Here is a 124836-nt window from a genome sequence, read left to right on the forward strand (position 1 = left end):
CATGGCCGCCTATCTATATCTAGCTTACTGAATGATGACTAAGCGAGCTCGACCCCAGGGGCAGGCGGTACCAGAGGGCAGTATGCCCCGACAAGGATTGGAGTGTCTGCGATTAGCGAGGACAGCGCTATCGCGCGGTTGGTTGCTTCGGCCTCGAGGATCGGCGGCCTTGAGTTCGAGTGGTACTTGGGAGCGAACAGTTTGGCCGCTTCGAGCTGGTGCGTCAGCCAGTCGAGGACCTCGCCGTTCTCGGCGTGGACCATGGTCAGGATCTTGTTTTTGCGCGCGGCTAAGAGGACCGATAAGATGTCGCCGTCCCTCAGCTGCAGTGCTTGATAAGTCATGTAGATCTTGACGGAGCTGATCCCTTCTTCGCGCAGCCTGGGGAAGTCTTGCAAGGCTCGGGGAGCTGCCGTGCCCATCAGGAGGTGGAAACTGAAGTCGGAGTAACATCGGCCGTCGGCAAGTGCGCGCGTATCTTGGACCACACTCACGGGCGTTGCGGTCATCTCCTTTTGCAACGGGGCAAAGGTGATGATCGTGGTATTGCCGCCTGCGATGGCTGATCGAGAGCCAGACTCGTAGTCATCGGACGATGTACCCTTGCCAAAAAGGCTCGGTTCCTGAAGGTGAACATGACAGTCAATGCCACCGGGCTGGCTGCTGGTCAGTCGTTGTGGCCCTGTAGCGGTTGGAGGCTCCAGCTTACCATGATAAAGCCACCCTCGGCATCTATCACTCTGGTGCCCTGCTTTGCCAGGGAGCCAGATGGGGCCAGGAGCACGATCTTCTCGCCCTGAATGGCGATGTCGAGAGGCGCTACATCTGAAGCTGTAACGCAGATTCCGTTAGTAATGACAAGGTCATACATGTTGAGTTCCAGACGACAGTCAAGGTATAGAATGATGAAAGAGGAGAGCGTCCCTGGAAGCCCTGCAGAAACCGAGGATTGAGCCCCTCACAAGAATCCCCCTGGGAACGGGGTGAGACGATAAGGGCGGCCTCCAACGAGGGGGCTGTGATAAGTCGCTTGAGATAAGTGAACAACCTGAAGGAGATTACGAGATACGAAATAGAGAGTCAGCACGTGCCACGCTAGATAGGCCGTATCGTATTGGGGCTGGGGTAATAAGGCGTGGAGTTGGAGGAGTCCTGACTTTCTGTTCGAGTTGGGGCTAGAAGCCCTAACTGGACTCTTATCGTCCAACATGCAGGCTTCGACCCACGAATACTCTGCGCGGCCGAATAAACAATACTATATCGCACCGAGAGGGTAGCTGGGCATCGCAGTCACCGACTGCTCGAAGGCCTGGAGACCAGAGTGCCGGCCTCCACGTGGGAAGGAGAAGAATATCAGTGAATAAACCGGCCTCCTGCCCTAACATTACTGAGCCCATGATTAACAGGGAGTCAGCGAAGGTCTAGGTAGATCATGGATAAACCTTTAGCTGGGGCAGACGAAATGTTCCTAGTAAACCCTCTCGGCAGGGGTTAAGCAAAGAGCCTATTGACAGTATTAGGCGGAACGCATCGAAGCAGGCTCCCTGCAGGCTCCCGTAGGCTTCAGGAGATGCTCTGGATGTATTGATCATGTATCTGAAGCTCTAGTGAGAAGGAGTTGAGTAACTCAGTATAACACTGTTCTTGTTCAACTGTGCAGACCAACAACCATGGCGCTGCCGAGTTAGAGACAATCCTCAACTTGAGATATTTCCTCCTCAGACGAGATAGTGGAGACGGGACTCAAGTCTCACGCCCTCATGGCTGTGGGTATTGAGGGAAAGTTGGGTCAGCAGTGTCCTTGTCTCTGGGTTTACACCCAACGCTAACTTGAACCCTAGCGGCCGTATCTCCTCACCCGTCCTGCTGCTGGAGGACGGCTCGGCGATGTCCTTCTAGCGAGACGTCAAGCCCCTCTGACCCGGCAAGCAGGGGATCTGGCCGGACGGATAATAATGCAAGAGGAGGGATTGAACGAAGCTACGAATTGAATTGACCGTTTGACAGTGTCACAATGGGATGGTAGTGCCTTGACAGAGAATGAATGGGTACATAATGTTAGGACTTGGCACTATACCACCAGATCTGCTCAGCTCTATACCTACCTAGAAGTGTAGTTCTTAAAAAGCCTTTTTATTAGAGTCATCGCAACTTTTGCGCCACCGACCACGACTTCAGTAGATTCTTCCTTTTCTGCTAATCGGTAGTGTACAAGTCTTTCTAGACATCATGGCTGACCATGAGAATGCATACAGTCCGCAACCATACCTATGTATTAGTACCTCCATCCTGTGATGAGCGGAAACTGGACCTATATTGCTGCTCCCAAGGAATAACGGAAATCTCACATTCAATGAGCCTCCAGGGCCATACATGGGGCAATAAACGAGCTATTATCTTCTTTAAGGGAGGAGCGAACTGCAAGCCTTGACTCTTTCGCTATCCTACTCAACGCTGACCACCAAGCTGTAGCTCCTAACTAGATCCATCATGGACCGATAACTGGAGGAATCACCACAAGAAACCATCAAATCCAACCCCCATCCACCGAATAGCAAGCCCCGGTCACAAACGAGCTCTCCGGACTCAACAGGAAAACAACCACATTCGCCACCTCGTCAGCCGTCCCCTGCCGTCGGAACGCAATCGGATCATCAAAAGGAGCATCTGCGGGCCGGCCGATTCTATCCCAGTGCCCCTGCATTAACGGGGTATAGATCGGACCGGGAGCAACGGCGTTAACGCGGACCTCGCGATGACCGTTCTCCTTAGCTGCGACTCGGGTGAGGCCGAGCACTCCGTGCTTACTTGCTGCGTAGGCGCCGTGATTCGGGACGCCTGAAAAAGCTTGTTAGTATCTATGGGCTTTTCTTTTGGGACCGATTCTCATTCACCAGTAGTTGAGTGGATAGAGGCCATATTAACGATCGATCCGCCATGAGCGATATTCTTAAGCTCCGCGCGAAGGCAGTACATCAGCCCCGTAAGGTTAACGCCGAGTATCCGATCCCACTCGTCATCATCGAGCTCTGCCACGCTCTTGACGCCGTGGTCCTTCCCCACTATACCCGCGATATTGGCGGCGCCGTCAAGACGCTGGTATTTCGTTAGGATAGACGCTATCCATAAATCGACCTGTTGTCTGTTGGAGACGTCTACTTGGGTGATTGCATATTCGACGGCGGGTTTCTTGGAGCTGAAATAGGACTCTGCTTCGGCGAGAGTGGTCGGGTTGACGTCGGCTATGCAGACGGTCCCTCCGCGCGAGGAAAGGAGCTTGGCTGTTGCGAGACCGATGCCGCTCGCACCGCCAGTGATGGCGTAGACTTTGCCTTGGAGGGACATTGTATCTGAAGCTGGATATTTGTTGCGTGGTTGGAGATAGCTGTTTGAAGTGGTGCGAAGCTCTCTCGTATTAGTTGGCATGCGGGGAACTCCCACAGTGGAGGTGGTGGTAGTACTATTCTCCAACTTCTCCGTCTTTATCCAGCCAATGGCTAGTCTTTTTATTTAGTATTATCTCCTTAGTCAAAGGTGTCTGAAAGGCTTACCAGGTGCTCCTGTACCCTATAGTTTCCTGAAGCCTTCGTAATGGCACTCCACAAGCTGCGGCCATATCGGCCATATCGGTCAAGGAAGTCATGTCCCGTCCTCGGCCGAGGCCGCTACGACCGCACTCGCTCTATAAAATGGTCATTGGTAACTATTAAATGTGGCATTCGAAACTCCAGATTCTGTCTTACTTCCTCTTCTACGTGCAAATAGTACAAATATCTAGACATCCATGCCAGCGATGAAAATCCTTATCACTGGAGCGGGAATCGCCGGCACAGCGCTGGCCTTCTGGCTCTCAAAACTCGGTCACAACGTCACCGTGATTGAACGCGCTTCTGCACTGCGCGCAAGCGGGTTGCAAGTCGACCTCCGTGGCCCCGGCATCCAAGTGCTCCGCCGAATGAAGCTAGAAGAAACATTCCGCCAGCACGCTGTCGCGGAACAGGGGCTTCAACTCGTGGATCGAAAAGGCCGAAGATGGGGGTACTTTGGCGCAAATAGGTCGGGGAAAGGGCTGCAGAGCTTCACGACTGATTTCGAGATCATGCGGGGCGATCTGTGCCGGGTGCTGACTGGCGCTTGCGGGGAGAGAGCGAGGTTCGCGTTCGGAGTGCATGTTGTCAAGGTTACGGAGGTCGACGAGGGTGTTGATGTTGTGTTTTCGGATGGGGTTGCCGACCAGTTTGATCTAGTGGTTGGGGCTGACGGGGTAGGGTCTCGGATGAGGAGGATGATGCTTGGTGTTGGGGAGGGCAGCGAGGAGAACCCGGGGTATCATTCTATTGGAGTGTACGCGGGCTATTGCACTATTCCGCAGGAGGTTCAGGAGGGCGAGGAGTACAATGCCACTGCATTTATTGCACCAGGAAACCGCGGTATCATGATCCGGCGGCATGATCCACACAGGGTGCAGGCATACGTGTTCTGCAACCCGCGGTCGTCAGAGCGCTTGCTGAATTCGACTAGAGGAGACATTGAGGAGGAAAAGAGAGCTCTGGCAGAGGTATTCCGGAACGCAGGTTGGAAGTGTGAGGAAATTTTGCAAGCGCTTGTTGAATCCGACGACCTCTATTGCGAGCGAATGGGCGTCGTCAGATTGAGCGCTTGGTCTCGCAGCCGTATTGCACTGGTTGGAGATGCAGCGTACTGTCCGTCGGCAATGACTGGAATGGGGACACCGTGCGCTTTGGCCGGGGCGTACATCCTTGCCGGGGAAATTGGGGAGCATTGCGGGCCAATTGCCTCCAAGGAGAACATCACGGCTGCGTTAGAAGCGTACGACCGGAAATTCAGGCCCTTTGTGGACCAGGTCCAGAAGGGACTGACAGACACGGATAATTATATGGACAAATTCCCGGCCTCGCCCTTTGGTGTCAGTGTTATCTACGTTGTTTTCTGGCTTTCATCGCTGCTGAGATTGGATATCATTGCGCAATGGGTCTTGCGAGAAAAAACAAATGGCTGGGAACTGCCGGAGTACCCCAAGATGGATGCCCTGTGAGCAAGCAGGACCAGCCCATGTATAAAAAGTCTAGTCGTTCAGTGAGATTCACTCCGCTCATTTATATCGTAATCGGCAATTGAAGAGAGAAGTCTGAACCGGTAAAACCCAAGTCGAACAATCCGTCGAAATCTGAATCGAGATTAGCATCCAGGTCCTGCGGAGAAATGCCATTTGTCCATAGCCCAAGGTCACTGTGCGTGGTGGCAGCGGTGACCGCGTCCGCCCTGGTCTGGAGTATATTACGGCATGTAGCAAGGCTCTCGTGCATGGCTCTGGAAACAGCCTCTTTTGCTGGTGAGTCATCCAGACGAACCTCCGCCTGGGCGAGCATCATACTAAGACATACGTAGGTCTTCACATTCATGTCCCCGTGTACCATTCTATCCTTCGCGTACTGCACGAGGCGACGCGCATCTCGCAAAACTGGCTCTTGGCGAGCTCGATTACGTCTCTTTGTAAAGATGGAGGCATCTTCTTCGGCATCTGGAGCCAATTCCAGGAAAATAACCAACGCGCCCCGGGTGATGAGATCGCGAAACATGCCTCCGCCAGTGACGAGAAGCTGGCTGTAAACACTGTCTTCTAGCAGAGTAACCAGGTCCAGGGCTGCTTCTAAGCAGGCATGTCGCGAATGGCTGTACAGCGGGTTCAACTTGGCTCGGATCGCATAACGGTAATGAAGGCACAGCGTAAAGCGACGGAGAAGGTGACTGCAGAAACTGGACGTGAATGCGCTGGAACCACAGGCACTCTGGTTTAAGACACGAGCCGCTTCAGAGCAAGCTGATGCCAGCTGACCCCCGAGCTCTAGGACCCGATCGTATGAAGGCTCTTCCTGCATGCTGTTGATCACCCTTGTTGCCCGCAAACGGACAGAAAGAGACCTTGCGAGAACACCCTGAACGCTGAGCTGACCAATAGCAGTCGCAGCATCCGAACCGGCCATCTCATCAGGTGGCGGCCTGGTTGTGTAGTCTCCGTCGGTTAGCATGGGCGGCATGCCGGAGTCTATTGCTGCCTGTACATTCAACTCCATGATCGTATACCACAGCCGTCTTCTTATATGTTTCTGCCGAGGGTCTATCTGGCCGAGTAGATCGGGGTCCTGATGCAGTCCTATCTGCATGGCCATCCTCAACAAGGAGCCGGCCGAAATCCAGACTAGATCGGAGCCCACCTGATTAACCTGACGGGAGAGTGCCAAGAGGCAATGGACCTGGACGGCTTTCAGCGAGAGACGATCTTTTTCCAGCGGTGCAGAAAGCCACGTCTGGGCGATGTCAATCCATATCCGAGCGTTGGCTGCCACCTCGCTGCGCACACTGGCCTTGCTATGTAACGGCCCTGCAACGGTCATGATCAGAAGAACTAGTAAGATAAATGAGCGGTCCGCGGGTTCGCCGCTCGTCAAGCTTGTCCTGTACCCTTCCATGAAAGAGTAGTAGTCCAAGATACCATAGCAGGATTCAAACGTGGTAAAGTACAAATCAATTAATGCGTCCATGACTCCTCGGTCTGGAAGAGAGGCATACAGATCAGGAGGGAGGCATCTCCGGCTGGGACGCTGCTGCTTGATCATTTGAGCTAGTCGCTTGCACTCTAAAACAGTCTCTGCCGCCTCGTTACTTGGAGCGCCACTGGCGAGTGATGAAAATGCCTGAAAACAATCACCAATGGGCTCGAACCAGGCCAGCCCCTCCATCTTGAACCGTCAACGAAGACCGAACCCACCAGGCCAGAAAGACATACCAGCGAGAAAGTATTCATCCAATGCCCATGTCCAAACACGCGAGTCTTGGACATGGCGCCGTGGATACCACCTGAGCCAGCCGGCACATCTTCACCAGTCACGCGTGACTGGCATTGCTCCTCGCTACTGTGATTGTTTCTAGGCGAGTCACGATTCAGCGTCAAGCGTCGAGGATTATCTTCATAGAGGCACGCGAACGTCAAATCCAGGGCTCTGCATTGGCCACAGGACGGTCTGGACCGGTCGCATTTTACCTTACGGCGACGGCATTCAGTGCAGTTGTAAGATGGACGCAGGCGCTTGCCAGTCGTTCGCGGTGAGTCTGTCATCGTCGGTGGCGCGATGAAGTTGTCAGCTCGGGGGGTGAGGAAGAATGGCCCGGCTCGGCCGTAGAGAAGAACGGGGCCGATATGCCCGACCTGCCTGAGGCCACAACTAATCGCAACAACCATGATGAGAGTACTGGGTACTCTGCAGCGGAAAGAAGGGATAATAACCAGAGATAAGGGTGCTCCTCGCCACTCTCCAAGATTTGGCAGCCTCATAGCGGGCTGGCTACTACAAAACTGCCCCCCTTCCCAAACACCACTCCCTCATTCTCTCAACCCCTAGACTTGTAACCAGCAGCATCCGTCCAAGGACATCCACATCCCCGGGCAATGCCTCACTAAGCACTTTACTGAAATCGACATTACGTACAATAAAGTGTTTCTTCTCTGTCCAGGCCTCTGCAAAGTCTGCCGCCGAGGCCGCATTCCACAAATAAGCAGATGCGTACCATGAATGCAGCAGACCGAGTTTTCCGTCACATTTCATATCCTTGTCCCCTCGGACCAATCGCAGGATCTGAATAAAGTAGAATGTGAAGAGAATGGTGCGCCGAGCGGACTCCTCAAAGATCCAGAGGGTCCAGAAGGGTGCGGGCGAAGTCACCGTCGGCGGGAGTATGGACGGGCTAGGGTTGGAATCCGGGCCGTCTGTGTCCAAGCCTTGGTCAGGGGACGGGGGGAAATGCGTACTACTGAAGAGTAGAGACGCTGCTGCCTGTAGAGCCGACATGCTGAGGGTGTCGAGGGACGAGGCTGTATTAGCAGCGTGGAGGTCTGCGTCGAAGAGGTGCATTATCTGATACAGAAGCAGGGCCTGCGTATGTGCGAGGAGGTCTGGTGGCGTGGCAGGCAGCGGCGTGAGAGCGAGTTCCTGATGCCGCGAGTGAATGTGCGCGGTGATCATGGGGCCGTTTATGGGGTTCTTGGTGATATAGAGGGCGCAGCAGGCGTAGGCGTCTAATTGCCATTTAACAAAGGTACGTTATTTCAAGAGGGAGGGAGGGAGAGAGGAGGTACCTTGCATGACATTTGGCATTCCGTTGCCGTACAACTGCGCGTGCGACCAGGCCGTCTGGTTCTCGGTGACCATCGTCCGCGGCGTACCCTTGAGGATGTCAATGGCATACTGGAAGCGCGAGGACATCAGCTCCGATAGCGTGAAGGTCATCTCCGATCGGATGTGCACAATCTGACCGGTACCGGTACACACTGGGACAGGGACGGTGTAGGTTCGAGCCTGGTCTGCCGGCGGCAGTGACGGTGACGGTCGCGAGGACGGTCCTAGACCACGGTCCAGGTCAACCACCGACAGGGGACCGGGACCGGGCACAGCGTCAAAGGCGAACTGGTCCACGCAGATGGAAGCATCTGGCTCTGCCGCCCCTTGTCCGTTCAAAACTGCCAGCAGCTCCGGGATCTGGTCTGGGGCCGGTAAGCCTGGGTAGACACACGCGATGTTCCTTCGTAGGCAGCGAAAACAGGCCGGGAGGGCGAGGTCGCAGCGGCGTTTGGCTGCCCTGCATGCGTCGCAGGATTTGCGCCGGGGCGGAGGATTATCACGCTCCACCGAGCTCATGCTTCTTGACTGCCGCCCGCACCCCGACGCAGGATCGACAAGCGCGTTAGTTGGATTGAGTGCCGAATAGGAGTAGTAGAGGAGGCGGTGGGTGAGAAGATCTCACTAGTGGGGGCCATAGATGATGGGATCTGGCGCAGTTCCGCACGCTAAGAACTGCCACTGTGTTATATGGACAGGACCGGTTCCTAGACGAAGGGGATCAACTCTGCACGAATTTTAGGTCTGCATGTCCTAATCACCATATATTCCTATGTCATGTATTACCTGAACAACACTCGGAACTGTATAACACCAAGACAGTCGAGTCTTGAACACTAGGCGATAACAATAAGGTAACGACGAGGATTGTACAGGAAAAGATTAGCTGAAGTGTCAATAGAATGAGCATTGTTGCTGTACAGCGTCGAGCTAGATCATCGCATGAATGAACTTGAAGTGAGGATGAAGATGAAGATGGGATGGGGAGAGTGGAAGTGAAAGTGAAAGTGGGCTGGCTGGGGGTGAAGGCAGCGGAATTCCGCAGTCTAGTCACAAGGCTGTATTGAGTCGTACTCAACACAGCGCTGGGAAAGGGTATAAGAACCTCTCGAAACCGCACCAGAGTATCCTCAGAGTATCGTCATTACCTTCAGAGTATCTTCCATATCAACCATTCAACCAAATTTTAATCCTGAGCCGCCTCCGCTTCAGAACACAACCCTCCCCCAGAATGTCTTTTCCCACCATCTTTATCTGCGGCGCAACAGGCACTCAAGGCAGTGCCATAATCTCCAGCATCCACAAACACCACCCGACCACCAAGATCCACGGTATAACCCGTGATCCCTCCTCTGAGCGGAGCAAGGCCCTCCAAGCCGCCGGGATAATGCTCTTCAAGGGCGACTTCAACGACGAAGACTCCCTCCGCACCGCCATGACCGGCTGCACAGCACTCTTCCTCAATCTGATGCCGAATCTGACCGAGATAGCCCAAGAACTTGCCCAGGCGAACCGAATCCTACGAACCGCGAGAGAAGTCGGCGTCCACCAGGTCGTCTACAGCAGCGGGCTCGTCACGAACGCCGAACGCCGCAGATACTGGGATCCGACCAGCTTCGTGGCGAAGATCGTTCTTAGCAAGAATCAAGTTGAAGAAGCGGTGCGCAATGCAGGATTTAAATACTATACCATCATCCGGCCCGGGAATTTCATGACGAATTTCCTTGCCCCGTACGTCTACCGCCAGTACCCGGGGTTGGCGGAGAGGGGCGAGTTCACAACGGCGTTTACGCGCGACACGGTTATTCCTATGATCGATCCGAACGATATCGGGGAGTTTGGAGCGGCTGCATTCATGGATCCGGTGAGGTTTCATGGGAAGGAGATCGCCATCGCGTCTGAATTGCTGACGCTGGATGCGATGCTGGCATCCTTGTCCAAGGCTGCAGGAAGGCAGTTGAAAGCGAACTACATGAGTCAAGAAGAGATCGATGCGCAGGTGAAGACGAATCCGTTTGTGGGCGGGCAATTGATGGCGCGGGATATGGTTGACGAGGTGGATATTGAGTACATGAACACTTTTGGGATCCAAATGGGCACGTTTGAAGCGTTTTTGACGAGGGAGGAGCAGCGTCTGAGGGAAAGCATCGCAGCTAAGGTTTGATAGGGCTGGACAGGGCTTGACAGGGCTTGACAGGGCTTGACAAAGAAGGATCTGGGGAATCCTAGGTTCTTTACTTTCACACATGAATGCATCAACGACCGCAGCAATTACTGCATCAATGAATAAACAATGCCACCTGTCATGAGTACCTCAGTCTAGTGAGCTTCAAACAACCTCATCAATATCCGACGCTTGTCTAGTGAGCATCAAACAACCTCATCAATCTCCGACACTTATACCCCACACCACTTATCCGCACCTTGGCCAAGGACAGCTCCCGGGTGCTCATCAGAGACAAACAAGTCCAATCAACCAGCAGATGCATTTTCGGCAAAAGACATGAAGGAACAGTAAGAACACAGGCTAAAGAGGGGAAAAATTAAAAAGTGTGGGTTGAAGAAGGCTAGATCCGGAGAAGTGCTGGGTAGATCTCCGTGTCCTGTACATGCTGAAGAAATGAACCCCCGCCAGGGCCCTTGGCTGAAACAGCCAATCCCGGCGCCGGCTATATCGTCCCTGGTCAGCTATGGCAGGTCTCATGTCGATCGACCCTGAATTGCTTCAGTCCCGTTCTCAAGATGGAAATGCCAATTAGCCTAAAACCGCCGCTGTTCGGTCTCGCGTCCGAGCCCAAGGGTCTCTCGCGGGCCTCGTATGGTCCATGCCAATGCCAATTGATCATATAAAACCCAGCGGCCGTCTCTTGATTTGGCTCTTCTCATCATCAAAAGCTCTGGCAGCTTACATTCCTTGGTATTCACCTTCCATTCATTCATAATTTCCCTTCGGTATTGCTATTGTTCTTCCATCCTTCAACTCTTACCCAAAATGGTCCATCTTAAGACCCTCGCCGGCAGCGCCGTCTTTGCCTCGCTGGCCACCGCGGCCGTCCTCCCCCGCCAAAGCGCCAGCCTGAACGATCTCATTGTCGCGGCCGGCAAATCCTACTTTGGCACTTGCTCCGACCAGGCGCTGCTACAGAACTCGCAGAACGAGGCCATTGTGGCCTCGCAGTTCGGAGTGCTCACCCCGGAGAACAGCATGAAATGGGATTCGATTGAGCGTGGGTCTTTCTTTCAGAGACGGTAGATCTTGGCAGGGCTGACAGTGCTGTGAGAACAGCGTCTCAGGGGAACTTTGGCTGGTCCGGAGCCGACTACCTTGTATGTCCCTTGGCTGTCGGGGTCGGGTTTTTCGGTTCAGTCGGTGCTGACCAGGTTTAGGTCGACTATGCGACGCAGCATAACAAGAAGATTCGCGGACATACGCTCGGTAGGCCAACTCCCACCCGTCTCAACGTCGAGGTCACTGACCCGTCTAGTCTGGCACTCCCAGCTCCCCTCCTGGGTCTCGTCCATCAGCGACGCGAACACCCTCAAATCCGTCATGACGAACCACATCAATGAGGTCGTCGGCCGGTACAAGGGCAAGATTATGCACTGGGTATGCCTCACCAAAACCCAATACCGCCATCAACAAACAAAGATAGAAGAAAGAATGCAAGAGAGGAGAGAGATCGCCTTACTGAGATGAGTGCAGGACGTCGTCAACGAGATCTTCAACGAAGACGGCACCTTCCGCAGCAGCGTCTTCTACAACCTCCTGGGCGAAGACTTTGTGCGGATTGCGTTCGAGACCGCGCGCGCCGCGGACCCGGATGCGAAGCTGTACATCAACGACTACAAGTGAGTCCCCCTGCTGCTGCTTAGGACCAGCTCTGATAGCGGACTAGCCTGGACTCTGCGAGCTACGCCAAGACGCAGGCGATGGCAAGCTACGTGAAGAAGTGGTTGGCGGAGGGTGTGCCTATTGATGGAATCGGTGAGTGGACCTTGGTCTACAGTATAGCACAATTCGACTGACGATCATCCAGGCTCCCAGGCCCACTACAGGTACGCTCGGCGGTCGTCTGGATAGACTGGCAGACCAAAACACTGACGTATCGCAGCTCAAGCCACTGGTCCAGCACCGAAGCCGCAGGATAAGTTCCCTCCGCCCTTCTATGCACCGGCCACAACACTGACAACCCTAAACAGCGCTGTCTTCTCTCGCTAACTCGGGCGTCTCCGAGGTTGCCATCACCGAGCTCGATATCGCGGGCGCAGCCTCGTCCGACTACCTGAACGTAAGTAGTCCAAATCACTGGTCTTCCGGCTCAGGCTAACGAGGATACCGTAGTTGCTCAACGCCTGCCTCAACGAGCAGAAATGCGTGGGCATCACCGTCTGGGGAGTGTCCGACAAGGACTCGTGGCGCGCGTCCGACAGCCCCTTGCTGTTCGACAGCAACTACCAGCCCAAGGACGCCTATAACGCAATCGTCAACGCTCTGTCTTAGGCATTGTCCTGGGATTTGGCGGTTCAAGCGCACACCAACTCGGGCACAAACTGAAACAATTGAGACAGTTGAGACAATTGAGCCACTTGAGCCACTTGAGACAAATTCAGACAAATTGAACCCGCTCCATTGTATCCATTTCCGGAGTCAAGCGAGAAGTAGTTGTATATAGCTTTGCAAGTAATTTGCAGTTCAATCCAACTGCTTGGAGCTTTACCGATCTATATTTAGAACTGTGATGCCTAAACCTGAAACTCTTGAGTTATATTGGCCAGCCAATCATACTGCAGACGCGGCCGCTAGCTCGGCCGAACATCTTGAAGCGGCTCTCTGTCTTGGGCTCTGACACCGGACAGAGTCTGGAATTTCGAGCTTCAAATGTGGACCAGTACAGCCGCGGGTTGGCATGAACCTTCAGGGGATCAATTATTATCGTCAATAGTTCTCGGCTGGGTTTTGAACCTGCCCTAGGCTGAGGTGGGCTGCTGCACTGCAATTGACTGACACTTATGCAATGGCCGCTCCACTTATAGATCGGCGACGGCAACGCAATCGCTGCGGGCCGACATGAATTAGTAGAGAAAAAGGAAGTAAAAAATCGAGAAAAATCAAGTCAACCCTTGAGAGCTTGAGAATAAAAATCAAGAAATGATGACGCCCGCCGATCAGCCAAGCGCTCACTCGACAGATCGTAAGCACTGAACAGGGCCATCCCCACCGCAACCAATAGCATGTGACTCTCCCCTCTCGATCCCAGGTTGGCTGTCGCGGCCGCGTGGAATCGCCAATAATGAGCCAACAGACAACAAACTCGCCATGCATGAGCTCCCATCGGCCTTCTGGATCCGACTGGCCCGGTCTGAATGTCGACGGGCCTGCACTGCCTCGTTTCTTGTTTTTCGTCTTTCATCTTTATATTATCGGTCTCCCAGCTCCAGCTCCAGGTCCAGCTCTGTTTCTTCCATCATATAACCATCGACCTCGGTCTCTACACTGCCCCAAATTATGCATTGAGCCAGTCTGCTCCAGCCACCGGGCCATCTACACTCGTTTCCACCCATCCACCCATCTCCCCATTTCTCTCACGACCGACACTATCAGAAAAAAAAAAAAAAGAAAAAAAATCATACAATGGGCCTGAGCAACTCCGCCGTCATCGTCATTGTCATCGTCGCCTGCCTGGCCGCAGTCACCCTGGGCGCTGCCCTGTTCCGCCAGTATAACCCCGCTGAAGGGGGCGTCGTTGGCCAACGGTTCTCGCGCGAGCAGGAGATGTACATGCGATCTGTGCGACTGAAGAATCTGGGATTCAACTACCGCGAGAGTCACACGCCGATGCCGAGAGACGTCGAGTCAGCTAGTACGTGCTACCTGGTGCTACTTTACCTCGGTCGATAGAAACAATGAGTGAATGAGTGGGCTGACTGGAACAGTGACTGCGGATGACTCGTCACGGTATTAGCGAGAAACTGGCATTCTCACTTGATCGATTCCCTACGGTCCCTACGGTTCGGAGTCCAGGCTCTTCGGGCTCTTCAGGCTCTTCGGGCTCTTCGGGCCCTTTAGGCTCTACAGGCTCTTTCATTCTCTATCAGGCTCGGTTCGGCGTTGGCGGATTTATTCTTGATCATATGCCTTGACGGCTTTTATTCTTTTCTTTTCTCCCTTCCTCTCCTCTTTGATGTATTATGATTGTGATGGATGATTTTTAGCGACTGGGTATACCATATGGATATATGATTTTTTATTTGAATTTACCGCATTGCGAGACCAATAATCTATGATCTATCGGGTCAGGAACCAGGTCTGTAAGCCATGGCCATATCACCACTCCCTGACCGCAGCCCAGAGTCGGTTCCTGGGATGGCCAACGGATTTCAGACCGTCCCCTGGAATTGTCTGGAATCTCGAAAACGGCTCGGGCGTCGCGACTCCAATCGGATTGCGCCGCTGGTTTCCTCGTTACCATTTTTATCCATTTTTATGCTTGCACGTGATCTTATGTCTCACCACGGAGCCGGTGGAAGCCGGTGGAACCCTTGCACCTACACCCATGTGCTGAACCGTCGCGGAACCTCGGATGCCCAGAACTTTGTGAAAAAGAGAGAAAGAGAAGACGCATCTGGCCGCAATCGCATCTCGAAACTACCTTGCCGTATCCGATTTATTTGTGACGGGTCTTGCGATCTCTGATCTGTGCGACGGCCGCGTTGGGCTTGAGATCGACGTCGATCCGCTTTCGGCAGCGACTGGTGCTCGTTTGCTTAGCTGCAGATGCTCTTTGTGCATAACCCAGGGTGGACTGCACCATCCGACCAACAAAGTGTTTTTGTCCTTTGACCATCCGGTTTATAGTTAAGAAAAGAGCATCTATCGGCCGGGTAAGCCCGCGCATAGTGTGAGCCAAGTCCTCGGGCCCCTTGCCGAAATGAATGCTGCTCCACTCTTCGATCGATCTTGAATTGGGACTGACCTCCAACGTGAGAGTGCGCCAGGGGATATTTGACTCGATGGGGCATATTTCATCAGTTGCCACCCCATTGATAATAGCGACCGGGGATAGTGATCTCACAGACCAGCAAATAGAGTCAGTAACCGGTCGAAACTCGGTCTGGGTAGACAATAAAGACGAATCTAGAATTTCTCTATCAGCAGCTTGACCTTATTGAGAGGCACTCGCGTATTGCTACTTTCCTCCATCCCAAGGGTAAAACTTCTGCTTTGAAGGTACCGGGTTAAGGACAAATGTCCTTACATGCCTGGGGTTGGCTAGGCTAGGGCTGAAAAGAGAAGAAGCACAAAAAAAAAATAGAAAATGATATAATAAATGAACAAATAAAATGAAAGAAATAAATAAAATAATCCAAAGAAGTAAATAAATCTGTTGATTAAATAAATTCGAGTATTGCTGCTGCTTATTTATCTCCTCATTCCTGGATAAAGCCTTCTGCAAAGCTGGAGAGCCAAGCGTATCAGGGTCCTAGTTGCACGCCTTTGGGTCTAATGTTGATAGCTCAGACCGCAGATTCCTTCGTAGGTAGCTAGACCTAGGTAGCTAGGAAGACTTAGGTTTCTAGTTCGTGATGGGCCAGTCCGTGTGGGAATGATGATTTGTAATGGAATTCATGTTATCCATTTATTCAGCTCATGGCTCCATTACATGACTCGACGTTCAATCAGAAATATAGCGGTTGAATAAAGTACAGAACCGGCCTGCTTCCCGCAGTAAATTTATGACTATCGAATTAAGACAGGCTCTGAACGGTGACGGTGGCAGCGGTCTGAGAGTATTCCCTCTAAAACGAGATTATATGCCGCTTCCATTCCATACCCTCACACACAATAGCCTTGTGGCCATCATGAATCCTTGCACTAATTCCATACATTCTCCCATCCAATCAAGTGAGCGTCACCCCACGATTGGATATCACCCTGCCGGTAAAGACAGCCAACCGAGTCAGATAGAGATTGAGCGGCTGAGCCAAGCCACCCCTCCCTATATCAAAAATCCCCTCATCTATACTATATTTGAGGACTCCGCGCGAAGATAATAAGCGAAGGTAAGACAAACTGAAAAGATAGCTTGGCCGCGCCTATCAGTATAGTGCATTGGCTAGGATTAGAGGGCAAGTAGGACAGAGAAGGGTAGAGAAATCTATTTAAGCACCGTCCTTCCCGGCCAGACGAAGGAGCTCTTCGACCTTCGCACTGCTAACTTAGAGAGCCTCTGCTCATTCACTACAGACAGTACTGTTGGATTATTAAGGGAAAGGAAAGCATTTGACCGTGAGCCTTCCCAAATCAGCTGAAGTCTAGCCATCCACCGTCCTCCCTGGCCGGCGGCTTACATATGAAGTCCACTTAGTGATCGACCGATCCATACCACCTGCATCCAACCCTGAGCTCACCATGATTGTCTGCGAAAAATGCATTGGCAGGGCACCGACGAAGCCGACATATCAGTACTCGTGGGAAGTGCCTGGCGGAGAGTGGGAGCGGTGTGAGATTGACGGATGCTGGGCGTATATGAAAAGGGGAGATGGAATAGTTATTCCTGGTTAAGTTTCTTAAAGGATTTTTGAGGGAGCTGGATGCGGTTATGTGGACTATGTCTCAACGCCATGGAGTGGTATTTGGGTAAATTTCGGTGAAACCTGAGGAAGGAAATCGTACATCCTGTATAATCTCATCAAGGGGAGTTCAGGTAGCGGACTGTGGTTTCAGGTTCTTCTCGGCATGCAAGTAGTTAGGTAAGTATTCCTGAAGAGCAGGGAAGATGTACAATGTCAATGCACTAAGATAATCAGGAGTTTGTTAAGTACTGCCGTCCAAAATAGTATATAGAATACTCTGATGGTGTAAGACGTAGGTGATAACCTGCATCTGGACCGTTGATTGACGCACCAATACCCTCTTTCTGATTACTGTAGTAATAAGGACAGTTCGGGAAAAGAAAGCCCGAGGCAAGATTTGGAATCAGTCGACTGTTGGACAGATATCTATAGGACTAGTGCTCAAGGTAGCCCTATATTTAACCCACGGCGAGCCGAAACGGAGATATCACCGTAGAGAGTGACCACTCATAGTACGCAACATTCATGGATCAAACCTGTCGGGCTGTTTCTGAATCTACGAGCCCTACCCTCGATAATCAAAATACGATGCGAGTTGCTTCAGCCAACCTCCGTCTGCCGAGATATGTTTAGCTTTGCGGTGCCTGGGTCCAGTACTGTTACCACGATAGTCTTTCTGCCATTCCTTGCCCTATGGGCTACGCTTGCACGGGCTGCCACTCTTAATGATGTGTGCACGGCAAAATATGTTGGTCCAAGTTGCCAGCGGATATTGTGTACCCCGCCGCTTGTTTCTTGTTCCTGGTGCCTCTCACTGTATGAACAACAACCTTCAGCCGAACGGCCCGTTCCCGCAAACATCCCTCCAGTCCTTGATCGAGTGGGTGGGAAATGATAAAGTTCTAGTTAATCTGACTGGGACCGTCCTCAGTGGTGACGTTGAAGGCGAAGAGCAGCAAATTTGCGCTTGGCCACTTCGTCCACTATGGTACAAGAGCGGTACGACTATGGAGTGTGAGTATGACGAGTCCTCCCTTGATACGTGGACCTGAAATTTCGATGCTTTTAACATTCCTGTATACTAAACTCCCATGAATAAGTGCAATATAACAGCCAATGAGAGTGAGAAATAGAGTAAAGATTGACCGATCTACGGCAGCGCGGAATAGTATATTAAAGACTTGAAGAGGCAAAGCTGGCTTGTAAATCATTGATATGATTCTTGCCCTGCTTGAGAATGCCTCTTGGGCATCATGGTACCGGTATTTGTAACTAAGTCAAGGCAAATTGAGTGAAATAGTGAGCGCTTTAACAACAGCAGGAGCCAATCATTTCACGGTTACCTCAATTAGGGTCAGGAAAGGAAGGGACTGTAAATAAGGAGCTTTAAGAACCAGGTTTCCAGCTGCTCCCTGCAGCAGCTCTTGCTTTAAAGTCCTTATGGAGGTATTATTCTTTTAAGTCAACGCCCACTATTCCTAATCTTATTACTATTTGTGCCCAGAACATTGCTCTACCTTACCAATTTGTGGTATACCAGCACCACCATTACGCAACAATACTGATTATCTACTCGTCTTCAGAAGACACTTTGTATTGACTCATACTACAGAGTATCTGTTACACATAGTAAAAATAATGACATATCCCTGCTTTATACCTTGACTCGTTAAATCACGGAACAGGGTGGGTTTCTAGGCTTAGCTGATCTGCCCGCGCAGGTTCGAGAATGGTGTCAGATAAGGCCAAGAATGTCTTAGGGGTCGGATTTAAGAGGTCCTAAGGATACTTATACATCAGAGGAAGTCTTGTAGAGATGAAATCAGTATTGTCAACAATTTGACTATCTTATGTTTCAAAGATAAGACACGAAGAACAAAACTAACTACGTGTAAATAAGCATTATTAAATACCATTTGCCTTTACGCCCATCAGTTCCTGTTAGCCTGCTCGGCACATTGGGACATCGTCCTCAGCATCCTTATCTAGCTGTATAGCTTTGGCAGGATATTTACCGGAACATCTCCCTTAGTTGTTGCAACACGGCTGTACCGCATCAGAATCAATGACTGACAGCATCCGTCTTCCTGACAGAATATTCCTAGAAAGTTAGGCTCTTTAAAATGCAAGGTATAAATATAATACTCTGAAGAAAATAAAAATAACTCTTATACTGTTCTGGTAGAATTATCAAGTGATTAAACGTTCTACAAGTACAAGTTCAGCTTAGGGACTGTATCTGCAGCATCTGGCCCGCAAAAGGCAGAATCACCGTTGATCCTAGGAACCTACCAATATGAGATTAAGTGCTAATACCTGTGGGCGCCATCTGGAACAGCGAGCAAGAATGCAGTGATAAGCCCTGTTTCAAAGCTAAGTAGGTATTATTTTCTAATTCGCCTTCTGTAGACACCTCCCGGCAATGGACCAAGTGGTCTCGCACAGCTTGTCGCGGCGAGCTGTTTGCAAGGGAGGAGAGGATACACGGTTGGCCGCGCGGCCTCCTCGTCGGCAATAGGTAGATCACCTGGGTGTAGGAAGCCCGCTTACTATAACGCCGACTATCCTTCATAGGAACCCAGGTCTTGTATCACTGTTCTTGAGGGTGATTGAGCCTTGTCCAGTATATCGAGTACTAGGGATGACCAGCGACAGGCATCAGTCCAGGGCGTGGCCCATACTTCGCTGCCCATAGGAAGACTGGCGTCATGTGCATGGCGCTCACTTTGGAGAGAAGAGCGAAAGTAGGAATAGCATGCCAAATCAGTTTGGATCCGGATATTATCGGCAAAATGGAAGATAAGAAAGAGCTGTGAATTTGTGGAATTGACAAACTGCTCTGAAGGGGCCAGCATGTAATTTGTTCTTGGTGACTGCTGCATAAGCCCAATCCCCAATCATCCAACAGGTGGAGAGCATATGCTCTGATCGAGCAGGGATTATTCCAAAGTGTGTCGAGTGTGCTGGCATCCACCTAGGTAACGGGAACTGCACAGGATGGCGAGTAGAACAACGGCTGACGACAGAATCGACAGTGGACTGCTCCCATGACTGGAAGCTCTTGTGCCAGGGCTGACTTGTGCGGAGCAGTTTGGGGCAAGACGCCCACCTTGCTGCGACGGAGTGCCGGGACGTAGGCATTCAGATTGTTCGACCGACGGCGATGTCGCTGAAAAAATCTGTCCCTTTTCCTGGCGAACGTCACGTATGTATGTAATGTATTGCTTTGTTCTTGGTTCTCGTGATCAACTGTCAGATAAGAGCTCATGAACGGACACTAGGCGACCCGTCCCGGTAATGTTGCGGCCGGGTGTTCAGCTTGACTGCAGAGTCAATGCACAAAAGACACGATGACCGCCCAACCGCCCAGGTGGCCATGCTCGATTGGCCATTGCCCTCTACCGGATCGTTGTGCTTGAAAATAGCCGCCTCTTGCGAGATATGGATCGTGGGGGCGGGGGCCGAACGACTCCACCACTCATGTATGCCATCCACATGCCAACGCACTCGCACCCCTCCACAATCAGCCTCTTGCACGAGTCAGGGGACTAAATGGCGCGAACCGACGCAGATCTCGATTGGTGGCTCAGTAGGTGACCTCTCTGTCTGTCGAAGGGGTCCGTCCAGCGAAACTGACCGCAAGAACGAGGTAGGACACGGGGAAGAACTGCACTCATCCCTGCCACAAGTCTTCTAGACAAATAGACGCACCTAACGGAAGGGATGCGCCCGTCATCTTTCGTGCCAGTTGCGTGCCGCTGTTTAGGATCGCCTAGTATATAGGCTGGCATCTGTCGAGGTGGTTACTACCCCGGTTCCTAGCCTCACCCGGCTCTTCCCATAGCTTTGTTTAGTCAACCTCAATCACCGACACAATTCCGACCACCGTAGTTGACCCGGGTAGCAATGGCGAGCGTCAATGCAGATTACGCGTTCTCGATCGAGTCGTTCATGCACTCCTACCGCCAGGACATCCATCCTTCAAAGCACAGTGCCCGGAAGGTCGCAGAGGCATGTGGCACGGCTCTCAGGCAGGCACAAATACTGCACGAGATATCGCACACCACCATTCCGAACGCTAGGTTGGAGGAAGAGTTGAAGCTACGCGAGAAATTCCGAGGCAAGCCGTATGCGAAGAAAGGCGAAATTGAGACGGATGTCGTTGACTTGGCCACTGTGTTCATCCATGTGCACCTGCCCCGAGACAAGAGCCGCGTTAGAAGAATTCTCAGAGAGACGTTTAAAGTACAGTCTGAACCTACCAGGGCGATAGACGGTGTGGGCACCGAACCAGAGCTAACCAATATGGACGCGGAGTACTACTGGGTCTCGTCGGAAGAGGAGGAAGTGTGGCCTCCGAGGAACGTTATGATCCAAGTCGAAACAGACCCAGGCGACAGGTGTCTGGAGACTCAGCTTGAAATGGGCACATTTCTGTGCAAGTGGGCGGCCATCCAGGGCCGAGAGATGGGCCAAGGGGCGGATTGCGGCGACGTTCGACCACTGTGGGAGCTGACGCACCTCCTAAATTTGCGTTATGTCAATGATTTTAGAAATTTCCTCGCAGACCTTGATTTTTCAGCGGGTCCCAAGAGCGCTTTCGCGCTTCGGGCTGGTGAATTTGCGCCCGGGCTCGAGCTCAGCCTCGCTATGTTCGTAGCCGATTCCCTAATCCGCTCGGCACAGGGGAAGGGGAGGATCCAGGAAACCATTGATATCTGGAAAAGCAGACCCGAAGCAGAGCAGCAAAGGGAGAAGACGAGGATAGTTAGGGATTCATTCATCTGGCTCGTTCGTCTGTATTCGTGGGGCGACGGCGCGGCCGACATGCTCTGCGACGGCCTGAACAAGGAGATGCAGGGTCGGTACCAAAGGGCAATCGCCTGGCTAGGAAAGCCAGCAACAAGAAGCTTCTACAATGGGACTGTGGCGGTGCTCACCGAGAACGAGGCCAACGAGCTCGAGAAGCTGTGGCGCTTGTTTGAGGGTCACCACCGGTTGCCAATGCAATACGTCTTCAACCTTGCGAGGCTGGGCGTCAAAGGCCACCCTGCGCCTTGCTGGGCTGGATTCTACACAGCCGTAGCAGATCTGGATCTCCTCCCAAACTGCCTTGATGACCCAGACGACCAGAGACGGTGGTAGTTTATGGTCAGGTCGGTGCGGAACATGATGTGCCCGTGAGGGGAGGATCAGCAACAACAGTGCAGGGATAAAAGAGAATACCTCAGATACTGGACTGTTAATGTAAGAGGCTTGCCCTAGTGTCACTAGCGATCATGATTGTTATCGAATTCGTCAGGTTCAACTCAGAATAAAAAAGAATTTAGGTGTTTGGTCACCTCGTATCTGACTCACACCGACACACCCTTGTCAGCGAACATCGGCAATGGCTCATAGTCTGGATAGACCACATCAGGTCCCGATAGATGCCTAGCTGCGGCGTGTTCTGGCCCTCCTTTGCAAACATTACTGGCGGACACATGCAATGGCGGCGGAATCCACGAGTTTCCGGTGCGGCCGATCTACCGGAACATCAGCAGCCTGCGTAGGATCGGTGCTCCTATACAGAATGCAGGACGATGCCCAGTCGACAAGGCTGGAATGGTGAAGATCCTCTCTTAGAGTTGTAAATCTCTGCCGTTTCTTCGCTAAGCCAAAGTCAAATCCAAAACCAGGCCTCGAAGCAAGCCCAGATGGCCAATCAGCGAACGCGTTTGGGCAGACCGAGAAGCAAGCCATGGAAACTGAGAGTTGGATTCGGAAGCCACGTTCGAGGTCAACGTCCGTAACTTGGACCTGAGGACTAGCGGTGCAGGCATGCTGATGACTGCTTCCCCGAGCCGAAAGTGGAGAACGAAGCAAGCATGGATTAGGGATTTCAGGCTGTCGGCTGTCTCGATTGGCCGCGGACTGATTTGAGCACGCGTCGCAAAAGTACCCCTAGAGCACCCTGGAAGTACCTTTTGTTGAAAGGTCCATGGCCCAAGGTCTACCTCTTGCGCAAGGCTCTCTCTTTCCAAAAGCAGACCTCGGCATCCAATCCTGAGCTACAATCCCTACAATCCCACTTCAGCTCCGTCGTGTACTCGTCCCACACCTCGATGACTGAAGGCTCGAGAACATGCCGGACCCGCTCACGGGAATTGCTTCTGCATTGGCGCACCGTGGCGGGTGCCAAATTAGGCAAACTAGATGAGAACACTTCCCTTGTCGCTCACTGAGTGTGGACCAGATTCAGTCTCCCCTTGGGGGCTATTCTGGGTCTCTAACTCCCGGGATTCATAAGCTTGTCCCGTCAGGCGAGCCTCTGATTCGCGCTCAGGGCAGCGCTCATTAAATCCCGTTTGTATATTTCTTTTTCTTTCTATACTCTGAGATTCTGAGGTTTGGAGAGAAGATGTGTAAAAGAGGAAACGAGGAAACGAGGGGACGAGAAATTGATTGATCATGATTCCACACCTCTAATCTCCCCTTGGCCAGGTAGGCCAGGTATAAAGACACGCCCATCTTCCCACGTCTTGGGCTCCCACCAACAGCGTCTGATCTCCCTTTTCTGACAATTGATCGCACAATCCGCTTGCGATGTCGTCCGCCGTAAGTCCAGCAGCAGGCCAGCCGACTGCGGATGTGGCTGCCCGACCTGATGCGCAGGCACCGCTCCCAGTCACAAGCCGTGCGCTTCTCGTAAAGCACCATGGTAAGCTACCTTTCTGAGTTGCTTACCCACGGACAGACGTGGTCGCATTAACAGTCGGCAGTTCTTCTACGTGAGTACGATGTTCGAGCGATGTTGCGCACCATCTACGCAGCACGAGGCAAAGAAGGAATCGTGAAGGATCCGTGCTTTCGCGCAATCAATGCGGTCAACGACAGAGTCAGCAAGGATCTCGAGGGCTATGGTTTTAGCCAGAGGGATGTGGACAAGGTTCTTGTGAGATTCTTCTGTTACGTCTTCGAATTGGTGGACCCTGATCTCGAAGAAGCCTGGGATACGTACAAAAAAAAGTCGGTAAGACGCACAACGCCTGGCGAGTCGGGGCATAACTGACCATGGCTTTTTCCTCAACAAAAAGTTCGATGCGCGAGGTCGCTTTGTAGGTTAGGATGGCCCAGAGACGCAAGCCCGAGGCAAGCGAAGGAACGCCCAAGGGAAGCATGGCTAAAAGTTCTTGTTTAATTTAATATCTGCTTGTGGAATCGACACTTAGAGAAAACCTGTACTGACAAATCTGGGATATTTTATTCTATCTTTTCTCTCTCTCTCTTTTTTTTTTTTATATATGTATATTTTTCCCGTTTCTCTCTAACTACTGGCGTCATAATATTCCGCGGCTGACGATTTACCGCGGAATAGAGAATTTCCTTCAGTAGTGCACTTCCTGAAAAATCTTATCTCCGAACGAAACGCGCAGTGTCTAGTTCATGGTCGGTCCGAATCAACCTATTGAATCCTAAATCATCGACGGAGGCCAGAGCTCTGTTTTAAGAAAGTTCGGTTTTAAGAAGGTTCCTGGGGTCCTGAAACTAGCCTGCAAATCGTCGATGATCATATCGAACGGCCCACTATGAGGGCCCACCGGGTGTCTCGTGCCGTCACTGCCAGTCACTCTGAAGAGATCTCTGTTCCGGCCGGTACCTGAGGTGTAACAACTTGTAACAAACTAGAAGCAGGCCACCTCGACAACCGCAGGTTTTCCTGGGCTATCCTGGGCTTGCTCCTTGGCGTGCTCCTGGGCTGTGTGACGTGGAACGAGATCGTTCGGGTTCCTGGACAATCCACCATGTCCATTATCCATTTGATTGGAATTTAATTAAACATTTAACGTTTTTGATAGATCACAGAACTGTATCGCAAGTCGGTCTTGCTCTGTCTCCGGGCCCACACTGCTGTCGGGCTCTTGCCTAGCCCCTCACTGGCTTTGGACTGGCTTTGGCCTGGCTCTGGCCTGGCTCTATCCCCAACTACCCGGCTCCCACAACCTGTTAGCTGGGTCCCTGCCATAGTCTGTGTTTGCTGCGGGGCTTGGAGCTGGCTCTGGCTGCTAGCTAACTTCATCTTCTCACTGCAGTATTTCATACCTTGACCATACAAAACATTTCCAAGAGTTAGATACGTTTGGTACTTGTTTATACACAATCTAGTAGACGCTGGCTTCCCGTGAGAACGTTTCCCAGTAGGGAAGCTCAAAACTGGGAAAAGGCTGTATTTCGGGTATGCCCACTCTGTGCATTTTTTAGGTCCTCGTTGGTGAGCGAAAATACCAAAAGGAATCTTATTCTCAGACGCAGGAACCAATGCATGATACTTGTTTCCTAGACCAGACGTTTGGAGGCCGTGGGTCACCGCCCTCGACGAACTGCCCAACGGCCTCGGAACGGAACCCAGTTGGTCCGGAATTATGCTGTGCATCAGGTGGCTTTGGCTCGTGTGCTGCTCATTGCCGTGTCCTCAGCATTCCTGGATTCGTCGTGTTGCGGCGGCGACCCCTGGAGGGATGGGCAGCCAATCGCCTGGTTGAAAGAGATATCGATGGGGCCCGTACTGGCACGGCTTCGTTGCAGGGACGGCAGCCCAGTTGGTCATATGATCTGAACGTACCCGCCAACAGTACACAGGTTCAGCAGAGCTGGCTGGCCAGGACCTCTCCCCGGAACCGAGCCGATGGTTCGTTTTAGACGGCAATAATACATGCAGGCGGAGATCCTTAATTCAGCCACTAGGCTGGTGAGGTTGGGGAGCTCTCCACTTCCACTCTACGCAGCAGGACCTATCACGTTGGGACTTCCTGTCTGATGAAAATATCCGCCCATTTAGTAGGTACAGAAGTCCAAGCCGCTGATAATGATAATGCGAGACTATGTGACTGTCTTGACCCGGTGGAGCTGATTTTGCCCGATGGGCGGGCGAAGCGCTGCGGCCAGTGGCAGCCTACGGCTGCCGCAGCAACAGCGCGACGCGTTGATTGACCTTTTGTGTATTGTAATAACACCCCCGCAACACTCTGACAAGAGAACAAGCTTGGGAAGATTTCTCTCTTACTAGGGGCTAGTAGCTGCCACCCGCCTCTAATCCGCAAGTGAAGCCTCAGAGACGGGGGCCCACCATCCGCCTCTTCTGGCATTGACCGAGCCAAGTTCTTCGAGATTCTGCTGTATGAAGCGAGAAGTAGCCCGCCGATCTCGGTAGTTCGTCCTAGTGGACTAGCAGGCTAGAACCTCCGTCCACAGGCGACGAAGCGAGGCTGAAGGCTCGTCTGTCAGCGCGTCCTATTGACACCTGGGCCTCTGGCGTCTCCGCTCAGACGCCCGTAATCTCTGAGGATGTCGGGAGTCGAGGATCATGGGATCATTTCCTAATCTGACGTGCTGTGGGCGTCGATCCCTATCTGGGATGTTCCAGAACCTGGATGAAGGCGTTGTATCAGTTTGAGGAAGACACGCTACACCCATCTGTACCTGGAATCCGGTTTCCTGCCGATTTTTTTACGGCATCTCAAGGCGCGCCACTGCATCATGCGACTGCACGATGCTACTGCTCCGTCTCGCTGCTCCGTCTCGCTGCTACGTATCACTATCCTACTGCTGCTCTGCACAGTGATCCAGACCGCCGGAATCAACACTAGATGCCGCCAGCAGCCAGACGATCGTTGGAACTTCATTTACCAACTCCTCGAGCTGAAATTTTTCTAGTGGCTTGTGGCTCCTTGACAAACCTAGATCCGAGTTACGCGCCGAAGCAATGACGCCGTAAAAATTCAATTACTTAATTTTTCACTCTATTTCGCTTCTTTTTGGCAGTATGTATGAATACCTTTGTGGAAGATTATTAGCAAGCCGCCGATTACAATACCACAACCGTTCCATTTTTCGCACAAAGACTGGCCAAGACTAGCTCAGAATCTATTGAATTTTTTGATTACCAGAGATGCAGAGGTTCGATGGAGGTAATTTTGGTTGTGCAGACTGCACATCCAGCTCCTCGGCTCGAGTTGTTTCCGTCCTGGCTACTCGACAGATCCTTGAAATTGTTGTACTCGATCACCAGTATATTTGCTGCCAAGAAACGAGATATGACTGTAGTGATGCGACGGTCAGGTTAATTTGTGGCTGCCATCTGCGTCGAGACGAGTGATAGATACAAGTGTCCAGTGGACCAATTCTGAGATTGAGGTCAAGCCCATGCAACATTCTTGGACTCCTGCATGAGACGTCAATTCTGATACGGACTGTTGCTGCATCTAGGCTCATGCCTCGCGCATGGCATTACTACGAGTTGCTGCCTGTTGCCGCGACTCGACAAGAGAGCCTCATCCGCAGCTACTGCTACCGCACTTTCTGTCGAGAAGCCCGTCAACCTCGTCAGCACTCAGCCCCTTTTCCCAACCGTTTTCCCAAGGCTGTCTGAAATGAATCCTCTAGCACTGAGCCAGTGCGTACGCCGAAAGTTTGATCTGAGAGGATCATTTGGAAACTGCCTTGCAAACCCATCACAGAAACTGCATAGTCTACCACGGTATCCAGGGATCTTCTTGTCCTTCTTCTCGTTTCCCGAACAACAGACTTGCGAAATGCAATGAGGAGGTGAACTCTGTCTGCCCGTCTCTTTATTTTCCTGCCCGGCTCGTGGCCACCCCTGTCCACAGAGGATGGATCCTCTCGCATTTGCCAGGATAGCTGGTCTGCTCTGTTACCGATGTTGCTGTTATTGCTCCTTTTACTCTCATCACCCAAGACTGCTTCTTGGTTTCTCTACTTTCTTGCTGGAACATGGTTCGGGGAAAAGGTAAGAGTTATCAAAAGTCGTTGCCTGGTTGCTCTCCGTTGATTGTGGCTTGTCTTCACAGGAAAATGCATTCTGCGGTTACGGAGCCCAAGTAACTTCTACGTCCGCACCGACACAACGGCCAACCAGCCTTCGACTGCGGAATCAGTTATATTAATTTATTCGTTCTTCATTCAGAGCTGATAGATTCAACCGTCGGACCTCATTTCTTCCATCCTACCGAAACGACATACTGCTATTTCCGAGTCCACATCTCCAATATCCGTCCCTTCCCCAACAATAGCTTCACCGTCTCCAGACCCCTGTGACCGTGTTCGCAGTCACCACAAGTGCCGAGCAATACAGCCTCTCGGGTTCACTGTCCGTATTGCAATTGGAAGCGCCACTATGGTTAGCGCCAGGGGTGCCTTGCACCACGGTAAGCGAGACGATATAAACAGAAAATATGAGGTATGATGATAATCGGCAACCGAACTACATTTCCACATAATATGGTCATATGGGTAGCCTTGGGAAGGTGCGATACGGACGAATGATTCGTGTTGGCGTGGATCAGGACAAGACTCTTCGGGTTCTCCACATCTATGTTTAGATGCGGCTCCCAGACTACGGCCAATCTTTGTGCGTATACTTTCCATCAATCATCTTATTATGAAAGACCCCGAACTCCGATGAAACCAACCAAAAGATGGTGCAGTTGACCTCCGCTAAGAATGATTATATAGACGATAGGCCTTTGATTCGCAGGGAGATGCAATCATCCTGTCCCCTCAGCTCAACAGAGCTCAAGCGACCGTATTTTCATCCCCCAGTCCGTCGCCATTATGGTAGACTAGTCCGGAATCCCGCGATGATTTGCAGGTTACAAACATCAGCTTGACCTAAAGCCGCACTGCCAGGGTGCCTACAATTGATTTTTAGCTCAATATTGGCCCCATTCCCGTATCAGCCTCTAAGTCACAGTTGAATCACCCCCCTTTCCATCTGTCGATGATACTGTTCAGTGACAACATGCCATTTTTCCAGTACTCGTGCATTAGTTGCGCCGGGTCAGCACCATGCTCAATTGGCAACTTTATAATGTCCGGCGCCTGTCCTTCCATCGCGGAAACGAGCGCCGTGCCCCAGGTGCCAGCATACGCATTAACATCGACGCCTCGGTCCAGTAATAGCTAGATAATATCCTTATTCCCTGTTTCAGCTACTGTTTGGAGGGCTGTGCCCAGAACTCAGCCTTGATTTCAGTATCAGCTCCTTTTTTCAGCAGGAGAAGAGCAGCATCGGAAATCCGTAGTACGCTGCTGCCTTTAGAGATGTTTTGTAACAGCCAAGTATTTCGATCCCGGCGCCGTGATCCAGCAAAAGCTGGACTGTAGAGCTGTGGCCACCGGATATGGCGTCTTCAAGGATAGACACCACTAGTTCTCCCGCCCGCCTGTGAATAATGTCAGAGCCGTTGTCTAATAGGAGTTCCACCATCTCATTCCTGCCCTCTCTTGCAGCCTCGGAAAGCGCGGGTCCGTATGCATTGTACGTTTCAGAAAACGGGATCGCTGGTGTGATTGTAGTGGTCCGCGCCATTCTGAAGGAGCGCGCTGGCGGCCTCACGTTGTCGTTTTCGCGGAGGAGATGAAATGTCATTTCATATTCGTTCGTGTATCCACATCGCTCAATAGTACCTGCTGAACCTTTTTTAGCGGCCCAGAATCATGCAGAGCATCAACCTTGATGTTGTTGTGATAGAGGTCGGACGCGACAGGAAAACTGACTCAAAAAATTGACGCTTTTGCGGATTCGAGTTACATACAACCATGGGAGTATAGTAATGATTATAAAGCAGCAGACAGATAGAATAGTCATCAACCGCCCCTATGGCTCAGTGGTAGAGCGCTCCACTCGTATATGATGACTTGGTTATCATACGACGGCAATGGAGAGGTCCATCGTTCGATCCGGTGTGGGGGCAAATTTTTTGTATTTGTCTATCACCTCCAACCTCTTTTACTACCCGCTGCGGTCATCCTTACCTTTTTTATTTTTTTTTATTCCTCTTCTATTCTTTAAGCCTTTAATGTAACCTGTGCATTGGGTTTGCATGGTTTCTGCACCCGTTCTGCCTGCATGGAGGCGCGTGTTTTCCCAAACAATCCACACCGAACCCGACACCTAGGAGATATGCCATAGCAATGCGGGACGACTTTAAGGCCAGGTCTCTTGTTTTTTATCTTTTTTTTTTTTTTTTTTTTTTTTTTTTTTTTTTTTTTTTTTTTTTTTTTTTTTTTTTTTTTTTTTTTTTCGTGTGTTGTTTTCCCTTTCAGATGCGTGAGCGAGTCCCAATGCTTGCTAATACAAGCGTGTAGAAGCGCGCCGGGCGGGTGTTGGTCATTAGCCCGATATATATATATTTGGCCGGTGCTGCAATCCGCTAAACGCCTAAATTTTTCAAGAAATTCGAACATGATTTGCTCTACAACACAGCAACAACACAGCAACAACACAGCAACGTTTATTGAACCGAAAATGTAGAACCAGCAGACATGCTAGTTGGTGTTCCGTACGCTTTCGTGTCCATGAATACCAAAGCGTGACTTGGTCATGGTTACCCAGCTCGTCGCCCTGGCTGATCTTACGAATAGCGGACAAACCTCGCTAACATAGTTCCTGACCCACGAACTTCGAGAACGTGCATGGGAAGTCGGGGTGTACATACATCATCAAGCGTATGAAGTGTTGGTGCCTTACTGGTGAAGGGATGGAGCGATGGGATATGGCAGTTGCGCATTACCCTAATTCTCTGCGCAGCACCGTTTCAGTATTAGGCAACCAATGCTCAAGGCACCGACAACCTGGGCCGTTCTCAAGCCAAACTTAATGCCGCACCAGTTATGCTTGAGTTTGCGATGTCTCGGCTCTTCTACTCCCGAGCTAACCAGGAAACAGTATCCCTGAGATGCGGTGCTCCTAAGCTACCCGATGGGGAAAAGGCTCTGTTCGGAACCTGGAAGTATAGGCTTCGAGGTTGTTGGAAGGTGAAGGAGGCGTTATTGAAGTCAGTGACTGCTGCGCGCCCAGTTTGTCTCGCAGTGGGCCGGTGGTGAGATGGCCAGGGAGTATACTTTCAGAAGACCATATATGGGACGCTGTGTATATACAGCAGTGCAGTGCTACACGACCGGCTTGATATTCATTGGTTTCAGCATCTTGGTAACTCACCAATACTCCCAGTATTCAATATACCTGGCCAAGATATCTTACTGATATTCATCTTCTTGTTCTCTCCACCCTCGAAGTTTTCATTCCTGTCTGGATATGTCCTATTTGGTACTTGCGACGATCGTTGATCTGGCCTATTATTTAGTCACTGCCATATTCCGGAGCCTAGTTGCCGCAGAAGAATCGAATTACCCAAGCTTGCCTAAATTCCTTCTAGAAGTTCTTTTACCCGATTGTCCTTATCTGGGCCCACCCTACTCCTTCCGAATATTTTGGCTATCGGCTGATATTAGATCCACAGCCCGTGACGATCTACGGCCCTGAATTAGGTCTCATTGTAGGAAGCGGATCTTGTCAAGTGCAGGTCCCAGCGCGAAGGTCTCGGGGGATATACTGCACCTTGGTAAATGCTTAGGGCTATCTTACACTGGCCGGCATTGGCCGGCATTGGTTCAGCCAGGGCGGATTATATTTCCACACAGCGGCACTTTTGACCTAGCATACCAATTGTTTCTAGCCGGCCTGGCAGGGGGGCCATCCTACCAACAGAAACAGTTTCCTCCCAAACACGTCTTCCACGGCATCACCAGGTATCCAACGAACCGATCACCGCGATCGCCGGTACCGATTCGCCCCAAATAGCGGTGGATTATGACGCTATTTGACGTTTCTCGGAGAAACAAGAGCCGGCCTCCTGAGTAGTGGAATTTCGTCGGAGAATCCTCAAAATTGGGTAAGATGTGGATTTTTATAGCACGAGTCCACATGGCTCAACGCTGTGTGGGGAACCACGGCTCCATTCCCAGATATTGAACGGCCAGGATCAGGGGCGATCGACGGAACAAAGCGAATGATGTTCAGGGCCGTGGAGTCAACTAGCATTGCCCGAGCCCTGCATGTCTTAAATCGACGTCAATCTGTTGTCCACCGCCGTCAATGCCGGATGTTCCCCCAGAGCCTGGTCGAAGAGTCTTGACGTGCCAGGGCCGCTGGGCAGGGTATAAATATGGAGGACAATACCCTGGATTGGCATCATAACCATTGTCTCCAAAAATCCATCTTTACAGTCTACCGTCTAACAAAATGAAGTTCTCTCTCGCTGCCGCTGCTGCCTTCGTCAGCGCTGTCACTGCTGCTACCCTTCCCTCTGCCTTTACCCTTGTGGCTGATGGCGGAAGCACTGTCCTGACTGACGGTGGTAAGTACCAGACCACTCACCTCTACTTGATGGTCATGATCCTCTCGAGTCTTAACTATCCTTCCTAGAATACCTCTATGTCGGCGGAAACACTACCACCAATGAGATTGCCATCTGTAAGCCTTCCTCTTGTCCCTCTTCGACTCCCCAATCCTCTCCAATTCCCGTCTGACAAAAGTCAAACAGTCCACTCGACCCCTGACACTGGCGCTGTCTCCTTCACCTCCAAGTCCTCCACTCCTACCGGTTTCCAGAACCTCTACGTCGTCGAGAAGACTGTTCTGCCCGTCGGGCTGACCCGGCCCCACTCTGGCGCTCTGCCTGAGGGCGCCAGCATGCTGGACTTTGGCGTCAACGAGGAGGGCTACTTCACCCATGCGGACAAGGACTACTTCGCCATTGAAGGCTATGGCGACAACCCCCAGAAGACCATCTACTGGTACGGAGCGCACAGCTCCACGTACAGGGCCGTTAACCTTTGGGTTAAGGAGTTCAAGGAATAAATGCGCCGCTGATGTGGCGGAATGTATATAGCTGAGACACCTGAAACCCTGCAGTAGTTTCGGGATGTCGGAAATGTCGGTCTGTTGAGGACCGTGGTTGTACACTATTGCGCATGATGCTGAAGCTCTGCTTGAAATCTGTGTCTTAAGAGGGTCAGAGATATAATTCGGCCAGTGGGATTGATCGTACATAGGCTAAAGATACGGCCGGGTCTCTGCTTAAATGTTACCGTCTTCGCTGTATCGCCATTGGCAGCAAGAAGTTCCCGGGATAGGCCGCTCCGTTTGTAGTTTCTTTTGGACTTTTCTCATCCAAGCGTCTTTCGGATCATCTTGGATGCGAACATTCGCTGTTTCGCATCGTTTCGTCTCTTGATCAGTAGCACGTTCGAGAAGATACCACCTTTCCATATAGAAGTCTAGCTGACACTGATCAATATTGGTTGCAATCACCTAAAGCAATCATTTAGAAACACCAAGTAATGATAGCGCTGCCGAATCCCAGCATTTCGGTAAGATGCGGTACCCTCAGTCTAACATGTACCTTCAACACCCGGAGGTCGATCGCCGTCGCCAAATCTTTTAGCCATGACACTCTTTATCAAGAAAATGATATGCGAGTCGGTGTGGTGTCAAACAAAATTGACCTACCATGATTCGTAACAAGCAGATATCTCTGGTTCCATGTGCCGAAGGTTCTTGATCATAGCGCAGGTCCAAAATCACTGTATCCTGTTGCAGTATATTCCGTGTGTCCTAGAACTTCCTCGACCAACTGGATGATACCAGCCTTTCCCGCGAGCCAGGAGACGGCAGCAGCCATTTGAGTGTATCTCCTCCGACGTATTCAGAACAGGCAGGTCTTGAGCATTCTGGGTTGAGAATACCCTGGACTCTGGTCACCGGGACTTTATCAGCAGCGAGAAACTCCATGCTCTCGGGCTTGGTAGGGGCAATTGGCTGCTAAGCCTCATTGCAAAATGTTCCTTCATATTGGACGACTCTGGAACGGTATCTGATGCGGCTTTCATCTCTTCACGGTCTGTAGACGCGCTGGCTAGGTCTCCAGCTTGGTTGAATTTTAAGGCTGACTGTCTCAGTGAATGTTTGTGTCGTTACAATTGAATTATTGCTGGAGCAGAAGCTCAGTATTCCAACCACATAGAAAACAACATAATGGAACCCTTGGAGCTGCAGGCCGACTAGATGACGCTGGCCGAACCTGACGACATTCGGACTAGCATAGCGCTTTCTGTCTGACTACGGTCGAGCAGTCTAAAGGGCTGAGCCGATGATGTTCCCAGTGTCGCTTGGTTAAGCGGTGTAGACTTGACAACAACGTCGCGGCATGTGAAACCCAGCAAGCCAGGTGTGTTTGGGGCTTGAGACTCGGCACTTTTGGAACCACCTTTGCGCCCCGCAGGATTACAATTACAGTACCTGATTGGATGATCATATATTGTAGTAATAATGAGTCATTTTAGTGCTAGCAGATCGGGACTAGCGTTGTTATCTTGATACAATATCTTACGATATCGCTTGAAGATCATCATCCTCCATCAGTATGAGTGATGCTGGGCAGCTGAGTATGGGCTACTCACACAGGTTCTAGCACTTAAGAAGAGGGGTAAAGCAAGAGGGATAAAGGAAAGTATCATCTGAAATCATGTCAACTCATAATGGGCGAGGATGATCATAGGCTGTTGATATATAAGCGTTTCGAAGACTGTAGACTTTAGTAGCAGAACTATCGGTCTAAGCGCCTCCTGCAGGCGGGAGATGGCTCCTTGGATCCAAGGCATTCAATGATGGCTGGAGCCAATATGATAATGGTATGTGATATTGATTCCATGTATTCTTTCTGCTTGAGGATGAAGAAACAGCCCGCTGCCGACCACGCGCACTGAGGCGCTTAAAGATGAACAATAGGAAGACATCTCTAAGATTACTTGGGCCGACATCATCTGACTCACTACTCACGAGCGATCTCTCTATCGTTTGACTCCCTCATAAAGAGATAACTAATTGGATCTATGCAAAGTATAGGATGTAATATTACAGCTGTAAAGCAAATACAGACACTGCCCCACCCCGTCTGCTAAACCCGATCAGCTCCCCGCAGCCACGGCCTACTTAAAGATCAGACCTCCTCTCCTGCCCCAGGCTCTCTTTTTTTCTCCCATACCATCCGCGAAGCGTCATCAGCGCTCTTTTCCTATCTTATAAACAGCCCGAGGCACCGGGTCGCCGCAAGACCCGGCTTATACTATCTCGCAATGGCCGCCGCCACTATATCCGCAGCGTCGGTCGCCCGCCAGATCACAGCAGTGTACCTGGTCGGAAGACAGGTCACTCCAGCAGTCTAATCAGTACCTCGATATCTCTCCCCATTCCTTCAGCGACTCCGATTTTCTTCTCTCCTCGAACTCTTCTTTATCATCCTCTTCTACGCCTGCTCTTTTCCCCGATCTTTCAGCGGCCTTCCCTCCCGTTGACCTCGACCCGAACGCACCACAGCTCTTCTATGACCCGCTTTTGGTCCCGTCTGTGTTCCCTGGGGATCCTGTTTCTTCGTCGGGTTTTGATCAGTTCACTGACTTGACGGCTGCGGCTGGATACCCGTCAATCACCACAACTACGGCGGACGACATCGACTGGACGGCCTTGGGCTGCTTGCCTCAAAGCGAGCATCCTGCCAATAGTCTTGGGAGTCAGAGTCAGGGACTTACTCCTAGCATTGACTCTCCTGGTATGCCATCGATCTGCTCTTCATCAATGACTTCAACTGACTGTCTCAGACCCCACGTTCAATTACACCCAACCAACAATACTCACCACGGACCTATCCACGACCCATATCACAACTACAAAGCCGATACAGTCTCAGCCCATGCCCTCCGCGACATCTCTTTCCACTCCCTCCAGCGAATCCTCTCCTAAGGAGAAGGAACACTTGTCACGCATCACTAAGCGTCAGCTCAACACCCTGGCCGCAAGACGATACCGCCAGCGCAAGCTCGACAAGGTAGCTCAACTCGAAGAGGAACTGGCAGCCGTGAAGCGCGAACGGGACGAGTTGAAGATGCGTGTTTCCAAGTTGGAAGGTGAGACTGAGGTGCTAAGGAGTATGGTCAAGGATAAGAATTAGGACTAGATAGTTAGGATTTGGAAATGGATTGTTCTCTGGTGACCTGGAAAACGTAGCATCAGCATATATGGTCCCGTACTTTGCGTGGTCGCCCTCATTGACCCTGCAATAACAGCAATGATATCCCTAACCATGTCTGAAATGGGAATGGGATATGTGCACATAATGCCAAGAAGGATACGTACGCATTCAATGCTTTAACAGCAGTTTTTATTGACTGATAAAATTTCCAGATCGATTACGAGAAGGAACTCGGTGATGGAGGTCCTGATATGCTACACCTCTGATTTCGAAGAGGCCGGGTATGAACCTCGACTGCAGGGAATGTAAGGTAGGTTAGCTCGTATAATGGCTTAGCAGGCACTATGAGTACCAGTATCCCAAAGGTATACACATCTATCGTGACACAACCGCACTTAATCGCAAATATACTATGGCTTGTCTCAGGCCGTTGTGCTTAACCAGGTGCTATCAAGCCTCCCTGGGTTGCTCTTTACTCTGGGTCCTGGATAATGACTGATAGGAAGCGTGGCGTTTCAGTCAACTTGAGAAAGGAGGAATGGATAGCGTGTCGGTAACGCCTGCTTGGGCCCAGTATGTGTGATCGAGTCCTAGGAGGATACACGCTCGTACTGGGAGTTCGTTAACGAGCTCGAACTTGAAGGCAGATGGTAGCATGGAAGATAACCGATCTATGAGATGAATGTGACATGAGAATGGTCAACCTGCAGTATAGGCATAGAATGTACATGATTAACTCGCCAAAAAACCCAACGAATCCAGTCAATCTAAAACCAAAAATCGCTCAGCAAAGTTCTCTTCTTCCTCTTCCCAAACCAGCTCCACTGCGGTAGCTCAGGCAGCTCGTACCCGAACAGCGTCCGTTTCCTTCGCTCCCACGGCCATGACCATGATTTTGATTGACTCGAGAAAGGTGATGTCCAGTGACTCCAGTGCCATGACTTGGACGGCGTGGCGTCCCTCTGGAACCTCTTTATGATATGGTCGAACTGGCGATCACGGTCCTCAAGCTCGCGTTGATGCTTCTGAGACTGCCAGGCCTGCTGTTCCGCATGGTCAAGACACCAGACTACCACATCCCCGCGACGACGCGAGTCGTCGTGCCAAGCTGAGTTGAAGGTACGCCAGCATTCACCATACGAGGAGCTTCGGAGGGAGTCTTTCAGTGTTGGTTCGAGTTGCGCGAAGAAGACGAGGTAGTCTGGCCATTCATGAGGCGGAAAAAGTTGGGTAGGTTGTCGTTGGGAATTCGGAGGGGTCGCATAAGAGGGTCTTCGGGGGATGTGGCGCAAACCGCCAACCATATTGTCCTGAAGGAACTGAGTTGGGTTGTCATAGAATTGATCTGCTTCGTCGCGGTAGACTGCTTTCTCCTCCGCAGTTAAGCCCACAGGCGGTTCGCAGGAGAGGGCCCATGCGTGAATAGTGGGCTCTACGAGGTGCGAACGCCATGGGGTGCTATGGCAGGGCATGAGGAAGCCCGCGGTGATTCCACCGTAGGACGCAGTGCTCTCCTTTGGTAACGACGGGATGTTTGCTGTTCCATGATTCTGATGTTGTTCTCTTATATACGACAAAACAGAGATAACCCCAGATGCATGGAAGAGAGTCGTGTATGTAGCTATGGCGACGTTCGCCAACAGTAAAAAGATAAGGGTGAGACGTCGAGGAATGTACTCGCGGGTTGTAGTTGTCAATGCGGGGAGGAAGAATTCCACCAAAGGTGACGCGCTGAGAATGTGTAGGGCCGGCAGCAGAGGGTAGATGAAGCGGACTTCCTTGTGGGTAATGACGGACAACGTAGCAGGCATAGCCAAGGAGATAGAGGCAAGCTGGACCAAAACGGAAGCTTTCTGCTTCTCGAGTTTCGGCGGGGTTTTCAGAGTGCGGTATAAGCCCACCAGTGTAAATGGCAGCGAGGTGGTGAGCAGAAGCGGATATCCCTGAGAGGCGTAGTAGCTCCAATCATTCCTCCCGTAGAATACTGCCAAAGACTGGGCGACATTGAAGTACAGGAACCTCAAGGGCGGAAAAGTCCAGAATCCATAGAAGAAGCGATCAACGACAGTAGACACTGCCAGAACGGAGGAACTATAAATGTGAGCTTGTGAAACACACAACTCCAGGCGCACTCACCCGCAGATCAGAGCCTCACGAGCAAGAGTCTGCCTTTCTCCCCAGGTACTTCGATATAGGGCCACGCTAGCTAGGCCAACCCAGATGATTATGTTTGTCGGGCGTAGGATACACGCGAACGCGGCCAGCAAGAGACATTGACGTAATCTCCACGGAGTCAGTGCCGCTCACTTTATCATGCTAAAGACATACCTGAAAATGCTGACACTCTTATCTTGACCTGTACGCCTGGTGGCCCGCGAGCTTATAGCCCATCCCCACGGCCATAGATACAGAGCGACGATTGTGATCGTAGTCTCGAGACAGTTGGACAGAGTTCTGGTGGAACAGAACCACTGCCACGGACTGACAACGGTCAATGTAAGCTGCAGCTGATCAGCTTCGGCCTCTATAGCTTCGACGGGATCCGTACCGTCGCCCAAGACTCATAACTCCCGACCCCGTAAATATACCGAGCTAGCTTCCAAGTGTAGAAATCGCCGACGGCTGCGATAACGGCCTGCGTTATCCCGGGAGCGGTGATGAGCAATTCAGCGCGTGATGTGGGGGCGAGTCCGAGAGTGCGTGCGACGAGGTCTGCAACGGTGTACACAGCAGCGAAAATAAGCGGATGTAGTGAGGATCTCAGCTGGTGTTCCCATTCCTGCGAACACGAATGGGTCAGCAAACAGCCGCGGATATGCGGTCGGGAGCTTTGGCGGGGATCACACCCAGGTTATCCACGGCCCCTGGTTCGCGCCAAAGGCAATCTTCCAGGCGGGTTCAAGAGACTGGAAGAATTCATCTGGTTGGAAAAAGGTTCGAACGGTGAGGGCGTTGACGAGGCGAAAGCCGATCAGGAAAAGGAGGATGTTGGAGGACACGTCGGGGTTGGCGGATGGCGGCCTGAGGCGTGAAGGCGGGGAGGAATGCGGCGAAGCCCGCACAGCGTCAGAAGAAGACGAAGAGGAAGGCGAAGGGGGCAGTCGCGGATTCGATCGTCGCGAGCGAGCGGACGTAGGCATGACAGTGGCTGGTTACCCCAGATTCTGAAGAGGCGTGCCTGAGGAAGGAAAGGTACGAAGGCGGACGCTGAGAAAGCGAAGGATGTCACTGGACTGGCAACTGGTGAAGGTGGACCGGGCGAGGCTCCACAGCGTCATCGAACGGGTCGACCTGCACTTAGAGGAATTGTACGGGTACACCTGCACTTAGCGGTATGCCTTCACTTTCGCGCAGCTTATAAGCCGTGCCCACAATCTTTTCCACAGGATTTTCACTTCAATTTTTCTACTTAACTGTCCTTCTCAGAAAGCAATCCTCTCACTCAGCCAGCCTATTGATCCTATCCCTACAACTATGACCTCCAACGGTACCAACGGCAGTGCAACTGCATACCACGCCTCGTCTACTCAAGAGGCCATCCAGGCTGAGAACGACTTTGCTGCCCACAATTACCATCCTCTTCCTGTCGTTTTTGCGCGCGCTCAAGGGACATCCGTTTGGGATCCAGAAGGCCGGCACTACCTCGACTTCCTCTCCGCATACTCCGCCGTCAACCAAGGTCACTGCCACCCCAAGCTAGTTGCGGCCCTCGTTGACCAGGCCTCCCGTCTGACGCTGAGCTCGCGGGCCTTCTATAATGATGTCTTCCCTAAGTTCGCCGAGATGGTCACAAAGTACTTTGGGTTTGACATGGTCCTCCCCATGAACACTGGTGCGGAGGCAGTCGAGACCGGTATCAAGATCGCCCGCAAGTGGGGTTACAAGGTCAAGGGCATACCCGAGAATGAGGCGATCATCCTCAGTGCGGAAAACAACTTTCACGGCCGAACTGTAAGTGCGCGCCAGCTCTGGGCTGCGGCCTTTGGTGACATGTGACTGACCTTACTAGATGGCTGCCATTTCTTTGTCCTCCGATCCCGAGTCCCGAGAGAACTATGGCCCGTACGTTCCCAACATCGGCTGCACCATCCCGGGGACCGGAAAGCCGATCACCTATAACGACAAAGCTGCGCTGCGCGAAGCTTTCGAGAAGGCCGGCTCCAATCTCGCCGCCTTCCTCGTCGAGCCTATCCAAGGCGAGGCGGGTATCATTGTCCCCGACGACGATTATCTGCAGCTGGCCAGATCGCTGTGCGACGAGCATAATGTGCTGCTGATTTGCGATGAAATTCAGACCGGTATTGCGCGGACAGGAAAGCTGCTCTGCCACGAGTGGAGCGGAATTAAACCAGATATGGTTTTGCTGGGCAAAGCAATCTCTGGTGGCATGTACCCCGTGTCCTGCGTGCTGGGACGGAAGGATGTTATGCTCACCGTTGAGCCCGGCACCCACGGGTCAACCTATGGAGGCAACCCTCTTGCCTGCGCTGTCGCCATCCGTGCTCTCGAAGTCGTTCAGGAGGAGAACATGGTGGAACGGGCTGAGAAGCTTGGCCAGGCCTTCCGCAGCGGGTTGGAAGCCATCCAGAACCCGATCATTCAGACGGTTCGTGGAAAGGGCCTGCTCAATGCGATTGTCATCGACGAGTCCAAGACCAACGGACACACCGCGTGGGATCTCTGCATGCTGATGAAGGAAAAGGGTCTTTTGGTAGGTTTTGACCCTCTACTCATTCGACCAACGCTAACTCGGCCAAGGCCAAACCCACCCATCAGAACATCATCCGTCTAGCACCGCCTCTCGTCATCACCGAGGAAGAAATCGCAAAGGCGCTGGATATCATCAAGGCCGCCGTGGCTGAGCTGCCGAATCTCAAGGGTGCTGCGGAAGATAAGGTTGTCCCTCCGCCAGAGAAGAAGGTGAAGATCACTCTCGAGAACTAGAAACTGTGATGAGCGTGACTCGGTAGTAGACTGGAGGAAACACTCCGCACCATCAACCGTTCAGCCAGCCACTTCGCCGGCATTCGGGGAGATGCCCCGACGGGTAAAGATCAGGGAGAAGAGCTTGCAACTATGATCGCATCCTCCTTGAGACCCCACATCGACAAACCTGGGGGAGTTGAGGAACATCTGTACCATATTGTTAGCCGACAGAAAGCATTGGCAGTTTGACTCTTGGTAGAATCATGAGTTACGAAAAATAGCGTTCAATGTTATTCTCCTGGGGCTTGGTGAGAGGAGTTGTAAACAAAACTTGGAGTGGCCCCCTCTTTAGCAGGATCTACCCCGCTGTCAAGAATCCCTCCACATAACCGCCAACGAGTTCTAGATGCGCAGTACTCCATGAATTTTCGTATCTCACGTCAGATAGGACGAAACCCCGTCCGCCAAGCATGTAAGGCAGCCCATGCAGATCGGTTGTTCGAAAAAAACCGAAAGATACCCAGCCCCGGGATATTCCTCGCAATGCTTAAATAGGACAAGATGCCGGTGAGGCTGGGCGACTGAACTACCTGCAATTAACTGACTGACTACCTTTAACTACGCATTAGCCTGCAATCTACCTGCCGATCCACTATCCATTAACTCTTTTCTCACAAACAACCAAGTGACACCATGTCCAATCCGTTTCCCATCGACAATCTCCCCTACGGCGTCATCTCAACCACCGACGACCCAACCCCGCGCTGTGCAACAGCTCTAGACAACGACGCGATCGACCTGAGCGCTCTCGAGAGAGATGGGTATTTCAAGACCGTTCCCGGTTTCGAAACAGCGGTGTTCTCTCAGGTAAACATCTCCAACGATGGCTAGAACATCAACTGATAAAGTCCTCAACAGCCCGCGCTGAATACCTTCGCCGCCCTCCCCAAGTCTACCCACCGTCAAGTCAGGGCTCTCCTAACAGAGCATCTCGTGGACGTAGACACGCGCTCGAAATATGCCGTCCCCCTCGAAAAAGTCACAAACCACTATCCAATGGAAACGAAGAATTTCTCCGACTTCTATTGTTCCCTGGAACATACCCAAAACGTACCTCTATCCTCCCAACTGCCCCTTACCCCACGCTAGATAGAGTAGGAGTAGAAGGGGGAAAAAGGAAAAAGAAAAGAAGCAAAGAAACTGACACCGCCAAAGTGCAGCATAATCATGAATGCCCCCATAGGTCCAAATTGGTACGTCATTCCGAGTGTCTACAACGGCCGCACCTCGTCCCTCCGCGTCAGCGGAACTCCCGTCGTGCGTCCAAACGGCGTCTTCGCAAGCAATACTTCTTCGGAGCCGGAATTCCAGCCCACGCGCCTTTTCGACTTTGAACTCGAAGTCGGCGTGTTTCTCTCTCGTCCCTTCCCACCGGGCGAAATCCTCGATATTAGCAACACACCGGACTATATTTTTGGTCTTGTGATTTTGAACGATTGGTCTGCGAGAGATATTCAAGGGTATGAAATGCCACCACTTGGCCCGTTCCATGGGAAGGGCACGGCGACGACAATCTCTCCGTGGATCGTCACTACCGAGGCGCTGGAAGGGTGTCTATCAGGGAGTGCGAAGGTGCAGAGCCCGGCGCCGTTAACGCATTTGGCGTGGAAGGGGAAGAAGGAGGAGGAGACGTGGGATGTTGAGTTGGAGGCTAGGGTTGTCAGTATGTTGCCTTCCATATACTATATCGTCTCGCAGCGAGAGGGTCAATGGTTGATGCTAACGTGCACAGGGAACGGCCAATCTCACGTCGTAACCGAAACGAATCTTAAAGAGCTCTACTGGACTCCCTACCAGTCCCTCGCTCATCTCACCAGCGCGGGGGAGGGTCTCAGCACGGGTGATATTTTCGGTACTGGGACTGTAACGAGCGCGGTACGTGACCTCTTACCTACCTAATATTAACCAGTACCCTTGTTTCGACATTCCTTGGACTAATAGCCAGCAGCGAACAAACAGCAACGGGGAAAACATCGGCATAGCATGCCTTCTGGAGCGTAACTTGCCGCAGAATAAACTTTCTAGCCTCGCTGCAGCGGGAATCGTTTTTCTGGAAGATGGAGACGAGGTCATTATGGAGGGTTGGTGCATCAATCAGCAGACGGGGCGGAAATTTGGGTTCGGAGAGTGTAAGGGGGTTGTTCTCCCTGCCCTAAAGGTGTGATTAGAGTATCACAGTCAACCGGCCATTGAGAGCTTCATGGGGATTAGGAGGCTAAATGAGACTCAGCCACCTGCTCTCAAGGACCTGGGAATATGTGCACATGACTCTAATATAGCTAGCAGCATTTTCATTCAAATCTTCCCTCCACATCAGTCTAGTCCACTCATCCCAGTGACAAACAACTAGAAAATTACAATTTAATCCATCTCCCCATCCACCTCTTATTGACCTCTTTCGCCTCATCTACGAGCCCTAACTCCAGAAGCAACTGCACGACTCCGCGCACAGCACTCTGCAGACTCGAACTAACCCAAGCATGTGTCGGCGCCGTGTGCTCTCCCACAAAGATCGTATTATGCTCCGTCTGATGATAAGCAGGGATATACAGCCGATGCTGCTCCACATCCGGTCGACACCACGCCGTTGCCGTATGCTCATCCTGTAGCCAGCAGAGACGCTCGTAGTCCCCTGTATAGAGATCTCTTGCCTGCTCGCCGTGAATCGAGACGATGGCGTCAAGAACTGTCTGGACGTGTTCTTCGTCGCTAAAGCTAACGAACCGGTCGCTCCAGTCTCCGCCGCGGTAGTGCATTATCAGTCCTGGCCGAGACTCATTATGGCCGTAGACAGGGTAATAGAGGGCCCCAACAGGGAGACTAGGGGGCTTTGAGTATCCACCAAAAATGGGACGGGGTCCTTTCTCCCAAAAGCGTTCGTGGAAGAGAAGGGCTACCTTGCAGGCAGATTTGAAGCGTAGGCCTGCTTCGCTGATTGCGCGAGAGAGCACAGAGGAGAAGGATGGGAGGTCCATGAAGCGGGTCATGGTGAAGGGGACAGCCATGATTGTGTAGTCGTAGTCTCTGGACTCGTAGGTACGGTTCTGCGTGCTGGGGTACCAGGAGAGGCGGGTCTTCGTAGTATTATGAGGACCTGGAATTGGTTCTAGCTTTCTGATCTGGCGGTTGAGGGTGAGTCTGCTCTGGACATGTGGGAGGAAGGCGTCAGAGAGGCGGTTGAAGCCTCCGTCGATACAGAGCCAGTGAGTTTCCCCTAAAGATTCTCTACTTCCGTCAAGACCAAGGTTCGAGTTATGGTGCAATTCATCCCAGAAGACATCATAGTCTGAGTCCGTCCAGATTTGGTCTGTGACGTTCTCGCTTGCTTTGAAGACGTGCCGCATCATGGCCTGCTCGCTCCAGTCGTCAAGACCCTCGTCCATAGCTGTCTTGTGGGCGCGCCAGACATTTCGCTGGATAGACTTGAGGGTGTCCTTGTTCTTGAGGATGGCGTCCATACGGTCTTGAGTGTTGGCGGACTCGGCGCTCGTTATTTCAGGTGCATCCTTTAAGCTTGGATCTGCCTCGATCTCACCACGCGTGGGAATGCGTCCGTCAGGGTGGCGACGGGTCCCCTGAGCAATCAACTCGTTCGCGTGATGCTGGATCCAGGGAATAAAGTCGATCTTCCACTTCGGATCGTTCTTGTTCATGTCGTTGAGGATTCGGGCCAATTGGAAGGTCAACTCATGGTCGGTATATCTCAGCGTCTCGTTATCGTCTTTGTAGGTGACCGAATAGGGCAGCCTCATGGGTCCCATCTCCGCCCATTCGTCTGTGCCGGCAACATATCGTGTCCGGAACCTGCCACCAACCCGGTCACTTGCTTCAACGATCTCCCAATTATGGACACCGACGCTGTCGAGCATCAACGCTGTTGCTAGACCGGAAATCCCGGCACCCACGATGGCGATTTTCCTGTCTTTAGGCAAGGGTCCGGATGTGACACCGCCATGAAGCTCGGTCTTCTTCTTGATGGCGGCTACACCGTCAAACCATGTCCCCAGCGCGTCAAAGTCTTTCAAGAGGGGATTGGCCGTGTCGGCAACTGATCGCTTCTCTGGCTTGTATGTAAAGTGAACGGGCTCACTCTTGCCGAGAACAAGAGGAGACGCCCCTGATTGAATCCCATAGACATAGACGCAGCTATCTGCCTGAGCGTTTTCTGGGACGACCCAGGCCAGTCGCTGAGGAGGCTGTCCGCGAACGCTGAAGCGGCCAATAGTCTGATAAGGGATCTGATAAGGGACGGAGGTATTCGAGTCTAGACACCGAGAATAGACAGCCTCGATAACGCTCGGCGGGGTTTCAAGCCAGTTGAGGTAGATATTAGCGAGTCCACCTTGCTGGACATGGTTAGAGATCGTCACTTGGACTATGCTCTGGTGTTGCGCTCGACTGAGCACCGAATGAACCTGGCCCAGCAGCAGCGCCGCGGTTGCAACAGCCTTGAGGAGCCCCATTATTGCCTTCAATTTCCTGGGATGGGTCTCGCAACTGGCGATGGATAGGTTATCTTATAGCCCTTCATGCTGATCTGTAAGGTCGCAATTTTCCACCGCGGTCCCCCAATATGGGGACCCCGGAGACTAAAGAACAAAGATCGACGCCGGCATTGTCCATGACTGAAAAATAAAGACTGACAAGAAGGGCAGCTTTCTGAAACGTTGATGCGCGAACTGAACCGGGTTCTTGCCTTCGTGGGGTGTGGTGTTTGAACGCGAGTCAATAGCCCTAAATCAGGTGCGTGGAGCGGACCCAGTGTCGTTGCCCTGACCACCCATCTATGGAGAAACCTGCCGAGTCTCCATCTCGCCCTTCGAGAAATTCACTTTCATAGATCAAAGGAGCCATAAGAAGCTAGCGGTAGGTTAGCTACACCTATCCCCCGGTTTTCTTCCGGTGTTGCGCCCGAGGTATGCCCGCCAAATTCCAGTTGAGCATGCTACCTCGTATTACTATATGAACACAATGAACCTACCTGTCAGCAGAAAAGGAAACAGCCTTACCGGCAAGTCTCCCACGAGTATTGGTTGTACTCGCCCCTGGACCCCTTAATATCGATGTCTGGGGTTGACAGGGCTCAGCGTTTCGCCCTGCGATCGCCGAATTAGGAGACGGGCCTAATCTATCCGCAACTGTCCCACCGGCACCCTGAAACAACTAGGGTTCTGGGGGACGGCAATGTTCCGACTGTGCTTTTCCGAACTCTATAAAAAGGGCGAGGCAGGGTCTTTCTAAAGTCATCAATCTGTATAGTTCCTTTCATCTTTGACTCCAGCTCGAGCTTTAGCGCAATGCAGCTCTTCTCCCTGTTGTTGGCAACTGGGCTTGCCAGTGCCTACACTGTCACAACAGTCGATCAATTTATGTTCAAGAATATCGACCCTATCATCTCGCCTGGTCAATATGTCAGCCACATGCACAGCTTCTTTGGCTCTGATGCGGTCAACACCAATACGTCGACCTCTGCTGAGCTGCGGGAGGGCTGCTCTACTGCTAGAAACCCTAATGATTTCTCTGTCTACTGTACATACCTTTGCCATCCCTTGGAGTATGATGGGTCCACCAGCTAACTTCGGAAACAGGGATCCCGACTCTCTACCTGGTCGACAAAAGCGCACCCGAAGGGCAGACCCACCAGCCCATCACCCCTATGCGTTTCAGCGCCTACTACGAACTCCTGAATGAAGCCGAGATTCCTCTCCCGGAGAACTTCCAGATGGTCGTAGGAAACGCTTCCGCCACAGGGCCAGAGGGCCTTGATCCTGACGTCCAAGTGAGCTGGGCCTGTGAAGGCGATGAAACCGAAGAAGGAAAAGAACTCGCAGCCTTCCCAACCAGAACATGCTCCACGCATCTCCAGACCCTCCTTTGGTTTCCGGATTGCGCTAACCCAGACACTTTTGAGACGGCGTACTCAAAAAACCCCAAGGCTTTTGAGGGCTATGGCGAGAACTGGTGCCCCATCGGGATGTACAAGATCCCTCGCTTGAGGTTTTCAATCCGGTACGACTTGAGGAAGCTCTTGCCGGATGGCTGGGACGGTGAGCCACCACTTGAGCTTGCTTGCGGAAATTCGTTCTGCAGTCATGGGGACTTCATCAATGGATGGTTGCCCGAGGCGGCGGAGTATATGCTGCAGGATCCGTCGAAAAGGGAATATTTCCAGATCAAGGGGCCATTGGGCGCAGGAGATGAGGGAACAGCATGTGAGAGAACAGCAGAGGATAGCGATCCAGAGCATGGGACGAGTGACTATCTGGAAAGCTTGAAGATGATGGGGAATAACGCTGCTGTGGATGCCAAGAAGGTCCGAAGACATCGCCGTGCAGGTCATCACCACGTCTAGATAGCGATAGATGTACATTAGGGGTCGGTTGTTCTAGGAGTGTAGAGTCGTGAATAGTGGACGAATCTAATTTTGGATACAAGAGCTGGGAGGGCGCGTATTTGAAGGACATACGTAACTTGACTACGCTAGTTCGAAGACCGGTTTTGCTAGTCAATCATGCTGCATCACTGAGGCGCAAGACTTTTTTACTTCTGGAAGCGCCTGCTATTTTTAGCGATTTGAGTAGGCCAATGATCTCTTCTCGGTGGCACGTTGAGCGCGTAGAGAGTATATCCCATACGCCGCATGGAACGGATAATGGTCGAAGAGAAGGGACTGTACCCTCTGCCTCATAAAGGGACAGTCTCCCTTGCTGGGCTTACAGCAGTGAGACCACCTACACCAGTTCACAATGACCGCGCCACCTTCGAGCCGCACGGATTTCAGAATCGCGATCCTCTGTCCCCTCCCCCTCGAAGCAGAAGTCGTAAAACCACTTTTCAGTCGGATATACAATGCCGTCGAATTCCCCACGCTTTTGAAAGTACGTGGTGATCCGAACTCGTACACACTTGGTAGGATCGGGACGTACGATGTGGCTCTGGTATACATGCCCAGTGCGGGGAAAGCAATCGCTTCTAGCGTAGCGGCCCATATGAAAATGAGCTATCCTCGAATTCAGCTTGTTTTTCTGATAGGAATTTGTGGCGGTGTCCCGTTCATCGATAAATCACTGGCCACGCGAGGTAATACCAACATTTATCTCGGCGATGTCATAATCGGTACGGGGGTCGTTCAGTATGACCGCCTACCCCTTGGTCCATATCGCAAGGATGCACTGGAGGAGAACCTGGGAAGACCGAGCCAAGAGATACATTCTTTTTTGTCGAAGATAAAGACCCGAGTTGATACCTTGACCCATCGGCAATGCCATTATCTTGCGATGATTCAACGGCGTGTGCGAGCACAGTGCCCAGGCGCTCAGAATGATATTGTCTACAGTCGGACGTACAACCATCGAGAGGGCAATTGCCAGTGCTCTTTGGGTGTGAATTCAGACGAGACGGTGGTGGCTCGCCGGCGGAAGTCCGATGTGGTGCCATTTCTGCATTTTGGAATGCTGGGCTCAGGGGACAGTGTTATCATGTCTCACAAAGTCCGCGACAATATCGCAAAGAAACAAAAGACCATAGGGTTTGAAATGGAAGGAGCAGGTGTTTGGGGCCAGTATCCCTGTATCCTGATCAAAGGGGTGAGTGACTATGCCGATAGCCATAAGAGCAAGGGCTGGCAGCACTTCGCAGCGGCAAGTGCAGCAGCCTGCATGCGGGCGCTTCTGGACGAGGCGCCGATATCCGTTAACACGTCAGCGGGGCTAGGATTAGGTATGTTTACCGGATATTTGATGACTGCATATGTTTTCTCAGTTACTAAGTGCTATCACATTGCGATAGACCAGGAATTGACACTTCGTGCCATCTCACGGGACCACGTAGAGGGTCTATTTCCTGTTGAAAAAGCCCAGGAGGTCTTCATTCGCATGTTGGGCTTTGCCCGAGCCACTTTCTGTCTGAACGAAGTACCAGAAGCCCACAGAGAGACGTGTATGTGGATATTTAAGCGGCCAGAATATCGAGCGTGGTTCGATGCAAAAGATTCAGATCTTCAGCGAAGCCTTTTCTGGATTAAAGGGAAGCCTGGGGTTGGCAAGTCCATATTGATGAAGCACCTTCTCAAAAATGCAACAGAAACGAAGACAGATTGCGTCGTCTTGTCGTTTTTCTTCTGCACCAAAGGGGCTGAGTTGGCGAGGTCGGCTATTGAGATGTATCGATCCTTACTGCATCAACTTTTCAGCTCAAGAGCGATTCCGCCAGATGCAAAACATCGATTTTCTGAGATTGCATTTAGTGCTCTAAGAATCCGTGGAACTTCGAATTGGTGTATAAGGGACCTCAAAGGGCTGCTGCTGTCTGCCATTCAATCGCTGAGGAATCAACGCGTACTGCTTATCATCGATGCCCTCGACCAGTGTCGGCAGGATGAAAGAGGCGATACGATTCTGTTTCTGCAGCATCTGGTTAACTTTGCGTTGGCATCCGGGGCCTACTTGAAGGTGTGCCTCTCCAGTAGGCATTATCCCAATTTAAACATTACATACGGCATCGAACTTGTCCTGGAACATCAGCCAGAACATCATTCCGATATCAGAAAATATGTTGAATCGACATTTGCAGGAGTAAAATACAGAGCAGCAAAGGAAGTGCAAGACAAAATATGCGCTAAAGCATCAGGAGTATTTCTCTGGGTCCACCGCGTTGTTCCCTCCTTGAATGAAGCTTTCAAGATGGGCAATATGCGGAAGGTGCAGCAACATCTTGACGAAACGCCGCATGATCTAGAAAGGGTTTTCACCGATATCCTCACCTCCGATGAAGAGGACATAGACGACCTCATCTTCTGTTTGCAGCTTGTCCTTTTATCATCCCGTCCGCTATCGAGGGAAGAGCTCTATTTCGCAATCTCGTTCGCCAATTGCGGGCTAGCCATACGAGATATAGACTTGCAAACCGACACAGCCATCGACAAATACATAGCCAATGTGTCCAAGGGGCTTATTGAGGTTGTGCAGTCCAAGGCACAGTTCATCCACGAGTCGCTGAGAGATTTCCTCCTACGAAGGAACGGCCTCAGTACACTGCAGGCCGAGCTGAGAGAGAACATTATCGGGAGATCACACGAGAAAATCGCCCGTGTTTGCTTGAACTATATATGCGAAATCAGTGAAAATAGAGCATACTTAGAAGTAATGAACGACTTGGCCGACCTTCCGCGACATATGCGGACTGAATTCATCAGGAGACGTATCCCATTCCTTGGTTATGCCTGCTCCGACTTTCTGTATCATTTCAAGGCAGCCCAGGCTGCAGGCGTCCTGGAAGCTCCTTTTCTGAACCTCACAAAGATCTTCCAGAGCTTGAGGTCTTCCAAAGCTTGGGTGTCCGAGCCATAGAGGATGACGGCTCTAGGCTCCCGACGGAGCCCAAGACAACAGAATGGAAGAATGAAACTTTTACTGAACAATTTGCCTTAGAACATTCATGGCGAGACCGAGGAAGGGCGGAAAACCGACGATCTAGATATCAGGCGAAGAATGAATCTCTTTCACCGACTAATCTTAGCACCTTAAGTGCAGCTTGCGGTGAAGATGATCGGAACCTGAGCCAAGGCGTTTCTCAGCAATTATTGGAGAGTGAGAGCACAGTTTTATGTATAAATCATAAAGGAAGGCTCATTATTCAGCGCCGGGACCCCTATATTGGGAGTCTTCTCGCGCGATTCCCCACAGTCGCTGTCGGTACTTGGACTGGACTCCAAAATAATGCTCATTATTGGACAGTTCCAAAGCCATTATCGCGAAACTCTTACTGGTAGTCGGCTATCCAGCTACTAACTCACCCCACATGTTCGCCGATGATTTCGTGGGTGGACCTGACTGTGGCGCTCTGACGCGAAGTCGGGAATGTCAAGAAATTGATGGATCCCAAAACAGCAGCCCGGTAAAGCAAATCACGTGTGACCGGTCAACTTATGCCCGTTCCGCGGGGCTCTACTTAAAGAGGGTGCAGGACGACGCCGGCCATTTTCTTTCGACAATGTTGCGCAGATTGACTAGGCGCTTACCCCTCCGTCCACTGCAGACTCCGGCTCTTCGCTCTCGTTCTCAGTTCCTCGCAACCTCATCATACTGCACATACTCCGAGATGCCTGACCCCAGTGATCCCAAGGCGATCTCCCGCTACCTTGAGCAGAGCCATGATAAGATCTTCGAGAGCAATCGCGCTTGGGTTGCTGCCAAGAAGGGCGCTGACCCAGAGTTCTTCAACAAGCTTGCTGCTGGACAGTCTCCTGAGTACCTGTACGTTCTATGCCGTCCCTTGCCAAAAGAGACTCATCTGACATTTTGCGGCGACTAGCTACATCGGTTGCTCTGACAGCCGTGTCCCCGCGAACGAGATCATGGGCCTCGATGCTGGAGAGGTCTTTGTCCACCGCAACATCGCGAACGTTGTTCCTACCATCGACCTGAGCTCCATGTCTGTCATCAACTACGCCGTCCGCCACCTCAAGGTCAAGCATATCGTCGTCTGCGGCCACTACAATTGCGGTGGCGTCCAGGCGGCCCTTACTCCCACAGACCTGGGCATTCTCAACCCGTGGCTGCGAAATATTCGCGACGTCTACCGGCTACATGAGAAGGAGCTCGATAAGATCGAGGACGACGGAGAGCGATTCAACCGCCTGGTTGAGTTGAACGTGGTCGAGTCGTGCCGCAGCGTCATCAAGACTGCCGTAGTGCAGCAAAGCTACGAGGAGAACGGGTTCCCCATTGTCCACGGTTGGGTGTTCAACCTGAAGGATGGTCTGCTCAAGGATCTTAAGATTGACTTTCCTGGGATGTTGGCAGACATCCAAAAGATCTACAACCTCACCAAGGGTTCTTCATAGATTATGTTAAGAGTGCGAGCGGTGTTCTGTTTACGGAGTAGAGGGCGGATTATTGGGTTCGACGCGCAGAGCGCTTGTTATTTTGCACAGTCAAATTAGCAATCTATAATTCATCGCTGATTTTCAACGGAGCCTCGGAAGAGAAACATTGGCTGGCGGCTGTAGAACGTTATCGTGCTCGGAATTCGACGGATCCCAGCTCCCAACAAGCCATCCCGTGCCTTGAATTTTCGCGTGAGCCGTGTTATCGCTGGAAATCCCTGGGCAGCACATATTCAAGCGCTGTAATTGGATGTAGTGTGTCCCGCTATGCCCGTCTGCGCTGAATTAAAATCAGCCGATGACGAACTGGGTCCCAACAATCTCCATACAGCGGCCGCCTAATCCACCAATAAGCAGAAGTTTTACCGCTTCGGGTTAATTCTAGATCCTCGAATCCCCGCCGCTAAAAGTAGTCTAGCCCAGGGATCTGGATCAATGGTCCGGCATCAACCTTGTTCCTCTTATCAGGACGACCTTGCCTACTTAGGTACTCAACAAAATATTGATGGCTTTCGTAGAAATATTCAATCAGACAAGATCACCATCCCGAATACCTCGGTATCTTCCGACTCAAGCGTCCGACACATCTGACAGGCTTTGATAGGTTGATAGATTCCAGCAAAACGAGAAGGTAGCGGTCGGCGAACCAGAAATATTCTACGTGTACCGCTGTACCTAAGGTTCAAGCTTGGGACAGACCAGCGAATCTATAAGGCTCGAACGATATCAGTGTGCATGAGAACTATTATAGCCGCTGTATACGAGAAACGCACGCTATTCCGTAAATTTCCAATTTGGGGTGAACCCCATCCAGTGTCTCTTGGCCGTGACTTCGGCTCCGGCTGCAATAGCATTAAATTCTCTTCGACTTCTCAAAGTAGGATGTCCACTCGGTCCAGAATATCTGCGAAAAACGGACGCCGGTTTCGTGAACGTAGAAGGTCAGGACCGTCTTACATTTCTCGTGCCTTGCCTTTGAAAACGCAGTGATCGCAACGATATTTTAATGAAGCATTCAGTTGAACTTAATGATTTAGACTTGTAATGAATATAACTACGAAGTAGATTAGAGGAGAGGCCGTCTATTTGCTTTCTTGGGTAGGGCTATGCCATTGTTTATGGCGTGATGAAGCTGGACTAGGGGCTAGATTCGTGCTCCCTGCTAGAGGAGGGCTGGGAGAGACTCCTTGAACTTCTATTGATCTGAATAAGCATTGGTCATGGCTTGAAACGAAAGAATGAGAGCAGCTATTTCTTGCCTTATGTAACTTGTTACAACATTAAGTAGAGTACTCCGGAGGCAGGGCGGCAATCAAGTGAGGCAATCGGATGATTGAAGTACCCTCTATGCTTCTGGAAGTTTGGGAATAGATTTCTATCGTTCTTGAAACTGACTGTGTAGATGGCGACGTATCGTAGAAGCAGAAGATACAGAAGGGAGAGATGGCGCAGAGCGAGCTAATTCAGAAAGATTATGGAATGTTGAATGTTCAATGAGATGGAAGGAAGTCGACCTATCACTAGGAACTGCAGAAGTTGCTGCCCATACATATTGTGAGTAAACGGGCGAAGCAACAATTGGTAGGTGGTCTCGATTACTAGGAATATCTGGTCTCCTGCTTTATATTCATATCATTATAGCCTCTAGGCTGCAGCCGCCTATCTAGCAGAAACATATATTATATGCCAAGGCTAAGACCTGTGGATAACGAGGTATTATTCTTCACATCTTGAGCAGAATGGATTCGAACTACTATCATTCTTGGAGCAATCAGAGTGGTCAGGTTGACCGTAGCCAAGGATCGTCCAATAACTCCCTTGCCGATTCTACTGCACCTGGAGCAAGACAGTATGCAGTGTAGGGTGGGCCAAGCTAATGCAGATGATAGGATGAGTGATATCGTGGATGATGCTGGCGACAAGACGTACCAGGCGTTGACTCTGTATATGATGGGTCTGGCGCTCAGATCCAGTGGGTAGGTTCAGAAGAATCCTGCCTCGACGTGCTAGGTTCTTGGGCAGGCTTGAATTCTTGAAGATGATTAGACGGTAGTTCCGGGGAGGTGAAGTACTTGGGTGTAGCTGGCTTACCAAGTATATGAAAGACTTACTGAAAAGGCACGAATTATCCTGTAGGCATGTTTAGACCTTGCCATAGCCTGCTGTGGGCAGGGGAAGTAGCCAGCCCGCTGCTAGAGCCGCAGGCTGTCACGAACCTGCGCGCCATGATCCTGAATCCTGCCATCTCCAACTGCCTGCTGTTTCAAGCTAGCCCTTGCCTTGTGAAAGGTGTCACAGCCCTGCACGCCGTGATCATGAGCCAGCATGGCTACAGAGCTCATCCTGGACACGGTGCTCAGATTGAGTGTTGCGTGCTTATCCAGTTAATCATGACACTGATATAGAGAAGCATGTGGCTTGCTTCGAGTTGCTAGGCAACTGTTCTTAGGCGCGAGATCCGCTCTGTCCTCGGCGTCCAGCTTGCGGATCAATTACGACTACGACTTAATCCAGGCTCTGATTCATCAGACTCTTCAAGTCTCCCATCAGTTATTAGCTCTCATAATTCATAAATTCTTTACAGTGTACCAATAACCTAGCCTAAACCACATTTCCCACCAAGGAGCATCTGCACATCTTCTCAGTTATCCTCATACTCCAGCCCATGACCATACCTGAAAACAGGATTCTCGGTATCGAATGGCAGATCCTCTGCCTGCGCCTCGACAGCGTCCATTGACCGGGGCAAGTCGAACGGGAGCTTGCCCTCCGGCTTGCTAACTCCAAACACAACGTCCAAGAAGGCTTCGCTGTCGCTCCCGTAACTTGCAAGCACGGCCTGCGCTTGCTCGACTATCTCAGGAATGACGGCAGGCCGGTCCATGATGATGTCTACAATAGTCGGAACGGATGAGTAGATCTTGGCCTGGCGCGCCTTCTCAGTGGCGTTGAAGGCGAGCGAACCTGCGTGGAAATTCGCCTCAAAGGTACCGTTGCGTGGTTCATACGGTGCATTGTACCGCAGCAAGGCAAAGTCGGCTTCTTCAGTGGTGTTGACGACGGTATAGTTCCTGGCGGACATGAAGGCGGGATCGAAGCCTTCGATGTAGAACTTTGTACTCTCAGCAGGTTTGGCGAGAGGAAGGATCGTCTGATTATTGGTGAGAAGAGTGTAGGATCTCCTCTGCGCGTCTCGGCCTAGATTGACATAGTGCTCATTCCCGACAATATTGTTCGCAGCTGAGGCGTTGACAAATGGGTTATCGAAAAGGCCAAGGAGAAACTTCTCCTTGAGCAGCCGAGCAACTGAGACGTCGATTCGATCTTCAGATATGGTGCCCTCTCTGACAAGTTGAACAATGAGCTCGGGCCGTTCCTCGCCACCGAATTGGTCGCAACCTGCGTCGAGGATTCTTGCTGCGCGTTGAAGCTCGCTGAGATACTCCACGCCCCAGGCACGCGCGGGCATGTACTGGTTTCCGATATAAGTGTCCGTGATAAGACCCCAGTCTGTCAAGACGATACCATCGAATCCGAGCTCGCCACGGAGCAAGTCGGTGACTATCTCCTTGTTGAACGAGAATCCAACAGCCTCCCAGTTCGTGCCGATAGGGCGAGAGTAATATGGCATAATCTCAGTTGCACCCGCGGCAAGGGCTGCCTTGAATGGTACGAGGTGCTCATCGATATTGTTTCCAGGGTAAGTCTGGTTCTTGCCATAGAAGAAGTGCGAATCCTCGCCGTTCTCCATCGGGCCGCCGCCAGGGAAGTGCTTGGTGACAGTTTTGACAGATTTTGGACCAAGCTTGCCTTCTCCTTGGAAGCCCTTGATGTACTCAACAATAAGCTCGCTGGTCAGCGTACTGTTTTCTCCCCAGGTACCGCTAATTCGGGCCCACCGGGGCTCTGTGGACAAGTCAACCTGCGGGTGTAGCGCAGCACGAATGCCAACAGCCAAGTATTCCTCCCTTGCAACTTCCGCGAATTCTCTGACGAGCTGAGGGTCCCTCAACGCAGCGAGACCTAGACTCTCTGGCCATTGTGAAAACACACCGGCCTGGAACCCGGTGCCGACGTTTTCAGTGAACGAATGGCGAGGATCAGTCGAGATCGTGATAGGAATCCCAAGTCGAGTCTGTAATGCTCGCTTCTGAACCAGATTGATGAACTCGGCCGTCTGCGTAGCATTGGTGATATCGCTGGCGAGATTGAAGTGTGTCATGTGCTTCTTGCCAATCATTGTTTCAGTGCTGTTGCCGCTGCTGTCGTCGTCGAGAGGTCCCTCAGAAAGCTGCTTGTGGAAGAGCTGGCCTGCTTTCTCTTCAAGTGTCATGCGACTTAACAGGTCTCTCACGCGCTCGTCAACGCAGTATGATGCGTTCTTATAAATGGGAAGGGCGTCACGACGTAGCAGCTCCGGCTCATTGCTCTTGATAGCCAAGCCGAGACAGTCGGTGGCTAGAGCCACCAGGGCCAGAACTGTTGAATCAACCCTCATTGTGAAGGAGCGCAACTAGTGCTTCTCAGATAGGCAACCGAAAATGCGAGGTTCATGAGCCCATGAAGCGAGCTCCCGGGCTTTATAGTTTGCAGGTGTGCCGTGCAACGACCAACTCGAATCTTCTACTGACGAACTCTCCACATCGGATGTCCACAATCCAGGAAGTGCCGGAGTCTGGATATCCCCCGCGGGGATTCCTGAGTTCCCGCTGAAAACTTGGTAAAATGTCCATGGTGCAACTGTCCCATGCTGGGCTGGTCGGCAAACTGTCCTAGCTAATTAGCTCACCGGATTTGCCTGGATACTGTCAAATGCCAAGAATATGGGCAGACTAGATACCGCGTATGGTGCCCACAATGGTGCCGGTGAGAAACCGAGAATGACTACCCGTGTGGGGATTAGAGAATGTCACCGGCCTAACGCAGATAAACTTCGACCTTTTTGAGCTGCTACGGGACTTGGCGGCATCCGGTATACTGCTCGCTCAGAATATCACTGTTCGCACATTATGTCTCAGCACCAGGGAAGATTTCAGGGTTCAAGATCTTTATCCGGGGAACCCCTGTTTATCCAGAATTGACCAGAATATGAATGTGGAGAGTGGAGATGGAGATATTGCGGAGAAGATGCCAGATTAGTGGCACGGCACCGGCTCTAGCTCCAATGTTTGCAGAGGTCGTTTTCAAGCTAACTGTTCAGTCCGCTCACGCGTCAGCCACCCTTTGTCATTTCTTCAGTCCGGCTAAACTGCGGAAGGCTCTTTCAAACTGGACTACGACCACGCCTTTACCATAGACTTGGCTCCATTTGGCTGGCGGCCGAGCGGCAGCATCACTAGGCTCGGAGACCTGCCGTCAGGCGAGTCATGTAAGCTGGAAGCGGGGACCGTCATACCATGAAATGATCAAGTCAGGCTCAGGGCACGTGTGCTCCTACATGAACGTGGGGAGGACATCGTGTTACTGCAATCTGTCCACGTCTAAGGCACGTCTAAGGCTTTTAGCAAGGACTGAGCGTTGGGCCTAGCACGCTTGTTTGCTTGACCTTACCCGACTTCCGCTCTGAAGCCCAGAGGTCTAAATTGCCAAGGCTTCTGCTGCAACCATCCCGTTTAATCCTGCCGCTATGTAGCTGAATCGCGGGATGTTCGGGTTATTCGGCAATCAAGCAGATGCTCCGTAACCCTAAGCTCACCCTCATCTGGTCTATACTGGTTAGTGTACCCCGCCTTTACACACTTAGGGTTACCGGGGTTTCCCCGCAATGGAGGAAGTCCGAACCGCGTGCCAAAAGAGCTGCTACTAATGGTCGTTCTTCATTCCTTGAGCGACTAGCCGGGGATATTCCCAGCATCGTATCTGGATTGCTAGCAAGACTATGCGCTTGCATAAGCGTCGTATATTCCAGATCTCTCAGCTATCGCATATGCCTATATGTATCACTTGCTTGAAGCACAAACTCCTTCAAGATTCTGCGATCCCATCTCTCTGTAGTCCACCTCGACCCAGCTGTTGACGAGGCCCAGTGGAACCAAACTGACTCTAAGCTCAGCACGGCTCCGAAAGTAGTACTTGGGTTTCCCATCGTCAGATACGCTCGGCCCCACCACCCGAAATGACATCTCGTTGCCGGACGGGGGAACCGAGGTATGGACGGGAAGGATGCTCAAGAGCTGCACCGTACGAAACGCACAAACAGGGCCAATGCTGCTGGAAACCTGACTCGCGGAGCCGGCCGAAGATTTGGGAGAGGTACAAACGCAGACGATGACGATTTCGGTGCTATTTCAGCAATTCTGCACGCTGGCAGGCATGAGATAAGAATCGCATGGACGAGAGGTAAACTGGGATAGGGTGAGCTGCGCATACGGGTAAAGCGCTGGTTCAGCCGCCTGATATATTTCCTTTCAAGCCAGGGTTAGATTTTTTCTTTTCTTTCTTTTTTTTTTTTTTCTTCTGCTGAATTGGTAAGAGCATGGTTAGTGGGTGAGCAGGTGATGGGGGGTCAGCGGAAGAAGCGTACGCCGGGTGTAGGACTCGCTTACGAAGATTCCGACTGAATATCCCGCATGTGTAGCCGAGGCCTAGATCAAGGACTGAGCAAGCCGGCATTGGGGGCTCAAGTGGGAGGAATACTGGGATCTTGTGGGTGTTGTAGGTCTCATGCAACTGGCCATACTCGCGGGGGATCCAATCTCACAGGGCATGTGGGTAGACATCCTTGAATTGACCCGTCCTCAATTCCTTGAGTAGGCACTCACACCTCGAGGATGCAAGTTGCTATGGTACCCAGGCTAACCTTGTACTTTTTGGAAGTATGCGGAAGGACTGTTTACTTTCATCCCATTCCTTGAATTTATGACCCGCGTCCGCAGATATACCTTGTTAACCACCGCAAAGAACATAAGCGACGAAGAATAAGGTGACGTGAGAATCGACGAAGTTGGTTCACGCCTCGGCGGCGGCAGCATCGCGGTCTGATGGATTTGGTGGTAAAATGGCTGACTTAGGGTTGACGAGGATGAGCGTCGCAACTGCCTTGGAGAAGGTCTTTAGATGGGCTTTGAGACATGATAAATGTAGTGAATGGCACATAAACTACAATGTCCTCTGCGGCGGCCGTATAGTACCCCTGCTACTGACTTGGGCACAGGCCGAAACAGAATCTGACTACAATCTCCACCTCAGTAAATGTCAGCACTCTCGCGCCATTCGGGTCCTTGAACGTGAGCGCCGTCCCGAATTTAACTTTAACTTGGACAGCGTAGATTACGGAACTTAGAATAGAAGTCTGGAGCCGTCCCAGGCATGTGCTTTTTTTTTTTTTTATCTTTTTTGTTTGTTTGTTTGTGATAAGGGATCCAGTTTGAAAGCCTGGCCTGTGCTGAGTGAATACCCAGTGAGAAGGCAAGAAGCCGCAAGACTTCCAGTCAGATCTAATGGAGATCCATTTCAAGAGTCCACAGTCAGGTGGTGGGCCAGATAGAACAAAGTAGCCGGGAGGAGGCCTGGTGGACGTTTCCGACACTCGTTGCGTTCTCCGTTCATAGTAGTCAGCTAAAGCTCGCAATTTAGACGCTCCAGCAGTTGGATGCTTGTGGATCATGTCCTCTGATCAGATCCATAAACACAGATTCGAAGGAGAGTGGACACTGGTTGGCTGATCACTCCCACAGTCAATCATTAGTATACCTGAACTCGTTGAACCGCCCAGCGCCATGCCCTCTATACCTCGTAAAGAGCCTTCTGTGCCCAGTTGGGGCAACCCCGGCCCAATGCCGGTGTAAAGCAGGATTTGCTCCTGTATCCGCAATGTAATCAGGACCCCGTCCTGCCACTTATGTATGCGGTTGCAGAGCCCAGGGTAGAACTTGAGTCCAAACCGTACCTATGCACGCTGGCCTGGTTTGCGTCGTAAGCGCAAAGCCTGGAATCTCATTCTATCTTAGGTGCCCGTCAACAGTGCCTCAACTGCGAGGGAGAGATCAATTTGACGATGGGAAGTTACAAGCGTGAACCGCAGGCAGGCTGTTTGACTGGAGGGCCCCTTGGACTTTCTTTCCAAGCATTTGTGCCTCCTTAGGTCTGCCATTAATTTAAACGGAGGAAGGCGCGATGCAAATAAAACCCCCTCTTTCCTCCAGGGGGTATGGGTTGACCTTCCAATTCGTGGTCAGTGGTCGTGCCTTCCCAATATGTATCAAAACTGGCAGGAAGGTGCGATGCAATCCCAGCTCTCTCGTCGATAGGGCAACTAATCCTTCTCCTTTAGCGTCAGGAGCCGTGCTACCCTAAGTCGTTCGTGCTAGACGCAGATGTAATTGGTGCCCTGGCCGACATTACAGGAGTAACATTCCAGTTAAGTGAGTAGAAGTTTGCAGAAGAGACTGCGTTAGTCAATGGCCTTCTCGGTAGGCAACGTGCCCGTATATAGGAGAGCTCGATACTTCATCTTGCCCATGATTTCTGCCTGAGATGTGGACCTTAACTCATTCCTCAGGTAACACTGACGTACTCGGACAGGCCTCGCTGGTACGCTTGATATACGTGAACAAGACAGCCTAGTCCCCTGAATCGGTGCTTGTACCGCTGCTTGAGCCGTTCTGCTGCCAATCAGCTCTGGTAACCAGCGCGGGGCGCCACCATTTGGCGCCTCACCGGGTTGGCGCCGCACCGCGTCCCTGAAGAAAGGGGTCAAGGCTGAGAGACTAATTTCCTGCGGCTGGGGTGTGAAATTAACGTGGCTGTCATTGTGGGTAAGCTCTTTAGCTCTGCATTCGCTATGCTTGAAGATCCTTCCCCACAGGGACGGGACGATGGCTTGCTCTTTGCTCAACGAACATGAGCAACCGGTTGCTATTCTTGCGTAATCGTTGCGAGTTCACCATGATATCTCTTCGACCTGACAACCGGCTTTCACGGAAGCAGCAATGTGTGGAATCCGGCGAGAGAGGTCTGACTGGCTGTACCTCAGCTTGCGAAGTGCAGGTACGCGTACCTACGTCAAGCGGGCCAGAACCATCTTATCAATCAGGGATCAGCACTGATCTACCCCGTGAGAGCCCAGAGAGGAATAGAATAGGCTGAAGCTTGTCCCTTTGGGTATTCCGTCACTGACGCGGGCCGACCTCGGGGGAGAAGCACGCCACAAATTCCCTACGGCATCATTACATGATCGAAAATACGGAGAATATGTGGTAAAGGGCATGTTCAATGCTATAAAGAGGTCCTTCATCCCTTCAAGATCTTGTTTCTGGGTAATATCGTTGAAGACTCACATTCTGTTTCCGCTCAAGCAATTTTGCACGCAACCAGTCTCGAATAACCACTCTTTTCTTCTCTCTACCTCACCTCCACGATGAGAATCACCTCCATTGCATCGCTCGCCCTGGTGGGATGCGCCCTCGCCGCACCCCCTCAACCCCAACTCGAAGGCCTCGGTGGTGAAACTCCCAGTCCCACCCCAACCGGCCTCCCAGTACCATCCGGCAGCGCCACTCCCCCTTTCCCTTCCCCTCCTGGGCCCCCTGGCCCCCCTGGCCCTGGAGAGAGCAGTCTCCCGTTCGCCGTCTACGGAGCCAGGGCCCCTCCACGCGCTGAAGGAGGTGAGGGTCTGCCAACTCCCTCTGGCAGCCCATACCCCATCGGCTTCCCTAGCAGCGGTATCCCGCCCCCCGTGCCTACCTCCAGCGTTCCCGTCGATGCTGTCAAGCGCCAGTTTGATGGCGCTCCTGCTTTCGGCGGAGAGGGTGAGGGCCAGGCTCCACCCCCGGCGCCAACACCCAGCGTCCCCGGCTTTCCCCCTGGCCCTGGGGGCCTCTCATCTGGCGCTCCGCCTACTCCTAGCGGTACCCCCAGCGGTATCCCTAGTGGGTTTCCGTTCCAGGCGTAAGGAGAAGTTTGAGGCAAGCGTCGATATATGACTCGAATATGCAGAGCTTGGGACGGCGTTGCTGTCTATTGGAAGATAAGAATAGAGCAGTGGGAGAACTACGGTTATTTGATAAGCTGGTGAAGGAGGGTACCGGTTGGCCATGCTGAGATATTTCGGATGCCTGTAAAGAGGTAAAGCGATTTATCTAGAGTCAATGACCGGGATTTCAAATGACTTTGCTGTAATACGTTTCGGCTTTTTGCTAGAAAAACGAAGGAAGCACAGTAATTGGGTAGCAAGGTACCTGAAGCCCTGACTTCTCCCCAGTCAGAATAACATACTACGAGCTGAACCATAGATGGGGATTTATGAGATAGACCAGATACACGACTCTATACCTGTCGAATTAAGAGAAAATAACTAGCCCCAGTACTCGCGAATCTCCCCTTCCGTCCACTCCCACAGCCCTCTCGCCAGATTATCGTCCTTTGCCAACTCTCCAAGCCCCCAATCCCAACCGGTTCATAATAGCAGCCTGACACAACATCCGCAGCCCTAGACGCCCAAAACTGATTCCTCACGCCCTGTTCCGCATATGCCCCACCTTATTTGCAACTTTCCCTAGCAACCTCATCCAGCAAGGCGAACCCGTCGCATTGTCCATCAGATTTGTCCTTACAACCCCAGGGTGCACCGAGACTACCGTAATCCGCAAGTACCGTCTCGCCGCCTCTTTAGCCCATAGTATCATCGCCAGTTTGCTCTGTCCGTAGCGCTCGTAAGGGCCTAGACTGTGTCCGTTTGTGCGGAGTGTCTCGTACCTGATCCCCTGCGGTTTAGGCACGTACATGTCGCCGCGCGAGGAGACGAGGATGATCTGCACGCCACTCTGCGGGATAGAGGTTGTTCTTTCAAGAAGTGGCGTGAGGAGGACCGGTCAGCAGGACATTACCTAGGTAATTTGTTCCAAACTGGATCTCGTGCCCGTTTGCTGTTAGACCGGGTGGAACGGCCATGACCCCTGCATTGAGCATGAGTATATCAAGACGCTGGCATTGTGCAAGAACAACGCTCGTCGCGTTCTGCACAGACTCGAAGGAGGAGAGGTCCAGCTCTAACGGCTCTATATTCGCAACTATTGGTCCGTAACAGCCGGAACCGGATGTCCTCGATGGCCGCTTGGGCCTTCGAGGGGCTGCGTGCGGCAAGCCAAATCAGGCTGGATTGTGCTTTTTGTATTCAAAGACGCATTGTTTTCCAAGACCGTCGGTGCCACCTGTTACAAGGATGACTTTGCCGTGAAGGGAGGGAATGTCCCGAGTGGGATTGAAGGGGAGTGATTTCCTGGAAAAATTCATTGGGTCATTGTCAATATGCGTAGCAGATGTTCATGAAGACAAGGGATGTGTGGTTCGTGCCAGGAGCAGGACAGGGGGGCATTCCTGCGCATGCTATATATCATGTACAGCTTCTGGAGACGATTTCGGGCGGTGTTAAAGCATGGCTGACGCGGGAAAGCGTGGCTGATAAAGCCACCGGAAATAAGCTGTCATGGACTAAGACGAGAACCGAATCTTTAACGTGTCTACATTCCAAGGCAGCGATTGTCACTGTTTTCCTGTTATAGTATTGCGTACGGTGGGTATGTAATTTTTTGGAGTGAGGTGGGCAAAGGCTGCAAGCTAGAGTCCATTTTTCAACGTGCCTTTAGCACCTGATGTGCCCAGAGTTGGTATACAGTGCAGCTAGATACTACAGGCATTGATGAGAACACGGTCAGCCTAGAAACAGCCTTCCAAATCATTACCAGCGCGTCTGCAACGGATGGATCCGACAACCCAAATGGGCCCTACCGGCTGTTCTCGGGCTCCGTTTTTGATAAAGGTGGAATAATATCACCAGAGTGGTATTGTGAGAACTTTTGATCTCACGGGCATTTGCCATAGCCATCATGATGGATTCCTGCCCCATGCTGTACTAAAAGCCTAGCGATCTTTCCCAAGCCACTAGCAAAATAACAGCACCTGCTGCCTCTCAAAATCACAAACAAGATCTCTGCTCTCACGATATTCCTTCTCAGTAACTAATCAGCTCTATTACTGCTTCCTGTTGCTCTCGCGGACAGCATCTTTCTGTAAGGCAATTCGGAGCGGTATGTGCCCAGTCTGCTTTCTTCGAGTATGGTGAGTTCCCAGCGTCGAGGAGGATCGTGACGGCAAAATCGAACTTGCAAAATGTTGCTATATAAAGGGCTTTACGGCCTCTTGCTCGATTAATTGAAGATATCGCTCCGTAGCCAAGGAGTTGCTTGATTGAAGATGCATTTCTGGGACTTGATTGCCCTGTGGAGGAGTGCTGTGTGCTTCCGGAAGCTGCTCCAAACGATGTTGACTGCGTATAATCTGCCTTTCTCTCAGTTGTAAGAAAAGGAACTCAGGCCACTGCGAGTGGATGCGGAAGACGGCGTAGTTGCCCCAATAGAAGTGACTTACCACGGCATAGTGGGCCTCACAGAGGTGGAAAGACCTATGTCCTGCACAAATTCAGAAGAAGCAAGGTACGCAAAGAGGATCAGGAAGATGGAAAACACATAAAGAACAATGACGATGATGAGCAGTAAAACAATTGAAGACGAAACTGGGTGAAAGAAAGATTGGGAGAAAGCAAAATGATAGCGGCGAGTAGAGACGGAATGGAATTTATAGCAACCGTGTTCTATGTGAGCCAATATCTCTATGCAACACCTTTGCTGTGCGTTTCTTATTGAACCGTTGACCAAACTACAGAAATCTACAGATTCTTTGTACACATTCTCCGTCTCAGGTCCGGCCTGTGACTCTACCAACACCGCTATGGAGGATGACTTGAAGTGTTTCAGGGTCCAGATTGCTACCTACTGACTGTATAGTCGCACGCGGCACGGTACCGCTCATGTCATTCCGCTGACAATGGTCAGAAGGGGCCATATATGCCGCCCGGCCTCATTCCAGCATTGGGACTGTCCTATAGTACCACCAACTGGTCGTGTCGAGCCCCCATCCGATGCGTCCATCTGCAGTAGAGACCGCCACAATAGCACCCATCCTTTGCCGTAACCACGCGGGTATTCTTTATTCTTTCAATCAACGAAGAGCCAAAGCCAGAACCGAACTCCGAGCCGGGAGAGATCTCAATAATCCGTCAGCGATGTTCGAAGCCGACAATTAACTGAGCAGAACGAGAATGACGCTGTCGCCTCGTAGGAACCTAGTAACGACGCCATCAGCACAGTCTTCTCTTAACAAGGGGGAAGTGGTAAGTACATCTTGCTGATGAACCGATCCTTGTTCACCGGTCGTCCCTTGCCACCCTTCTGGGGCTCAGTCCACATCTCTTTCTGTCGGCTCATTAGCAAGGCGTCCCTCGAAGTCGAAGCCGGCGTGGTTTGAAAGTTATAAACATACGACGTTCTCAAGAACCCTAAGACACAATCCAGTTAGTCTCGCAGTTCCATACCAATGATAGATCAGCAGCTCATGGATTCACATACATGTTACTGTGACGATCAAACGCCTTCACGCGAGCAAGCCTGTTAATCCCAATGTAAGCATGCCTCCACTTCCAATATGGAACCTAGAGGTTGTGTGAACACACAATTTCCGGTTCGATCGCAGACTGATCAAGACCTGGGTATTTGTTCGCACGGCCGTCTGAAGAAGCGAGAGGGGACCGTTGCTCAATTCATATTCCTCCTATTTGCATGCCGTTAGCCATCGCGTCCGACCCAGTTTCGTGCAACCAATTCGCTCTCAGGCCAGCATCAGCATCATGTGCCGCTAAAATCGTAGCCAGGCCTCAGAGCGAGAGAGCGGAAACGTACGATTTGCGCGATTTCATATTCCCTGAGACGAGGGCTGTTAGTTTGTTTCTGCGAAGAGGTGATTGCGGTCCAAGACTTACGTGCACTCTGAGCGAGGCTTCTGGAGAAGGGTCCTATTACCGTCAGTTTCTCTTCCTGCTCAAACAGCTTAGGGAGCGCACTGAATGTTCGCGTCGGCCATTGTGTAGGTTGAGCTGTGATTTGCTTCTCCCGTCGGTCGCGGCTTGAAATCGGTGATAGTGATATCAGCTCCAGATTCCGCGTCACGTGATTGAAATTCTGTCGGCGCGGGAAAACCGTTGTACCGCTTAGAGTGACTCACGTGACCGGCACTCTGGACGAACACTCATGCTGACTATCCTCCCTTGTGCTAACAGGAATCTGCTGGAGGGTACTGGATTTGTGGGAGACATGAATATTATCCGTAGTTGTAGCAACGCCTTCAGACCTTAATGGAACATCCCAGCCTTGTAACATCTTTGCTAGAACCATGTTTCTAAGAATTATAATCGTTTTAAGTCTGCTATTATGCCTTAAAATACTCCAAGGTCTGCTTACAAAAGCCAACGACTCCCTAGCTTGAGACAGTAGAAGGGAGAGCGATAAGAGCTAAGCCTTGCAGAACATTAGCGCTGCTGGAAATATCAGTTTACAGAAACAACGTATACTCAGAGTATATTATAGATGACTTTGAGCATGAGAACTGGAGGGTGAGACCCCACTTTCTTTGCTCAGTGTTTAAGATTGCGTTTTGTCCGAAGTGGCCTTCTGTTGATGCTAGAAATCTTAAATCAATTTAATGAGATTTGATGCTCTGCTGAATGTACAGCCCAGCTCTTCAAAGAATTATAAGATATGGAGCGTCAGGCTAGACGACATTACAGTCCAACCCGAAATGTCCTATGTTTTGGACAGACCTTACTTTCAAACCCTGGTTCCGAAGCCCTAGTTCGTCTAAAGCGGTTAGGCTGCATTTTCCGCCGGTGTCTGCCGTGAATAGTATCCGCCTCTACCTAAACTCACATTAAGCAAACCATACAATGACAGCCAAGAATACACTCTGCCTAGCAAATGTCGTCAGATAACTCCGAAGGCCACCGTTGGCTTTCATCTTCCCAGCGTCAAGATGACGCGACACCTGGACTTCCGACAGCGCATGGGTGGCTGTCCATATGATACGTAGCAAACGGCTAAGTAATCTACAGATTGCCCAGTTTGCCAAATGTAGCGAGAGGTCTGTCACCGCGCTCCGCAGAAGGGGGCGATTGTACAGCACCACCAGATCTCATCTTGCCTCTCAGGCTGAGGTCTAGATCTAGTAGTCACAGATCCCACATGGCGTGAAATGGGTTTGTTGAGTTCATCATTCAGCTATCATTCAACCGCGTTTCGTCATCAAGTGCTATCCAGATCCCCTATGAATTCATGGCCCACGAACGCCAGAGAGAGAAGCAAGAAAGTATAACACGTCCAGACTAGCAGCGCAGGGCTAATTCAGATCACGGCCACTACCTTATTTTCACGACCGAGGGTGCCATCTCATCTTCTCTATCCAAGCTGACCAGATCACCCTCATTTCCAACGCCGAATGTCAAAAGACCTCGGGCTGAAACTTCAACATTCGGTCTTTCTGTGTGTTCTGCTAGAAGATCCACAACAATCCCATGGCCCTTCGCCATAGCTCTCGCCAATGGCGTACGACTATCATTATCAGGCAAGTCTATCATCGTGTTACTGGCAAGAAGGAGCTGCACCACTTCTAGATGCCCTCCATCCACAGCATACCACAGGGCTGACCGCCCGTGCTCAAGGTTAATCAAGTCCACATCTTGACCTTTATCAAGAAGGAGCTGGGTCACGCCTGCATGCCCATGCTCGGCGGCCCTTAGGAGAAGTGGTATCCTATATTCGTCTTGGTTGACCAACAACTTGTCGTGGTCATGAAGAAGGTTCACCATTGCCGCTTGGCCCTGTTCCACAACCCATGCGAGAGGGGTCTGATCATGTCTATCTGGCCGCCATGGATCGGCTCCATTGGCGAGTAGCACTTGCATGGTTGCTATTTTGTTCCAATAAACTGCCCAGAACAGCGGTGTACAGCCCGATTTGTCTTCCAACTCGATGTCCACGTCTTGTCCCAGCAGAAGTTGGACTGTAGACGCATGACCCTTCAGCGCCGCTATTGCGAGCGGAGTCTTGTGGCTGCGATCCTTGTGGTCGGCGGTGGCTCCATGGTGAAGGAGCATCTCTATAGTAGTATCATGTCCATGCATTGCCGCCCATGACAGCGGCAGTCGACCCTTCTGGTCGGCCCAATTTGCGTTCGCCTTGTGATTGAGCAGGAGCTGGAGCACTACATTATGCCCTTCTTTTGCGGCATGTAGTAGTGCCGTTTGGCAATCCTCGTCTGCTGTATCCACCTCGGCACGGTTGTCAAGGAGTAGTCTGACCACCTTCTCGTGCCCTTCCTTTGCTGCCTGGATCAACGGCGTTTGACCAAGCTCATCTACCAAGTTGATGTTTGCGCCAGATTCCAGCAGCTTTTCAATCATTGAGTGATGACCCTTTTTTGCAGCTTGTAGAACGGGCGTCTGACCGAGTCTATCTGCCACGTCTGGATGGGCGTTACTCGCAAGAAGCAGCCCAACTACTGCATTATGTCCTTCCGCAGCTAAACACAGTGGGGTCTGACCATCTTCGCTCCTTCTCAAATTAGCGCTTATTCCTTTCTGGAGCAGAGCTTGCACCACAACATCGTCCCCAGTCTTCGCCGCCCACTCAAGAAAGGCTTGGCCATAATAAGCGTCAATCAAATCAGTGTCCTCGTGAAATTTCAGGAGCAGCTTTGCCACGTTCATATGCCCAGCCATAATGGCTCTAGCCAGCGGCGTGTAGCCATCATCATCGCTCAAATTGAAAATGGCATCACTTTCGAGAAGGAGTCTAACTATAGTCTCATTCCCTTGTCCAGCAGCATGCCACAGAGAGGTTTGACCATGTAAGTCCTGAGCATCATGCTGGGCACCATGATCAAGAAGCAGTCAAACAGTCTCCTCCTGCTCTTCAACTACCGCTTGCATCAAGGGTGTTTGGCCATTCTTATCTCTTGCTTCGCAATTGGCGTCCTCATGCAATAATTGACTGGCCATTTCAAGATGGTGTTCCTGAATAGCATAGGATAATGTCACACGGCCATTCATATCTTGGAAATCATTATTAGCCGCATGGTTGAGGAGAAGGATTGCCATCTCTCGATCCCCATTGGCCACTGCTAACATTAGCAACGTTCTCCCATAGTACCTATAAAGTCAGGATTGGCGCCTTTCTCCAAGAGTAACCTTGCTATGGCTATATCATGCTTATCAGTGGCGTGGGATAACGGTGTCCAGTGGTTATGATCCTTGGCCTCGATGTCCGCGCCGTGATCAAGAAGCACCTTCACCATGCCTGGATTGCCGGAGCGAACCGCGGACACCAGAGGGGTTCGGCCAAGTTCGAGTTCCTGATTGACTCTGGCGCCGTTTTCAAGAAGCAGCCAAACCATATCCCGGTGTCCGTTAAGCGCTGCAAGTGATAAAGGCGAGACCTCAACAATGGCTTCCGGGTTAACAATTGCACCTGCAGCAAGCAGCAATTTCATTGCTGCTTTGTCACCGTGTCCAGCTGCTTTCAATATAGCCGAGCGTCTATGCCCTGTATGCGCCTCCGAGTCATGTGATAGTCCTAGTTCAATAAGCACACTAAGAAGGCTTTGATGGCCCCTCTTTACTACCCAATTAAATACGGTTAGCCAGCCGTCAGGATGGGTGGTCGCTTCTGGGTCTTTCCTAAGCAGGACAAGAGCCGTCTCGGGGCTATTGTTGAACACTGCCCACTTAAGACATGTGTTTCCAAAATAATCCACAGGATGAAGGCTGGCACCATTGTCAACTAGGAATTGAATCATGGAACGGCAATCCATCGACGCGGCTAGTACTAATGGTGTTCTCCTACTTTTGTCTGTGCTGTTCTTCGCATTGTGATTAACTAGTAACTGTATTGTTTCCTGAAATCCAGCTTGTGCTGCATATATCAGTGATGTCCTTCCATTGGCATCTGGCAGGTGGAGGTCTGCGTTCCTCTCTAGCAGCAGCTCAACAGCCCGACGCTGCCACTCTTTGCGGCATACGACAACGGTGTTTTTCCCTTCGAATCCCGAGCGTTAATGCTCATTCTGTCCCGAAGGGTCTGAATAGCCTTTGTAACTCCAAGATATGCTGCTAAATGAAGGCCTGCGACTTTCACCACACCGTCGTAATAAACAAGCGTCGCTATGTCGATGTTGACCAAGTGGCGACCTCCCGGGTATGGCGGATATGACCACGTAGACAGACCCATCATGCTGGCGAATAATACCTGACTCGCGGCTTCCGTTTGGGCGGTTTTCTGGAGAAACTTAATGACGCTATCGCGGCAAGCAGACGATAAGCGAGCATGGCAGCGTACAGATATAGCGGGTTGTGCTTCAGTCGCAATTTGGTCGCATACGAATCCTTACAGTGGCCACTGGCAGATATATCACACGATAGATATGTGGCACAAACATCTGTAATCGCATCATGGGCTTTAGGAAACCACCTGTTCTGCGTTCGCTCAAAGTACTCCTGCGTAGTGTAGTGAGCTAGGTGGATGACGTGGCTTTCATGGTCAACTGTAACAAGTCCGCAACATACTGAGACTAAATCATCCAACCGCGGTATATTATCTTCATCCAGTTTGCTCTCACCCACTTCGGTTGCAAGCGCGTGTTGGAGCTCCTTGGTTTAAGAGTCCGTCGTGCGCACGTAAGCCAGGCGAGGACCTCTTTGGCGAGCAAGGCCTGTTTGTATATTTGCGTTTCGACACGCTCCATTGCCAAATCATATGTTTTGCCAAATGTCCCGGATCCTGTTGGTAGACGCTTCAAAGCAGCGCGGGCTGATTGCTCTGATTTCTCCCCAACCGGAAAGTCGACATGCAATTTCGCTACGAGAAACCTATGGTAGTAGTCAGAATACTGTCTTAAACTAGTTTTGAAATGAGGATATTCGCATACATACTGTCGGCAGATTTGGTGATCGCGGCTCTGATCTCATCTTAGAGCTCCGGGCAGCGAGCGACGAATCCAGGGAGTCAAAATATCTGGCCATCTACATACTTGCATAGGTCCGATTCATGGGTACGGACTTGTAGGATCGGACTTCTGTCAAATGCGTCTGTATTTTGCGGGATAAATCGAGAGGTAGCAAGAATACTGGCCTTTGCTCTCTTTTGTAATGACACCATTTCTGACAAGAACGTTGAAAGGGAACCATCAGTTGTCTGACATTCATCAAGCGCATCAATAACGATAAAGATTTTCAAATAGGTGGCAGCTACTGCCTGCAAGGCGATGGAAATCTTATTGGCAAATGGTCGAGTCCCCTGTTTTCTATGTCGCAGATGGAGCTCCTTCATGTCATCTGGTAGCAAAGAATGCTTGAGTTATCTGCTTGAGAAGGCTAGCAAGCATATGGTGGGCATTTTGCTCATTTCTTCGCTGATAACTGCAATAGGTATAGGCGATAGCGATGTTAGGGTCATGGTAAAATCTTGTAAGGAGATGATCAACAACGATAGAGGCAAGTATTATCTTCCCTGCACCTAATTTTGCAGACCATCTACTATTAATTGTCAGCAACTAGGGCTTATATCTCTGCATTTCAAACAACTCGGATCGTTGGTTTATGAAATCTTGTTGCAACCTTACTTACATTGTCTTGTCACTTCTACCACCACCCTGTCCATATTATCCACTTGCTCGGGCTTGATAACCCTGAGAAGATCCTTTGCATACGCAGCAGCTACAACAGCAGTATAGGGCTGCCAGTCATTGTGTTTGTGATCATCAGAGTAGTTGCTTATACCTCGGATAATAACACAGGGAAAGTTATCCATCAGACCTGCTGCCTCCATTTAGAAGCAGATAACCTTCTACTCAGATTGCAATGTATCCTGGCATTTTGCAGACTTCATGAGGGTATTGCTCGAGCTAATTAGTCCGTAATGTACTACAGGATTGTTTAACTTACAATCTAGTCGAGCATGCAACTGTCCCATGTTGCATGCCAAACAATCCTCTCCACCAGCATGCGGGTAATCGGATTTGAAGAGTGAATCTCGATCTTTCCCCGGAAACTTATAATTACTCAGGCTAGGGCGCTCTGTGGATAGATTATCTATCACTCGATGTTTTGGTTATTTTGCCTTCCTCAAAGTCGTGATCGGATTGTAATCGGCCAACTACTTGGGAGAGAATGGTTGGCGGCTTGTTCAAGTGCGATTAAATAACAAATGCGCCATCGTGCGTCCTTTTTCCCTTGTTGTATTGGATGACACTAACCTGGTGACAGGCAGGTTAGCACTGTCAGGCGGAAGTGTCACCAGCTTAGAGCGGGCCTAGCTTACCGTGAATTTTCTCAGCCGTACTGACAACAACATCCCCAAGCTGAATGTCCTTCCGTGGATCACTGGTGTTTGGCGCTGAGGGAGCTCCGCCGCCAATGCCAACCATGAGCCCGAACCAAATGTTGGGAAAAGTGCAAAGAAGATTCGCTGCCGCATGTGCTGCTGCGTTTGTCCTATTCCCCATGTATACAATCACAATATTTTGTGTCCCTTCATGCTACCAAGGAGGTAATTGTTTTTGTCCCCCCTAGCCTGGGAAAGTGTCTGATGTACTTCCTTTAGTAAGGCCCTTGCTGCGTTGAACTCGCACTTAAGAGCACACAGCCACCCCACTGTATACTCCTCATGTTTCAGCTTTGGGTGTCCACGCTTTTCTTGCTGCTTAGCTCCTTGGTTTCCGCGTCCAGGATTGCTTCTCTCCCCTAGGAATGCAGTGTCTTCCCTACTTTTTGATAGCGCTAATCCGTCCATAATCGGTTTGTGGGCGTATCACCTGCCCTGTCCAGGACAGGTGTCATGCAGAAGCTCAGTATAGAGAGGCCAACACCCGTGATTGCAGGAGTATAAAATACAGTACTCCACAGCAGAAGCGTAAGAGGTTAAGATTGGATTTGTGCGGGGTGAGTTGCCTTTGTATCGAGACTAAGCGCCCAGGATCTTACTACACGCTGAGGGTTGGGGTTTCTTAAACAAAAACCAAACGACAGGACACTGGGGAAAGAGCGAGGGTAAAAACTAGCAATTGGCACACGGATCTCGCTCTATTCAGGCTTGTCGCGAATCTTTTTGGGTTATGGGTGCGGCTGTGCGGTGTCCTTATGGACTAAACGATTCGTAAATCGATAATCCTGACATGTTTGGGGTGAGGGGAGCATAATCACAATTCCAATTGGGCGCTTGCACAGAGTATTCAGTCTGCGGTGGCATACATTTGGGCCATTTTACTGGTCGATTTTCATATAGGGCTATCTGTAACGGTAGCAAACATCTTTCCGGCTGGAATACAATATACATCTGAGGTTTGCCAAGTGTGGCGCACCGGGGTCGTACTACTATAGATCGGCAGTTCTCGTCTTTACTCAAGTAAGGCTGAATAACGAACTAGACTGAGCTAGAAGATGACGGGCGTCGATTATCTAGGTAGCCTTGTAGCCCGGCTTCCACACCGGAAAACTCTAGTCAGCGTTGAAGTCAGAGTGGGAAGACTATCATGCTGCGCCACCTTTATGCAGGGCTTTACGATGAACCATAAAACCGGACATGATCACTCCTGTGGCCAGGAAGGACATCACTGTTAGTAAACTGCTATAGTCGTACTTTGATAATACGACGACATTCACGCCCCTATACTGACTTTGAGCATTTCCCAATTTCTGGAGTGCGCAAGGATAGGCGATTCCGCATAATTTGAACAGGTGTTTGAAGTGTTTCGTGTCCCAATCGCCATGACGGGCACCCTTGCTCATCGAGACTGGCGAATTCGAGTTGATGGTATCCCCAATTTTTCTCTTTAACCAGTTCGTCAACCTCTAGCTGAGATAGAATAGGACGATCTGTGCCCATCTCATCTGGATGTATATAAGTCTGCCTCATGCTAGCACTTGATTCTTTGCCCAATTTTTGGAAATGCTCGTGGTGGTCTACTCTGAAGTGCCTATCAACCCAATAAAACCTTTGGAAATCGCGCGTCAATACAAAGATCACATCGAACTTGTCCAACATCTAGGATTGACCCATACTGAATATGGTGGTTAATGGAAGCCTTTGAATAGATTCAAAGTTCTCCGTCTGCCGAATGGCTCGTCCCCCTGCGCGATCAAGTGGGTTAGGGATTGAATCTAGCGAAATCCATTTCAATGGCAGACGCGTCCCATCAACGACCTCAGACCCCTTCAGCTGGAATTTACCCATGATTGCCACGGAAAATACCTGCCCGGGCCTGAAGAAATTGAAAGCATCATGGACTGTTTCAAAGCCTTCCAAAGAGGTTAGCTACTGTACCGGCACACCTAGCCTTGAGCGAATGAGCATTTACCGAGATTTGAACACCGTGTCATCCCTTCAGTGATTATCGCGCTAATCCTGACATGTGGGAACCTACTCTGAGGCTTGATTAACCTAGGGGCGCCCCTTGGTCAATTATCACACGATATGGAAGTTTATATTCAGTGCTGCATGCAGAATTAGCGACCTTGTGAGTTTGTGGGTGCCCAGGGACAAATCATACTTGAAATAGCAGGCCATTTGTATTAAGATACTGATAGACAGTAGATTAGAATTAAGGGTATCAGAGAGTTTCTGAACCTACGCGAGAAGATGAGTTGTCAGCACGTCTCTAATAGTCTAGCCTGATGAAAAGTTACAGGGAATAGCGAACAGCTAACCTCAGACATCTTAAGTGCCCATTTACTCTTCATGTAATGTCCTTCAGAGCGTTTCCGGATCCGCTAACCCGTAGACTTTCCCAATATTGCTCTATTCTGGTCATGAATTCGCCAATTGCATCGTCCATCCCGTTCGTTTTAAAAAAGGATGGCATTCAGATTTGACTGGGCGAGTTGGTTTGCCGCCCGGAATTGTTCTACCTGGAGAAGTACTTTGTGGACAATAAGAAGCTTCGCCGTGAGCGATTGGTACTCTTTAGAGGCGCCTTAGGTTTCGGATAGAGTTTGGTAGAGCTTGTACGCGAGGCTTGCGCCAGCGATGAAATCGCCAACACTAAAACCAAATGACATGATGAGCGTACCTGCCCAGGAAAATCCTGATCTGAGCAAATACCTATGAGACTATGCATACAACTTCCAGAAGCTGAAGGCCCTTTAGATTACACTGGTAAGCGTAGATGGTCAGCTTGCACAGCCACACCATTGTTCACGCAAAATGATGCACATCCATGTTCCTGTCCATATTATTGGCTTTGCGCTCGGTTAAACACGTCAGAGAACTTTATACTACAGAAAAGGCTGCGACATGTCATCGCTTGGCGGATGGCGCCTTGTGAGGCTGACCCTCGCCGCAATTCCAGATCGCGCCACACAGCTGTCAAGCCACAAGGTCGTACTGTATGTTCATGTTCAACGAAGAGCCTCCAGGGAGGTATAAGAGAAGCATAATAAGACGCCGTCATCTAGGTCAATATAGAATATTACTATCATTATTAAATTTTTAGATTGGTCTCTACATACTCTCTTCAGGGCACATTCTATAATTCTTGGAAAGCTTGACTTTCAGACCTCAAAAGTGGATCTCTATGGCCAAGCATTTGCAGCAGTATATACAGTCTGGATCCTGGGCGGTCGAAACACCAACACCAACAACCAAATGACACATGCGAAACTTCCCCCTCATCTGTATATGTCATTTGCTTATTAGCTTCCCTTTAATAGGTTTTTACTAGCCAATCCATATAGCCAACGCACCAAAGGGTCCCTAGACTTAACGTAGGCAGCAGCATTACGCTCATATAAGCTGGCGTTATCATGACCAACATCCTATTCAATCGCCCCTCTCCCCTCCAGCTCAACAAGCATCGTGATCAGAGACGCCTATCTTATAGTCAAAGAAGCGAAAGTGGCAATGCCTAAACAAAACACCATCGTCAACTCTGCCTTTCCCAATTCCTCTCCCCGCATCATCCACTCAGAAATCGTCCACTCTACGCTTCTGAACCTCGACTCAGCTGACACTATAAGCCGATGCAATATCATTTCCTCATCGATCCTGAAGACTACCACCCCAACCAGCAACTTCAACACCGACAACCCAGTAAACGTCCTCTCTGGCGGCCCAGTAACATCACAAGACCCAATCCCAGACCCAACCCCAACCAGGATAACCCTCAAACGCAGCAAAATCACCACTTCAACCCTCACGAACTCCTCGCTTCATAGGGCTACCGTAACATCCAGCTCGCTTTCCAACATCCCGCGGGCTCGCTCCGTGACTGCAACAAACAGCACGCTCGATAATGTCTCCCGGCTGCGGCGCGTCGATCTCTCAAACACCACCGTCACAGAGCAGAGCACTATGGCGCGCTCGCAGGCCAAAGACTCTGTTGTGAGTGGGAGCTCAGTGTCCCGTGGGTCACTGGAGAAAAGTCGGGTGCTGAGGAGTAGAGTGCGGAAAAGCCAGCTGAGGGACTGTGAGGTGAGCGACTGTGTGATTGTCAATACAGACTTTCGAGGCATGGTGTTGCGAAATGGGGTTTGGAGGAACGGGAGACTTGTTGGCTGTTGTAGGGCAGGTGAAGGGGAGGGGGTTGTTGTGAACGGGAAGGTACGTCTTTCACACTTTTCTTGTGTAAAGAGCGTGAGCTGACTGCGTGTAGAAACTGGATGCGCCGATGAAGGGTGAGAAGAATAGCGGGTGTGGGAAGTTGATGGAGGGGTGGGAGTCTGAGACGGAGAGCAGTGACGGCCTGAACAGTGATAGCGACGACAGCAATGGGGACGAGGTTGCAGGGAAGAAGACGGAAGAGGACCTTCCGCCGCCATATACCCCTTGAGGCTTGGTTACTCTTCATAACATGATCTGCTAGGCTCCCTAATAGCTAGTGAGTATTTTCTAGTTCGAATCTGCGTTGCAAACACTATATAGAAACACAATGTACCCAAATATGTTACAGAAAAGATTCACATTTGCGGTTTCTCCGCTTCCTCAGGGATGGGGGTAAACCTCCGTAATACCTGCTTCAAGGCCGGCCGTCGAATCGGTTTGCTAGTCATAAATCAATATCAACTGGATCAAAATGAATGAGGCAAGACATACCTAATGAACATGTCCATCCCCGAGTTCATGCAATCTTTGATGTTGCTGTCTTCTGAGAATGCGCTCAGCGCGACGATGGGCGCCGAATAGCCCATTTGACGGATAAGACGGGTGCTTTCAATGCCGTCTAGGTTTGGCATCTACAAATGTTAGCAAAAACCTAAGATGAGTATAGAGCGTGCGGTACCTGAATATCCATAAAAATCAAGTCGAATACTTTGCCCTCCTCCATATTGGCTTTCACGGTGTCATAAGCCTCTTGGCCGTCTTTGACCACAGTCACGTCATAGACGTCTTCTAACGCCAGCATTCTGCAGGGGTCAGTACGTGATACGAATCGAAAAAGTAGTGCATACCTTAGAACCACTTCCTGGTTAACCACATTATCCTCAGCTACCAACGCTCTTATCTTCTTCGACCCATTGTCCTTATCTTGCGGAACAGGCGGCGCAAAGAACGGTTGACTCAATCCAACCAAGCGAGGCTGTGAGTCCTGTATTTCAGCATTGCTCTTTGTTGATTCATGTTGAGACGCGACGCTATGATTAGACGGCGCCTTTGTGACACTCGCCAGGTCATCCAACGAGAAAACGCTCGACGTCCGCGACCCGGCTAGACTCGCCATCGAGCTGGCGGTGCTTGGGGGAGATTCCTTGACAAAACCCAACGGGATCCGGACTAAGAATAGCGTGCCACGTCCCTGCTCACTATCTAGCTGTATCTGCCCTCGCATGAGCCTGGCCAGCTGCGAGCAGATACTCAGACCTAAGCCCGTGCCACCATATTTGCGATTTAGACGGAGGTCGCCTTGCACAAACGGTTCAAAGACGCGGTCTTGCAGGTGTCGTGGAATTCCGGGGCCAGTGTCCTCAACTTCGAATTGAAGGATGAGCGTGCGCAAGTTTGGTGGGCGGGTCGTCTCTTCGTCTCCACCGTCTCTGGGACGGTCGAGGGAGGGTTTGGGGCGTGAGCTGGCATGGGATGAACCTATAGATCGCCAGCGCGAGAGAGCTCTTGAATCCGGTCTTGGGCTGGCGGAACGGTTCTGCTCCTCGCCGACGCACTTGATGCGGATCGCGACGGTGCCCTGCTCAGGTGTGAACTTGAGACTGTTGCCTACTAGGTTGATCAGGATCTGTAAAATCCGGTGCTGATCTCCCCACAGGACCATGTCCTTCAATTTGGCGGTTCCTGGCGGCCCATATACCGGACCAGCTGTGCGAGACGCAACTTCTGGAGTGTTATTGATCGAAGGAGTGTCCGGATGGCAGAACTTAATACTGAATGATATCTGCTTTTCCTGGACCTGGTTCTGGAAGATAATCTGTAACTGTGACCGGATATCCGAGAGCTTGAACTCTTTCTCTTCAAGCCTAATGGCCTGATCAATTTGGTTCCGGCTAAAGGTGAGCAGGTCATTCAGTAAATGCAACAGCAAATCGCCCGACTTGTATACAGTTTGAAGCGACTTTTTAATCCGCGGAAGATCGTCCTCACCCATGCAGACCGCACACATACCAAGAATCCCATTCAACGGTGTTTTGAGCTCATGAGATATATTGGCGATAAAGAGAGTTTTACTCTCATTCGCTGTCTCTGCCGCTATCTTGGCCTTTTCAAGCTCACGGGTTCGCTCTGCCACCCGCTCCTCAAGACGATTGTACTGGATCACGAGTTCATCGGACATTTCGTTGAACGTCTTCGTCAGATCGGTTAGTTCATCCGTAAAGATATGCTTACGCTCCTTGACGCGGCCCGGGATTTGGAACTGGTGCGGTTCGTTGTCGCGGTGACGACCATTCGCTGAATCGCCTCTACCTCGTCTGAGCCGGCTGAAGAACCCGCCTTTCTCGCTCTTCTCGTTGTCATTCTGCATTGCTATTTCAATGGGATCAACCACGGTTGACAACGACGGACTTAAGGGCCCAATTGTGGGATTAACGGACTTTCGAGTCGCCTCGCGGAGTCTCCGAATGGGCGCTACTGAAAGATGGGCGAGCGGCGGGATAAGCAGAGCAATCACGCCAGCAGTGCCAAATACGCAAGCCAAAATGATTTTTCGAAGATGGGAAACCGGGGCGAACGCCTCTCCGTGGGTCTCTTCGATGATTAGCACCCATTCCACCAAGTCGGACCGCTGCTGGATTGCACCGGCCGCGACACGGGTGCCATTCTCATTCTTTGACGAAAGATCGGTAATTGAGTGGTTGATTAAATCGTACGGCTGGCTCAAGACCTTGAGCGCGATAGGATAATCGCGCAAGGGGAAAGATGCTCCGGTAGTGACCGCGGGACTGTGCCGTCTCTTGTTTCCTGGTAATGGAGTCGGCCTGAACACGTACCGTACTTCCTGGTCGTCCAAGCCGGCAATCTGTGGTTCTGACGTTGCCGTGGCAGGCCGGGAGCCGGTAGGGAAACGATTTTCCGGTCTAGCAGGGGCAAGCAGGAGGACTTGACCGGAGTTTCCAAGCCCTTGCCGAGAGCTCATCGCATCCTGCAGATTCGCGGCGCTCGCAACGACACTGAAGAGTTAGCAGAGTCAACCTGGAAGAAGTAGGGTCATACGTAATATAGCCCAGAATATCCGCAGCTGAAGTATTGTTGATAATCGGCAGCGACAAGGAGATCAGCGAGAAAGAATCGTTCGTGGCGAGCGGTCCCAGAAGTAACGGCTGGTTTGCCGTTACCGGCACACCACTAAAAGCGTATAACTTGTTCGTGGTCGCATCTTCTGTCAGGTTCGGGTAGAGCGAGGGTGGATACCCCAATCCTTCATCCCCAAGCATCACCGCTGTGCCGTTCGGATGATCATAGGGAAGCCTGATTTCAGGAACCTCGTCGCTGGTCACGTTGAGTAATCGCCTTGCTGTTGTCTCTCCGTTTTCGACACCTCTCGCATAGATGCTGGCTTGGTAGAGACTGAGATACCCGCGACTACCTAGGGCTGATTGAACGTCGGTGATCGACGAGGCGAAGTTTTCCTCGGTTTTATTACCGGCATAGTAGCGCTGTAAGGCGGATTGTATGAGAATGCGAGTGATGATTGTCTTGGATGTCGTTTCCAGTAGATCCAAATTGCTGGTGATCTGACTAGACTTGATGCTAGCGACGAGTTGAAGGCTTTGAGACCTGCGCTGGTTAGCCAAGACATAGATTGCGGAAGATTGAGAGCAGTGCATACTTGACGTCGACGACGAAGTTGTAGTTGTTAATCCACTGCCTGGGTTAGCAAAGGCCGTTCTCTCCAAGCCTGACCGAGCGCGCTTACTGTTGCGATGGCTAGAGCCGCCAGACCAGCAAGGGCCGTCAAGAGGACCAGCAGCCCCAACTGCACGGCAATAGGAACGCGCATTGGAAACCGATTGCCGCCCGTTCATATCCAGCGAGAATCTGATGGATTTGATGAAAGGGGTGGAATGAGAGAGAATGGATAGCGAGAAGATTGAGCAGCAGGCTCTGGCCGGGACCGAGATTGCCGACGCCAACCCCAGGAAACCTGAAAGCCAGGAAAACCTGAATTTATTGGGCATCTGCCAACCTTGTGCAATGGCAATTACTCGCAGGATCTAGATCGGTCCACTGATATTGCCCGGCTCATCAAGGCCGAAAACAAGGCGCTGATTATTGGGTGGATTCCGTGACAGGCTCTGACAGCGGTCTAGACAGCGGCCGTTAGAAGAGACGTGGGCCTGATTTGGTTTGGTTTGGTTTTATTATTCAAGTCACTCGGCGGATCACGGGTCCCACGTGATCTGCGGCCACCCAGGGGGCATCTGGACGTGCTGTCTAAACAGAACTCCCTAAAACTAGCTAGATACAGGTTTGAAGCAGCAACTATGGACAATGATGTTGGGAATGAGCGGAAGAAGCACCCGGCGCTACCCTGGCCAGGTCTACTGAGGGCGGATGCCCGTTTTGGCTACCTATAGATGGGGGGCAGGGGCTGTACCCTTTATCCAGGTAGATGTGTGGACTGTCGCACTATCGAGCGCTCCGGCGGGCCCAGTTCGAGCATATATCCTTGAAGAAGGATGATTCTTGCACGACGCGGCTGAATTCTTCAGCCCCGGCAGCTGTACTTAAGAGCCAGTCGATTGTTTTTGACGGGCCATCCCTTATACATCTCCATCTATCCCTCCAGCGCTTTCTGGTGTACCGGCAGAAGAAGAAATGTGTCAGGGTCTTTGTCTTGCCACAAGAGCAGCTCTCCAGGTAGTCTGGATGGTTGAAATGCTGGTGGTATGCTGTAAAGTCTCCATGGCCTGTGCGAGTGGCAACGAGTCGGCCAAGTACCCACCAGGGCAGCTTGTGCTCGCGGGAGCGGCTTTCCTTTGTATGGGGTCTGATATCCAGGGTCTTGTAGGCTTGAGGTGCCTTCTTAGCATATGCTGTATATGTCTCTGTGCAAAGCTACTGTTTTGCCTCCTGTTGTAGGTATGCAGGGGATGGGGGGATATTTGGGCTGTAGGTAGAGGAACCAAGCTTAGCAAGTATGTCTGCCAGCTCATTCCCAGCAATCCCAGAATAGCCTGGGATCCAGCAGACCTGAAGGGGCTTCTGTGGCCTGGTTAGGATTAAAGGAGCCTCCATCTACTGAGTAGCAAGCTGGCCAAAGGACTCTGATTGTCACAGGCTATGGCCTGGATCTTGGTTGTCGGCCATGCCCTCATCCTGGTTCTAAATAAGGCCTCTGCAACATCAGTGTACAGCCTCGGAATTGCGGCCTCGTAGCTTAGGAAAAGAGATCCGTCGGCATGCAAATCCGGGAAGTCGGAAGTCTTGACGTGTGATTGGGAAAGGTTGATAAAGGGGGGAGGAAGATATCTGCGCTTCTATCTCTTGCTTCTTTCCCTAAGCTTGTGATACTCGTTTATACAGGACAGCCAGTTGAAAATAATACTGCCTGCGCCCGTTACACTGATAATCCATGCCTGTGCAGAGTTGGCCTGTAGCTTGCTAGCAGGAAGGCTGCTGCTAGGTTATCCAGGGATAACTAGCTGGGTAGAGTAACCTATACATAGTTGTCTCAGGGCTGCATGTAGGCCTTCCACAGCACCTATAAGTTTGTGCAGTTCAAAACTTTACGAGATACCTGATGAGAGAGCATGCTTCAATCAAAGATTAATTCCACCAGAGAACTCTCGACGGCTATCGTATGATCAGCCATCCACGATCATAACTCAAGGAAGGCCGAGAAAGGAACACAATCTTCAATGAACAAGGTCAAATCCCATTACCGTCCAATAGGCCCGACGGGCAACGTCAGAAGACTCAGCAAGAACTTGACGACTGTGGTTCCCAGCGCGGCTAGGGCCTTCGGATCCTGCAGCCCCGTAAGCTGTGTCTTGCGCCTACAACCCTTCTTGACAGGTACACCACTCAGCCGCTCTGTCACCCACATGAATGCATCGGGTGCTCCCGTGATTGTCATCAGTGCGTGCTCCGCCAGCAAATCCCGGACATACTCGACGTTAGCCCCGTTGCTGCAGTAAGTGTCATACAAAGCATCGGTGTCGTCTACTGGGCTGATCTGATCGTTAACGCCTTTGTAGATAAGGATTGGGATTTTGGGCGTGTTGTGTCCCATCGCGTTGGGCTCAGTGAGGGAGTTTGCAAGAGGGGACTCGAAGACGTTGGGATCGTTGACATAGGTGTAGATGTCCTTGCCGAGGTATTCGATGATGTTACCCGTCAAGCAAAGCTCCTGAGTCTTGTTGAATTCGGCCCATTTGTCGGGGAGAATGGCGTCGCGAATGAGTTGCTGGGCGGCCGGGTATTCGTTTGCAAGGCCCTGGATACCGGCTGGGATGAGTCCAGTGAAGATGCCCTTGTTCGAGGCTCTGATGACAGGCGGGATTTGAGGAACTGTCCCGCCGAGTGCGGCGCCGGCGATCTTTAGCTCAGGGGCGTACGAGGGCTGTAGCTCGGCCGCGAACCCGCTTGCTAAGCTACCCCCGGAGTAGCCCCAGAGAGCGACAGTGGCCTGGGATGAGATACCAGTGATGTCTGTAGAGGCAAGCGCGGCGCGGACGTTGTCGAGCACCGCTTGACCGGACAGGGTGTTTGCCAAAAACGCAGACCGGGGCCCGAGGTGGTCAGGGACGATGACAACGAACCCTTTGTTCAGGGCTGAGCTCATGAAGAGGTACTCAAGCTGCGGCATGACGAGGGCGAGGGCCTCGCCTGCGTCGGAGAACTGCTGGATCGCAAAGGATGGAGAGCAGTTGGGATCCGCCGCATCTTGGGCGACCTGGTATGAGAGAACCTTGGTGTAGTCGGCATTGTGGGGAATCAGGATCGTTGTCACGGTAGCGATGGGCTCACCAAAGGAATCGGTCGTCCGGTAAAGGATCTGGTACGAGGCATCAAGGTTCACTTCAGCCAGGCCGAACGCCGCAATGGGATAGGGAGGAGTCCTGTGTCGCAAAATAGCACCAGGCTCCGTCGACTCCCATCCATCCGGGGGGGTATAGAAGGGATCTTCTCCCGGTGGCAGTGGACCGGCCTTCTTCACAGGGTTTGCTGGCAAGGCCGCCGCGAGAAGCGGCACCAAGAGGAAGAGCAGCTGGTAGAAGAGAGAGGCCATGGGGGAGAAGGCCGTTGGGGCTGGGGATGACAATCGTCACTTCTCGGGGCACCGCTGCGCATTTGTACCCGGATCCTCTTCAGCAACTTTCTGTTTGCTAATTTTGGCCGAGTCCATACTCCATATTCAACATACCCCATCCAGCGAATCATCGCAGTGTCCGTGAGCCAAGCCGGCATTAGGCTGTATACGGTACCTATGCGGAGCGCGACTATTAACGAAGCGGTGTGCTTCGCGAGCCAGCGGCAGCCTAACAAGGACCGAGGCGATTGAAAATCGCTGAACACCTGGAGAAACAGGGGTTCCATGTGAAGAATCCTGCGACAAATCACAGAAGCCGATTGCCGGAAATCTGCGCTAGAAAAAGCCGAATCGTCACGGTAACCTTGGTGAGCATGGTCGCAGCCGATCCTCATCCCCGGCTTCCCCGCCAAATTATCACCAACCACTTCTTAGATATTGGGGACCCCTGTCGATTCGCCCTAAATCAAGAGATAACCCCTGTTATCGTATGACATATGCCTATGTACAAAGACACGCGTGATCAGTTCGCAGGGATTACCATTCCAAGCTACAACTTCAGTACGTATTCAACACCCAGTGCAGCCACTCCCACAACTTCCCCGCCAGCCCCTCCTTGTCAGCCCTAGCGATAAGCCTGCATTTCTCCTAATTGACTCCAAGAACATTCCGTTCACAAGCTTGTCTTTCGTTGTTGTCGACGCCGCCCACGGTGCATTATACGACCCCTCCTCCGACGAGGCTCTCGACCCCGACGTCTTGATCTTAACAAACAACCTCTTGCCAGAGGTCAACCCACGTCGACGTAACACCCGCATGGATAGACACGGGGCTACGGAGGAGTACGCCGTGCTAGCTTCTTCGCATGAAGGATGTTCGCGAGCTCATGCTTGCTCCGGCTATTTCGAACCCAGGACCATATGAGGCATTGGTAAGGATCTTTCTGAGATCCTCGAGGAGAAGAGGTGAATCACCTACCTGCCATGGCCGCAAACCTGTAGCCAAGAGAGCTCCCCTGTTGTTCTGGAGACAGAGTCGCCGTCGCATCTACACCTACACCTACTCTTACATCCACACCCACACCAGCGTTTGCATCTGCACCTGTACCCGCTCCCGCAGTCATACTCCTATGACTATTCGTGGTCTCCTGCATGAGCGACAGGAACTCCCGAATGGGCATATGGGCATCAGAGGCCCCAGAATGATTCGCTTCTGACTGCATCTCGTACCCATTTCTCGGTGGGGACCCCGTAATCCCCGCAGAACTCCCGCATAAGAGATCAACACATCCAGCCTAGGTTCGGATGCCAAGCACTGACTCTGCTTTATTGACGTCCGCCAGTGCCAACGACGTCGGGTTACATCCGGTAAATTCTACTTCTGTCCTTGAGGCTTACGGTGGGGTTGATTTTGCATCTGCGATGACCGCCTTGGCCTGCTGGTGTAGGAAGATCCTGGCGGCTTGATGCTTGGCCACTTGAAATGTGCTTAGGGTTGCTGACTGATGCTCCTGTTGTTACACCTTTCAGTTTATACTTCGTGGCCTTGTGATTTAGTGAGTGAGCCTGGTAGGTGAGGTAATTAGAGATGTTTGCTCCAAAAATTGGGCATATCCTTGTCGGGGTTAATGTTACTGAGATGGGAGGATTTGAGGGATTTAAGAAAGAGGAAGAAGACTCCTCCTATTGGATGAGAGGCTAGGCAACGGGATTTGTGCTGGTTAAGCCCGTTTGGTAAGCCCCGGAATATGTGGCTTATTGGAGCCACAGAAGTGCCGCCGCGTTTCGATGCATGCCTATCCATATACATAATAGTAATCTACTAGAACGACAAATACGGCCCTGGTGGGACGATTGATGAGTGCTGACTGCATATCTCAATCGTAAACATGGTAAGAAAGGGAAGGATCAGCTCAACGCATATTTTATAATTAGATTAATGTTTAATTAAGACATCTTTCCTTTACTAAGATTAATTAACTGCCTTCCTTGTGAATCCGTCACTCGATTCTCTGTCTTGCATTCATACGCCGATTATAGTCATGTTCTATCTACCTATAAGTATATATACAAAGCTAAATACAAGAGGAGAAATGAACATATACAAGTTGCCCTAGTGTGATTCATTCCACCCCCCTCGGTGTCACACTCAACACCCTCGCATCCGCAGGCATAGTCTCCCAAAGGACCTGCCGGACCTCCCGCCCGACCTGTTCAATCATATCCATCGCCCAGAGGACATCAAGATGCTCGTACTCCTTGATAACCTTTGAATGAACCACGTGGACATGCGGCTCACGCCCACTCTCCAGGCGATGCAAGAGTTTGCGTCCATCGACTAGCTGGTCTGAACCGCCAATCCACAGGGCAAAGGGCGGAGTTTGAGGGCCGTACCAAGCGGCGGAACTATGGGGTGTACTGCGTGTGATACTGCGGCTCTCGTTAATCTCGGCTAAATAAGCCTCCTTCGTCGCGAGGATGCATTGATGCGTCGAGAAGCCGTCTGCTCCTAGCCACCACCGGATCGTCTCTGTGCTAACATAGACAGGTGCAAACTGGAACATTCGATCTCGGAGTTCATAGTCCCATCGGCTGTCTGACCAGTTGAATAGGTAGGAGAAGACAATGTAGCCTAGCTTCCCGTATATGCGAGCATGAAGCCATCGTCGAACGGTGACCATGAAGGGGATGAACGAGTGGATACCAAAGATGAGCCGAAAAGTTCCGGGCGATATTAGTCTCATGAATCTGAAGTAGACGCGCTCAACAAGCGGTCCGGCGTATACGGCTGGTGCTAGAGCACAGAAGACAGATATGCGCTCGCCTAGTTCAGGACGTTGGTCCTTTGCCAGCGCCACGAACGTTTGGGCCGTCCCCTGCGAGTGGCATACAAGACCTAGTTTCTCATATCCCGTCTCATAGAGAACCCGTGATATCAAAGCCGTCATATCGAAAGCACCCATATGTTGAATCGTCCAGCTCCACATGCGGGGGTCAGACTCTAACATCGTTATATGCTCTGGCTCAAGCCCGCAGCGGTTATTTCCCAGCCAAACATCATATCCAGACTTACACAGGAAGAATGCAAGACTGTCATCATCATTCGCACAATAAGCGCCAGAATTCTGCAACAGGCCATGCATTAAGAGTACGGGGTATTTCCGCCGACGAGCATCACCGAATGTCTTTGGATCTTTCTGTCCGCCGAAAACATGTGGCCCGCGTGGTCCTCGCTCGCTGACAGGAAGAGGACTAAATTCATGAGGATTGTAAACGTGCCAGAGCGTAAGAATGAACCCGTCTTCCGTCTGCACCTTATACGTCTCCACGTCTAACCCAACTCTCCTCGCATAGTACGTGACATCGTCGACGACTGGGTCCTTGCCTCCCTCCAAGGGAGGACAGTCGTCTGGCGTTTCTTCATCAACCTCTCTTTTCTCTTGCCTAAGCTTCCACCGCCGCGATGACGTCCTCCGATCGAGTTTCCGCACTCGCTCCTCCGCATGGAACTTCCTTTGCTGCCGTGGGCTCTTCCCCATGATAGAATGCCCAGATGCGATGAGGAGGAGCCAGATACCGCGAACGAAAGCACCGAGCACCACAACCAGAAGGAACAACAAGGACAACACAAACGACACAAGCCGGATGGTTAAGTAACGCAGCGTATCAACTGCAGACGGGGGGTGCTTGTATACCGGAAGTGGTGGGAACAACGTATGAGCAGGTAGAGTGAAGACGGGCGCCTGTGGATTTGCCAGCGGCGGTAGCGACGGCCGTCTGTCGCTAAGAAGACCATCTGTTACCGTGGAGATCTCGTCGTCGTCGCCCTCGCTCGGTACCCTATCCACAGCTTGTAGTCTGAGGACCGACGGCTTTGCTGGCCTCGTCGTGGCGTCGAGGGTCTCTGTTTTTCCCGGCATTATCGAAGTATCTTGCTGCCATTCCAACGATTTTCGCAAGGGAAGTCCTGGAGTCCCGTACAAAGACTCAATAGTGGTGGTAACGGCATCCTGGACAGGATTTGAGGTTATGAGCATTGTGTCAGAGGAGAGTCATGGGACGCGAAGGCAGGTGCGTCATGTCTAACTGCGGTCAGGAGGAGAACCAGATGAGATGCGCAATGACTCCAAGGAACACCAGAAACTTTGCGCTAAGATAGAGTCCCACCAAATGAGAAATAAGATATAATATATAGTAACCGGAGACAACAACAAAAGTCGAGAGATGGTGTTCAAGAGAGACAGAGAGACCCTGGGATGGCTTGGAGATTGCCTCTTTGGGCGATCACTGCCGGTTCTAGATTGCACGTGAATGTGGAGTCACCCGGTAGACGTCACCTGCTCCGCCGAGGTGATAATTGGTCGATCTAGATATTCATTTTTTAAGGAACTGGGCAGGCCAGGGCCCGCGGAATATACAAGCGCAGTAGCGGTGATGGTGATAATGACGTAACATTCATAGTCTATCTTATACAGCGCGCTCTAAATTCAAGAAGTACTAACAGAGGTAAAAGAGAGAAGCTGACGTGGGCAGATTTAGACCGAAGCTTTCTCGACATGCTCCGAGATCTGCTTGGCATGAGCGTCCGCCTCTAATTCAGCCAAGCCACTACCCTTACGCCCAGCAGCAACGTCACGCACGTCTGTATAATGCACGGACGGAACAAAGCCTTTAGAGCGCCAGGCAACGGGAACCTTGGCGTAAAGTTCATCGACTTCCTCAAGGGTAAGACCCTTGGTCTCGTAGATGCAGGTCCAGACAAATATTCCAGCAATCAAGCAGAATCCTCCCCAGATGAAAAACACCTTTGACTGGAGGTTGGCATTTCCCGGACCAGAGTCGACCATATATGGGGTGGCGTAGGCGATGGCCCAGTTGAGCAGCCAGTTCGCAGCCGTGGTGATAGAAAGACACTTGGCGCGAGCCTTGAGCGGGAAGAGTTCACCAGTGACAACCCACGCGACCGGTCCCCATGAGGACGCGAAGAAGAAGATGTAAACGCAGACGAAAGCGATAAGGACCTTGTTTGCGACGCCGGAGTCGGTGGTTGTGCCGACAATAGCCACAATGAACTGGCTGACGCACATACCAACGGCACCAAAGAGTAGGAGCGGGCGACGGCCCCATTTCTCGACCATCCAGAGTCCGGGTAGGGTTGAAACCACATTGACGATGTTCGTTATCAAGGTAATGACAAAGCTGTTGTTGATGCCAGAGTGTTGGAAGAATGTCGTTCCGTAGTAAACTGTGGCTGTTAGAGAGAATTACAAGCCTTCTGGTCAGGGGTAAGGGTACGAACAGATAAAGTTTACACCGGCCAACTGCTGAAGCGCCTGAACAGCACAGCCTGTTGCCAGACGCTTACCAATCGACCCGCGGAGTATCTCCAGGTAACTGGCTTTGCCAACGCTGAGCTCATATTCATGATTCGCCTTAATCTCTTCAAGTTCTTCGACAACAGCGAGATCATTGATGTCCAGACGACGGAGACGGGCAAGAGACTTGATAGCAGCCTCATGGTTGTCCTGTTTGATCAGGAATCTCGGTGTTTCAGGGAGGATGATCATTCCCACAACCAGGATGATGGCCCAGGCGAATTGAACTGCGACGGGAATGCGGTAGCAACCGGTGTCATTGCGGTCTTTTGTAGAGTTGTTCACAATAGCGGCAAGGAGTAGACCGATAGTGATCGCAAGCTGATAAGCACCGACAATAGTGCCACGAATCCACTTGGGAGCTGTCTCAGACTGGTATAGAGGAACCGTTGCGGAGAGCAACCCAACGCCAAACCCGGCGAAGAAACGTCCAGCAACGAACAAGGGAATGGCGGTGGCTGCTGTCTGTAAGACCACTCCGAAGCAAAATACAAAGCAGTCGAGGATCATGGCAATGCGGCGACCAAAGTAATCAGCAACTGGGGCAGCCGTGAGGGCACCGAAGAAGGTACCGGCGGACAGGAGAGAAACGATCATCGAGGACTGGGAGGAGGTGACGTCGGGGATATGGTCATTAGGATTAACGTAGCCGGTAGAGAACTGCCTCCGCCAGTATTTCATGGCAAGAATGCCGCTGATAGTACCGGTATCATAGCTAAGAGCATGTTAACGAGACCCAATGTTGACCAATGGGACGGGGCAAGATACTCACCCGTACAAGACACCACCAAAGGCCACAAACAGGCCGATCAGGATAGCAGGGGCCGCAGAGCCCGCTGCATTATCAGGCTTCCTAAGCATAAAGCCCATGATGAACGAGAGATGCTAACAGATAAACAATGATATAGGTCGGCGGCGGGGAAGAATGGTGGAGGGGAAAGCAAAAACAAGACGATCAACATTCTCTCCACCAGCGGACACGGGGTAGCCTTTTATATCCCGACCAGAGATGCGGAGGAAACAGCCAGGAGTTGACCATGCCCGGCCGGGGGCACAATGGGGAAAGCTCGACGACGCAAACAGAAACCGCCAATCCGCCACAATTGTCCAGTAGTCAGACGGAACCGGTGAGTGGCCTGTCAACGCCAGCGCACGAAAGGCTAATGTCTCTGGAGCCCACTCCATGAATGCCAGACATCGTGGGAATCGTCCCATTGTGGAGGAATCGCGGAGAGGATTTGCAAAACACCTTCACTTCTCTGCTGGTAAGCTCACTAGCCAGAGTCCAGACACGGGTCCGGGGTCGTTACCACGGGACAAAACCACTCTGGAACACCGGGCAAGGCCGTCGGTGAGATGCAGTGGCGACTCGGTCGGGATTTGGTCCAATCAGCCAGGGCCAGGTACCGGATTGAGACTGTACAGAAGCGGGCAGAGACACGGAAGTTGCCCGAATGACCGGGATTGTTGGCCAACGTTCACGCAGCGAGTCAGTGACACGGGCGGGCACTGGGGGGGGAGCCGGTGCCGGTCGCGGAGAGAAGATCTGGATCTGGGGTGGCACCAGCGAGCAAGATCGGCATTGCTATGCGAAATACGGAAGACAGAATAGGGGAGAGGCAAGGTAAAAAGAGAGCAAGATGAGGTGAGAAGAGACGAGAAGCCGCAAGCGGTCAACTGAGGTAGGTCTTTTGGACAGTCACGAGCTTTACCACCATCTGCTCCTCTACAACAACTAGAACATCGATTGTACCTCTCTCGACAACACCATTGTCCCCTACGCGACTCGCAAATGAACACGAGAATTATGAGGAATTTCATGAAAACCTGGTCGACAGTACCGAGTCCCCAGATTCCGGCCCCGAATCCGTTGGTCGGCAAGTCTTGGACTACCACGCCGACTCGACAAGGCCGTTGTTTTGAACGAGATCTCGATCCGGTCTGTGGGTCAACGGAGTCAACCCTCGCATTCCTCGACCCCTCGTGATCAGGAAGTCATTAATTTTAGCCAACAGTCGCCCCTGGCCCTCTGCATGCCATTATTGCCACGACGGCAGTTTCCGAGTTCGAGAAACCTCATGCGGTTTACGGATAAGACAAAGGGGCGTTGAGAGATTGTGCATTATCAGCTGAGATCTGAAACGGATCTGTCGCAGGGAGTGCACTTGGGCCGATTTTCCCGTCCCCTGCTAAGCCAAGCTCAGCGATTAACACTGTGACTGTTAAGCTTCGCCAGGAAATTGTCTAGCGTCGTGCTAAAAGAGTTAGACCATCATTGGTGGACGGTTGAGCAATGGTAGCTTGTCTCCTTGAATTGTCGAAGCTATTGGACTAGTAGTGGCGCAGCACAAAAGGTCACGGGTTGTTTGAGCACTTGCAGGTCTACTCTGTACAGTAGTAGATATTCGTACTATCTATCTAGCTTTCTTCTCTCGAGCTTGTCATTTTCATGGGGTATTGTTGAGTTATTCGCCACCAAGAAGTGGCCACGGATAGAGAGACATGGAACGGGAAGGTGACGTGGACAGAAAATACGAGGTCGATAGCTCTAGAGTTGGAACTTAAGCGCCTGAAGCCAGAAAGAAAAATCCCGCACGAACGACATGGAAAGTAAGATCAACATTTAAACTTAGAAAAAAAAATAATAAATAAATAAATATAATGAGGGACTATTCTAGATAAATCCATCTATGCAAGGATAAGAATCTCCATATGCACGATAATAACGCCCTGTTAAAAATCTCACCACATCCAAATCAGAAAGAAATACCACGCCAGCGCAACCCGAGCAACGCTCTCGACCGAGCGGGTGAACTCTGTCCATGCCCGTCCGAAGAGCGTCTCACTTCCGCGCCGCGCGCGATGCGCGTGGCTCGGCTTCCATTTCGATGTATCGGTTTCCCCAATGTAGTCAGAGCCGGGGTAGGCCGAGGAGTCATTATACGACTGTGGCGGGGAATAGCGGGGATTGTAATTATTCGTCGCGCGGCTAGCTAGCCCGCCTGGTTTGATGAAGGCGGTGTTTGGGATGCTCGAAGAGGATGTATGCGAAACAGCTCGGCTGCGGGTGCGGATTACGGGGTTTTCGGTGAGCGGAAGGATGGGTTCCGGGGTTGTTGATTCGGTGCGGCGGAAAGCGAGGATGACGGCTCGCACGAGGAGAACGGTAAGTGTGAATGCTAGGATGACGCCGTAGTAGATGAAGATGGAGAGTTGGTCGGGGAGGAGGCAGAGGTGGTTTTGGATGGTGCTTCCAGGGTTGGGAGACTCGATGGAGTTCCCTGTGGTAGGGTCGATCGGATTCCAGAGACTTGTCAGGACAAAGCCTGGTTTCCGGACCCCCATTGCCCACGATATACTCTTAACAGTGATCTCTTTCGGCGAACCGCTGAACTCGCGGTGGGAGATCTCGCAGTAATCATGGTCATCGCCAGAGTATACCTGGACTAAGTTGGGCCCAATCTTGGACACTATATCGTTGGAGACGGTCTTAGTCAAGACATTCTGGTACTGATATCCGCCACTGAGCTTAAGCGCGTTTTGCTCGTCCTCTTCTAAGCCCTCTGCAGAGGGAGGATATCGCTCTCTGAGCGGTCCACAGGGCGTGGCTGGCTTGCGGTACAAAGGCACATGCGACAGAAGGATAGTTGGGAACCCGATAATCTCTGGGACGTCTTCTCGGTATATCGTAGGCTTCGAGACTTCGGTAACTTCATGCTTGAACAGCCGACTTTTTCTTGGTTCCCCCAAGAAGCGCAGTTCGTCCGCCTCGGCGCGACCGCGGTGTACCTTCATAGCATTCAGAAAATCTTCCGGCTCTTGCCAGATCTCCTGGTTTGGCCGGTCGCCATCTCCGTTTCCACCACCCGAACTTCCAGTCCGGGGATCTGGTTGGTCCATCGCACTCAACGAAACAGTGTCTACGGACACGAACGTATGATTCCCTATAACGTCCACGCGATTTCCCTTGCCAAAGAAGTTCTGAAAGCGATCGCGGACTGGTAGCTGGACCCCTGAGCCGAAACCCTGGTCGTGATTGCCCGGCAAGCTGGCGATCAATCTCCGACCTCGCGAGTTCGTAGACTGCGTCTCCTGGCCACTCCACGGACCCAGGAAGATTTTAGCAAAGCGATGGAATTCCTTCTTCCAAAAATCATCGTTGTACTGTCTCCAACGCTCTTCTGGGCTGCTGCTGCGGGAGGTCGACCATTCCCTTCCGCCATCGAAGAGGTCACCTAGGAATAACACCGAGTCGGGGTCCAGCGTGTGTTGTATTGACGAGAAAGAGCGACGCATGTACTGGTCTGTAAATTTGACGGTGAGAGTAGACAGAGGCCACGGGCGGTCGGGGTAAGTGTGCGGATCAACGAGCTGCGGGTCTGCAATGAAGGCGACATGATGAGGTCTAGCATCGCTAGGCTAAATCAGAAACATCAGCATTGCCCATTACCTCCATGATTAACGCCCGCGACGAGCTCACCCATTTCTCCCAAGCGTTCCAAGCGCACGCATCTACACTGTCGCGGAACACGGTCCGCTCTCCCCACCATAGCGTCCATATCCATATAACGATCAGTCCATTTGTGACCGTAAAGAGGGTTCGTATTGTTCTTAATGTGAGTGCTTTCAGCTCAGTCAGATTCTTGTACTTTTCCAACTGACTCGACGCCGTACGGACGACGGACGACATCCTTTGCGAAACCCAGTGCGGCAGCGCATCGTGTATTGATTGGAGAATACCGGACGAGGTAACATCTCGACGAGCAGGGCCGTAAGCATGGGTGCTCGTAGGTAGGTAAGAATAATTCATGGTCGAAGCTCAACCGGGTGGTGAAAGGCGCTCAAGGTCGGCACATTGCTCCGCGGAGGTCGGGAGGCCACTTTGTTGATTAAAGGGGGGCGTTCAGGGGCCCGTTGTAACAGCTTGGTATTAGTTATTGCAAGTATGTTACTGGGTAAGCGACGACATCATGTTCAAGGGTAGTAGATGGTTGAAACGGCTAAGGACGGAGCCATAAAAGATGAGTCGTGGCACGGTGGAAGCCTCCAGGTCTCGACCCCGAAATAGCTGGTATTCAGGGAGCCTCCACGATCGACAGGGCCCAGTCACGTGTGCCTACTTATCTACACCTGATTCTACCTAACATTTGTATTCTGTTAGGGAAGACCGGTTTTGAACTGTTTGTGAACTGACTTTATATTATCGGACTACCTCCGGAACCTCCACTACTAATGGTTTACTTACTATTTCATGGTGTGATCAAAACTGGTCACGGTCGCAATTCAAGCGCAACTCAACTATCGCCGACGGCCTCGAAGCAAAGCAATGGTGACGGTGCAGAATATCTCAGAGTAGGTATCATGCGTAGCATTAGGCTATCTATAAGTAGTCATATGACGCAACAGGAGTAATTTGACACAGTTGAGGAATGGGGTATAAACAGTGCAAGGTCGGGGCAGGCTCTTTTGAGAACAGCTAGTAATAAGACAAGCGTATAAATAGGACGAAAGATAACGGATGTAGAGGACTTTAGGTGGGTTTTGTGGGACAGCAGTGACCGCCGGCGCACTCATCGCCACATTCTAACAGGCAGGCCTGAGGATCGCCGTCCCGAATACTTGGGGTGCGGCTGGGACTGCCCGATGGCAGGTGAGCTGAGCCCGCCTGGTTGTCTTCCGTATCACTGTCGCGAGGAAACTCTGGCTGGATTGTTGATGACTGGATGCCATAGGCGTGTAAGCATTGTCTTACTTGCTTGGCAAGGTGCATGTAACGCTCAGAACCCTCGCCTTTGATCTCGGTGTCAACTTGGATATGAATCGAAGCGACAGTCTTAGTGTCACTTAGCTGCCATACATGGAGATGGTGAGACCCTTTGACACCAGGAAGGCTCTCAATATCCTCCTTGATGTGGTCAATGCTTAATCCATGTGGCACGGCCTGCAACAGTATGCGAGAGGCAGCTTTGCAGAGAGGGATTGCTGACGCCAGAATAATCACCGTGATAACGAGCGAGATACCAGGGTCCACATAAAATCTCCAAGAATAATCGGTCAGCCAGATAACAAGAGCAGACAGAATGACGCCAATGTTGCCTAGGGCGTCCCCCATAACGTGGAGAAAGACTCCTCGCATGTTGAGATCATGGCCGTGCTTTTTGTCCTTGGGCTTAGGCTGGGCGTGGTTGTGAGTCTCGTGAGGGTCTTTCTTCGTCTGGTCTATAACAGGGGCGTGCTCGTCGGTATAATTGGCTGCTCGGTCCGTGTGGCCTAACAGCGTCGACCGTTCAGTAGGCCCGCCATTATCTCCCGCACCGTCCTCCGCGCGTTCATCTGACTCATAGCTGTCGTTCTCATCGGGGAATTTGTTTCGGTTGGCCGCGAAGATTATGTCCTGCCTCATGCTAGCCGGGTGGCCGCCAATATCTTCAAAACCTCGGCGAGAGCTACGGTGCTGGCTGTCAATTGTCCGTCGCCGGGAATAGGCGGCGGTGGGTTCAGTTATTGCGCCCTATAAACGAGTCAGACTGGGCGCATTGAGTGCATAGAAATGTGCCGAAAGGTAACCTTACCGCTGCATCGCGCCCCGCATGCGAGTGGCCGTGATCGTGGACCTGGCCTTGCTCCGCGGCATCAACGTCCTCCGCATCCTCATGGGAGTGTCCATGTCCGTGTCCGTGGCCGTGCGAATGATCGTGGAACAAAACCAGTCCCAGGATGTTCGACAGCAACCCGGCGCATCCCACTCCGCAGACAAGCTTCGGGTTCCTGACCTCCTGCGGCTCAACTAATCTTTGTATCGCTTCGAGGAAAATAGATAAACACAAGGCAACGAGAAATACACCGTTGACGAGCGCACCCAGGGTTTCGGCCCGTTGCCACTGTATCCAGCAGTCAGGCCGGATTCCAACAGGGCGGGTAGGAAGGGATGACACTCACTCCGTAGGTGTACATCTTGGAAGACGTTTCGCGATTGGCCACTTTGACAGCCCACAATCCGACGAGCAGCGAGATCACATCATTCAGCTAGAGCGTGTCAGGATATGTAGAGAGTAGGTTCGATGAGTCGTACCATGTGAAACGAATCCGCGACGAGGGCAAGCGAGTGGACGGAGTAACCTGGTAGAGGGTATAAGCAAACGGGCGGCTGCCAAAAGCTAGGGAGGCAAACCAGCAATCAATTCCAGCAAAAAGAATGCCGTATCAATGACCAACAGGATCATAATCCTGTTGGTTTTCGAGAGGCCCATGGTGGTTTGCGACGCGGAGCCTTCCTGGAGGCGAGAGCAGAAAGACAACCGAAGACGTGGCTGACACCGTTATCCCAAACAGTTAGGTATTAGAAAGAAGATTGATGGCCGTCAAGGGGATACAAAGGATACATCAGGAGAGAAGAGGAATGCAGGATGAGAAATGAGGAATGAGTGATCAAAGGGAGTTGGGAGGAATCTTGAAGAGCGGATGGATGGTTTCAAGCCAGAGAAGTGGCGCGGACTTTTTTCTGCGTTCTGCCTACTTTCAGAGTCTCAGCCTTTCCCACCACTTACTACGAATGCAGCACCCACTTCGTGCATTACTAGCACAGACTAGAGCTCTAGGTCTTCCTTTTGTGTCGTTTTCTCTACCTACCAGCTCTCGCCGCCAAATCCCATCGTCCAATATCTACGGCCCCGCGTAACCGGCGTATTTCGTCGCCTCTCGCCATCCGGATTGCGTCATATCCGAGGTGGGACCTTCCGTGGCACTCATTGTACGAAATCGCACTGTGCGATACACAGACGGAGCACAACAATCAACCATTATTGCCCGCCTTACATGCGAAATGAATAGGCTCAGTTCCTTCGCCCGAAAACTACATACAACCAGGAATATATATGCAGGTTCCGATCCAACAGTCCCTTGCGTGCGCTCGTCAAGAGCAGCTGGACTTCCTCCACCGTCCAGCCCAGGAACCGGGACCTTAGAGCCAGCAAGTACGCATCCAAAGCTTCTAGCATAGTTGGCTTGTTGGAACCTACCCAGCTCCTTGAGTTCTGGGTCTTTGGCCACGGAGAACGGTACCTTGTAGATTTCCTCTTGGACGTCCTTGAATCCCGCGTCGATCATCCACTGTTTATAGTTCTAGGCGACGCTGAGCTGCTTTCTGAACTTCTTGCTTGCTTCAACCAGGAGAGCTCGCCATCGCTGCAAGCTTGTCGCTATTTCCGCAGAATCGTTGTCGGAAAAATGCCGACTGTGAAGTCGCAGATTTCGAACCAAACACGCCGGTTAAGGTTGTCGTGGGCCTGCCTAAATAGTCTGTGGAAGTCTCTAACGGATCCTTCAATGCCTCGCATGTGGATTTAGTCGAAGGGATGCGAAAATTCCAATACAAAGTCGTCGGTTTCGGATCTGCAATTTGAAAGGATCCTTGCAATTCCGGTCAGCAGGTTATTCAGGGGGGAAATCGTTTTACCAATCACCATGTAGGTTGAGTCGGGCTCAGTCCATTCTTATAATCGACGGTTAACAGCCGGAAATCTTAAGGTCGAGCGCAAGACAAACCGGTACCAGTGGCCTTGGGAACGGGGCTGCCATTGAGTTGAGCAAGTTCCCCTAAAGACGAGATATGCGGTATATGCCATATTCTGCCATATCCAGTGCCCATATTGCGGTCCCCGTTCCTAGATCGAGGATCTGCTGTACCTCTGGTTTGATAGGCGCTCGGCACAATGCTCCTACCAGCGTGAGGTCACAGATATGGGAGTGCTAGACAAACCCGTCAGCATTACATGATGGTCCTCCTGGTTCGTCTTACGAGGTCGAGCCGGTTGTTCTTGCTTATCATTGGGCTGGAGGCCATTAGCGAGAATTGACGTCTCTGTGAGCAGCTGCATACAAACATATATTCCCCCTCGCCGATAGCCGCCCATTCCACTCAGTCAGTACCGGGGACTCGGGAAGCCGAACGCCAGACCTCGTATCTAGCTGTTAGGCTGGTTTCTGGACGTTTGAAATGGAATCAAGGTGGGCCATAACTGATAATTCAGGATCCTGGGTGCGATCGATTTCGTGGAGCTTCCACTGGCCCTGTAAGTCTGTTAGTTGAAATCTTAGATTCAGTGGTAGCCCTGAGAGGCTCACTGGACAGCACCATCCTCACCGTCTTTATAGAGGTTTGCATAAACCTGGTCGCCGATCAGTCAGCTAGGTGAACTCTATTTTGTTGGCTGGTAATTGGCATTGTGCTTGCCTCTGGAACGATGGGGCGCTGGTTTTGCGACAGGTGGGTCATGGTTTATACTCCGGAGTAGAGCCGGAGTCGAAGGACAAATGCTACTCTATTGCGGTGAACAGACTTGCACGGGCCAGGAAAGTGGGCAAGAAGCCTAGGGTTATTTAACGGCGAACCACTCCTGCCGCGAAGGATCCCACCGTTCGACAATGGCATTGAGAACCGGCAAATGGGCGCAAGTCTGTATTCAGCATGCTGTCACTAGTGAACTGGCCGTTTCACCAACCCAAACTAGCATAACTCGAACGAATGGCGGCGCTCCGATACTGCCGCTGCCATGCAGCTAGAGCCGCTAGCTAGTGGCTAAGAAGCGGGCAGCTCATGGAATATGGGGCACAGGGAAACCACACGGTTGGAGAAAATGTTGGAGAAGGGGGGCTTTCTGCGATTATTTGAAGGTGCGTTCCCTGCCGGCAGCAAGTCACAAGGGTTGCAGAAGCCATCGAAGTCAAAGATGCTTCATCTTGTACCATTTATTTTCCTCGCCTGGGTCGCCTATGTGGTAGGCCTGGTGATTTATCGGCTATGGCTGTCGCCCCTGGCCAAGTTTCCCGGCCCAAAGCTGGCGGCCGCGACGCTGTGGTATGAGACTTACTATGATGCGTTCAAATGGGGAAAGTATACGTTTGAGATCGCGAAAATGCATGAGAAATATGGTATGCCTCTCGTCGAGGTAAATACGACAAAGCTAACCAAGGCAGGTCCCATTGTCCGCATCAGCCCACACGAACTGCACATCAACGACCCCGATTACTACGAAGTCCTCTACTCGCGCGACAGCCCACGGAACAAGTATGACTACTTTACCAAACAGTTCCCCGTTCCCGGCAGCTCAATTGCGACGGTGGACCATTACCACCACCGGGTCATCCGCTCCAACATGAACCCGTATTTTTCGATTACTCGCGCGCGCAAACAAGAGCCGCTCGTCCAAGCGCTGGTGAACAAACTGATCGAGCGCCTGCAGGCATACAAGGGCACACAAACTCCGATCAACCTGCAGCATGCCTTTACCTGTTTCGCGACAGATGTAGTTTCTGACTACTCCATGGGAGTGGGATTCCACTACCTCGACGAACCGGACTTCATCCCCGACTGGAGCGATACGCTGGCCTGGAGCGTGAAGAACGGCGTATATCTCAAGGCGTTTCCATGGTCAGGCGCTCTCCTCAACTCGCTGCCGCCGTGGTTACTCTCTCGCGTCTATCCAGGCATGGGTTTAGTTTTCCAGTTCCAGGACCGCTGCAACCGGATTGTGCAGAGAATCATGGAAGAGCAGAAGGAGCGGGGCTATGAGGAAGTCAAGAATCAGTTCGATCATCCAACATTCTTCCATGATGTCCTTAACAGCAACCTTCCGAAAGAGCTGAAGACTCCGGATCGGCTGGCACGCGAGGTTCAAGCTGTGATTGGAGCCGGATCGGAAACGACGGGGAAGATGTTGACGTGGACGATGTACTATCTTTTGGAGAATTCTGACAAGATGAACGCACTCAAAGAGGAGTTGAACAGATTGGATCCGGACCAGACGGCGACTCTCGTGGACTTTGAGAAGATGCCGTACTTGACTTCTGTTATGCTCGAGGGACTTCGGTAAATGCTCTGTAAGCCGTAAGCTGTCCGAAAAGCTAACGGATCCTCCAGACTGTCCTACGGTTCCAGCTCAAGACTGCAACGTATCGCTCCTGACCGCGACCTCAGGTTCAAAGAGTGGTCGATCCCAGCAGGAGTAAGTTCAGTGGTATCTGCACCGAAAGTATTGACTAACAAATTAGACCCCCGTGGGCATGACCAGCGCCTTGATCCACCACAACGAGGAGATCTTCCCCGACTCCCACGAATTCATTCCGGAGCGATGGTTGGACCCGGAGAAGCGCAAGTACCTCGAGAAGTACATGGTATCCTTCACCAAGGGCTCGCGACAGTGTGTTGGCATGAAGTATGTCTTTTTCCTGTTTCTGCACTGATCTATGAATGCCTAACAATGGACAGCTTGGCCAAATCCGAGATCCTTCTTTGCCTCCCTCACGTTGTTCGCAAGGTGAATATGGAGCTGTACGAGACTACACGCGATGACGTGACCCTTGCCCACGATCTGTTCCTTGGGTTCGCCAAGGAGGGAAGCAAGGGTGTTCGCGTTTTGATCCGGTAGGAGACCCGATCTCGAAGAGCAGACTTCTTGCATCCGTTTCATGGACGCAGCTTGATACCAATCCGATAATACACCCTCTGCCTTACTCAACCCGGTACCGGCTCGTTGTTCGACTCCACTCTTCATTGCCACTGGCCAGATACTTCAAAGCCTGGACATACCTCTCACCCTCGTTTGATAAAGCCCCGACATCCCGTGCCAACCCCTCCATCTCCCCTTCCAACTCTCTGGCAGCAGTCCAAAGCACCCGCTTCGCTCCATCAAACCCTATCCCCAGATTTCTGGCCAGGATCGGGACAACTGAACACAAAGCGGCGCCTTCCTCGTTGCTCTCGGTGGCTTCTTTGAGTTCTTTTTCCCAGGAGAGGATATCATTTGCAATGATCACATGTCGGATCGTTGTTTTCTCGAGGCTGTTAAACTTGGCTCGCTCAGACTGTGAGAGAACAATATCATTCACGAAGCGGATTAGCGCTATGAAGAATCTGCCGCCATAATCAGTCAGCCTTTTAGCCCCAATGCCACACATCAGACTGTTAGATACATACTCTCCACCCACATCCCTAAACCGAAACTCAAAATACTCATCCAATTGCGTAATGCCCAAGCGTGCTTTGTCCGTCTGCGCAAGAAATAAGGCAACAGCACCATCAAGCACATCCTTGGCGAGTTCCGGGCTTTGCGCGTTCATATCCTCGACAACCTTGCCCAGGATCTTCTCAATCGGGTTCCGGACATCAGCCGGCGCAACGCCCTGCATGATACCCAGTAGCTTGGCTCCTATCTCCCTAGATTCGGAGATGGACATTTGGCTGAATGCATCTGTTTACCCCATCTTAGTACCCAACCGTACAGCAAGCAGCAAATAAGGGATAGATGGCACAGTACCGTCTAGAATCGCTGTCAGAGAGGCAAAGAGCGCCGCGCTCTCGAGTCGCTCTATCCGGCCACTGGGTGCTAAGGAGGCCACAAAACGGGGGAAGTCCATTTCAAGAAAAGCATGCTTCGTTTCTGGAGACGAAAAGGGGTATGTTCTCTCCAGGTATTCGTGGACGGATTGTGTGAGATGGGCGGCCCGCGGGTGGAGAGCTGTGGGGAGGGTTGTTGGAGGAGTCATCGTGTTGCTGACCATGGCTTCATAAGCGGGAGAGATAGAAAGATGTGCTTATAGAGGTAGGGAGGTGGATTAAAGGAGGGGAGACCGGTCTCAGGTCTCGTTCATGGTACCCACTATGGTGTGGGATGGAGTCGACGGAGTTAAAATTATTATATTTAGCCCCACTTGAGCCGAGCTCATGAATCGCTCGGCTGTCTGTAGTTATAACCTACGGGTTTTTATATTAGAAGCACCCATGCTTCTCTGGTACATAGATATATGCTATATAGATTGCATAGAACTTTGGTGTTTGAAGCTGTTGATGCCACCACGGCTGTCTCTCTGGGGCAGCGATCGTTGATAGGCAAAGATATATATCTTATCTGCCACCAGTACGATGCGTTATGCGTTTCTTGGGCAAAAATAGCTCTTGTAATCTGTTATACGTTAATTCGTTTCATAATCTTTCACTCTATCCGCGTGCTCTGGACATGTTTTTGGTCATTTCCCTGTCCACTGCGTAAGGGCTTCTGATCATACTGCAACCCCTAACTCCGTGCGTCTTGCCCGCCCCGTTCTCCGACCTACAGTCCGTCGTGCTCTAAGGCAAGCTAGAAGATGTCGCGTCGAGTCATAATAGAAAGGTAAGTCATATGTGATCCTTTTAGCTCCTCCAGAACCTAGCCCACTTGGTCTCCCCACGGACAACGTTCACAAACTCCCGCGCAACAATGCGATCCGTCTGCTCTGATGGATGCAGCTCGTCATACCACATATAGCTGTCGCGGACCTCGCTGGCCGAACACGCATCGCCGCACTGGTAGACCGAGCTCGTGACATTATATGGCACAGTCCCGTTGAGGTAATTCCCCGGATTCTCCCAGATATCAGTCATCTGCAGTTTTGAACTCAATATTAGCTATACTATTTCATCCATAACCTGGGGGAAAGGTAAAAAAAAGAAAGGTGAACCAACCAGGGCATGCACATCGTAAACCGCGAACCGGCTTCCCGGATACCTGTTCGCCAAAAGCAGCTCAAACGGCGTCCGGTACTCAAAGACCTCGTTCACCATCGTGAAGTACTGCCTCATCTTCTCGCTCGACCGGGTGACGTTCGTATCATACCCGGCCTTGTTCGCCCAGAATTGTCCCGTCTCGTCTCCACCGTTCTCAGGCCGCGCATACTCTGGACACAGATCCAAGGGCGCCATATTCATCAGCACGAACGCGCGTGCGCCGACGGCATGTAACCGGTCGAGCTGCTCATACACGCAGTCCGTAAAATACGTCAGCGGCATCCCATCCGGCTGCACTTCGGTCAGAAACCCGCCGTAACCTAAATCGTTGGTTCCGATCCAAATTGCGTAGACGGTCTCATCGGAGGGATTGATCAGCGCGCGAGACCCGGTGCGATTATCTCTGTAGCTGTTGTCCGTAAGAAAGCTGGACATCTGGTCCTGCTTGATCCCGCTGCGCTTGGTGTTGGCAATCACGGAGTCGCAGACGGCCCCCGAGACCGCGTAGTCGTAGAGGTTAACGCCGCTATATTGCTGTACGTAGCTGGGCCAGACGCGGCCGCCGGTGCTGGTCTCGTTGGACTGCGGCGGGACTGGTGGAATGTAGGAGTAAACCCCGTTATCGGTGTAGCTATCGCCAAACACGACAAGCGAGGAGAATCTGCGAAGGAGGCCTTGGTGGCGCAGCGTTGTTGGTGCGCTGGACGCTGCGGTGGCCAGGGCAAGCACTAGGGAGCCGAGAGTGGACTTCATTTTTGATGGGAATCTGGTTGAGTGAGCGGATTGAGAGCGAGTTTCGATAGGATACGCGCAGATCTTATAGAGATTGAACCATATCCCTCGGTTATTCGAAATACAAGAGTAAAGTGGATTGAAAGCTTGTCTGCCCTGCAGTTTTCGGTGATACGGATGATCTCCATGATGGTGGTTGGTGGAAGTATTGCAGGCAGACCGCTATATCGCGGCGGGGAATGGGATCTACAGGTTTCCTGTGTACTGCATACGGTTCAGGCTGAATTGGAACATCTTCACGTACCCCGCATAGAGGGACCCCGGGTCTCGGTGAATAGATCCCCGGGGGCCGGTGTAGTATGTCCGTTGCAGAAGTTAGGGCTCGGGTTTTTTCTGCAATTGCGGGGTAAGGGTCTATGACGTTGTTCACCTAGTTCCAAGGGCACTACACTGCCCGGAAGAATTCAAACAGCCCAGCGTCAAACTTTGTATTGTCTTGTTTTCCACATAATTTTTATTAGAGATCGCCGGAAACGCCCGCAAAATCCCCTCTCTGGCCGGACAACAAGGGGATCACACCCGGAAAATCATTCCCATCCCCCAAAACCATAGGCCTCTTACCTATTCTGCATGCAAATTGATGTATCTGCGAGCTCAAATTATACACAGTTCCAGGCAATCCCATGCAATGAATTCCGCTCGGGAATCGCCAATGCACGCAGCTCGGGACGATGCGGTAAACGGCTCGGCTAAACGTTTATTAGCTCTTTCTGCTGGCGGACTCAAAAGAGGCCTAGCATGTACATAAATAGATCCCCAACGCCTATTCAGAAGTCTACGCGCGAGGTGGTGGATGATCAGAGGAAACTTTACCGGATCGTCCTAGTTGAAGTAAATTTTACAGTCATTCTTGACAACCTCGATGAACGCGTTAAGCCAGTCAAGTCTTGGACGAAGAAGACGGCCAGTATGCATTTATATCCTCTCCCTCTAGCTGGAGATAAATTGATATTCCATGGAATCTGACGCGATGACTTTTTGGAGAATTGTCAATGCAGCCTCGTGCTGGTTAGGAGGATGTGGCCACCCTGAGGTTGTCCGAGCACAGTAAATGAAGACGAAAAGTGGAGCAAGTTCCTCAGTATTGGGCGATATTGTGAATACTAATGGGTGGTGCCTCCCTAGGTGTTTGAGGGAGAGGTGAGCAGGTAAGGCGCCAGTGTCTGAACGCCAATTGGAGTAGATATAGTAGCTATCGGACAGCCTGAAAGAACTCTTCAAAACCGTAACTTTTCATCACATATGCCCTCATTTCTTATCCTTCTCGGCCCTCCTTCCTACTTTGCGCTCCCCTGGCGGCCACGTTTTGCACCGGCTGGCGCTGCTCCTTTGGATTTTGCTGCGCCTCTCTCATTTTGGGGTGCTCCTTGAGTTCTAGTGTACCTGCGAAGCAGTCATGATTCCTGTTCATCTGTCGATGATTGAATTTGCAAGAGAAGCTTCGCATGCTGCCCTTGCTCCTACCCAAGAATCCTGAATGGGCCGTCAGAAGAGTAAGGTCGCGTCTTGGGCAGGGCTCCCGTGCCCTTCTGAAACTCCTTCGGCGAGTCGAGTCTTTGCCACAATGCTGCTTATGATCTAACCGTATCGAGCAACAACCATTATATCAGCAAATGATAGTATAGAAACCAAGACGCTGGCACAAATAGCATGTCAATTGCTTGTTTATACGCGGCCGGGAGCCGTCCTTAGGCGCGGTGGCGGTTAGTGCTACTGAGCCGACGAGGTGCTGGCATTCAAAGTGAGTAGATATATTGTGTATATTTTCTTTTTAAGGGAGTGTTCAGCAGGGCAGGTTTGCCGATTATTAAAGATGTATTCTATGATTTGGCTTAAAGCAGCAATGGCTACGCGAGCCCTAGAGGATAGGAGGCTGGCTGCGAAAATGCGTTATAAGATACCGGGTAGAGTGATAGAAATTCTGGTTGAATGGTCAGCTAAAGTGAACAGGGTACGAGTGACCTAGCATCGCAGCTACGGATTTCGCTCTGACAATAAGTGCATAAGGTTAGGAATACAACCTTCCCCGCAGAATACTGCTCAAACTTACTAGAGGAAGAGGTATTTTAGCCTGAATCCTGAATCACAGTAGGCCAGAGCCGCCAATTGGTGGGAATTTGGCAAGTCCCTCCTGCAGCCCTAGTCGATCACTCAGATACCATCACGGTATCTCTAAAAAGACCAGAGATTCCAGGTTCCACTTCTTCATCAGAATTACCCAGACAGCCACAAGATGCTAAAGACTGTACTTCTAACCCTTACCCTTGCCCTGGCTTTGTTAGCGGAGGCGTGGAGAATTCCCGCCTCCTATGCTCTGACACCTTCCCCTAACAATCGTTTCCTCCAAGACGATAACGGGTCACCCTTCTTCTGGCAGGCCGACACAGCATGGCTACTCTTTCACCGTCTCAACTACACCGAAGCCGAGACCTATCTATCTGACCGAGCGGTCAAAGGGTTTACCGTCGTGCTAGCGGTAGGGTTCACGCAGATAGGCATTGACAGTCCGAACCGGAACGGCGATCTCCCATTTAAAGATGAAGACGTAACGAGGCCAAATGAGCACTATTGGGCATATGTAGATGAGATTATGGAGCTGGCGTGGAGCAAGGGGATCAGAATCTGCCTGGTTCCGAGCTGGGGAAAGTTTGTACACGACAATGGTGCTTAGCCATGTCTCCTCCATTCTCCCGTCAGTTTGTGATGAAGTAAATTAATAAAATGGAACACAGACAACAACCCCGGCGTGATAAACAGCACAACCGCCTACGACTTCGGACATTTTATCGGCAGTCGGTACCCTTACCTCCCTAAGACCCTCGTCGGAGACACAAACCCCTACTGGCAGAACAAGACCGCTGTAAGGGATGACTACAGCAGAGGCGGCGCACCTCCAACGTACGAGGTAATAGACTATTCTCCCGTTTATGACGCAATGGCATACGGGATCGTCGATGGAGAGCGAGAAGCAATCTCCTCCGTGTTATGGAAACTACTACTAACTATCCATCCCACAAACCAATGGTTCAGGGACGGACCGCTAGCTCTCGCGTCGGCGTTCTTCGGAGATAGTTCATGGCTTACTCTTGATGCAAGCCAGTCTGGACACACGGACTATGCGCCTAACCCGCCGATTCCGTGGTGGAATAGCCGAAGAGGTTGGGAGACTGTTGAGAGGATGTATGCCACGGGAGGAAGACCGGTGATCGATAATGAGCCTCACTACGAAAATCGGTATATCAATGGGAAGAGTGCGAATGTGGTCTGGAATGCGAGTGATGTGAGGATTGGGAGTTGGCAAGCTGTAAGTCGACACGCCTTTAAGACAATAACTAGAGCGACTGGGTAAGTATCCTGGCTAATTTCCGGAAAAAGGTCTTCTCTGGAGCAGCAGGAGTGACATACGGCGCAAACGCTGTACAGCAAATGGCGATTCCGGGTTTGTTTGCGTCAGACGGTACAGGGCTCAGCGATTACTGGATGAGTGATCTGGCTCTGCTGGGATCAGGCCAGATGCAATATATACAGAAGGCTGTTTTGGATAGAAGTATTAGCACATATAACGACCGCATCCCAGCACAAGATATTATTGTTGGGGACGCTGGAGTGGATGATGCACGGATAACGGCAACTAGGGATAGCAACGGACACTGGATTATGGTATATACGCCTACAGAACAGCCTTTTGAGATTACCACGACAGACTTGAGGTCTTGTAACGTTTCAGCGAGCTGGTATGACCCCTTGAGTGGGGAGTATAGTCCTTTCCAGTTTGAACGTTGTTCAGAGAGGAAAGGGAGCCAATTCTTTCCACCTCCTACTGCAAACGGACATTCAGATTGGGTGCTGGTTCTCGAGGCACATTGAGCGGTTTCATTAGATGAATGCAAGAGATTGAATACATTGCCATTATAAACATTCTTCTTTCCTCTACGTGCATCAGTTTGCGAAGGTTTCAACCAATAACTAATCACTTTGTCGAAATGACAGGTAGTAAAAGCACCTAGGGTTCACAAGACAGGCTAGCCGTCCTCCCACCGCAGAGTGTTCCACCCAAATTGATACTGATAAGTCGAGAGCCCAATACCTTATCTGCATAGTGGTAATAGAGTACGAGCCCATGCTGCTTATCCTTCAAGACGCCTTGGCCACCAGGCCCATAGATACTTCCATGGGATGCAAGCAGGATTGTGCCGCCGCTTTCCAGGCAGGATTTGCCAAATCTGTCTACCTGTAAACAGCGTCAATCGACATAGATATAGCAGGAGAATGTCAAATTACAAAATCGTCTCTCCCAGTCCTAGACCTGCAAACCATGATTTTATACTTCTCGCCCTGTGCGGGAAGTGTCGTGTCATACTTGGATGCCCTTCCGGACGAGAAGAACAAGTAATACCAGCTCCCGTGTTGAAAGATAAACGGCGCTTCGATACAATGATGCCCCGTTGCATTGTAGGCTAGATGGCTCAGTGTATCTTTGGCAACATGCGTAGCAAGCCTCTCCTCCTTTGAACCTTCATCCCGTGCAAATGACAGTGGGATCTGAAACACCCCATCCCAATACGACCCAAAGTTCAAATACGATACACCATCAATCTCGGCCCAGTTTCCATCAATGGCGTTGTATCTGTCCTCATTTGTGAACCGAATGACTGCGCCGTGATCCGCCCAGCTCTCGGGCATTAAACTGGGTGAGGATGCAAGCCCCATCACGCTGTTGCGGGAGCCGAATGTTTAGACGGTATAGTACACATGGCAGGTCTTTGTGGCTTGGTCGTAGTAGATATCTGGAGCCCATAATCTAGTTCGTCCTGGGTGATTTATGATGGTGCCGTTTGGCAGCGCATCGCCCACTGGTTTCCAGGGGCCAGTGAGGGTATCAGCACTGTGGCTGTGGATGCCAGAGCCGATTGAGTAGCGAAAGTATTTCCCATCGGAGATGCGTTGGTATAAACCTGGGTCGTGGGCCCAGCAGTCTCCAGAGCAGGTGTTAGGGGTGGGATAGGAGGTGCTGGAAAAGAGGGAGAGAAAGAGATATAGGATCTAGGTAAAGGTGACTTTCATGGTGGATATTAGCGGAAGAGGAGATAACGATTCAGTGGGAATTGATTGGAGAGCAGAATATACGGTGTTGGTAACTGTAAGAGGGTAGACTAGAGGGACTTGATGTTTAGACTGTGAGGTTTGGAGTGTAAGAGTTGATATTCTCTTTCTCTTGGAGGCGAAAACAGATTGAAATGTGACTTCATGCAGAGCAGCGCTAGGCACCGAAGAATTTAGAATATCACACAGTGGAAGACGAAATTAGATCCTCAGGTACTTTAGCAAGCGACATATTTCTAGCCCTCCATCCGAACACTGTCATCTCAGTCCAATTGGTCATCTGTTAGTTGGTTAATGGTCAGTGCGCCGCTGTGTATACTTCAATATGCAGGTACCGCAATTCTGAAACATGCACTTGCATTATTAACGTAGGGCAGTAGGCTTTGAATCGAGCCTACCTACATGGGCAATTACCCTGAGTTCATCTCACCGTGTACTGCAGCAGCCTGGCAGGGACGCGTTCCGCTTCCTGCATCAATATAAAACCAGCTCAATTCGACAGATAACCAGAACAGGATAATGCTCTAGGCCAACTTGAAACTAAGATAGGATAGTGGCAGCCTAATATCACAGATACTAGTAAGACTCTCCGCTAATGGTCAGCCCAGACAGTATATGAGACAGGTTGACTGATGCTCTAGGGATGCTGGCTCTACAGCCGCAAGTGGCAGACATGGCAGGCACCCTCAATAGACCAACAGAAATGGAATGGGCATGGAACAGCCATGTATGACTGAAACAAGCGCAGGGTTCACGAGAGACATCAAAGCGAACTAGGCCCAGAGCAAGAATTCGCCGAGCACGAGCGTTTGTGCTTGGGTGCAGAAGTAAGCCAATAATGACTAGCCCAGTAGATTGTTGAACCAACATAGCTGCGGTTTGTAATGGATATTGGCTGGATATGTTTCACCTAAGCGGGCATTCTTCTACAACAATTTGGCAGAAGTATATCCGAAACAAGACAATGGATAACTCGTGGTTGAGGTCATGTTGGTACTAGGCTACTGCAGCAGATAACCGGAAGTCCTGACTTACATTTACCGGTTTCAGAAGACAGTCTGTCAGGTCACTGATAGCAAGAATCGGCCCCAACTTCTTGAAAGGTCGCCCGGAAGTCAGTTTGATGTATATACCTGACAGGGTAAGGTGTCGTGCTGCGGTGTCGGCGGCGAAGAACCCGATAGTTTGAACTACTATACAATTCAGAGTGCTGACAAGCATCGCCTATCAGATCTATACTCGGTAACAGTCGTAAAAGTTGAGTTTGAACCGGGAAAGGGACACAAGTATAAGAGTGGAGAAGGGGCGGACGGAACGGGCCGGGAACAGCACGGTTATTTTTATAGATCAGGAACCAATTGGGTTGGAGGTCTTGGTTTGTCTTCCAGGAAGCGTGCAGCAAATTGGTGGCAATGCACTCCCTGCTTTGCCCCTCGTGACCATACCGCTTAGCTGTTCCATGAACCTAACGCACTCATCTTGGCTAGTGCTAGGCAGTGCCAACGCTGGCTTCAGCAACGATCCTGGGCTGTAACCCTTCGAGGTAAGGAACAACCTAGTTGTCTGCCTGCTTACTCTCTTGTTTCTTATGAGTAAAGAGCTGATTGGGCGCTGAAAAAGTGGTCTGGGGTTGATGATCTGCTTTTGATTGATTGTAACCGTGCCGCGGGATCCGAAATATTATAAGGTCAATATTTGCGGTAGGCTGCTATTAATCAGGTGTAGCAATAGAGTACTGTGCACGAGGGACAGCGGGTGACCGGAGTACTACACCATGGCAGGAATCAAGAGGATAGACCGGTCTAGGGCCAGACCGGGTATATATGAAGCGCCCTTCTACGGCTGAATTCACTGCTCGTCATTTCATGTACTGAGTCTTTTTACTCATACATCATCTAGTTATTTAATCATAATACATTATGACCGGTCCCTGCCAATTTTTCTATCTTGAGGACTCTCAGGCAAAAGACCCGCATAAGGCATCTGACGAGAATCACATATACGAGTACCAAGCATTGACAGCACCGTCATCAGCATCAGCGGTCCACCCATTGAAGCAAGCTCTGTCGCCTCCAGTCTTACTCTCGTCGAGGAACCAACGACAATGGGTCCACCGGCATACAAAAGCTCTTCTACGCCCAGAACAGCGATGAGGAATTGGCGCCCCGGCCTCTTCGTCCCCGGAAGAGCGTACAACCATCTCTGCCAAATGTTGAGCCCCCAGGCTATACGCAACTGGTCACCAAGCCTCTTCCTCCAACCCCGTCTCTCTCGAGGAATTCCGGGATGCAGAGAACAACTAGTCCGCCTGTTGCAGGAGCAACGACTCCAGTCCCATCTCGCCACTGTCAAGAATGGATATGGCCATTCCTGAGCTTGAGAGGCCTCACAATGTGGTGGCCACAAACCAAGCCGTTGATGGACCTGGGTGTCCATCTAAGCCAACGAATAATTCTACTATCTGCGTTTTCTGTCTCGATGTCGAGGAGCCTTCTGCAGGTGGTCAGACTCATGAATCTCCGACAAAATCCACTCGGGAAACTGCTCGCCAGGCATCGTCGACGCCAACAGAAGCTGTCCCGTTAACTACCCTTTCTCACGACGCGGAGGATATCAGCTCTAAAGCAAGACCATATCAGTGTTTTGACACGTGCATTTCAGCGCCTTTGGCCCGCAAAGCTAATTCGTCACCGGAACCCAGCAGTCCGTTCCACGTCAGCCTCAGCTCATCGTCCACTCACTCCATTCGTGAGAGTAGAGCCGCATCCTCAGAGGCAACCACGCCCAGCGGGTGCAGCACCTTCCACTCCGATTACCCGCATGGGGCGGGTGCTTTCAGTTTTGATTGACGAGAGGATGTCCCTCTATCTCAACAATCTCGTCGCCGCGGCTGCGGATGAGTCTTTCATCAGAGACACCTAAGTTCTGGTAGTAGACGGCCCTCAGTCAGCGCGCCGTTCAATTCAGCGATCCACCAGCGACAGACCATCAGTGGATCACTCAAGCTTGCGCCATCCAATTCGCAGCTTGTACAAATTGAACGGTGTGCCATTGACCCCTGGGGACGCTACACCGACGTCTCATACTGGGATCTCAATTTTCCACCGCATTATGCAAGTGGCCAACGACCTAGCAGACTTGTTCTCACTAGCCCTAATTAACAAGGCTTCTTACCTCGCGTTCAAGTCAGATGAGCTTGGTCTCATGAAGGGCACGCTAAAAAAATCTCCCCTCCTGCATGGTAGCTCCGCGAGATAAAGGAGGCGGGTGGTAACATGGAGAAACCAGGTAACCAAGCATTCGCAGCCAATCTCTATCGTCGCCACTACGCCTGGGATCTCATGCACCTACCAAATGTTAAGTTCCTGCTCCAAGGCCACTGCGAGCCACTCCTGAATAAGGACATGGTAGTTGGTCTCCGCGACCCGTACGATCCCCGCGCTGAAAGAGTCGATGCAGCTATCTGGCGAGTATAGACATTCTGCCAGCAATTTGGAAACCAAAAGGACCGTGAGAACAATTTCCAGGGCCAAAGCCGATGGCTTCAAGGATAACGAACAACCGGTGCTTTGGAGCTTCCGCAGGTTTGCAGGACTTCTCCGGACCCTGCCGACTTCAACACAGTGCTGTTTTCGCTTCCTGGCAGATTTGCGCAGGGAATCCAGTCAGTGGTCTCTCGAGACAGCAGCTTTTGGACATGGTGGATTTCTGGGTAGCAATGGGACAGTTGATGGACTGCCTCCCGAAGCAAATCCGCCTTGCGCGGCAACATGGAGTATTCGATTCTGCAGAAACACCACCAAACACTACGAAAGAGGAGCTGCACATGCTTCGTGAGCTGCGTCCCTGGCCATGTACTGTATAGCTGTATACTGATCCATGCCCATGGTGCAGGAGCCTGGCTCGATTTCATCCTCACCTTAGGACCAGCTGCCGTTCTGGAACTGGCACCGGCTGGTCCAAATTTAGATCCAGCGCGGCTCTTTAGTCGGGCAAAGGCTAATGAGTGGACTCAGTGGTCCCCCCCTCCGCTCAAGGCGCCTAGATCCAACTTCCTGGTTGGTATCGTCCGCTCCATGTTGCGGACCATACCTGATAACGACTCTGATGGAAATGCAATATGAAACATGAATGTCTGACTAAGAGGGACGAGAGAAACCCTTCCTCCACGATTTTTGTTTGTACATAATGAATCCTTCTCAGCTGTGTCAATTATTTAGGGGTGGTGAGGGCTGGACCCTTTGAAGCCCTGGTTTCCTCGTGTTGCTATCTTGTCCTTCATAATTTTCCAGCAGCTTTCTGTCAGATTTTTGAAAGCTACCTATTGCAAATTTATCCCACGCCACGTTTATCATAAACATGCAGCATATTTCTTAGACCCTAGCGTCTAAAGGCATAGTTTGTCTACTATCCAGGCCTTTCCCCCCGCATTGCCCTAATACCTGTCCTCGGAGAGAATGACCTATGTCCTCAGGATTAGCTGGATTAACGTTGTTCAGTGAATCAGATTCACGAAGGAACCTGGTGCCTGATCAGGACCATTTTCCAGCCTTCTCAATGCTAGACAGTGTCACCCGAGGTAACCGCTGCAGCCTCAGCCCAAGGCAGAAAGATATCATGAGTTCCGAACTCAGAAATTTTCGCCTGGCCATATGTTTGTTGGTGTTTCAACATGCTTCATACATACGTGTCTCACCACGCGGTAGCCTGGTACCTTGGCTCTAGAAACCGGCCCTGTCTCTACACGCACTCTAGTTTCCATCAACTTGAGTGGGCTGTTCCCGCCTTATGCACAACACACAATGCATGCAACAAGTGTGCATAAGCAGAATGCCTATTCTCATGAAAGGGGAATGTCGGGTTGCGGATCCAATAGCACATTTGAATTAGCAAGCGCCCAGGGTTCGAGGAACTATGCGCTGTATGGCAGCAGCCGTATCTTGGGGGCGAAGTTAATAACTGCGCCCCAGAGGCACTGGCCAATGCAAGGCACTTGGGGGATCAAACTATTCTGAGCCGGGCTGGCCCCCAGATCTCTGCAGGGCTATCAGAACAACTGTCTGGTTGGTAGATAGGGCCTCTTAGAAAATGATAACTGTACAAACGAAGCATTGGCTTGTCTTTGTTGCTTTAATTAGCTCCTACGCTCAACAAACGTTCCTACGTCTTTCTGGACAGCGTCAAGTAAAACGAGCTTAATTGTCGCATGCAATTTGCAAGAATTACTCGAAGCAAGGTCTAGATTAGAGAACGACGGAGTAAGGGGGATTGGGCGATGCCTCTGTGCATCTAAATTAGAAGCGGACGTTCGGCCTAGACACTATCGCACCGTCTGCTCCAGCTGCATACTCACGCGAACATTTGATTCCTTTTTCTTCGCCGGCGTATGCTCACTCCTCGTGATCATGGCCTTATTCCCCGTTCTATCACTGGAGCTGGTCTTCAAATTTCACGTATCCATAGCTGGCAAGACCCATGTCCAGGGCCTTCAATTGCGGCAGCTTCGCAAGGTGCCTAACTTTGGACAACGGCTAAATTATTTAAAACACTCTCGTTTGGCGACGAGATATCTCAATTGAAGGTCTACACGATTGACCTGAACCCTGGACAGTGGAGCCAGCCCCAACTCCGACCTGGACGGCTACTCGGACCGCTCAATTCTCCCAGCTCCAGACCTGTATTTTAGTTATGGCCTTGGTAGGAATGTTCTCTCCGCAACTGAAGTATCATCTTCTTTGATATATTTAGCATCAGTGGCCAGACTTCAGCGGCCTCCCCATTGACAGATATAAATTGAAAACAAGAACTACCCAGTGGCTGCGTTCAAGAATCTCACCCATACAGGCAGACAATGCCGCTAGAGGCCGTGAGGGGGAAAGAAAAAGAATACGAAGACGGAAAAAAGGTGTGGTTTATTCTGTGAGCTGAAAAGTTGAGCTGCACAACAAGTTACTGAGGATTCATGCCCACAAAGATGAGTCGTCATCCTACGCTTTAGGCCAAAATGAAGTATTGTACATAGGCCCCAGCCACTATGGTTTGCCCTTGCATGACCGGGTCCTCATCTCCAACATTTATCCTTTCAATTTCTGCTATTAGGTAGTTTGGTCTTATACTTCCTCATACAGACCCGCACGGGCCCAGCCGATCCGAACAAGGTTCTGGGTACGGGACGGGTGTAGCCCGCCCAAAAGACTAAACTGGCCAATCGATCTTGTAGAATATACCTATGTCTGGACCCTCCGTCGTTGTTTCAGGTACTTGAGGTTTATGATGTTCAAACATCAAAAGAAAGTCCTACGACCCACTGCGCATTCCCAGTTATCGTTCAGTTCTACGATGGATGAGACCTGTCAAGCGGCTTCATCCTGTCATATTGGTATAATGGGTTTTTTGCTTTGCTTTCTTATTTTCTGCGCACAGATCATGGCTCCCTTGGCAAGATGAGCGGCATTTGAAGGCTGGAAGAAACTCTAGACTCTCTTCCAAGTAGCTTCTTGACTGAAGCTTGCCTTTGAAGTTGGCGAACTTATGAGAGGTTGCGACTGTTGACAAAGGGGCAGCGGCACCTCCATGGCTCCCAGGGGTTGGGCATACCAAGCGAGTTTTTAAACTTCCTTATACCAATTCTCCTTCCTGTATTGTATAGGGCCAAAGGGGAGCCTACTTGGGCACAATATGTCCCTCAGAAAATCCTACCTTAGACAGTTTATCATACCTTCAACGAAGCAATACATATTTTCGAGTGAAAAACACGACCCATGACAGCAGTTTAGGAATTTTGAAATGCTTCATATAAGCTGGGCCTCTCTATCTCATCTACAGAAAATGGTACATACAACAACTGTGTAGTTCGAATAGGTAATGCGGAAGGGAATCTTAAAAACTAATGTAGGAAGAAAAAAATAAAAAAGAGGTTCCTCAAAATGCCTCCCAGGTCTTTAACTTTCGTGGTTATACAAATTTTGAAAATATATCATAGCCAAAGGTTATTCGTCAGTAGCACGGTGATGCACTGTAAGCAAATTAAACGGGACACCCATAGATAATCGATGATTGCTTCAATCAATGAAAAAACTCAGGGGTGCCAAGTAGACCTTTTCTGCGGTCCTGGTAGAAGGTTCTGAGATACCAACGGTCGCGAAGCTTGCATGCTGCCGAAGTGAACAAGATGAAGACGAACAGCAGAGCTAGGTAAGTTCTGGGCCTTAAGCTTTGGCTTCAGGACATACTCCTCGTTCTCTTTGGCATGGCTCAACATTGTGTTTATTTTCTTGTATATCCCGAATGAGGTACTTCGAGCATTGGGGTCGATGACGATCATCTCGGTCATGATGAGGTTGAGGAGGTCATGCAGTACACTTGAGCAGCGTGAATTCTGCTGGAGCTGGGCAACCCAATCATTGACAGACGGCTTCACGGATCTATAGTCGGTAGCATAGAACTCGTCAGTGAATAGTTCTGGATATTGACTGCTGGGCTCACGGCGCAGGCTTGAGAATGTAAGAATTGCTGGCCATCCGAGAACGAGGTAGGTGATGTACTCCAGGTATAAACATCCCAGACTCCAGATATCCCACTTACGAGAGATGTGTTGTTGCCGTTGGATATCCGGCGGCGAGTAGGTTGGCGAGACAGCCACAGTGCTGGCGGGGATGTTAGACCGGGAGTCCCTGCCACGCACATTGGCTACCCCTAAGTCAGCAATCTTGAGCACATTCTCAGCGTGGAACCATAGGATATTCTGTGCTTTGATATCTCCATGACGTCCAAAGCGAGTATGTCCGTGCGCCGGATTTGTGAATTCGTGGAAGCAGGCCAATCCACTTGCGATTCCGGCCAACTGCTCCAGCGACCACAGGACGAGGCCCCGGGTAAGCTTGGGGAATGGGTATTTCTCCCAGTAATCCCTCAAGTTTCCATCCGCCCATGGAAACACAAGGTGGTATTTGTCCCTTTTCTGGAAGGTAAATAAGAGCTCGATTAGATGGGGATGGCGGGTTGGGCCCAGGTCTAGGTAGACCTTTTTTTCGAGCTCGAAATTGGCTTTGTGGAACATGCACTTGACAGCGACAACAAGACCCTGGAACGCAAGTATAAATCAATAACTGCAGTGTCAATGGTGGCACAGCGAGGTATGACTCACATCCCGCGCGGGCGAGGTTTGGAACTCGTGGTGGTCCGGGTGGATGTATTCTCTCGACACTTCCCCATATCCTCCTGCTGCCACACGCTTATACCTGGCCTCTGTTTCCTGCTCAATGAAGGGAAGGATGTGCAAATAATCTAGCTCGTAGTGTGCTCCACTCCGGAAGACGGGGCTCAAGACGCGGTATTGTTTGCTCTCCAGGTTCTCGATAGACTGCCAATCCCAGTCGTTTATTGTTTGAACTGGCTTGTTCTGCCTGTGAGGAGGCCAGAACCTAATCTGCGGAGCTTTGAGGCTCGCACAAAGGGCAGGTTTCTGTCTCTTATACCCTCTTCCAAAAAGTCGATTATATGCTGCTCTTTCTTCACATCGACCAGAATGGCAAAGAGCTGAGTTGCCTCTTCGGAGATCAGCTGGCCAAATAATGGTATTCTCTTGTTGTCCACGATCGACTGCTCGCGGAGAATCTCTTGAACGTTTTCTCTAACCAGGCGTTGGAGGTGCGATCTGGGGATGAATTTTCGCGGTGCTTCGATCGATGCCGTCAAGCGGTAGGCCTTAAGCCCTTCTTGCAGGCTCTGCAGGGCGCCATCCGCACGGGATCCAATTGATTCCTCGCTATGTAGCGTAAAATGAGAAGGGCGGTCATTTGAAGGGTGATCAGCTAGATGTCGCACATGGTCAGCAGGACGCGGCGGGAAGACCAGCCTGGAAGTTGCTCCGAGGAGGTAGAAGCACAGGTAGACGTCCTGCGTAAGATAATTTAGAAACATGTCCATCATGATAGCCATGACCAGGGATGGTATCGCGTGAGGCAAGCAGGAACAACATTTCATTTTATAGTGACGGGCATGTCTCAACGGATCAGAGGGGGTTATGGGAAGAAAGAAAGTGGCAGTGAAGGGAAGAGTGCCTTGCAAACTGCGGGGAAGAAAGCCTACATAGACCAAGAACGACTACTGTAGGTGTACAGGCAGAACAGCGAACCGGTGTCAGAAAAGGAAAAGCATAATGCAGGAGTCACGCTCACGCTCCATGAGGGGAGGGGATGGAGCACGTAGTGATGATTCGTCGCGCGGAGACGACGTATGCCGGTACTCGTCATGTTCCTGCTTCTCGTACTTATCGGCCTAACTACTCCGTCTCATGGGAGGTACTAATTAGAACAGACTAGACTAAGTTTAGGGCCAAAAAGGGGAGCCCTCAGAAGATATCTCATTCCAAATTGGGCAAAGTTCATGGCTCAAGGCCCCTCCCCCCCACGACAGTGGAGAAAGCACATCAGACCTTCATCCCAGGATCTTCATCCTTCGGTCTTCTGGACTTGACGAGGGCTGCCAGGTTTCGTCTGGCAAGCCTGAGAGGCCGGAGGCGAAAGAACTCATACCGCAGCCAGAGCCGCCAAAAGACAAGCACACATACTGTCATTGGCACAGCCACAGCCACCATAATCCACACTTGCCCGGACACCCTTAGACCATCACTTTCATTCTTCACAAATTCGGTAGAAAAAAAATTCTGGATCTGATTATCGATAGGTTCCCGGACAGGGATAGAAACGCCTACTTCCCACCAGGGTTGCCGGTATGAAGACCAGCCCGATGACTGCCACTTGCTCCATAGCCGTGGATCCTTGGACTGTGTGTGTCTGGTTGACATTAGCCAGTTAGTGTTGACTTTCCGCAGCAATAATAATAATTTAGAAAAATAAACAATAAAAAAATTTAGAGAGAAATATAAAGAAAATATTGGGAAGAATACAAAGAAAACTATGATAAGGAAAGGACCTGTAACAACCATACCATGAGCTCTCTCAGCGTTCGCATCTCCTCATATCCCAAGAGATCAGACAGCTGACACAATGGTTAGTACCCTCCAGACTACAGAGAGCTTGTCTTACTATATTCTGGACAGACTGAACTCTGTCCTGGAGTACCCCTACTCGCTCCAGGTACATCTGGGCCTCATCTACGTACTCCTCAAATTCTTGGATTACCTGCCCACACCTGCAGTTGCGTGAGTCCTTGCAGCATATTGAGCAGTACCTTTGATAGTCCTTCATTAGTCGTCTTATGGTTAGCATCTTCGTCTGAAGAATCACGCGAAGGTCCGTGATATTATCCTCTAGCTGCCTGAGTTCGTGCCTGTCTTCCTTGGCGAAATTGAGCTTTCTGATTTCTGTTTCACCAGGCGTCGCCATCACTCGGGTTGACTATCGGAATCGTTAGTCTCGGGCAGTACTATATTTTGAGACGATGGTGGACGTAGGAGCGGTAGACCTTTTTGGTTAGTTGCTCCTCTAGCCAGCACATATAATCCATCCATCCCGCCAGACTCTCTGCCACAATACTCTTATGGATGGAAAATGCTGCCTCCACGTTGTCGGTAATACCACACATGTTTCGGATGAGATTGCTCTCAATTGCTGAGGACGGGGCCACCAGGAAAAATGTTGAGATGGCCTCTTGGGATCAGTCCGCTGGCTGTACCAGTTTCTGGTATACGCCCGTTTGTCGGATCGACCAGGGACATTCTGGTGCCGACTTGCCGTTCCGTTCAACTCGCCGCATAACATATGTCAATTATATACGCAGTCAGCGTACAATTCTCCTTCATGGGTTCATCTTCGGGCAAGCCTCGAGTTTCTGTTGACTTTCCTCTTGATTCTCTCACTTGTGGCGGCGGAAATCCATGTTCGTTCCCGCATGACCTCAATCCGAAAGTGAGCAGAACTCTCCAGGTCTCCGGGAACACTTGTTGAATCGCCAATAACCGGTCGAAGATCTCACGAGAAATGTCTAGCGTCTTCCAAGATCTTACATGTTGAATATGTAGATCCGAATGCACTCGCTCGGTTTGCGCGGCGCTATGTTAGCGGTTTCGTGGCGGTTGATGCTGGCCTATATGTACCGGATATGCCTCCTCCAACTCTTGAATCTGATTGATTTGGCTCCGTGCTCCGAACTGGAATCTCCATAGTTCACTGTCTTCTTCGACTTTCTCGATGGTCCGGAGCTGGAGCTGGGTCCGGGCGGGCTTTGCCCTAAATACTTCGTCTGAACGAGCATTCGCTCTCTCCAGCAAGTGTTGATCCATCTGCAATTGTAGTCTCTAAGAACTCAGAATATGTATAGGTGTTTAGCTGTTGGTGTCGTCTTATAAAGCGGCATTTCATTTACTTCGATGTTTTGCCATGCCATCGAGTATACAGGGCTATAAAGGCTCGTCATATAGCACTGAGCCTCAAGTCTTCGACTTTCAGCCTAGCGTAAAAGAGAACTTAATAGGCTGTATTCGGCCTTGCGTGAGTTGGGAAAAGCCTGGTCAGACACAGCAGATACCGCAGCTACCGGGCACGAAAGGGCAGCTGCGTTTCTCGCCTGACCCAAGTCGCCCCAAGCCCCTCCAGGTTGCAGCGCTAAGAAACTGGGGTTGGTCAGCCGTCATCAACCGTGTCACCAGCAAGGCATTCGTTCATGGCTTAGCAGACTGAAGGCCACGAGGTAACACTTGCCCAGCCTGCCTTGTAGCTGTGGCCACGCATTGTTCATAAGCCCTTCCTACATGTACGAATGGAAACATCCTGTCATTGATTTGTTGAAAAATACATACAGTTCAAAAAAAAAAAAAAAAAAAAAAAAAAAAAAAAAAAAAAAAAAAAAAAAAAAAAAAAAAGGAAAGAAAAGAAACCAAAAGAAAAAAGCATGCTTGGAAACGAGCTCGATAATGAAAACTAACACTGCTGTAGCACATAGCCCGAAGTAAACGCCGAGCATCTTCCTGCACCCCTCCTCCTGATGGCATCACGGGTCAGCATGGACATCGACAGTCTTCGATTTCTGCCTACGGAAGTGTCAGCGAAGGGTCAATAGACAATTCGGAAACATACATCAGTAAGGTAAGAACTTCGTGATGTTCTCTTATTTATGTATACCATATACTGGTCTCGTTGTAACTAATAACTTGACGGTTAGCATGTCATTAATAATTTAACCCTAGAGTGGAGAATGGCATCTTACATCAATGCGGAAATTGGATGCGCCATATTGCTCACGCAGCAGGAGAACTAGCTTCCTTGTATCCATGTACTTCCCATGAGAGCGATGGGGAATCGGTGTGGGCGAAAGACAGCCGCTTTCCATGGTTAATGAGGAATGCACAGCTTCTTTGCAGTAGGAATTTAGTTGACTCTGAAAACCTGAAGGTACGTAGTGCCTCAAAGACGCTTTGAAATATCAAAGATAGAGTACATCTGCTGGAGAAGATGAGGGCAAATTGGGCAAAAATGCCTCTCGCGGAGTCCAGCAGCTATATACACGATGATCATCACCCTTGGGCATGGGGCAAAAGACGCCTACACCTGCTCTAACCGAGGGAGTAATTGGTGAAAGTCAGGCCGGCGGCGAATTGGTAAAGAGCATCCAAGCCTTTTCAAAGCCAATAGAGTTACGCAGCGCTTGCTTTCTTATGGCGAGCACGACTCAATGTCCTCCTAAGATCACATCAGACAATGGTATGTTTCGGGAAAAAAACCCCGTCACAAAGGCAACGCTGCCCTCACAAATTTGAAAATATTCCAAGGCTGACTCACCTCCGGCAAGACCTCCGGAACTTTCAGGTAAAATCGCCCGCAGCTGATCTGTTGGCTTCGTGTTAGCATGATGCGCTACTGCTAACTTAGTGGGCTGTGTTGGTAGCGATAATGCCAGCCTTGCAGAAATGTCCAATCGACCCATCCTTTACAAACAGGGATAGTCATCCTGGCATCTGAATCCTTTCATCCCCCTTACCCCCCCAAACTCTCTAAAATCATCCATGCTGCATTTGAGAGAAGCAAAATGCGGGATGAACTGGTTGCCTGGGAGCCTTGGAGTGAACATAACATGACAGAATATTCTTGTGGTGCGAACCGCTCTTTCAATAACTTCATCAGCTTAGCCTTATCGAGATAATGAGCTGATATGATCTGCTCCCGCATTGTGGCTGTAGTATCGAGCGTGGCAAAGTGGCACTGGCAGCGGCAAGATAGTCAGATTAGGTTGAACACTGGGTAGAGTGCCCGCACAGCAGATGTAGGTATTCGAACTTGGCTCTAGATACCAGCAAGTCTGCCCAAGCACCGATCAACTCAACAGCTTCTCCCTATATATACTGGAGACACGTTTTGAGCCGCATCGCAGTCTGAATCATTTCGCTTCCACATTGATGCCCGAAAATGCAGTTGGATCGCATCCAGCTGTCGCAGGTGCGTGGATCGCGAGATGTCGGGGGGACTGGAGCAGTTGTCATTGGAGTAGAGGTCAAGCTTCTAAGGATCGCGGAGCGAACGATGTCACCATGCAGCGAATCGCGGACTGCTGTTCCGTGCTAACTGAGCGTACGGATACGGCGGCATCCAGTCTCTCGACTGACTCACAACGTGAGGGGGTGTTTGTCATGGTGCGGTCAAGTCATCATTCGACGGAGCCTGATACTCTGGTAAGACGACATAACCAATTTCTTCACATTTTCACCCTAAATCTCGCAAACATCCACAACTATACAACCCAGGGCGGAGTGCTAGTAAAGTTGTGGGGCCCTCCTTGAATCTGGGAAGGAAGCGGCCCGCATGCGGCGGAGACTCCACTATTTTATCTTAGGTATAATACCGTGTACACAATCCGTGGATTATACCGAAGCAAACCACGATCTCAATATCCGGGCGTCAGCTAACGAGTATGCCTAACATAGTATAACTGAGGCTTGCGGTGTCATGATTTTGGGAAACAATACCAAATGGAGAAAGCCTTCCTACCCTTCTGTTCTCAGCACCAGCTCTGGACATCGAATGGATTTTGGTGGTCCTTGGAGGTAAGGCTACACGTATAAAGAACAAATGACTCAGTTAGTGTGCCATAATACGGGGGCGGACTTCGCTCCTCTGCATGGGAAGAAGCAACAGGCGTGGAAATGGAAGGAGCGATTATTCATGCATCGATCGCACCTGCCTCGTGCGCCCTAAGTGTCACCCTTATTATGGGAAGGAACGAGTGATTGCCTACGATTGAACTGCGCGGCCACGACATCCATATATCGCACGTTCCTCATTGAGGCGGTCTAATTCTCTTTTGAAAGAAGGCGTGATAAGCTTCCTTTCCTCTCAACTTCCCTCAAAGTAAGGCAAGTTATAGAAGGCATCGCCACTATTGAAAAAACATCGTCGACTCGTCATAGCTGCTTCTGAAACTATAGTCACCCAACTTGGACATGCGGTGTAGGGTTGTATCCGTTGCTTGCGGCTTATCGTTGGGCAGAAGTGCTTGGCTCCGCTTCAGAACTTAGGATGTCCCGCGTTTCTACTTGGATAGTATTAAAAGCTTCTTGGAACTCCCTAGGAAATGCTGCCCCACTTTCAGAAGCTCTAATCCCCTATCAGTTATTCACGGCGACCGTCAGTTTCCAGAGCTCGAAGAGTTGATTATCGTCGATGGGCCGAGCCCTAACTCTAGGCAATGATCAGAAAGCTGTTTATCAGGTCTATCAGAGGTGCATTGTGCTATTGTGAGACAGTTTGAACTAGAATTTGCCATACAAAATGTCGCCGATATTTTATTGCCTAACTGAACGTCCTTCAGCGACCATCTTGAGCTAAGCTTGTCATAATCGTGCTTCGAAATGCGGATCGTAAGTCTTTTGCACGTAACCCTGTTTCAAGATATCGTTGTCATCTCATCCCGACCAGCTTCCTCACAATCTTCAAGTATACTCCTTGTTCTCCCACTCTTTGCCTGCTCCAGCAAGGTCCGTAGTTGCTGCTCCTGCTCACACGATTTGACGCGATCTTTAAATTGCTCATGGTTGTTCGCCATTCGCAATCTTGCGGCCGAGACTGTCAAAAAAGCTTAGTGAGGATAGTGCCCACATGAAGACTGATTGCATGAAGGTTTTCGCTACCATAGCGACGCTCAATCTCGTTGGCCAAGTAGATGGCGGCTTTCTTAGGTTGGGCATAAGCCAAGTGATGTTCATAACCGCCTTTTTTTTAAGATGGTAGTTGTCGGTTGGGCTCAAAGTGCAGGCTCGGTGAGTAGATATCGTCACCATCACCATTCGAGAAGCATAGGTAGCGGATGCGCTTGCCAAAAAGGCTGGCTTGAGGAGCTGAAAGAGAAACAAATAACTGAGATAGTTGACTGCAAAATGTAACTCAAAGCCATGCATGGTGATTTATCGCTCTGGGGTTCCAATATACCCGCGTTGCATATAAGGATACTCGCCTAATTCTGGGAAAGGGTTAGAATGGTCGTCGCATCTGCTTAAACACTCTCCAGAGAGGCATTGTCCATTGGTAAAGGCGGCACGCGACCGGGTTCTAGGATGCTGGATAAGGATATGCGAGCCCTGTCCAGGTCGCGCACTGCGAAAAAAGAGTTGCGCCCGTGGCGGAGAGTGTTCGGGCGTTCTCAAGGCCGATGCCAGCTGTGGTTGGTAATGAGCATGACCATCTCCTCAAACGACCCTGAAGGCCTTTATCTTGAATGATCTGGAAAGGCGTGGGGTGTGCGTCGCCGGGGCCCTTGGGTTTGGCGTGAGCATCGAAGTAGCAACCTAGGGTATACGGTCAAGGACGAAGCGGGTGAAAGCAAGTGAGGTCACTCTTCATACCTAGCCATCATGGGGCAGCATTCATAATAAGCTCGGAGAGAACTCTACCGTTGATAGAACAAATTAAATAAGGGAAGTCTGCAAAATGGACCTGTAATTTCGGGATAAGGCTCGCTGGCCCTTAGGGAGAACTCCAGAACAGAAGGCACGCTTCTACGTTCCGTCGGCTCACTGCCTCGACCTGGCAATGGTCAGTTACCCCGTTCTCGGGAAGGACCATAATACCTCAGACAACAGCTCCTTAAAACCATCTCCATCTGCCTACGGAAACAGGGAAGATTCCCGACTGGACAGAAAGTGATAATGTTGAGCTTCGGACAACGGTGGCTCAGTAGCGCCCGAAGCAGGCGTGCAACATTAGAGTAATGATATTGTCGGTACAGATGGTGTACACAGTGTAACCCGTTCGCATATGTGGTCCATTGCTGACCGTCTCCGGCCTGGCCGGGCATACCACAAAGAGAAATGACATGCATAGAATCAACATAAATTGCCTGTTACACAGCCCTAATTAATGCTTCCTCGCAATCCTGCGGCCTCGGTTTGATCTTTTCCCAGAGGTTACAAGTATGGGCCAAGCTGCATGGCAACTTACTCTGCGCCAAAAAAGGGAGAAAGAGAAGTCAAATCAAATTCAAGGATATATGGGAAAACCGCTTGGTTTTCTCTTCTAACATATTAAAAGGAGGATATCTCTATTTTCGAACCTGCGGCCGCATTGTTTACATCTGCGTCAGCAAAGCGGATACTGTTAACCCTGAGCCCCCAACGTCAAGTATCCTAAGGCTGACTGACTGGTTGTTAACTAATGACTCTAAACTTGGCGCGAGAGCAAGTATGAGAAGTCGAAAGTAGCTGCCCTGGCAATAATTGCATTGCGCAAGCTCAGTCATACCTCAGATGCATCAGGAGGCGCACTTGACAGTCTATTCCAAGAGTATGCATATTTAGCACAAAAAGAGGCGTCTTCAGCTCGCTGAGGCCGTGTCAAGAGTACTTGCGGCGGCTGGGCGAATGCGCTAATTGCATAACCTTGCTTTATGGCCTTTATGGCAAGCAATTTTTGCCACCCATTGTAGCAATGAGCTCGAGATATGGCGCTCAATGACAGGGGCGTATTTCCTGCTCATTTCAGACGGGCTAGAAGGCCCCG

At 51.0% G+C, this 124836-nt stretch overlaps 48 protein-coding genes and 1 non-coding gene across 49 annotated transcripts; 21 read left to right on the top strand and 28 right to left on the bottom strand.

Moving 5' to 3' along the window:
• Window positions 1–38: 38 nt before the first annotated feature.
• On the bottom strand, window positions 39–871 carry BDW70DRAFT_161732 (uncharacterized protein; the record flags this gene model as incomplete). Its single annotated transcript, XM_073741024.1, has 2 exons — window positions 39–656; window positions 710–871. 2 exons carry the CDS (start codon window positions 869–871, stop codon window positions 39–41), a joined length of 780 nt encoding a protein of 259 aa, XP_073594079.1.
• Window positions 872–2434: 1563 nt separating this feature from the next.
• BDW70DRAFT_139987 (SDR family NAD(P)-dependent oxidoreductase) lies at window positions 2435–3379 on the bottom strand. Its single transcript, XM_073737515.1, has 2 exons — window positions 2895–3379; window positions 2435–2838 (listed from the first exon to the last, which is right to left on the bottom strand). Exons 1-2 carry the CDS (start codon window positions 3343–3345, stop codon window positions 2528–2530), a joined length of 762 nt encoding a protein of 253 aa, XP_073594080.1. The 5' UTR covers window positions 3346–3379; the 3' UTR covers window positions 2435–2527.
• Window positions 3380–3793: 414 nt separating this feature from the next.
• On the top strand, window positions 3794–5056 carry BDW70DRAFT_151705 (uncharacterized protein; the record flags this gene model as incomplete). The annotated part of the gene is made up of 1 exon (XM_073739330.1): window positions 3794–5056. One exon carries the CDS (start codon window positions 3794–3796, stop codon window positions 5054–5056), a length of 1263 nt encoding a protein of 420 aa, XP_073594081.1.
• Window positions 5057–5086: 30 nt separating this feature from the next.
• BDW70DRAFT_84388 (uncharacterized protein) lies at window positions 5087–7656 on the bottom strand. Its single transcript, XM_073745011.1, has 2 exons — window positions 6809–7656; window positions 5087–6761 (listed from the first exon to the last, which is right to left on the bottom strand). Exons 1-2 carry the CDS (start codon window positions 7352–7354, stop codon window positions 5118–5120), a joined length of 2190 nt encoding a protein of 729 aa, XP_073594082.1. The 5' UTR covers window positions 7355–7656; the 3' UTR covers window positions 5087–5117.
• Window positions 7368–8833, bottom strand: BDW70DRAFT_169544 (uncharacterized protein; the record flags this gene model as incomplete). The annotated part of the gene is made up of 3 exons (XM_073742708.1): window positions 7368–8095; window positions 8156–8560; window positions 8821–8833. The coding sequence occupies 3 exons, from the start codon at window positions 8831–8833 to the stop codon at window positions 7368–7370; spliced, it is 1146 nt and encodes a 381-aa protein (XP_073594083.1).
• A 131-nt stretch (window positions 8834–8964) lies between these two features.
• On the top strand, window positions 8965–10657 carry BDW70DRAFT_84292 (NmrA/HSCARG family protein). The gene has a single exon (XM_073745010.1). The coding sequence runs from the start codon at window positions 9427–9429 to the stop codon at window positions 10357–10359; it is 933 nt and encodes a 310-aa protein (XP_073594084.1). The 5' UTR covers window positions 8965–9426; the 3' UTR covers window positions 10360–10657.
• BDW70DRAFT_169545 (endo-1,4-beta-xylanase) lies at window positions 10658–12696 on the top strand (the record flags this gene model as incomplete). Its single annotated transcript, XM_073742709.1, has 8 exons — window positions 10658–11422; window positions 11482–11522; window positions 11583–11631; window positions 11681–11802; window positions 11899–12044; window positions 12092–12180; window positions 12396–12484; window positions 12538–12696. Exons 1-8 carry the CDS (start codon window positions 11188–11190, stop codon window positions 12694–12696), a joined length of 930 nt encoding a protein of 309 aa, XP_073594085.1. The 5' UTR covers window positions 10658–11187.
• A 571-nt stretch (window positions 12697–13267) lies between these two features.
• Window positions 13268–13797, bottom strand: BDW70DRAFT_139995 (uncharacterized protein). The gene has a single exon (XM_073737516.1). The coding sequence runs from the start codon at window positions 13604–13606 to the stop codon at window positions 13310–13312; it is 297 nt and encodes a 98-aa protein (XP_073594086.1). The 5' UTR covers window positions 13607–13797; the 3' UTR covers window positions 13268–13309.
• Window positions 13798–13827: 30 nt separating this feature from the next.
• On the top strand, window positions 13828–14158 carry BDW70DRAFT_161738 (uncharacterized protein; the record flags this gene model as incomplete). The annotated part of the gene is made up of 2 exons (XM_073741025.1): window positions 13828–14056; window positions 14130–14158. The coding sequence occupies 2 exons, from the start codon at window positions 13828–13830 to the stop codon at window positions 14156–14158; spliced, it is 258 nt and encodes an 85-aa protein (XP_073594087.1).
• A 6517-nt stretch (window positions 14159–20675) lies between these two features.
• BDW70DRAFT_169551 (uncharacterized protein) lies at window positions 20676–21969 on the top strand (the record flags this gene model as incomplete). The annotated part of the gene is made up of 1 exon (XM_073742710.1): window positions 20676–21969. One exon carries the CDS (start codon window positions 20676–20678, stop codon window positions 21912–21914), a length of 1239 nt encoding a protein of 412 aa, XP_073594088.1. The 3' UTR covers window positions 21915–21969.
• A 1338-nt stretch (window positions 21970–23307) lies between these two features.
• BDW70DRAFT_84444 (uncharacterized protein) lies at window positions 23308–23917 on the top strand. The gene is made up of 3 exons (XM_073745012.1): window positions 23308–23469; window positions 23531–23781; window positions 23846–23917. Exons 1-3 carry the CDS (start codon window positions 23355–23357, stop codon window positions 23873–23875), a joined length of 396 nt encoding a protein of 131 aa, XP_073594089.1. The 5' UTR covers window positions 23308–23354; the 3' UTR covers window positions 23876–23917.
• A 4324-nt stretch (window positions 23918–28241) lies between these two features.
• BDW70DRAFT_140013 (uncharacterized protein) lies at window positions 28242–29405 on the bottom strand. The gene is made up of 2 exons (XM_073737517.1): window positions 29325–29405; window positions 28242–29234 (listed from the first exon to the last, which is right to left on the bottom strand). The coding sequence occupies exon 2, from the start codon at window positions 29194–29196 to the stop codon at window positions 28816–28818; it is 381 nt and encodes a 126-aa protein (XP_073594090.1). The 5' UTR covers window positions 29197–29234; window positions 29325–29405; the 3' UTR covers window positions 28242–28815.
• A 15-nt stretch (window positions 29406–29420) lies between these two features.
• BDW70DRAFT_t134 lies at window positions 29421–29521 on the top strand. The gene has a single exon. It is a non-coding gene; the product is annotated as a tRNA-Thr (tRNA).
• Window positions 29522–29836: 315 nt separating this feature from the next.
• BDW70DRAFT_140014 (uncharacterized protein) lies at window positions 29837–30975 on the top strand. The gene has a single exon (XM_073737518.1). It carries the CDS (start codon window positions 30441–30443, stop codon window positions 30651–30653), a length of 213 nt encoding a protein of 70 aa, XP_073594091.1. The 5' UTR covers window positions 29837–30440; the 3' UTR covers window positions 30654–30975.
• A 711-nt stretch (window positions 30976–31686) lies between these two features.
• On the top strand, window positions 31687–32806 carry BDW70DRAFT_84500 (uncharacterized protein). Its single transcript, XM_073745013.1, has 3 exons — window positions 31687–31966; window positions 32035–32082; window positions 32153–32806. The coding sequence occupies exons 1-3, from the start codon at window positions 31852–31854 to the stop codon at window positions 32467–32469; spliced, it is 480 nt and encodes a 159-aa protein (XP_073594092.1). The 5' UTR covers window positions 31687–31851; the 3' UTR covers window positions 32470–32806.
• Window positions 32807–34745: 1939 nt separating this feature from the next.
• BDW70DRAFT_169553 (bZIP transcription factor JlbA/IDI-4) lies at window positions 34746–35690 on the top strand (the record flags this gene model as incomplete). Its single annotated transcript, XM_073742711.1, has 3 exons — window positions 34746–34796; window positions 34840–35218; window positions 35268–35690. 3 exons carry the CDS (start codon window positions 34746–34748, stop codon window positions 35615–35617), a joined length of 780 nt encoding a protein of 259 aa, XP_073594093.1. The 3' UTR covers window positions 35618–35690.
• A 640-nt stretch (window positions 35691–36330) lies between these two features.
• gpi10 (putative glycosylphosphatidylinositol-alpha 1,2 mannosyltransferase) lies at window positions 36331–38814 on the bottom strand. Its single transcript, XM_073737519.1, has 5 exons — window positions 38485–38814; window positions 38187–38417; window positions 37967–38139; window positions 37775–37921; window positions 36331–37729 (listed from the first exon to the last, which is right to left on the bottom strand). The coding sequence occupies exons 1-5, from the start codon at window positions 38776–38778 to the stop codon at window positions 36406–36408; spliced, it is 2169 nt and encodes a 722-aa protein (XP_073594094.1). The 5' UTR covers window positions 38779–38814; the 3' UTR covers window positions 36331–36405.
• A 30-nt stretch (window positions 38815–38844) lies between these two features.
• Window positions 38845–40869, top strand: car2 (ornithine-oxo-acid transaminase). Its single transcript, XM_073745014.1, has 3 exons — window positions 38845–39589; window positions 39648–40349; window positions 40397–40869. Exons 1-3 carry the CDS (start codon window positions 39113–39115, stop codon window positions 40580–40582), a joined length of 1365 nt encoding a protein of 454 aa, XP_073594095.1. The 5' UTR covers window positions 38845–39112; the 3' UTR covers window positions 40583–40869.
• Window positions 40870–41014: 145 nt separating this feature from the next.
• BDW70DRAFT_84547 (uncharacterized protein) lies at window positions 41015–42917 on the top strand. Its single transcript, XM_073745015.1, has 6 exons — window positions 41015–41036; window positions 41194–41431; window positions 41483–41674; window positions 41780–42287; window positions 42357–42499; window positions 42573–42917. The coding sequence occupies exons 2-6, from the start codon at window positions 41258–41260 to the stop codon at window positions 42786–42788; spliced, it is 1233 nt and encodes a 410-aa protein (XP_073594096.1). The 5' UTR covers window positions 41015–41036; window positions 41194–41257; the 3' UTR covers window positions 42789–42917.
• Window positions 42918–42978: 61 nt separating this feature from the next.
• BDW70DRAFT_169556 (uncharacterized protein) lies at window positions 42979–45414 on the bottom strand (the record flags this gene model as incomplete). Its single annotated transcript, XM_073742712.1, has 1 exon — window positions 42979–45414. The coding sequence occupies exon 1, from the start codon at window positions 45085–45087 to the stop codon at window positions 42979–42981; it is 2109 nt and encodes a 702-aa protein (XP_073594097.1). The 5' UTR covers window positions 45088–45414.
• Window positions 45415–45921: 507 nt separating this feature from the next.
• Window positions 45922–47004, top strand: BDW70DRAFT_169558 (putative short-chain dehydrogenase/reductase; the record flags this gene model as incomplete). Its single annotated transcript, XM_073742713.1, has 2 exons — window positions 45922–46153; window positions 46213–47004. 2 exons carry the CDS (start codon window positions 45922–45924, stop codon window positions 46974–46976), a joined length of 996 nt encoding a protein of 331 aa, XP_073594098.1. The 3' UTR covers window positions 46977–47004.
• Window positions 47005–47370: 366 nt separating this feature from the next.
• BDW70DRAFT_169560 (uncharacterized protein) lies at window positions 47371–49971 on the top strand (the record flags this gene model as incomplete). The annotated part of the gene is made up of 2 exons (XM_073742714.1): window positions 47371–48343; window positions 48413–49971. 2 exons carry the CDS (start codon window positions 47371–47373, stop codon window positions 49969–49971), a joined length of 2532 nt encoding a protein of 843 aa, XP_073594099.1.
• A 751-nt stretch (window positions 49972–50722) lies between these two features.
• BDW70DRAFT_161749 (carbonic anhydrase) lies at window positions 50723–51467 on the top strand (the record flags this gene model as incomplete). Its single annotated transcript, XM_073741026.1, has 2 exons — window positions 50723–50877; window positions 50936–51467. 2 exons carry the CDS (start codon window positions 50723–50725, stop codon window positions 51465–51467), a joined length of 687 nt encoding a protein of 228 aa, XP_073594100.1.
• A 2620-nt stretch (window positions 51468–54087) lies between these two features.
• On the bottom strand, window positions 54088–56441 carry BDW70DRAFT_169563 (beta-glucosidase C). The gene has a single exon (XM_073742715.1). The coding sequence runs from the start codon at window positions 56005–56007 to the stop codon at window positions 54151–54153; it is 1857 nt and encodes a 618-aa protein (XP_073594101.1). The 5' UTR covers window positions 56008–56441; the 3' UTR covers window positions 54088–54150.
• Window positions 56442–60746: 4305 nt separating this feature from the next.
• Window positions 60747–61592, top strand: BDW70DRAFT_140031 (uncharacterized protein). Its single transcript, XM_073737520.1, has one exon. It carries the CDS (start codon window positions 60868–60870, stop codon window positions 61399–61401), a length of 534 nt encoding a protein of 177 aa, XP_073594102.1. The 5' UTR covers window positions 60747–60867; the 3' UTR covers window positions 61402–61592.
• Window positions 61593–61803: 211 nt separating this feature from the next.
• On the bottom strand, window positions 61804–62741 carry BDW70DRAFT_151721 (uncharacterized protein; the record flags this gene model as incomplete). The annotated part of the gene is made up of 5 exons (XM_073739331.1): window positions 61804–61869; window positions 61902–61967; window positions 62000–62260; window positions 62331–62504; window positions 62631–62741. The coding sequence occupies 5 exons, from the start codon at window positions 62739–62741 to the stop codon at window positions 61804–61806; spliced, it is 678 nt and encodes a 225-aa protein (XP_073594103.1).
• Window positions 62742–64182: 1441 nt separating this feature from the next.
• BDW70DRAFT_140034 (mRNA splicing protein SMD2) lies at window positions 64183–65447 on the bottom strand. Its single transcript, XM_073737521.1, has 8 exons — window positions 65404–65447; window positions 65323–65355; window positions 65243–65264; window positions 65017–65114; window positions 64913–64951; window positions 64827–64842; window positions 64686–64759; window positions 64183–64629 (listed from the first exon to the last, which is right to left on the bottom strand). The coding sequence occupies exons 1-8, from the start codon at window positions 65421–65423 to the stop codon at window positions 64587–64589; spliced, it is 345 nt and encodes a 114-aa protein (XP_073594104.1). The 5' UTR covers window positions 65424–65447; the 3' UTR covers window positions 64183–64586.
• A 1303-nt stretch (window positions 65448–66750) lies between these two features.
• On the bottom strand, window positions 66751–68112 carry BDW70DRAFT_161753 (ankyrin repeat domain-containing protein; the record flags this gene model as incomplete). The annotated part of the gene is made up of 1 exon (XM_073741027.1): window positions 66751–68112. The coding sequence occupies one exon, from the start codon at window positions 68110–68112 to the stop codon at window positions 66751–66753; it is 1362 nt and encodes a 453-aa protein (XP_073594105.1).
• A 357-nt stretch (window positions 68113–68469) lies between these two features.
• Window positions 68470–68888, bottom strand: BDW70DRAFT_140035 (ankyrin repeat domain-containing protein). Its single transcript, XM_073737522.1, has one exon. It carries the CDS (start codon window positions 68880–68882, stop codon window positions 68520–68522), a length of 363 nt encoding a protein of 120 aa, XP_073594106.1. The 5' UTR covers window positions 68883–68888; the 3' UTR covers window positions 68470–68519.
• A 300-nt stretch (window positions 68889–69188) lies between these two features.
• BDW70DRAFT_140036 (uncharacterized protein) lies at window positions 69189–69720 on the bottom strand. The gene has a single exon (XM_073737523.1). It carries the CDS (start codon window positions 69620–69622, stop codon window positions 69365–69367), a length of 258 nt encoding a protein of 85 aa, XP_073594107.1. The 5' UTR covers window positions 69623–69720; the 3' UTR covers window positions 69189–69364.
• A 2026-nt stretch (window positions 69721–71746) lies between these two features.
• Window positions 71747–72181, bottom strand: BDW70DRAFT_140038 (uncharacterized protein; the record flags this gene model as incomplete). The annotated part of the gene is made up of 2 exons (XM_073737524.1): window positions 71747–71935; window positions 71990–72181. 2 exons carry the CDS (start codon window positions 72176–72178, stop codon window positions 71900–71902), a joined length of 225 nt encoding a protein of 74 aa, XP_073594108.1. The 3' UTR covers window positions 71747–71899.
• Window positions 72182–75283: 3102 nt separating this feature from the next.
• On the top strand, window positions 75284–76211 carry BDW70DRAFT_161755 (uncharacterized protein; the record flags this gene model as incomplete). The annotated part of the gene is made up of 2 exons (XM_073741028.1): window positions 75284–75982; window positions 76035–76211. 2 exons carry the CDS (start codon window positions 75284–75286, stop codon window positions 76209–76211), a joined length of 876 nt encoding a protein of 291 aa, XP_073594109.1.
• A 127-nt stretch (window positions 76212–76338) lies between these two features.
• Window positions 76339–79826, bottom strand: tcsB (putative sensor histidine kinase/response regulator TcsB/Sln1; the record flags this gene model as incomplete). Its single annotated transcript, XM_073739332.1, has 7 exons — window positions 76339–76423; window positions 76475–76614; window positions 76662–76785; window positions 76831–78996; window positions 79040–79603; window positions 79656–79690; window positions 79743–79826. The coding sequence occupies 7 exons, from the start codon at window positions 79824–79826 to the stop codon at window positions 76339–76341; spliced, it is 3198 nt and encodes a 1065-aa protein (XP_073594110.1).
• Window positions 79827–81707: 1881 nt separating this feature from the next.
• Window positions 81708–83060, bottom strand: BDW70DRAFT_169567 (putative secretory lipase; the record flags this gene model as incomplete). The annotated part of the gene is made up of 1 exon (XM_073742716.1): window positions 81708–83060. One exon carries the CDS (start codon window positions 83058–83060, stop codon window positions 81708–81710), a length of 1353 nt encoding a protein of 450 aa, XP_073594111.1.
• Window positions 83061–83655: 595 nt separating this feature from the next.
• Window positions 83656–84428, top strand: BDW70DRAFT_140044 (uncharacterized protein). The gene has a single exon (XM_073737525.1). The coding sequence runs from the start codon at window positions 83947–83949 to the stop codon at window positions 84295–84297; it is 351 nt and encodes a 116-aa protein (XP_073594112.1). The 5' UTR covers window positions 83656–83946; the 3' UTR covers window positions 84298–84428.
• A 641-nt stretch (window positions 84429–85069) lies between these two features.
• On the bottom strand, window positions 85070–87316 carry BDW70DRAFT_140045 (putative ab-hydrolase associated lipase). Its single transcript, XM_073737526.1, has one exon. It carries the CDS (start codon window positions 87115–87117, stop codon window positions 85204–85206), a length of 1914 nt encoding a protein of 637 aa, XP_073594113.1. The 5' UTR covers window positions 87118–87316; the 3' UTR covers window positions 85070–85203.
• Window positions 87317–87517: 201 nt separating this feature from the next.
• On the bottom strand, window positions 87518–89556 carry BDW70DRAFT_84662 (sugar porter family MFS transporter). Its single transcript, XM_073745016.1, has 3 exons — window positions 89228–89556; window positions 88380–89170; window positions 87518–88325 (listed from the first exon to the last, which is right to left on the bottom strand). The coding sequence occupies exons 1-3, from the start codon at window positions 89323–89325 to the stop codon at window positions 87616–87618; spliced, it is 1599 nt and encodes a 532-aa protein (XP_073594114.1). The 5' UTR covers window positions 89326–89556; the 3' UTR covers window positions 87518–87615.
• BDW70DRAFT_84665 (uncharacterized protein) lies at window positions 89239–89757 on the bottom strand. The gene has a single exon (XM_073745018.1). It carries the CDS (start codon window positions 89668–89670, stop codon window positions 89341–89343), a length of 330 nt encoding a protein of 109 aa, XP_073594115.1. The 5' UTR covers window positions 89671–89757; the 3' UTR covers window positions 89239–89340.
• On the bottom strand, window positions 89758–90493 carry BDW70DRAFT_84664 (uncharacterized protein). Its single transcript, XM_073745017.1, has one exon. The coding sequence runs from the start codon at window positions 90274–90276 to the stop codon at window positions 89845–89847; it is 432 nt and encodes a 143-aa protein (XP_073594116.1). The 5' UTR covers window positions 90277–90493; the 3' UTR covers window positions 89758–89844.
• Window positions 90494–91059: 566 nt separating this feature from the next.
• BDW70DRAFT_140047 (putative manganese ion homeostasis (Fr)) lies at window positions 91060–93456 on the bottom strand. The gene is made up of 2 exons (XM_073737527.1): window positions 92936–93456; window positions 91060–92874 (listed from the first exon to the last, which is right to left on the bottom strand). Exons 1-2 carry the CDS (start codon window positions 93263–93265, stop codon window positions 91198–91200), a joined length of 2007 nt encoding a protein of 668 aa, XP_073594117.1. The 5' UTR covers window positions 93266–93456; the 3' UTR covers window positions 91060–91197.
• A 182-nt stretch (window positions 93457–93638) lies between these two features.
• BDW70DRAFT_140049 (cation diffusion facilitator family transporter) lies at window positions 93639–95976 on the bottom strand. The gene is made up of 5 exons (XM_073737528.1): window positions 95627–95976; window positions 95528–95574; window positions 95395–95481; window positions 95028–95336; window positions 93639–94966 (listed from the first exon to the last, which is right to left on the bottom strand). Exons 1-5 carry the CDS (start codon window positions 95703–95705, stop codon window positions 93986–93988), a joined length of 1503 nt encoding a protein of 500 aa, XP_073594118.1. The 5' UTR covers window positions 95706–95976; the 3' UTR covers window positions 93639–93985.
• A 2114-nt stretch (window positions 95977–98090) lies between these two features.
• BDW70DRAFT_151730 (cytochrome P450) lies at window positions 98091–99881 on the top strand (the record flags this gene model as incomplete). The annotated part of the gene is made up of 5 exons (XM_073739333.1): window positions 98091–98385; window positions 98431–99322; window positions 99374–99458; window positions 99505–99668; window positions 99722–99881. The coding sequence occupies 5 exons, from the start codon at window positions 98091–98093 to the stop codon at window positions 99879–99881; spliced, it is 1596 nt and encodes a 531-aa protein (XP_073594119.1).
• Window positions 99882–99963: 82 nt separating this feature from the next.
• On the bottom strand, window positions 99964–100998 carry BDW70DRAFT_151731 (isoprenoid synthase domain-containing protein; the record flags this gene model as incomplete). Its single annotated transcript, XM_073739334.1, has 3 exons — window positions 99964–100366; window positions 100430–100703; window positions 100770–100998. 3 exons carry the CDS (start codon window positions 100996–100998, stop codon window positions 99964–99966), a joined length of 906 nt encoding a protein of 301 aa, XP_073594120.1.
• Window positions 100999–101641: 643 nt separating this feature from the next.
• On the bottom strand, window positions 101642–102748 carry BDW70DRAFT_151732 (SGNH/GDSL hydrolase family protein; the record flags this gene model as incomplete). The annotated part of the gene is made up of 2 exons (XM_073739335.1): window positions 101642–101872; window positions 101954–102748. 2 exons carry the CDS (start codon window positions 102746–102748, stop codon window positions 101642–101644), a joined length of 1026 nt encoding a protein of 341 aa, XP_073594121.1.
• Window positions 102749–105020: 2272 nt separating this feature from the next.
• BDW70DRAFT_151733 (glycoside hydrolase family 140 protein) lies at window positions 105021–106654 on the top strand (the record flags this gene model as incomplete). The annotated part of the gene is made up of 3 exons (XM_073739336.1): window positions 105021–105450; window positions 105520–106091; window positions 106163–106654. The coding sequence occupies 3 exons, from the start codon at window positions 105021–105023 to the stop codon at window positions 106652–106654; spliced, it is 1494 nt and encodes a 497-aa protein (XP_073594122.1).
• Window positions 106655–106790: 136 nt separating this feature from the next.
• On the bottom strand, window positions 106791–108251 carry BDW70DRAFT_151734 (glycosyl hydrolase; the record flags this gene model as incomplete). Its single annotated transcript, XM_073739337.1, has 4 exons — window positions 106791–107018; window positions 107069–107501; window positions 107538–107798; window positions 108226–108251. 4 exons carry the CDS (start codon window positions 108249–108251, stop codon window positions 106791–106793), a joined length of 948 nt encoding a protein of 315 aa, XP_073594123.1.
• A 1558-nt stretch (window positions 108252–109809) lies between these two features.
• On the top strand, window positions 109810–112014 carry BDW70DRAFT_151735 (uncharacterized protein; the record flags this gene model as incomplete). Its single annotated transcript, XM_073739338.1, has 9 exons — window positions 109810–109895; window positions 109925–109976; window positions 110018–110471; window positions 110508–110790; window positions 110875–111089; window positions 111179–111360; window positions 111397–111400; window positions 111547–111723; window positions 111785–112014. The coding sequence occupies 9 exons, from the start codon at window positions 109810–109812 to the stop codon at window positions 112012–112014; spliced, it is 1683 nt and encodes a 560-aa protein (XP_073594124.1).
• A 2954-nt stretch (window positions 112015–114968) lies between these two features.
• On the bottom strand, window positions 114969–116818 carry BDW70DRAFT_151736 (protein kinase domain-containing protein; the record flags this gene model as incomplete). Its single annotated transcript, XM_073739339.1, has 4 exons — window positions 114969–115130; window positions 115209–115973; window positions 116037–116281; window positions 116314–116818. The coding sequence occupies 4 exons, from the start codon at window positions 116816–116818 to the stop codon at window positions 114969–114971; spliced, it is 1677 nt and encodes a 558-aa protein (XP_073594125.1).
• A 502-nt stretch (window positions 116819–117320) lies between these two features.
• On the bottom strand, window positions 117321–118609 carry BDW70DRAFT_151737 (uncharacterized protein; the record flags this gene model as incomplete). The annotated part of the gene is made up of 6 exons (XM_073739340.1): window positions 117321–117563; window positions 117613–117687; window positions 117842–117892; window positions 117940–118251; window positions 118319–118501; window positions 118544–118609. 6 exons carry the CDS (start codon window positions 118607–118609, stop codon window positions 117321–117323), a joined length of 930 nt encoding a protein of 309 aa, XP_073594126.1.
• Window positions 118610–124836: the final 6227 nt, after the last annotated feature.

This window comes from Aspergillus foveolatus (genome assembly GCF_047715535.1).
Source record: "Aspergillus foveolatus strain CBS 279.81 unplaced genomic scaffold BDW70scaffold_40, whole genome shotgun sequence".
Classification (NCBI taxonomy): domain Eukaryota; kingdom Fungi; phylum Ascomycota; class Eurotiomycetes; order Eurotiales; family Aspergillaceae; genus Aspergillus; species Aspergillus foveolatus.

What these genes read in the sequence shown, in the direction of transcription:
- BDW70DRAFT_139987 (XM_073737515.1), bottom strand. Translation starts at nt 3,345, where the DNA reads ATGTCCCTCCAAGGCAAAGTCTACGCCATCACTGGCGGTGCGAGCGGC. An exon ending in CTCTATCCACTCAACTACTG is followed by an intron (nt 2,839 to 2,894) that starts GTGAATGAGAAT and finishes AAGCTTTTTCAG; the next exon opens with GCGTCCCGAATCACGGCGCC.
- BDW70DRAFT_84388 (XM_073745011.1), bottom strand. Translation starts at nt 7,354, where the DNA reads ATGAGGCTGCCAAATCTTGGAGAGTGGCGAGGAGCACCCTTATCTCTG. An exon ending in GGATGAATACTTTCTCGCTG is followed by an intron (nt 6,762 to 6,808) that starts GTATGTCTTTCT and finishes TGACGGTTCAAG; the next exon opens with ATGGAGGGGCTGGCCTGGTT.
- BDW70DRAFT_84292 (XM_073745010.1), top strand. Translation starts at nt 9,427, where the DNA reads ATGTCTTTTCCCACCATCTTTATCTGCGGCGCAACAGGCACTCAAGGC.
- BDW70DRAFT_139995 (XM_073737516.1), bottom strand. Translation starts at nt 13,606, where the DNA reads ATGAAAGACGAAAAACAAGAAACGAGGCAGTGCAGGCCCGTCGACATT.
- BDW70DRAFT_84444 (XM_073745012.1), top strand. Translation starts at nt 23,355, where the DNA reads ATGTCGTCCGCCGTAAGTCCAGCAGCAGGCCAGCCGACTGCGGATGTG. An exon ending in GCTTCTCGTAAAGCACCATG is followed by an intron (nt 23,470 to 23,530) that starts GTAAGCTACCTT and finishes AACAGTCGGCAG; the next exon opens with TTCTTCTACGTGAGTACGAT. An exon ending in ATACGTACAAAAAAAAGTCG is followed by an intron (nt 23,782 to 23,845) that starts GTAAGACGCACA and finishes CTCAACAAAAAG; the next exon opens with TTCGATGCGCGAGGTCGCTT.
- BDW70DRAFT_140013 (XM_073737517.1), bottom strand. Translation starts at nt 29,196, where the DNA reads ATGACATTTCATCTCCTCCGCGAAAACGACAACGTGAGGCCGCCAGCG.
- BDW70DRAFT_140014 (XM_073737518.1), top strand. Translation starts at nt 30,441, where the DNA reads ATGCTTGAGTTTGCGATGTCTCGGCTCTTCTACTCCCGAGCTAACCAG.
- BDW70DRAFT_84500 (XM_073745013.1), top strand. Translation starts at nt 31,852, where the DNA reads ATGAAGTTCTCTCTCGCTGCCGCTGCTGCCTTCGTCAGCGCTGTCACT. An exon ending in CACTGTCCTGACTGACGGTG is followed by an intron (nt 31,967 to 32,034) that starts GTAAGTACCAGA and finishes TATCCTTCCTAG; the next exon opens with AATACCTCTATGTCGGCGGA. An exon ending in CACCAATGAGATTGCCATCT is followed by an intron (nt 32,083 to 32,152) that starts GTAAGCCTTCCT and finishes AAAGTCAAACAG; the next exon opens with TCCACTCGACCCCTGACACT.
- gpi10 (XM_073737519.1), bottom strand. Translation starts at nt 38,778, where the DNA reads ATGCCTACGTCCGCTCGCTCGCGACGATCGAATCCGCGACTGCCCCCT. An exon ending in GTTATGAGTCTTGGGCGACG is followed by an intron (nt 38,140 to 38,186) that starts GTACGGATCCCG and finishes GATCAGCTGCAG; the next exon opens with CTTACATTGACCGTTGTCAG. An exon ending in CGTGAGGCTCTGATCTGCGG is followed by an intron (nt 37,730 to 37,774) that starts GTGAGTGCGCCT and finishes TCACATTTATAG; the next exon opens with TTCCTCCGTTCTGGCAGTGT.
- car2 (XM_073745014.1), top strand. Translation starts at nt 39,113, where the DNA reads ATGACCTCCAACGGTACCAACGGCAGTGCAACTGCATACCACGCCTCG. An exon ending in ACAACTTTCACGGCCGAACT is followed by an intron (nt 39,590 to 39,647) that starts GTAAGTGCGCGC and finishes TGACCTTACTAG; the next exon opens with ATGGCTGCCATTTCTTTGTC. An exon ending in TGAAGGAAAAGGGTCTTTTG is followed by an intron (nt 40,350 to 40,396) that starts GTAGGTTTTGAC and finishes AACTCGGCCAAG; the next exon opens with GCCAAACCCACCCATCAGAA.
- BDW70DRAFT_84547 (XM_073745015.1), top strand. Translation starts at nt 41,258, where the DNA reads ATGTCCAATCCGTTTCCCATCGACAATCTCCCCTACGGCGTCATCTCA. An exon ending in GTTGGAGGCTAGGGTTGTCA is followed by an intron (nt 42,288 to 42,356) that starts GTATGTTGCCTT and finishes TAACGTGCACAG; the next exon opens with GGAACGGCCAATCTCACGTC. An exon ending in CTGGGACTGTAACGAGCGCG is followed by an intron (nt 42,500 to 42,572) that starts GTACGTGACCTC and finishes AATAGCCAGCAG; the next exon opens with CGAACAAACAGCAACGGGGA.
- BDW70DRAFT_169563 (XM_073742715.1), bottom strand. Translation starts at nt 56,007, where the DNA reads ATGAGGGTTGATTCAACAGTTCTGGCCCTGGTGGCTCTAGCCACCGAC.
- BDW70DRAFT_140031 (XM_073737520.1), top strand. Translation starts at nt 60,868, where the DNA reads ATGAGAATCACCTCCATTGCATCGCTCGCCCTGGTGGGATGCGCCCTC.
- BDW70DRAFT_140034 (XM_073737521.1), bottom strand. Translation starts at nt 65,423, where the DNA reads ATGGCCGACGCGAACATTCA. An exon ending in AATATGAAATCGCGCAAATC is followed by an intron (nt 65,115 to 65,242) that starts GTACGTTTCCGC and finishes GCATGCAAATAG; the next exon opens with GAGGAATATGAATTGAGCAA. An exon ending in CTGCGATCGAACCGGAAATT is followed by an intron (nt 64,952 to 65,016) that starts GTGTGTTCACAC and finishes TGGGATTAACAG; the next exon opens with GCTTGCTCGCGTGAAGGCGT.
- BDW70DRAFT_140035 (XM_073737522.1), bottom strand. Translation starts at nt 68,882, where the DNA reads ATGAAATTGCTGCTTGCTGCAGGTGCAATTGTTAACCCGGAAGCCATT.
- BDW70DRAFT_140036 (XM_073737523.1), bottom strand. Translation starts at nt 69,622, where the DNA reads ATGATGGGTCTGTCTACGTGGTCATATCCGCCATACCCGGGAGGTCGC.
- BDW70DRAFT_140044 (XM_073737525.1), top strand. Translation starts at nt 83,947, where the DNA reads ATGAAGGATGTTCGCGAGCTCATGCTTGCTCCGGCTATTTCGAACCCA.
- BDW70DRAFT_140045 (XM_073737526.1), bottom strand. Translation starts at nt 87,117, where the DNA reads ATGCTCATAACCTCAAATCCTGTCCAGGATGCCGTTACCACCACTATT.
- BDW70DRAFT_84662 (XM_073745016.1), bottom strand. Translation starts at nt 89,325, where the DNA reads ATGGGCTTTATGCTTAGGAAGCCTGATAATGCAGCGGGCTCTGCGGCC. An exon ending in TTTGGTGGTGTCTTGTACGG is followed by an intron (nt 89,171 to 89,227) that starts GTGAGTATCTTG and finishes ACATGCTCTTAG; the next exon opens with CTATGATACCGGTACTATCA. An exon ending in GGCCGGTGTAAACTTTATCT is followed by an intron (nt 88,326 to 88,379) that starts GTTCGTACCCTT and finishes TAACAGCCACAG; the next exon opens with TTTACTACGGAACGACATTC.
- BDW70DRAFT_84665 (XM_073745018.1), bottom strand. Translation starts at nt 89,670, where the DNA reads ATGGGACGATTCCCACGATGTCTGGCATTCATGGAGTGGGCTCCAGAG.
- BDW70DRAFT_84664 (XM_073745017.1), bottom strand. Translation starts at nt 90,276, where the DNA reads ATGAAATTCCTCATAATTCTCGTGTTCATTTGCGAGTCGCGTAGGGGA.
- BDW70DRAFT_140047 (XM_073737527.1), bottom strand. Translation starts at nt 93,265, where the DNA reads ATGAATTATTCTTACCTACCTACGAGCACCCATGCTTACGGCCCTGCT. An exon ending in GGAACGCTTGGGAGAAATGG is followed by an intron (nt 92,875 to 92,935) that starts GTGAGCTCGTCG and finishes TTTCTGATTTAG; the next exon opens with CCTAGCGATGCTAGACCTCA.
- BDW70DRAFT_140049 (XM_073737528.1), bottom strand. Translation starts at nt 95,705, where the DNA reads ATGGGCCTCTCGAAAACCAACAGGATTATGATCCTGTTGGTCATTGAT. An exon ending in TTTGCTGGAATTGATTGCTG is followed by an intron (nt 95,575 to 95,626) that starts GTTTGCCTCCCT and finishes ACCCTCTACCAG; the next exon opens with GTTACTCCGTCCACTCGCTT. An exon ending in ATGCGGGGCGCGATGCAGCG is followed by an intron (nt 94,967 to 95,027) that starts GTAAGGTTACCT and finishes ACTCGTTTATAG; the next exon opens with GGCGCAATAACTGAACCCAC.